This window comes from Rhipicephalus sanguineus, chromosome 3 (assembly GCF_013339695.2).
Source record: "Rhipicephalus sanguineus isolate Rsan-2018 chromosome 3, BIME_Rsan_1.4, whole genome shotgun sequence".
Classification (NCBI taxonomy): domain Eukaryota; kingdom Metazoa; phylum Arthropoda; class Arachnida; order Ixodida; family Ixodidae; genus Rhipicephalus; species Rhipicephalus sanguineus.
Genome location: NC_051178.1, coordinates 40,958,442 through 41,068,673, shown reverse-complemented (window position 1 = coordinate 41,068,673; position 110,232 = coordinate 40,958,442). Strand labels below are relative to the sequence as shown.

The 110,232-nt window shown below is 46.7% G+C and overlaps 1 protein-coding gene across 1 annotated transcript; it reads right to left on the bottom strand.

The window, feature by feature from the left end:
• Positions 1-27,283: 27,283 nt before the first annotated feature.
• Positions 27,284-106,237, bottom strand: LOC119386577 (alkaline phosphatase). Its single transcript, XM_037653865.2, has 8 exons — positions 106,043-106,237; positions 87,456-87,790; positions 80,084-80,317; positions 51,340-51,532; positions 43,153-43,293; positions 42,343-42,534; positions 31,918-32,025; positions 27,284-30,928 (listed from the first exon to the last, which is right to left on the bottom strand). Exons 1-8 carry the CDS (start codon positions 106,146-106,148, stop codon positions 30,648-30,650), a joined length of 1,590 nt encoding a protein of 529 aa, XP_037509793.1. The 5' UTR covers positions 106,149-106,237; the 3' UTR covers positions 27,284-30,647.
• Positions 106,238-110,232: the final 3,995 nt, after the last annotated feature.

Genomic DNA, 110,232 nt, shown 5'->3' with positions numbered 1-110,232 from the left:
CACTAACAGATCAAAGCCATTTCATCTCTAAATAGGCAACACCAGAAAATAGCATGTTTCCGAGCTCTTTGGTGGGCAAAAGCTGGCTTCACTTTCGCTGGCAAGGCGTTGGGAGAGATTCCACTCCAGAATTTTTTAAACCTCCTTGGGTTCGCCCAAGTTCTCTGGCGCATTCCTGCGCTGGGGTTTTTTTCACACATACAGACACACCGTAGTGATATACAGCTTCGCTGCAATTACTTTTTAAATGAAAAGCATTTCATAGCAAAACAAAGGCACTTTGACCATTTCTGTCTATCTGTTTATCTATCTAGCAGCCTGTGCCTTGGCGCTCTCATGGTCGTCTCCCTAGATTGGTACACACCAAAACTGGCATAGGAGGACGTGAGAGCATGATAAACACTATTCACAGATGATGATATGAAAGCTCACAGAGTCCCTTATGCAACCGCCTAACACGTCTCGAAGCCGAAATGCATCATCTTTCTCTCCTCAGTCGCTGTATTAATCCCCCCAAGCCCCTTTCCGAAAGCTTTCTGTAGGCAACGTTGATTTGCAATGCCTCCGCTATTGGAGGCATTACAAGCTTTCAGCATCTCATCTTTTTTTTTCTTCTCAGTCGATGTACTGAGCCCCACTCCGAAAGTAATATTAGTAATAATAATAATAGCTGGGGTTTAACGTCCCAAAACCACGATATGAATATGAGAGACGCCGTAGTGGAAGGCTTCGGAAATTTTGACCACCTGGGGAAAGAAACGTGCACCTAAATCTAAGTACACGGGCCTCAAACATTTTCGCCTCCATCGAAAATGCAGCTGCCGCGGCACTGATTGGATCCCGCGATTTTCGGGTGAGCAGTGGAGCGCCATAACCACTAGACCACTATGGCGGGGCCCACTCCGAACGTTTTCTGCCCCAAACGTGGTTCTGTACTGCGTCCAAGATTGGAGTCATTGCAATATTTCTGCACCTCATTTTGTTTTGCGCAACCTCCGTGATCGGCCCACATTTGACCAAGTTGCGATGTCATCTGATGACGTCACATCATGTGACGTGATATGATGACGTTATCACGCGATGAAGATTTTTAGCATCACTCGTGTTGACGCCGCCGACGATCAATTTTCGTGTGATCAGGCACCTAAGGCTTTGGCCTTAATAACGCGAGTTCCCTGTCGCGTAGGCCATGAAATACTTTCAACCAGTCCCTAGCGGCACATACCCACACACGGTGGCCTGTAGTGCGCAGGTACGCGCCACAGGTAATTGACAGTCTGTATCAACCCATACTTTCGAGACCATAACGCGCAGCGTGATGGATGCCGTGTCACACAATATGCGATGCCGGGCGTCGGCGGCGTTGTCGATGGGTGTAATATCCCGACGGAAGTATAGAATGAAAGTCATGGCTCGAGTCGGCATCGAACGCAGGCGTTCTGAATGACAGTCGAGTATTCTAACCCAGAGCGACGCAAGTGCTTCAAGCTGCTTCGGAAAAAGACCCTATACCAGAGTAAAGTGAGGACAGCGCCAATTTTAGTGGCAGTGTTGGCTATGCCCCTTTATATCAGTGTAATAAACACTACGTATGAAAGGGGAATCATTGACGCGGGGTAGCAGGCAGAAAACCAGCACAGCGATAGCAGCCCTATAGTTTCAGCGCCAAGAGCTTGCGCTTGACACCAAGAGAACGTTGCTCCTTCACCACTATATATATAAACACACACACACACACGCGCGCACACACACACACACACACACACACACACACACACACACACACACAAATAGATAGATAGATAGATAGATAGATAGATAGATAGATAGATAGATAGATAGATAGATAGATAGATAGATAGATAGATAGATAGATAGATAGATAGATAGATAGATAGATAGATAGATAGATAGATAGATAGATAGATAGATAGATTCCGCTTGCTATATGCTATAGCCAAACTTTGGGCCAGTACACCAATGACCACTAGTTATGCACAACATCGCAGCGTAGCGTACAAGTAGCGTACACTTCGTGCACTTATTCGAGCACCGACATAACGACAGGCCATGCGCAACCCTTTACACGCCACAGTACTCGGCGTGTCTGGTAAACCTACGATATGCACAATACTCACTATGCGCTCTCTCGTAAAGCTTAGCCCAAAGCAAAAAATCCGGCGTTGGGTGCTACTCGCCGACTGCTACGCGTCAAATTGACTCCAATGCGTGAGATCTGCCGATTTCCGTGACTGAGCTTGCTGCGTGAAGAATGCGTAAATGGGTTTTGAACAGAATCTGCTCTACTCAGCATTGCTCACTGAGAATGCCAGCGGCAGATATGGCGGTTCTTGCTTGTCGAGCCATTATGTTATTTGTGTCTCACACTCTCATTTATATCTTTTGGCATCCTGCTATGGCCTAATGCCCACAAGGGCCTCAGAGGCCACAATAACCTTCACAAGACGGGTGATTGCGACGTGCCTTAGAACATAGCACATAATTTGCTTTATCACTGCGTACTCGTGGCAGCCGTATAATATGTCTTTCACCTTGTCCCTGATGAGCTGTAGACAACATCCCCTCCCTTATCTAGACCTATTCACAGGCGCAGGTGCGAGTAGTTCGGGCACTAACAGCCAGAGTTGGGAGAGCAAATGGGACGCCTGACACTTGTTCGGGAATACACACACACGCATGAATATTCTGACGTGGTCCTCCCGTTAGAGAAGGCAGCAGTCGGCGGGTTCGAAACGAAACTATTTATTTGGGTAAACCTGTGCCCAGTAAACGATAAGACAAGATACTAGCAATACACGCTGTACACTGATAGCGGCAAGAACAGCGTCGGCGGTGCGGTGCAGTGAACTGATTAACGGTGAGCTGCGTCGGCTTGGAACATTCGTGCCTTATCGCTGGTGGTCGCGTGAGCTCTGGACTAAGATTGAATATTCGCGTCCTACGCGTAACCTTAACAGAAGAATTTTGAGCAATCGCGAAGCTTCTCAAGCATTGTGGCCTGGTCTGCGCCGAGCATTGCTAACAGTCTCTGTGGGTGTAACCCGAGCACATCAAAACAAAGCACTTAACACGCGTGGCAATGCCCGCCTCTGAAAAAGTATTGACCCGGTGCTTAAAACAGAACACGGAAGGGAAAAATGTACGCAATACAAAAGAACAGTAACAACGTAAGCAAAAATTAGAGTCCTCAGGTTTCTTAACCAGCATAGAACGGTTTAAGGCGCACCACAAGCACGACTTCGGGGCATTACCGGCTCCGCTGAGAGTTCGTGATGTCGTCAGGGATAACCTCGTAGTCTAGAGCGCCGACACGTCGAACTACCCTGTAAGGTCCGAAGTATCGTCGAAGAAGCTTCTCGCTAAGTCATCTTCGGCGTATTGGAGTCCAGACCCCCACACGGCCGCCTGGTTGGTATTCCATGTTACGTCGTCGAAGATTTTAGTGACGGATCTCGTTCTTGTGCTGGTTCTTGATGCGTAGACGGGCGAGTTGTGTGGCTTCTTCGGCGCGCTGACGGTAGACAGTGATGTCGAGGTTTTCTTTGTCGGTGACGTTAGGTAGCATGGCGTCAAGCGTCGTGGCCGGCTCCTTCCGTAGACCAACTTGTACGGCGTTATCTGCGTCGTTTCTTGGACAGCCGTATTGTATGCGAAAGTCACGTACGGGAGGATGGCATCCCACGTCTTCTGCTCGATGTCCACGTACATGACCAGCATGTCACCGATGGTCTTGTTTAGACGCTCGGTGAGACCATTGGTCTGTGGATGGCAGGCGGTGGTCCGGCGGTGGCTTGTCTAACTGTATCTCAAGATCGCCTGAGTTAGCTCCGAAGTAAAGGCCGTAGCTCTGTCGGTGATGAGGAACTCTGGCGCGCCATGACGCAGGACGATGTCCTCTGCGAAGAACTTGGCCACCTCTGCGGCACTGCCTCTAGGTAGGGCCCTTGTTTCGGCGTAGCGGGTGAGGGAGTCGGTAGCTACGATGATCCATTTGTTTCAGGAAGTCGACGTTGGGAGCGGCCCCAGTAAGTCCATCCCGATTTGCTGGAATGGTCGGCGAGGTGGTTCGATCGGCTGAAGAAAGCCTGCTGGCCTTGTCGGTGGTGTCTTGCGTCGCTGAAAGTCTCTGCACGTCATTACGCGGTGAGCGAAGTCTGCGGCAAGGTGCAGCCAGTAGTACTTTTCCAGTATTTTTGAGAGCATGCGGGACACACCGAGGTGTCCTGCAGTTGGGTCGTCGTGCAGGGTCTGGAGGATTTCTAATCGCAATGCTCAAGACACCACCAAAAGATACGTGGCTCGAAGTGGCGAGAAGTGGAGAACGCCCTTTCGCAAGCAAATCGACGCCAGTGCTCGCTTGAATACCTTCGGGTTAACGGCGGTCCTGCCCTCGAGGTATTCCACAAGGCCCCTGAGTTCCGCTTCGGCTCGCTGTCGTTCAGCGAAGTCGTCGGCACTTATGGTTCCCAAAAAGCAGTCATCATCCTGGTCGTCGGGCGGCGGTAGATCGACGGAGGCGCGAGACAAGCAGTCGGCGTCGGGGTGTTTTATTGCGGACTTGTAAATGACGGAAATATCGAATTCTTGAAGTCGTAGGCTACACCGTGCGAGGCGACCTGAAGTGTCCTTTAAGTTAGCTAGCCAACACAAGGCGTGGTGGTCGCTCACAACTTTGAAGGGCCTGCCGTAGAGGTAGGGGCGAAATATTGACGTAGCCCAGATGATGGCAAGGCACTCCATTTCTGTTGTGGAATAGTTGGCTTCTTCCTTGGATTGCGACCAGCTAGCATAGCTAATAACTAGAGGCCGGATTCTTAGGCATTCAAAAAGCTCGTTTTAGGCGCCAAAAACAGGCAGGCAAAACAACGTTTTAGGCCTCCAGTATCGTTAATATAGGCACAATAAATGTTCCCATAAGTGCAATTAATTTCAAACGAAAAGGTGCGCGACCTCTATCTACGACAGTAAAACAAAAATGTTATTGTTTAGGATGGCACACAGGCGCGAGCAGTTGAACATAGCCGTGCAATTGTGCTTTGTTCCGCACGGTTCCCAGAACACGGTCTCTCCCGTGTTCTGTATGGTGAGTCACGTGTCCACTGTCGAATCAACACATTCCTGGGTGTATTTTTGGAATGACTGAGAAGGGCAGAGCAGGAGCAGATAGCTAAACTGGCTAAACCGCTAAAAGACCAGAAGGGAGGGATTGGCCGGGTCGAATCCTATTGGCCGGGTCGAATCGCGTAGAGCCAATTTTTTCCCTGGCAGTGAATCACTGGCGTAGACAAGCGGGAGGGGGGGGGGGCAGTAGTTTCGGTAGTTCTTCTTTTAGCTCTTTGTAGCTTTTAGGCACGAACGCCAAAACTAGGCTTCAGAGGCACTATAAAAACGCCATAAAAACCCTTCGTAACCTGCAATTCATGTTTATATATCAAAATGGCGCGATAAGAGTGCAAGGAACTAAATAGGCGTATGCCTAAAATCTGGTCTCTACTAATAACCCTTTTCGCTCAGTCAATTCTCTGCACAAGTGCGGCGCCGAGTCCTAAGCTGCTTGCGTCGGTGTGGATTTCCGTATCTGCGTATTCGTGGAAGTGCGCAAGTGTTGGAGGCACTGCAGGTGTCCTTTCAGTTCTTGAAATGCTTCTATTTGCGCTGTTTCCCATTTCAATTCCACTTAGGTCCTCTAGAGGCGCGTTAGTGGCTCAGCGATCCGGAAATTTCCTTGACGAAGCGTCTGTAATTGGCGCACAAGCCTAGAAATCGGCGTACGGCCTTCTTGTCGGTGGGTGGCGGGAAAGCAGCGATGGCATCCGTTTTCCGCGGGTCTGGGCGCACTCCTGAGTTGCTAATGACGTTACCCAATGAAAACAGCTCCTCGCATACAAAGTGGCACTTTTGTGGCTTCACGGTAAGGCCAGAGGACTTGAGTGTTCAAGCACAGCTCCAAGGCGCCGGAGGTGTTCGTCGAACTTTGAGGCAAACACAACGACGTCGTCCAAGTACACGAGGCAAGTCTGACACTTCAATCCTGCCAATAGTGTATCTATAACGCGTTGGAAAGTCTCAGGTACCGAGCAAAGACCAAAAGGCATGACCATGACCTGGAAGAGGCCGCCTCGTATCATAAAGGCAGTCTTCTCTTGGACCCTCTCGTCGACTTCGATTTGCCAATAGCCAGTCTTGAGGTCCATCGACGAAAAGTACCTCGCCTTGTGGATGGATGGATGGATGCTATGAGCGTCTGTTTATAACGAGACGGTGATAAGTGTGCCACCAGGCTCGACAAATGTAAAAACTTCTTTTTTTAATGCTGGTCTAATGCCTCTACTTCGATGAAATCTATCTTACTACATAAAAAACGTAAATTCACAGCCCAGTTCACAGCGCGGTGGGAGAGGATACACGTCCTTTTTCGTGATTTTGTTGAGGCGGTGATAATCGACGCAAAAGCGTAGAATTCCGTCTTAATTCTTCACTAACACTGCGGGCGCAGCCCATGGGCTTAGGACGGCTGGATGATATCGTCGCGTACCATTTCGTCCACTTGTCCCTTTACTGCCTCGTGTTCTCGCGTCGAAACTCTGTACGGGCTCTGACAGAGTGGTCTGGCAATTTCCTCTGTATTGATGAGATGTTTCGCCACTGGGGTCTGCCGAATTCTTGACGACAACAAAAAGCAGTCCTTGTATTGTAGGAGCAGGCATCTTGAGCTGTTCTTGCTTATGCTTCGGAAGGCTGGGATTGATGTCGAGAGCTGATTGAAGAGATTGGTTCCTCGGAGTAGGTTCGGCAGAATCGGTGAGCGCGAAAGAATGGGTGCCTTCCACAATTTCTTGGATGTAGGCGACCGTAGTGCCTTTGTTCACGTGCTTGTACTCGTTGCTGAAATTTGTGAGCATCATTGTTGCTTTCCCTCCATGCAGCTCGGTGATTCTATTTGCGATGCCAACCTTGCGGTTGACCAACAGGTGCTGGTCGCCTCTAACCACGCCTTCCAGGTTTGCGAGCTTCTGAGTGTCGACGGAAACGACGATGCCTGAGCCAGGCGGAATGGTGACTTGGTCTTCCAGGACATTCAAGGCGTGCTTTACTGTCGGCGCGCCAGGCGGTAGCGCTTTTTTGTGGATAGTCTTATCGACTCGGATCTCAGGTCGATGACTGCACCATGAAGGCCTAAGAAGTCCATACCAAGCATGACGTCTCTCGAGCAACAGTGTAGGACTACGAAAGCCGCTGGATAAATCCGGTGTTAATGGTGACTCTCGCTGTGCAGATTCCCGCCGGCGTTACTAGGTGACCTCCAGCTGTCCGAATTTCGGGGCCTTCCCTGGCGGTCTTGACTTTCGTCAAATTCGCCGCAAACGGTGTTGACCAGAGCGACGACGTCGTGGCCATCGATGAGCACGTTGATGTCGGTAGTACGTCGAATTGAGTTACGGTTAGGTCGCTGCGTCGGATCACGGCTACGTTGGGTTGGTCCGCTGCGTGCACGTGGTGTCGTCAGGTCTTCTGTTTACGAAGTTTCGACTTCAGGGCTCCATTGGGCTTGCGACGTGTTCTTCAGATTTCGTCACGGCGTCGTCGTCGTCGGCGGAGGGCCATCGGTATTTTGTAGTACAGCAACCGCACCTACATCGGTTGTTGCCCTTAGTTTTCCGGGTATGGGCTCGCGGATCGGCCACGAGTAGGGCCGGTGGACTGCCGGCGGTGCGGTGATATGTAGCGTCCTGGTGAGGGTGAACGCTGCTGCCGTCGAGTGTCCGCTCAGATGCGGCGAGAAAACCAGCGATGTCCTGCAGCAGTTCACCTTGTTGTGGACGTGGCACGTCTATGGCAAAGCCACGCAGTCCCATTTGTCGGTATGGGCAGCGGCGGTAGGTGTGGCTGGCTTCTGCCCCGTGGTAGGTCTTCCTCGGGGCATAGCGCTGATCGACAGGTGGGCGGTACGGAGTCGGTAGCGGCGGTGTCTGACGGCGGAACTGCCCCGGTGTGGCGTCTTCACGTGGGCGCGGAGGAGGAGCGTTACGACGCGCTGCAGCAGTGCATCTCAAAGGCTGCGGCTGCGGCTCTGCTAGCTGAGGAAGGCCCAGGGATTGCTGGGTCTCCTGCGGCACGACGTCGGCAATGAAATCCATTTCAGGGTGCGATGGAGGCAGAAGTTTTTGCAGCTGCTTTTGCACGATCACTATGATCGTCTCTCGCAGGTCGGCGGAGCAGAGCCCTTGGATTTCGTTGAAGTGTGGCCTCCAACGACGATTGAATTGTCAGTTACGCATGTCCAGCGTCTCCTCAATAGTCGTCGCTTCAGAGACATAATCTTGGACACTGGTCCGTGGGTTCCATATCAGTCCCGCGAAGAGCTCCTGCTTAACTCCTCGGGCATGTCAGGATTTGCGTGGCGGAACAGTCGGGCGATTTCTTCCGTGTAGAGCACCACGTTTTTGTTCGGGAGCTGGACAGGGGTTGCCAGCAGAGCTTCTGCGCTCTCCTTGCGGACAACTCTCGTGAATGTGGCGAGGAACCTGGCGCGAAAGGGTCCCCCGTTGTCAGTATTCGCTCTTGGTTGAGGAACCAGGTGGGAGTGACGTCGTCCAAGGCCTGTCTTCGCGTAGCCTGTCTTCGCTGCTTCAATTACTGAAAACGGCCACGCGGTCGTACCCTTCGATCCAGCTTTCCCGGTCTTCGAATGATGGTCTGTAGAAGGATCGCGACTCCCTCGTTTGCTGTAGCACGAATGTCGCGGGCGGTGGCACAGTGGCTCTCCTCGTTGTCGCAGTCGTGGTCATGGCCTCGGTCTTCCGGGTCTTATCGGGTAGAGGCCCATGCTCTGGTGGTAACCCTTACTGCCTGCGGCATCTTGCTGGTCGGGGTTGGCGTCGATGTCTTCGCGACTCGGGCTGGGTTCACGACTTGACGGGGGTTTCTGGAACATGAACGGACAGCACCTCCACCAGATGTCACGTGTTCTTGACGTCGGAGAAGGCAGCAGTCGGCGGGTTCGAGACCAAACTTTTTGTTTAAGCGAACTTTTGCCCGGCAAACGATAAGTTAAACTACAAGCGATACACGCTGTACGTTAATTGCGGCGAGAACAGCGTCGGCCATCCAGTGAACGGATTTACAGTGAGCTGCGTCGGTATCCATACGCCCGGCATGGACCATCCGAGCCTTATCGGTGGTGCTTGCGTTAGCTCTCGCGTCTTGCGCGTAACGTTAACAGAACGATCTTGAGCAATCGTGAAGCTTCTTAAGCTTAGGCTTCCAAAGCAACGTAGAGTGGCGCTGCTGCTGTTATCGCAACTGGGGGTATCCACGGCCTCAACACTGCCGCCCCCGCTTCCGCGCACGAGCAGAGCTTTCGGGTCCCACCTTTGGTGCGTCACAACGTAACGGTTACTGACTAGCAGTGCACTGGGCCCAATGACAACTGCATGCGCACACGTCTCCTTGCCACCGCCGCTGGCAAATCCGGCGACAAACCGCCATCGCGGTCAGCGTCTGCCCCCAGTAACGCATAACTCAGCCGCGCGAGCGTCGCGCCCAAACTTGAGCTTGGGTTCCCTATTGCGACCTGGTCTGCGCCGAGCAAAGCTAACAGTCTTTGTGGGTGTAAGCCGAGCACATGAAAGCAAAGCGTGGCAATATACACACACGCACACAACACACACACACACACACACACACACACACACACACACACACATATATATATATATATATATATATATATATATATATATATATATATATATATATATATATATATATATATATATATACCCCCTGAAGACAGGGACAGAACAAACTCAATATGAGTCGCCACAAGCGATGTTGATTAAGGTAATACGGTGAAAAAGTGCCTGAAAAATGCCCACAATACATATATACAAATATATATCCCTTCTCGTCATAGGCCTGCGCAGGGAGGAGGGGGGCGCCCCCTCTAGTCACTTAAGAGGAGGGGGGCGTAGTCGGCCCCATACTTTGACATAGTAAACGGGAGGGACGCTGCGATGAACCTTCGCCCACCGGATGGGGAACCCTGCGCACGCCTATGCTTCTTGTTTTATCTGCCAGTTCTCGAACTGCTTCACGTATATGCTAAATGCATTAGAGGAAACGTAAACCGGCAATGTGAGTGCGCGTGTATAGCCTGGAAGACTAGCAGCCCTAGGTATCCTCTTTAATGCTCCATGAAAAACCATACCGACTATCGTTGAAACAAGGAGATAAGAGTATAAAATTAATACAGAAAAAAAGAAGCCGCTGCCATAGGAGATCGAAAGCCATGTAAGGCGATTTCATGATCACTGAGCGCAGGAAAACCACGTCGGGCACCGTTCCAACAATAACCGATATCGGCCGCAGATGTGGCTTCGAGAAAGCGGCAATAATGAGTCGAGTTTCCACGTAAAGCGCTGCCAACTTTCCCGAAGCGCCGTGACGCAGCCAGGTCACGCACGAGAATGGGCGCGTCTTCGTGGCGAAGTGCCACGAGTTGGTGTCGCAGCGAGCGGTTCCGGAGACGTGGCACCGAATAGACCGGACTTCGGAGCGTCTGTGCTCTCGCATTCGGCACACGATGCGCGCGGGTGACCGGGGAGTACAGCTATCGTAAAATCTATAGAGCAGCGAAACACAGCCCGGTGCACTCTCGCTTCTCTGAGCCCGTCACTAATGAGCGTCGGCTTTTAACTATTTTTCTTTAGCAGCGCGACGTACAACTCCGTCGCTAAGCGTTGAACAATTGATTTTTTCGGAAAGCATGCTGAACAAGCGATCACGATTCATGGACTTCGCGTGTCTGTAATTTACGCACTTGGGATCTTTCTGGCATGGGATATTAATGAGAACTAACAGACAGCCAAGCCATGTAAAGTATAGAGGATGTTATTCGTGGTAATTGTGATGTAAATGCGAGGAAATTAAAGTGGACAAAACGATAACTTGCCACCGGCAGGGACCGAACCTGCAACCTTCGAATAACGCATCCGATGCTCCACTGATTGAGCTAGGGCGGCGGCCATCATCCCACCACATTTCATCGGTTATATCTGTGCATTTAAAGCTCCTCTTCGACCACCCCTTCGACATCCAGGCCGAACATAGGGGGCACCGCAGTTACGGCGCGCTAGACACAGATTTTCGTTCCTCATTTTTATCTTCACTTGTACCTATACTGGCACCAACGTTCATGCAAGTAAATGCCTTGTGCCTGGTAGCAGGCCCGTCGTGTGCAATGTGCTACAGATCAACTGTCTGTCCTTGTCATTATGTTCCGCACTTCAAGTAGACAAAATAAATGCTGTTTCAGCACTTGTTGTGCCGTGGAGTTTTTGTTTCCTTCAAGGGTGACCCACTAATACTACTTCCGGTCATGCGACGAAGACTGGCTGCAGCGTTGTTATGCATAGCGTAAGTGTCCTACTTCTGTGCAACCGACGAGCGCAACTACAGACACAATGAGACGTCAAGCTGTGTCGTGCTGCTTCGCGAGATTGTGGAGGGAACTGGAATTGTTTCCTGCAGCCGCTTCGGAGTGAATGCGGTGTCCCGTATTGAAAGTGACCGATGCCCGCTCTCGATCTCTTATTGGAATTCCGGCCGACTGTTCCGGTTGTCTACTGAAGTATCCTCTACCTAGTCCATCTACACGCGCTTCATTCTTGTTTGTGCGCACGGGAAGCGCAGGTCCTCGCGTTTCGGTCCTCACTGTAACTTCACGGAAACGCCTGAAATCACATCTTCAGCATGCAGGTCGAACGTAGGCAGCAGTGCAGTTACGGCGCGCTAGAAGCCATGCCAGGTGTTTTTTTTTTTTTTTCAATGCGATGCATTTCTTTGCGAACTTCTGCGACTTTGAGCATATCTATCTAGCCGCCTACGACTTTGGGCTCTCGTGGCCGTTTCGTTAATGAGATGTATACCGAAATTCGTATGGCCTGACATCGCTGTATGAAGAACATAAATGGCACGTCATAACATGAAAACCATGACATGCATGTCATGAACGGTATAATTTACATGCCATGGTCTTCGCGCTCTTGCGGTCGTTTCGTTTAACTTGATATATACCAAGATTGGTACAGCGTGACAACAGTGTATGAGAAATACAAGTAACAGGTCCCAATGTACAATTCATGACATGCATGTCATTAGGGCATCATCTACATGACATGGTCGTGGGGCACTGGCGGCCGTTTAATTAAATGGATGTATACCAAAACTGATAAGGCGAGACACTTCTGCATGACGAACATAAATGACAGGTGGTAACATAAAAGTCATGAAATGTATGTCAGTTACGGCTTCACTTACATGCCACGCTCATGGTGCGTTCACGGCCATTTCGCTGGCTTGATATACATCAAAACTGGTATTGTGCGACGTGACTGCATGACAAACGTAAGTAACAGGTAGCAACATGAAACTCATGATATACATGTCATGTACGGCATGACTTACATGCCATGCTCATGATTTGCTCCCGGCCGTTTCGCTAGCTTGACATACACCAAAAGTTGTATGGCGTGATATGACTCTAAGACGAACATAAACGACAGGTGCCAACATGAAAATCATGATATGCGTATCATGAATGGCATTACTTACATGCCACGCTCATGATGTGCTCTCGGCTGTTTTGCTAGCTTGACATATACCAAAACTGGAATTGCGCGACGTGGCTGCTTGAGGAACATAAATGAAAGATGGCAACGTGAAATTCATGGCATGCATGTCATGTACGGCATAATATACATGCCACGCTCATAATGTGCTCGCGGCCGTTTCGCTAGCTTGACATGTACACAAGCTGGTATGGCGTGATATGACTTCATGGCGAACATAAACGGCAGGTGGCAGCATGAAGAATAATGCATGCATGTCATGTACGACACCACTTACATGCCACGCTCGTGATGTGCTCGCGGCTGTTTTGCTACCTTGATATACATCAAAATTTGTATGGCGTGACATATGCATGAGTGTATGAAAAAAATAATGCAGGTGGTAACATGAAAATCATAACATGAATGTCATGTACGGCACCATTTACATGCCGCTTTTTGGTGCGCTCGCGGCCGTTTCGTTAATGTGATACGTATCAAAATTCGTATGGCGTGTCGTGAGCGGACACAGAAAATAAATTACAGCGAGGGACATGAAACTCATTATATTCCTGCCATGTACGGTATGATTTACGTGCCATGGTCTTGGTTCCATGGCGGCCATTCGGTTAGTTTGACATATCGCAAAATTGGTATGGTGGCACAAGATTGTATGACAAAGATGAGTGACAGGTCGTAAGACACAAATCATGACATGTATGCCATTACGGCTTGATTTACAGGACACGGTCTTGGGGCACTCGCGGCCATTTTGTTGAGTAGATACATACCAAACGTGGCATGAGCTGGAATGACTGTATGAGGAACATAATCTGCAGGTGAAACATGAAAACCGCGACATGCATGTCTTGTACCGCATGATTTACGTGCCACGCTTATGGTACGCTTGTGCCATGAATGCGTTGATTTGCCTCGAAAACAAACAATGCCGTCCGTGCAGCTTCTCGCTGACTGCTTGGCATTACATCGATTCCCACAATGCGTAGGTTCTGCCGAATTTTTTTTTTTCCATTTCGCGGGCGTCTGCAGGAAGCAGAAAAACACTAATGCCTAATAGATAGAAAGTTAGGAACTGCACAATTGGGCGTTTTGCAATCCTATTTAACACTTCCGAATTGTAATTTTTGCCCATTGCTGCTTTAGAAGTTTTTGTTAATGAACCTTGCCTAATTATGCTATTAATCAGAACACAAAAATAGTGTGACGTAGTCTATGCAATAGTCAGCAACATGCATTTGGTCGCGCTGTCATTAGGTGCGTCGGCATATCTTAAAACTCTGCTGGGGAACCCTGTATAATATAGGATATTGTGACAAGGAAGAGCATTCATCGGGAAACTGCATTGTTAGCGAAGCTGATGCCACTCAACAGACAACGGTGTAGGTATACTTTTTAATGGAGGCGGAAATGTTTGAGGCCCGTGTACCTAGATTTAGGTGCACGTTAAATAACCCCAGGTGGTAGAAATTTCCGGAGCCCTCCACTAGGGCGTCCCTCATCATATATATCGTGGTTTTGGGAGGTTAAGCCCAGATATTATTATTATGTATACTTTAGAGGTGAAGACACTCGACGGCTTTCTTGCAAGGTGTGATCGACCTGACAAGTAGCATCTGGCTCAAAGGCGAACACGCATTGGTCGGGGCGGCGGATATAGTCAATATCGGTGGTACGACGAGACAGATTGTGCCGCCTTGCCACAGCAACCGACAATTGACGGGAAATTCACAATGCAGAAGGATGCCCATTTGGGTTAGTTGGTGATCAGTCATGTTTAAAGAGCAGCGTGGAATATTAAACGCCGAGAAAACGAAGAAAGCCACAACGAGCGCTGACTATCAAGTGAACGTTTATTGGAAGAAATAACCTTTATACGTGGAAATCGCTTGCAACTGCTCTTGCGCAATTGCGATGACGTACGCGTAATGCTATGGGCAGTTACATGCCCATATTGTTACATACAGTGAGTTATCAAGAAACATAAAGTATTTATGCTCGTCCTCCCTTTTCGCTCTTCGTTTTGTCCACGTTTACAATTCCGCACCGTTATCGACAGCAAATCCACAATGAATGACCCACGCGGTGCAAATAGGTCAGTGGCGGGGAGAGGAATATTTCAAGAGCGTCCGATAACGGTAATTGAATTCTGAGTTTCTAAGAAGCACCGGTTCCTGTGGATAATGCCTCCTTTGTGTCGATGTTGCGCCCTATAAACCTGACTGACGGTCACGCGCCGTTGCTGTGTTATCTGGTCGATCGCGCCTCTCGAGTTTCCACACCTCACGCGTACGTGTATTACACTGAGACACCGGGTGGGCACTGGGTAGTGCTGGGATTTCACTGCACTGCTTTTAGATGACGGCGCAATCCTTTTGAAGAGCAGGGAACACGGCGGGGCACGGGGATATCAATTATATAACGTTCGCACTCAGAAGCCTGCTGGGGTTCATCGCGTAATGATAGCATTGAAGCAGAAACATTCCACGCTTCAACAAATTTACCATTACCTACCTTTTTTCATCACGGTGTCCTATAAAGATCACGTTGTCACTTGATCTACATTTTACCCGAGTTATGTTGAACTTTGCACCGCGTTGCTGTTTGTTGAATCTTTAGTTATCTTCAATTTACATTTCTGCGTCCTCAAAGTAGTTCACAGACTTGTACTTCAATTCTTTCTTTGATTCTTTATAAAAGATACATTTGCTTGTCTTGGACTTTGTACCGAGTTCATGTAAAACTTTGTGAATGTTCCAATTTTTTGCCTGCTTTCATGCGGCTGGAATACTGCCAAGGTGTTTCAAGTGTTCGTGGCGTCGTGGCGCTATCGAGAGATAGCTTTCGCAGCGCAGTCGTCGGCTATCATCAGCTGATGTAAGGGCGAAATAAAATGGACCTTAAAATTGAAATATTGCCAAGAGAAGTGGAGATAGCCTGTATTCTTGGTGGACAGATCATCGTCTGAGTCAGATGCGAGTTCTGACCGCATTCGAACTCGTGTGAATAACACCAGTTCTCTTGTACCCTGGTAGTATGTACAGCTTTCTGTAGAACTGAACTTACGCTGATATGTTCTGAATATGACACAAGGAGATCGTAACACTATCAAAAGTTTTTTTTCTCGCTAAATTACTTGAAACATCGCAACGTGAACGTGCATTGCATCGCGAATTGTCAACAATCTAAGACAACACTGGTTTGAGCAGCGGAACCTAAAACGAGGGACAAAAATAACACGGAGAAGGACGTCCTTAATAATAATTAATTAATTAATTAATTAATTTAGTCATACTGTTAACCCTCACTTGAGGGTCATTACAGGGAGGATGAAGTATTGAGTTGCACAAGATTACATAAATATTTGAAGAGCATTTGTAAGATAAATTCCGTAACATATAGCACACTTGTATGAGACACAGTTACATGGTTTTCACTCATAACATTTGCAACATAATATTTATGACTTATGGAACATTTGTAAGGAAACACATATGAACACTAATAATCTATACATTTTCAACAAAATGCCTGTCAAGAGCAACCTCAAATTCACTCAAAGTACTTTTTTTGCACCGCATCATTTGGTAATTCATTCCACATTTTAATAGCATCAGGAAAGAAGGAAAATTGAAATAAATCTGTTCGAACGGGTATTGATTGTATGAATGTACTGCGTGTTGTTCTTGGAAACCTTTTGTAAGAGCACGTCAAATAATCATCCCTGTTTATTTTCACCCCTGCATGCATGTAAAATCTGGAAAAGCATTTTCAATCTCTGTTTCCGCCTTCTTAATTCTAGCGTTTCTAATTTACATACTTTCAACATTTCAGTTACAGAGTCCCTTCTTCGATATTTCGAACAGATAAATTGAGCTGTCATTCTCTGAATGCGTTCTAGTTTATTTTTTAAAACCTTTTGATGTGGACTCCACACAGTGCTAGCGTATTCCAACTTCGGGCGGACATACGTTTTGTAGGCAAGTAGCTTGATATCTTTCGTGGTTCGGCCTAATTTCCTTCGTAGGAAGCACAACTTTTGATATGCTGACTGACAAATGTTTTCCATATGAGTACGCCAGTTCAATTTATCTGTTATAGTTATACCCAATTATTTAAAACTACATACTTTCACCAGCATATTATCACCTATGTTATACGCAAACGAAAGCACTTCCTTCTTTTTTGTAATGTGTGTGTAAGTGGATTTCTTAATGTTGATTTCCATACCCCATTTAGAACACCACAAGTTTAAGGTTTGTAAGCAGTGATTGATTTTAAGTTGAACTTCTCTGCATGATACCGGACAATATATTAGGCAGTCATCTGCAAATAGCTTAATTTTTACTGGTGGTTGGACAACTGATGAAATATCATCTATGTATAACAGGAAGAGTAGGGGCCCCAATACAGACCCCTGAGGCACTCCCGAATACACCTCCCTATTTTCCGACATAGCACCTCCCACTCTAACTTCTTGTTGGCGATTGCCCAGATAAGCTCCGATCCAATTGAGAACATTCTTACCAATACCGACGTTGCGAAGCTTGAACAGTAGTTTACGGTGTGAAACTCTGTTGAACGCCTTTGAAAAATCTATACATATAACATCGATTTGCATACAGGCATCTACAGCAATACACAAGTCATGAATTGTTTCGATCAGTTGTGTGACAGTTGAAAGGCCACTGCGAAATCCACGCTGAAAGGGGCATAATAATTCATTTTGTTCTACAAATTGTCGAATATTTTTTGCCACTATATGTTCAATTAATCTGCAACACACTGACGTAAGTGAGACAGGCCTGTAATTGTTCAGGGTTGTTCTATCACCACCTTTAAAAATTGGTACAACAATTGCTCTACGCCAATCTTGAGGTAACGAGTGGCTTTTTAATGATTTCTTAAAAATAATCTCTAGGTAGTATGACAGCCACTCCGCAAACCGTCGCAAAAATTGATTCGGTATACCGTCAGGTCCACATGACTTTTTTGTATCTAAAAGTAGTAGTTGATTGAAGATGCCTTCTCGGGTAATATTTATGTCATCTTCCTGAAGTGTCACTGTAGTACCCGATTCATATTCTTCGTTGTCCCCCTGGTCCTTACAGAAAACCGATTGGAAAAACTGATTGAGTCTTCAAGCTATATCTGACTTTTCTGTGGTTACTTCTTTTCCATCTACTATAAGATCAATTCCCTCATTCCCTTCCTTGAAAAACAGCGAAAACTTACGAGGTGAGTTCTTTAGAAAGTTAGTGAGTGTGTTATTTAAAAAATATTCCTTGGATTGCGCAATCTCTACTTTCAAGTTTTTCTTGACACATGACATTTCTGTCGAGGCCTTATCAGTCCTGCGCAACCTTTTTATTTTACGCTTCATGTGAATTATTTTCCTACTTATCCATGGATTTCTTCGTTTTGTTTTTTAACGCGAGTGGGTATGAAGTTATCTGAGCAGTACCTAATAATTTCTTTAAAACGTTTCCAGAGCTGTTCAACGGACTCGTGTTTTGATTCGTTCTCAAACTCGCCAAGCGACATTTCTAAAAAGTCTAGGATGGTCGTATCATCAGCACGACCGTAATTTTTGATATGTGCATACGCATGACGCTTCGCTCGAAAGCCGGTGTCAAAAAACACGTCAACCACAACCATTTTGTGGTCTGATATGCTGTCTTCAACTGATACGGCATAATCAGTCACTTTGCTTGATATGAAAACCAAGTCCAACAATGCCTGTGACGTAGGGGTAATTCGTGTGCAATCTTTTACGATTTGTGTGAGGTTATGAGAAAACATCAGCTCTAATAACCCATCAGCACTACGGGTTTCCACATGACCAGCTGAAAAGCTTGCCCAATTTATATGCAATAAATTAGTGTCACCAGCCATTATCAGTCTTGTGTTTTCATTTACATGACCACACAAAAACATATTTAATTCTTCTAAAAACTCAGGTGTACTTCCGGGTGGTCTGTAAACGGCTCCAATGAGATGCGCATAATTAGCGTAATTCACCTTGCACCACACTGTTTCTGGCAAGTGGCAATGTACCGTTATTGCCGCTACGTTATTTTTAATTATCAGCGCCACACCACCACCTCGGGTGTCCCTGTCCCATCGGAAAATCCTGTATCCTGGTGGTAGGACACAGTTATCCGTTATACCATTATTCAACCATGTCTCCGTTAAGACTACAACATGGGGCTGTATGTAATCAACAGGAATTCTAAATAGGTTGCTTTATTTACAATGCTTCGTGCATTCAGTGAAAGAATTCTTAGCTATGAGCGCGCCGTACCAGATGATTTTATGCCACTTGGATCTGTCAATTCTGGCACACTCGAGCTACGATGAGCGGAAGTTGCACTCTTGGTTACGTTCCTTTTCATCTTTTTGTTGCTTGCATTGACTACGAATGTTTCGTTTCTGATCCCACTGATAAAGCGCACCGTTCACTTTCAGCTTGTCATAAATCAACTTCACTTTTGCTCCCTTTGCCCTTTTGGTTTCGCAACTTTGCCATAACATTTTCCTAGCGTAAACGGTTTCCTTCGCGTAATCATTGCTGACACTAATGGTAGTCCCCTTTAACTTTCCACAGTTTTTTAGCACGTGTTCCTTTTCACGGTGATCGTAAAAATTAATGATGACCGGTCTTGAGCTGTTAGGTTTTCGCTTGCCGAGCCGGTGAATTCGGTCAACAGATTTGACTTTAATACCCAATTTTGCATCAAAAAGTTTATGAACAACAGCTTCCGTCAGCTCTGACTCGGTTTCACCAGAATCTTCAGGTAGGCCGAAAACAAGTAGATTATTACGTCTACTCCTGTTTTCGTAATCAATTAACTTCTGTTCTTGTTCCCGAACTATAATTTCCAGGCTGCTAATTCGCTCACTCATTTCTTCAATCACTTTCAGATAGCCCGTCAACTTTTCAGTTTTAATACTTAAATCGGATATTTCTTCGCTCATAGCATCTATTCTAGTTTCAGATGCTATCTGTTTTTCTAAAATTTGCTCTAACATCTCAGCTGTCTTTGGCCCCGGGTTTTCCTCAACATCACCAGACTTTAAAAGCATCAACACTGCAGACCAGCAATCAATGACACAAGCAATACAAGTGTGAGGGCACGGCAATACTAACAAAAATCGATTGTCGCTACGATAACATGCAGTATTTGAGAAGTAACGAACCTGCATAAACAGCAATGCCGACTTAGACATGTTGCCTGCAGGCCATGTGCCGTGCCCTCTGAAGGGTTCCTTGGTTGGGCTGCTCCTTTTCTAGGCGAGGTGTTGATGACGTCGCTGATGATGGACGAGCCATCCAGGCGTTGCTAACCTTTGCCTTCTTTGCATCTCTCGTTTTCTTGTCTTTGTCTTCTTTGCATCCCTCGTTTTAGGTTCCGCTGCTCAAACCAGTGTTAGTTATGAACCAACGAGTTCCAGCGAAAATATCGAACACTTCTTGTTCAGTGTCACAGCCTGAAATAGAAAGATGTTTTCGGGAGGGCGGGGGCTCATATGTCGACATCCTCATATTATATGTCAAGTAAAAGCTCTGTAATTTGAGCTCAGTTAATTCGAAAAGACACGCTGGTCGCGGCACAACCCTTTGCATTTTTATAGGGGAATACACCCGATAATTCGGACGCCTCGGTATCCACAACAACTTTTCGAAGTGGGAGCTCTTGGTTTTCATTGATCCTCGCAGAAGTCGGCCCAAAGTGATCACAATGTGTCGCAAAATCAAACCAAACCAATCCAAATCTACTAAAGGTGCAAAAACCGAAACAGCAGTATTTCTCAGCAGATGAGAATTCAGACGCTGCGCTGGAGCTCTCGGGCAAGCTGCAGACGATGCTGATGGAATCGCGATAGAATAAACGCACGCAAATGCAAATTACGGGTTACTTTTAATTTTGATTGCGTTCACTCTGCCATGTAATAAACGTGTTTTGGAGCATAAATAACGTCATATATTTCACATTAAAGATCACGTACTGCTCCCACGTATGCATGTCGGTGCTTGTTTCTGGCGCATTACCGACTGATCAAATCATTCTGTTCGCTGTTAGAAACTTGACAAACTTCCTTTGCGAGAGAGAAAGAGAGAGCGAGAATAACTAGTTATCCCATCTCAAAGAAAAAGGGGCTGCAAGATGAAGGCGAGGGATCCTACTCGCGGTAGGCCTCCTCTACCAGCCCACCTCAGGATAGCCTCCTGAAGTGCGCGGTTGTAGCTGCGCATGGCAGCCTCCCACAGCTCCTGACTACCTAATTGTTTACGATGGCTCGAAATCACCTGCCACAGACGTTCGCGATAACACGTGCGCGATATCATACATTGTGCTGCAGGGCTGTCTGCACAAGTAGGATACACATACTGAAAGAAATAATGCACATTGTGTACACTTTATTTTTCTGGCTATACGTGTTGTCTAGACGGCCCTGCAGCACAATGTGCCAACGATACCGTAGGCTGCTCTCGGGCGTCCATACTTCCCAATGGGCCCGCCAAGCAAGCTCCCATTGTAACGCGAATTCATTACTTGTCGCCCTGACATCAACGCGACAACACTTTTGAGCACTTACGAGCCACTGAAATACATATCGCATCTTGCCAGCGCCTGTGGCGAGTGTCAGCTGCAAGGGCGACCACGTGTATTGCGGTGAAGTGGCAACAAAAAAAAAAAGCAGCGCGCTTTGAGGGCCAAATTCACAACTTATTTTCTTCCTTAAAACAAAAAATGATTTCATTAGACTTCCTTCATTACATAATGATGAAGTCTTCTATCAAACGCCGCGTGAAGAGGATTTTTACTTGGAACGCATCAGTATGAAAAATACGGTCAAGCATGCGACAAAACTCATATTTTCTCTGATTTCACATTTTTTTCAGCAACATTTTGAGTCTAATTTACCCCTGAACATTTTTGTACTAAAATACACTTTCCTGCAAATCATACTATTATTAAGATTTATTAGGGAGAGTTAGCGATAGCCCAAGAATAATCACGAACTTTGAAGTTTTTTTGTAGTTTTTGAAAATACGTTGCTGGTAGTGAAGCACACAAATTTCGGAATTAATAAATAGAACAAGTAAACAGAACCTTTGTAATAGCGTGAGCGGGGTTTCACAGGACAACGAAAAAAATTGATTTTATACACGTTTTTCTATTGCGCACTGTTCAACAAATACAAGCGAACTTCGAGGGGACGCTGCGATCGTGAAAATCTTTTTCGAGCAAAAATATTTTGCCACAATACTTCATGTGGCACAGGAAAAAGGCACAAATTGTATCAGCAAAATCTGCGATGTGCGAGCGCCACGTCTGGGACACTTCGCATCAAACGACCCATATATATATATATATATATATATATATATATATATATATATATATATATATATATATATATATATATATATATATATATGGAAAGTGCTAATTTTTTTAGCTGCAGTTTGACACTTCTAAGAGTTGTTGAAAATGGTTATCTAATCAAATGAATGCATGCTTTTTAATTAGATCATACTTCTCGTCATTAGCAGCACCATTCCTGCAAAATGTACCCGCTTATCATACATTGCAGGGTAAAAAATCAGACTGTTGAAAACATTGATATACTCAAATGTACATTGTGTACACATATTTTTCTTACGTGCTGCACTTTCAATCGTGGTAATAACTTCTCCCGCGAAGTGTGCCCGCTTACCATTGCAGAAACGAATAAGGAATAGCAGGGCTACGTCCAGCAGACTTGCATGCCCGGATCAGATGAGTCATAGCCTCATAGGCAAAGTATTCAGGCTCATTGATATTCTTGGAGTTCGCCCTTCGGACCAAGTGACCAAGTGACATTCCAGCAGAAATATCTGATAAATAATTACGCTTCCGTATCATAAAGTGGCACTAATGAGATATATTTGCAAGAAAACTAAGTTAAGCATTCGCACTGTTTGCGAAACCCAGTAGAGCATGGTGCACCAAATCTCCGTGATGAACTGCCGGTGAGGAAAATTCAGGAGGTGCTTCCTGGACAGCTAACGAATAACGAGAATAAGAAAAGAAGTGTAAGGTTTTCGTTGGACTGAATGCTACTTATATGGCACGAATTTTTCTAGTCGGATATTTTTATTTGTTCCCAGAATTGCATAGACAGGGATTCGTGTAGAAGTTCGGTCTCGCTGGCACTGCACAGTATAGTGAATATTTAGCGCAGAAGCAATACCAAGGCGTGACGGAAGGGACACAGCACGTGTCATTCATTTCCTGCCAGTCATTCGCTGGCTGGACGTGACCTTCGCTTTTAACGCAAGCTCTTTGAACACCATCTACCCCAAATAATCATGCTACTTTGTAGCGAGGTGACGTAGCCGACAGCGAGAAGTGCGGTTATGTGGAAGACACATTGAATACAAGCGTTTGTTGACCTCCTTATGCTGGCATATATAATATACAAGACAAAATACATGTATTTGCGAAGCGCCATGTTATAGGCAAGCGTATGGAAACGTAACTATTGTAGCCAGGTTATGTATATAACAAAAGACAGTCAGCATGTTTTCGTCAGCAGAGTGCTGCTTGCGATGCCGCCGCCATTAAACGGATAATCATGGAAAAGCCGCATGGCGGGCACAGTGGTGTCATTGTTAGCAGAGCGTTAGCTTTGTTTCTCGCAAAGGAACGCACATAATGTGTTCCAATGGGTGATTTCTGAGTCGTCAGCTCGCCGGTGGCACCACAGACGCTCTAGAGGTCGTCAGTAGCGGGGCAGGGCGCGAGAAAGCGCTACTTGCTTCCCCCGCTCCTCATTGCTGCTTCCCAGTCGCATAAATAGACCGCCCTTCTTCCTCGTGGTCAGCATGCCTTAGCAGTTCGCCTGTGTTTACATTTCTACAATGAGACTACATTGCTCGACAGCCTATAAATCGGCGTGGTTGCTGTTAAACGATTGCAAGTTGGCGCCCGTCAGTTCCTGTATTCACCTCGCCCTCGTCCTCCTTGCGCCAATTTTTTCTCAAGTAACGAACCAGCTAGTTCGGCAACAAGTACTCTTGTATTTTAGCAGTCCCGATTACCAGCCGCGTTTTGTTCCAGACATACGCGTGCCCAGGGTTCTCCATCAGGGGGGGGGGGGAAGGTTCATCGCAGCGCCCCCCTCACCCTGCTAAGTCAATGTATGGGGCATATTTCGCCCCCCCCCCCATCTCAGGCGACTAGAATGGTCAATTTGTACGGGGCAAATTTTGCGCGCACCTCTTAGGTGATTAAGGGGGGGGGGCGGGGGGGCCGACCCCCCCCCCCCCCCTGTGCGCACGCCTATGGTTGCAGAGAAGCATAGCACACAGCGGAGCGAACCATGCATACAGACGCTTCGAAATTTTCGCAGTCAAATGACGGCAATTATTTTATCGGCCTCCCTTAATGGACAACTGTTACCGCGGCATCTGCAGACTTCAGTGCACCCCTGCCCTTGCGAATAGAGAATGTACGGATGTACTTGGGTGCTACTTTGGACAGCCCTGCGAAGACTGACTGGGTGCCGCCACGCGTAGCCGCGACAAGCGCACTCGCCAGTGAAACATTGTGCAAACCTCATCTGTCTGATGGCGCTCTGTGGATTACGCTGTTCCGGATGCATCTGTGTGGCGACGACAGCGTGCCCGAGTCCGCCGTGCAAAATGCCTTGCTGAGCGTGAAAAGGAATCGCAGAAAAAATACATAAATTGATTTCCGGCACATGTAGTTGATTTTGGTCGACAGTACATGTCAGCAAGAAAAAATTGTGGGGTCTGGGGAATTGGGCCGAGAAGGGCTTAATACATAAAAAGTTAGAAACTATCTAATCGGCCGTTTTGCCGACTGATCTACAACTTTCTCATTGGAATTTTTGCCCAGCTCCTTTCCTTCAAAATTGAGTTATTTAAACATGCCCAATTAGGCAGTTAAGAAGAAAACAAACAACAGTGACATACTCAATAGTAAGCAACATAATTTAATCGCGTCGTCACGAGGGCAACGGAATATTTTTAAACTCTGGCTAGAGATAGCTAGCGCACCCTGTATATGCGACGCTTCGAAGCTAGTTTGCTTACTGAAGGAGTCAAAAGCCTCCCTTTAAGGAACTGTGGTGACAACCTCGAGATCGAGCGTTGATTCGCTCCGCATGAGTTGCTCCCATAGCCACTTCTGCCCTCGTAAGAGCATTGAGCCGGTTGTGGCATGAAGTGCTGTAACGAACTCAATTCTGGTGTTTTACAACACACAAAAAAGGAAAAGCTATATCATTATGAATCACACCTTAGTGGCCGACGTAGGATCACTTTTTATTATTTATTTATTTTTAATTAGTACATACTGCAGACACTTAGGTCCAAGCAGGTGGGCGGTTTCCATAGGACATGGTTGATGCAGAAAGTGACAATTTGTTTAGGGTAGGTGTGAGATACACCAACCCTAAACAAATTTTTATGTCACTTTCTGTACCGCCCTCAAAATCTAGATACAGGGGCGTTTTTGCTGGTTCGTTGCTTTGTGCGGTTTAATGCCCCAATGCTATTCGGACTAGGAAAGACGCCGTAGCAGACGCCTCCCGACAATTTTAACCCACTGGGCACATTTAACGTGCACTGAAGTCACACAGTACACAGCATAGGCGTGTGCACGGTTCTCCGCTAGAGGGGGCCTAGTCGAGTCCGAAAGAAAACGAACTCCGCAATAGATGCAAAAGTGAAAATCAACATGAAGCGATGACCTACTTCTCACAGCGGCCTGCCATTTCTCCCCGGCTCTCTGGGTGTAAAGACCGAAAGTAAACAGTCCTTTGAATGCAACATCAGGCATCTTTGTTTGCCATTATCATCAGAACTAGCGCCCACATTCAGGTGATTAGGGGAGCGGCACTCAGTATTACATTCCAAGAAAGAAAATGAAGTAATGTGTTGTTTAGCGCGAGTTTCACTAATTAATTGTAATTTGCATTTTATAAATGGTTCATTATTCTGCAGTCAGCCATGTTCCATTTTAACATAAAAATAAATAAATCATAGGCTCCGAACGTGTGTGAAATCAGTTTTTGGTTGCGTTCCTTTCAAGAAAAGAAAATAATACTGTTGACATTGGTTCTGGAACGTCGAACATCGAAGTGCCTCCACCAGAGTGATTGGCTACAGTCATACGCAGCACACTGAGGTGTAGTCAAGACGTATTGCCTATGCAGAAGGTTCAATTCGTCTAATAAGCATTATATCTTGCTCTCTTTTGACCGTAGTTGACACAACTAGCATAAACAAGTTGTGTACATAAACGCAGCCACCGGCGCTGAAGTGATTATATTCCTTAATCAGCAAAGCCCGCTGCGTAACAAATGCAGGGCAGGGCAATAGAAGATGCTCAAGCGTCTCACAGGAGCCACAAACTGCACACAACTGGCTGTCCACACTCCCCTGGCGGTATAAGTGTTCGCGCACCAATACAGATCCGACTCTTAGTTTGTAAACAGTGCTCTGGAACGACGAGGCAAGCCTCGACGACAAACACGAGGAGGGAACAATGCGTTCGCGTTAAGCTGGTCTGGGTACTGTTTCAGGAGGTGTGGGCGTATAGGCAGACGAGCGTTGTCCATCATAGACGAAATTTCCGGGCAGTCACAATCATCATGTTTACAAGATGAAGCGAGGGGATCAACGTCTTCATTTCCAGCAATGCCTAGGGGCGAAGGTATCCACTGGGCAGCTAGGGGCACCCCACGTCAGAGAATTTTGTCGGCGCATTCTATAATACTGCAAAGATAGGGCTGTCGGCCTCTATTCGAGCGAGTCTACTAAGGACACCACGAGAGTTTGTAAAAATGACGACCTTTGATGTAGGAACCCTTCTTGCACATACTTAAGGCCGACACCAATCGCTGCTAGTCACCGATCATGAAGGGTAAGGTATTTTAATCAACCGCCTGATGTCTGTCAAAAGGAGAAAAGAAAGCTGCAGAATCACCTAGGCCATCGCTGCGTACAGGTGCGTCTGCAATCTCCAAATTCTTCAAATAAGTGCGACCGGAATAATTGGAATAGTGCCGAAAGAGGTTGGTCACACTTTTTGCGTATTTCTGGAATTGACAGATGAATGAGGAACGTGCACTTGCTGTGCCCCTTTTGATGTTGTCACAAAAGTGGTTTTGTCAGAATTGCCAGTAATGCCAATAAACAAAGCTGCCATTTTCCCCATGCGAGACAGCAGGCACCGGTTCGGCCTATTACCAAGTTCTTCGCCATTAAGGGCTCGGTGCATATGCTCGATATGGTGTAACGATCTCTGGTCAACTTGTAGCCGTAGAGGCAACTGGTGTGCTTCAGGGAGTAATGGAATGGTGTTAATAAGCACTGTATACATTCATTAATTAATACATTCATTCATACACTGCACTATTCACCAAGTGGACAGTTAAAAGCCTTCTGCAAACGAATGTTTACCATTACCCAAATAGTTAATCACCAATCTTGTATTGGCATAACCGTATACAAACGTCCAACGGCTCTGCTTGCCGAGGTTTATTTCTCTGAGGCCTTGCAGTTCTCTTGAAGTTCCCATCCAGACAAACTTAAGTATTCAACAAGGCAGACCTCGTATAAAAACTCTTTTATTCCAGACGCAACAATGTTGTTTGCACACAAAATTTATCACAATGTTTCTTTTGCATCGCTTTCTTTGTATCTGTCATTTGCAAAGCTGTAGTCGGCAATCATAGCGCATGGAAAGAAGCGTGGTGGGAAATCGGCAAAGTAATATTTATTGCTTATAACTTACCAGTAACGGCTGAACTTAAAAAAGACAAAACTCTCTAAGCTAGAATAGATAAACATGAAACTAAAGAAAAATATTTTGTTCAATCATTAGCGCACTTTGATGCGTGTTCGGAGGCATGCTGCTGTGAATCCGCCCTTACTCAACGCAGCCTGCACGTATGCACCGCATTGCTGAGTAAGCACAACGGGTCTGGCAGTTGCAGAAGCGTTGCTGGGCAGATGCAGGAAAGAGCACACATCTGACAATGCCCGTCATGCCTATTTACATGTAGTTACAATATTTGAGCTGTGATGTGGTCTAGACGCGCCAGACGACCTGACGCCACAACTTAGTTGAACAAAACGTCAAAAGCGCGAAATTTGTTCTACATATTTTGAACCCAGCCTTAGTGGCTCTTCCAGGGGCTATAGAGTTTCGGTATACTAAACACCACAGCGTTTTACAATCCGTGACCGTCTGAAAAAACAATTCGTCCAGAAACACCCTCCTAGCCGTTCTTCTACAATCTTGTGATGACTAGCAAATCGGTATTCTGCATTACTAATAATAAAACAGTTGATGTTTAATCAGCGTTGAGAAATCAGATGTGCAGTTTCACATTAACTAGTGCTCATTTCAATATTCACGCGTCTGTAAGAAAGCCCCATACACGAGACTAGTGTTCATATCAACACACTCTATGGGCTTACGTGTTGGGCTGATGGAAAATTTTATGGCAGAGTTTCCCAGCTTAGGCGTGCATTGCGTGTTGGCAATGACGCGAAGTACACGAACGACCGCTTAAGCATGATGGTGTGCTTCATTCTTACTCGTATACGATATTTAGCTGCAAATACATGCAAGTTGGTGCACTCCAGCAATGTAATACTTTTGAATATGCGGATCTTAAAGAGACTTCCTTAAACTATATAGTGCCTCAGTGTGAAGCAGGGTGTCTGACCAGGCTAGTTGGTATTCCATGATTTCATAAACGTCGCGAAAGGGACACAAACAAGAGACTGAGAAGGACGGACGCCGACAGCGCCAGTCCCTTGTCCTTGTGTCCCTTCCGCGCTGTTCATGCAATCAATGTGAGGGCCGCCATACAAAGTACTTCTCACTGGCCATAGCTGCGAGAACGTAGAGCTTAGTAACCAAGAAATATGCAAATTTAAACAGTCACACAACATAATATTTGCTAGTGTGTCATCTATATAAATCTTTATACTCACACCAAAGGAAGTACAAAGAGCATATTCGATAGAAAATGCTTCTTAAGTATAATTAATTTCTCTTGATAGCTAATGAATAAATATTTTTCTAAGTGTATGACACATTTCGCTAGTGAACGAATGTACTCTCAGTTACTGTACCAATATACAACAAAACGTCCAATTCTTGGCGAAATTGAAACTATTACGATGAACAAAATACTGACCAAAACGCCCGTATATCGGGCTCCACCTTTAAACTACATTTTCCTTAATAATAGTCTTGGTTAGCTGGCAAAAGTAATAATTTTTAGAGCATGGATATGATTGAATTAAGAATAATGAAATAAAAATGGTGGACTCCATGACATCCCTAAACATTTCATGTTGTATAAGTACAGGGAATTTATGTTGCATGCCGTCTGCATGAAGGACCACGGTGAAGAAAAGAACATATGCCTGCAATAAAATGTTAATCGTAGATCTAGTTATAACACCGCCGCACTATGAGAAAAGAGGCGCATTAGAAAGGTGCACGCAGTTTCAGCGTGAGCTTCTATGCATTCAACGGCACCCGAACACGCGTGGGCAAGCAAAGTATCAAGCTTCATCACCCTCTGAATACGACAAACAACTTACACTGCCCAAAACCACACAGTCCAGCTTTATCAGTCACGCAGCTCTCCACAGCTTCACTCGCACAAGGTACACTGAACAGCACTGACAAATATTGGAAGAAAATATACACGTTGAGATTAATTTCTCACAGCCGGCACAATCTTCGTCTGCGGCAAAGAGAAACTAGAGGCCAACAACAACGCGTCGCACATCGTTCACGTTGATAACAAGCCCCATACCGCAAACAAAACTCGGGCACGCGTTCTAAGTATTTTCGCGAACAGCACCACACACTACGCTGTCAAAGAAGCCGTGACAATCTGCGTCACTTCTGTTGGTGGGATTGTAGGAATACGAACGTCTTCGTGAGCACTGCGAAAGCACGACTAGATCACGTGAGTCAATACTGCACACCTTTTTTACATCCAGATAACGCACCATTCTCTAGAAGTTGTCCAGATGCACAATTCGCACAATTGTTCTTTTTCACATAAAATTCATGCTGCATTGCTCGTGGAAGCAACAGTGGGAAAATGCACATTCTGAAGCCTACTTCACCAAAAGTCACTGAGGTCGATAGCTCAGACCGTACACATGTACGGTCTGAGCTATCGGCCATTGTGCGTACTTGCTACGCGTGCCGAACGGAACTGCTTCGCGTTACGGGTGTCGTTTTTAACCATTTTTGCGTTGCATCCTACCCGAGACAACTAGAGTCTCCGTGTAACAAGTAGCATGTGTGCATACGTTTTCCAAATGCAAGAAACTTGAACACGCTACTCATACGAAACGCTCCTGAAAGCTAGCGCTAGCCAGTCGTGTTGCTGATCAATATGGTTGGAAGACGTCCGGAATAACGAAAGCGCTCTAACGAGAGAAAATCCTCCGGAAGTTCCTAGGCGTTAACTTTAATTTTTTTTTAAAGCTAGGCACCAAAAACATTGACGGAACAACTCGCGCCCTGTCCTTATCAGTCATATTTAAAACGATCAATGCATGATGAAGTCTTCAAAGCTGTAATATGTGGCACATTACAGGCCACCAGAATTTTTTCTTGCCTTTGACACTCGCCGTAATAGTTGGCAAACGACCTTTCGGAACGCCATACACGTCTCACGGCCTTCGCGGTTCTCACTTTCACCGTGACTCTACTAGTTCAGTAATGTGCTATAAAAATTCTGTAGTAATCAATCGTGATTCCAATTACTCGGTCCCGTAATACCGCTTAAAAGGTGCGCAGCGTAACTGTCCCTTTTTCGTTCCCTTCTGGCGGCCCATATTTAGACGGAGTGGCCGCCGAAGGCGGAAAGACATGCCGGTGAACAGGGCAAAAAGAAACGTCGCCAGGATCTCGGCGACAGTCCTTAGTCGGGTCACCGCAGCAAGAGAGCTGTGAGAGCCGAGGCTATTACGGCGGCCAGCTGAGCTGCTGGGATCGAGGCGGCGCCCGCCGTGTCGTCGGGTGTAGCACACTTGTCTCCCGTAAAGTCCCCGACGCAGGCAGCGTAGGCCATCACGTGCGGAATGTACGACTGGTCGTGGACGCCAGTGTAGAGGTGCGCCCAGGGCCCCGTGGCGTACACGGCCACGTCTTCTCCGCCGTGGGTCTCCTCCGTGAGCGGGAAGGCCGACCGCTGCACGTAGTCGGGTTTCGCTGCACCGCGCAAGAACATCAGACTTACTTGTCAGTTTCCTTTGAAAACTGTTCTTCTAGTTTCTCCTATTAATCCAGTCCCTTCACTCACGAATATTCATTTAGCCCTCTGAAGGCCACGAAATGTCTATAAATTATCGCGAAACAATAGCGCAATATAGCGGAAAAATTGGCACAAGCGACATAAGCATTTCGCGACAACAGGCTGGCCTTCATAACTGCAAGAACTATTATACTGCAGATAGATTCCTTCGATGGGTGGTGCACTACATATTAACAATGATGACTAAATAATTTTCGCACGAAGTTGATGTAGCAATGAAGTGGTAAAATATCATGCTTGTCATCACATGTGGTAATCATCTTCTATTTACTCTTATTTTTTATTACCTTCTGTACAATATTTGCTAACGCGGTTGTATTTGGTTGTCATCACTGTTACTGCTATGACTACACATATTACGATAGCACGCGACAATGACGCTGTGTGCTCGATGTACCTGCCGTACCGCTCACATTTCCGCTTCTTCTTATCCCATGTAGTGTGTAGCGATTCTACTTGAAGGATCTCAAAGATGTTCCTTTTTTTTATTTCTTTAGAGGGTTAGCCCACAACAAGAGCAGCTCGTCTGCACTTCGACCTTAAACGTGCACAAGTTTTCACTGCACGTTTTAAAGGTGCAAGTTGCAGACACAACATCCTAAAACACGCGCGCACGTCAGGAAAACCACAATACCTTTTCATGCACATGCTTATCGCGGGGACGACAGCTATTAAAAAAAATAGACTGAAGTGTGCAGATCAACTCCAACTTTTTAGCTTATTGAAAGTTCAGTACGTGATTTGTAAGATCTTGTCCATCGCAGGAATGTTTAGATAAGTGCGCAGGGGCTCATAAATTCGTCTTAGCAATATGATTATACTTATTGGTAAGCAGAAAGAGGTGCCGTCGCATAAAGAGAAACAAACTTCAAGAAAACCTCCGTACCAACTTGCTCGTTTGTGAAGTTCTCACTGGGAGCTTTAAAGCCAGGGCCGTTTCCGTAGGTGAGAACAGTGAATGGCAATTGGTCGACGTCTGAATATCCGGCAATACCTGCAGGCATAGAATGATTATTTATATTAACAGTGCGATAAATTGCTATATGCGGGAATGAAAATACCACAAAATTAGTGCAGAGGGCGGTGCGGTGGTAAAGAAACGACGGAATTGTAAGCCTTGCAGTGGAACACACGAAAAATTGTTTTGAATATTAAATTCGAAGTTAGCAGATGCACTTTGACTGTCTCTTTATTTCTACCTATCTATGTCTATCTGTCTGTCGAAGATATCTACCTATCTGTGTCTATCTGCATGTATAAGATATATATCTCTGTCTGTCTCAGATATCTATCTATCTATCTATCTATCTATCTATCTATCTATCTATCTATCTATCTATCTATCTATCTATCTATCTATCTATCTATCTATCTATCTATCTATCTATCTATCTATCTATCTATCTATCTATCTATCTATCTATCTTATTGGGAAATGGAAACGCTGAAATTGATTATTCTCGGTCATTCCATTCGCTTTTATACTGGTGTTCTCTTGAGCTATATCAAACGTTATTCTCTGTACTTCCTTAATGTAGAGAGGTTAACAGAATTTTCTTACCAAATCCGCGATATGATTGTCATCATCCTTACTTATTGACCCTCTAATTCATGTGTCTTTACATAAGGGGGGGGGGGTAACAAATGGTAACAACGCGTAACAAGGCTGAACACATAAGTGCTGCTTAGAACAAAAAAAAACAGCAAACATATGAAAATGAGAAAGAAAGAGAAGAACAAAAAACAGTAAACACATGAAAATGAGAACTCCGATAAAGGCGCAGAGGGCTACTACTGGGGCTGCTGACAACTGTTTAAATTTTACACAATTTATCTCATTGACGATGCTGTCAGGAAGTATATTCCAATACGGTATGGCAGGTAGGTAGGTAGGTAGGTAGGTTGGCAGGTAGGTAGGTAGGTAAACAATTTTATTGATTCGTGAAGGAATCATGTGAGGGGGGGGGGGGCGGAAGCAGGACGACGATGGGCCCTCGGGCCGCTCTAGGTGGCCGGACACTTCTGCGCTTCGGCGACCCCTCTGGCCCAGCCCACTGTCCGGAGCTGTAACTCCGGTTGCGAGCTGTGCAGAGCAGCCTCCCATTGCTCCTGGTGTTCCAACCCTTGCCACGGGGGCTTGGGTTTGTTTGGACAATTCACAAAAACGTGATTGAAGTCGACTCTAGTGCTCGGGCACAAGTTGCAATGAGGAGAAGTTTCGCCATGCGTAATAAGGGAGAGAAGGAAAGGAGTCGTGACTGTGGCAGTTTGAAGTCTACGCCACAAAACCTGGTCACTTCTGGAGAGAGATTTATGTGGTGGGGGATACGTTAGGCGGGAATTTCGGTAAGAGTGCGATGTCGTGGTAGCTGAGGAGTCGATCCCTGGCACCGCGAAGCGAAGGCAGGTCGCTTTGAGCCCGGTTGACGAGTGGTAGGGCTTGGGTGTGAGCGGCCGTGTTGCCTGGGTGTCCACTGTGCGCAGGGACCCAAAGGAGGGTGATGAGGCGATCAGGCGGAGGAGATAACTCAAGGATTCTAGCTGCCGGAGAGTGGATTTTGAAAGTGGCGAAATTACGAAGGCGTTAGCTGAACCCTGAAGGCGTTGAACACTGCGACAATAAAATAGACGTCATGGTGATCTCATGGGCGGTAGGATTAGCAAGACGTTAATTTGATCGACTTGGTACACGCTTAGCTGGGCAGACACAGCGCAAAAAAGGACGAGGACGAAGGAACAAAGTACACTGGACGAGCGCTGAACTGACACATCTATTGCATCAACCGTCCATTTTTGAAGCGCACATCACCGCACACACCTTTAATATTTAGGGCAGACTGGAAAGTGTTTCAATGAGAGAGCAAAGAATCACAATTTGAATGGGCGCAACAAAACGGGATCTAGCACAACACTGCAAACGGTGCGGCTGTGTGCCCGTTCTTGAGAACACGGAGTTTTTAAAGGCACACTTACGAAAAACACAACGCTTGCGGCGAGAAGGCGCTTTGTAAGCGAGAAAACGCCCAAAAAGAAAATGTGGGTGGCGACGCCATCTTGAAGTTTCCGCACCATTCGCCGTGGCGTCAGGTGTTTTGACGGCGCCTACTAGGCACTACGTAGTTCCTAATCGGTAAACATGAAGTACGTTGTCTTCTGAGAGGGCTATGAACTAACATACCAAGTTTGGGGAAATTTTGTTGAGACAATGGTGCCAAAATACGATAAATCCATTATGAAATCCGCGACGACACGCGAGAAGGTTTCGGCGCGAAATTTAAAAATGAAATCTCGAACTTGATTTCTACTTGATTAATGACGGCGAGATCAATGACGTTAGAGTTATGAGAATACAAATTATCGATCTAAACCGATCCATTTTTTATCTTTAGTGTCCCTTTAAAAAAGGCAAATGGCAAAACAGAACGTGAAATCGTGAAAGCGTTTTTTATCAGGGAAGCAGGTGACAGTTGCTTCAGCAAGCCATCTATTTTGCTACCCGAAGCTGAAATTGAATATCTCAGATGTTTCAGGTAATTCATTACTTTTACCGTGTTTTTTGTTGGTCATCGTCTAATTTCCATCTATTCACTCCCATGAAATGTTATCGCTGTAAGAGCGCCTGCGCCACGACATTGGATTGTTGGTTGGTCGTTGTTTTTTCGTCTGCTGCTTGTTAATCCTTGTTAAGGTCTGGCTGCATTGGTTTTCACTTGTTGCCCTTTTACCTGAGCATGCAAGTTAGAGACTTTTCCGCTAGGGGAGAGTGCATGCGCAGGGGCGCGGTGCCAAAGGCGGATTGACATGTTTTGACACCTACTCTAAATTGTCCGCGCTTTCTTGGTGCGTTTCAGGGGACCGATGCCTCAGCCCTTGGAATTTACTTGCGATTGCCTCCCAATTAACGGGACGAGTGACACTCCCTTTGTTGATGCTTTTGCAGCAGACGATGATTAAATATGTCCGAGTGCTTTGTAATGGGTGGGACTTTAAAACATCCACTCGTTGCGCAATCCGCCGCTTTCATTTTCCTGCGCTGCCCTCTGCCGTTTGGTCGGGGCCAGGACAACCGCTATTGCCAGAAGCAAAGCTTCCGAGATGATGAGAAGTTACGCGACTTTTCCGCGAGGGGAGAGCGCATGCGCAGGGGCGCCGTGCAAAAGGCGGATTGACATGTTTTGGCGCCTGGCACGATTCTACGCTTCTGCCACGCAATACTACATGCGTTAAGGAGACTCCTTCCACTACATGACATTCGTACAGTGTTTTCTTTTTCTGAAGCAGTTGTCGTCAATAGCATGGCTCTGTGGTAGAACACCTGCTTGCCGCGCAGATGGTCTGGGTTCGATTCTCACTCGAACTCGAAGATTTTTATTATTTATGCTATTTGCGTCTCTCTCGAATTTTTGGTCACGGACAAGTCGCCGAGGAACCAACACACCACTCATGCATGACGCAGTTCAGTGGTCCTTGAATTCGATACAGTATCTTGACGCGAGATAGGCTGGCAAATGGATTTACCGCGAGGTAGGTTCTGCGGAGCATTTCTTATTTAGTATTGCTTTGCTTTGTTTCGGGGTTAAGAAAGAGTCTGCGTCATCTAGTGGGTAAGTAAGTAGATGTGTGATAAGTTTACGCGATTTATGAGGCCTGCTGTTAAAAAGGGCCCCAGCATAAGCCAAATTGACGATGCCTGACAATTGCATGCAGGGCTGATCTTGGAAATAAATAGACAAAAAAGATGACGAAGAAAGGTCGTCGGTGTAGCTTAAATTGAGAACGTGCCGTAATGCGTGACATGTGTGTCTTAAGCCCAAGTGCGGTACCTTATGAATATGAGGTACCTTACAAAGCTGGTACGTCTTGCGGCTGGACAGCCTTCTTGATATTCAAAGGTTCACCTTTTTTAGAGGTTGTCTAGTTGGTGTTCATTTTCTATGCTTAGTCATTTCCACATACACATAGTAATGAACGCCATCTTGTGCTCTGACATCGTGCTTCTCGACCTCTACTAGCACTGACTGTCAGGGTTTGTCTTTTTCAAACGCACAGACTACTGCGCGGCTCTTCAAAGTCCCTGCATTGACTACAGAGAAGCCGCATTCATGCACAGTGCGGGCGGGACGGTTTGGCAGTCGTCCGTCAAAACGTAATTACGATGTGTCGGAAGTCAGAGCCGTGCTTCACCGAAGAACGTGATTGTGGCCGTGCCATGTGGTACGTGGCGTTAATCATTGTAATAGTAACAAAATGCAACGAGAATAGTGCGCCGAGGATCACATCCGGCTCTCCTATTTACGTTCCCCGGATGTGCGCGCGACGGTATCTCCGGCATGAGCTGTGCACTCGCAGTGAGAAGGCGACGCGTGACGCCGCTTCTAGGGCACGGCCGTCTCCGAATAAACTAAATAATATGCTACTCAATCTGTTCATAAGCTTTGTTCACAAGTACGTTTCACCTGTACGCGTACGCAGAATACGCAAAGCAGTTGTATTAGTAGAATTTTTCCGCTGCATTAGTGGCCTCCGATATACCATCGCAGATTATTATAGCACACGAGCCATCGTGCCCGCCATGAGTTGATACTGTCGAAATTGACCGTAGTCAACTTTGTACGCTGCCATCACCGCTAAAGAAAACGTAGTTGCTGAACGATAGCGTTTTTCTTAGGCTGATCTTAGGCTGATCATGTGGCCAAGACCATGTATATGCGCGTCGCCAAAATTAATCCATATAGGACAATGCTCCGAGGCGGTTGTTCAACTTGATATTCCCTGGTTTGGTGATGCAGCCGCAGGAGCCTTAAAGGGGCCATCACATTTACGTGCGTCAACAAGCAAACAGCTCTACTAGTTAATCTGCCTATGCGCCAGTAGCAACGCAGACTGTAATTGATAACACGAGCTGCGCTTTTTACATGCGCATCTTACCCATGATGCAGGGGGTTTTACTAAAAGAAGATTTTATAGCGGAGCCGTTAAGCTTTTCGTTATGCCGTTTCGTGTTGACCGATAATTACCACCATCTTGAACCGATACGCGCTGCTATCTTCGCCTCTTCCTCTTACGCACAGGATATTTATTTTTGCTCCTGCATTCTGCAGGCAACTCTTTTAGTGATATTTGGGCAACGTATGATACCGCTCAAAGCATTCCCCTGTGTGCAGGCCAGGGTTATTACTGCAGGTTTCCACCGCCGCCGTCGTCGTCTTCGTCACTCACTTCTGTCGAATCACTGTCATCACTGTCTGGTGGAGGCACGTAATTCTCTTCCTCACTAAAGTCATCCTCGCTTTCGCTAAAAGCACCGCCGTAAAACGCACGCGGTGAAAACGTGGCCATACTTCTCAGCGAACCGCGCGCGCGAGTGGGTACGCTCTAGGCCCCGTGCTGATCATAGTGCTGCACCCTAGTGTCAAAAAAGTAAAACCTCAACAAACAAAGCTCACTTATTCCTCAAGAGATGGCCCTTCATGTATACAAAAAATGCGCGCGACTCGCGGTGAGAAAACAGCAAAATTTAAACCACGAACACCCTTGTCGGGCGGGGCCCGACAGCGGACCGCTACGGCCGTGTTGTATCATCTTCTTCTTCGCTCCTAGAACATGTGTGCCGAATTGTCCGGCGTGGGATGCAATAAATTTGATGGTTGGGAGCACGAGTACAGAGAGAGAGAGAGAGAGAGAGAACGTGGTAGAAAGAAAGAGAAAGAGAAATTCTAGGCGAAAAAGTTTTTTCTTGCGGCGGGATTCGAACCCCCGTACCCGCGATCCGAAGGCGAGCATCTTAACGACTCGGCTATCCAGGCACGCTAGCAGAGCATACCATAGCCCTGCATAGTATAGCATAATAAGGGGTGCAAAGGGAAGTGAGGATGAGGAGGAGGCAAGGAGGGCGGGACGATTGTAAAGCATAGCAGAGAAAGAAAAAGAAAGCGAGACATGGTGGAAAAGAAAGGCGAAAAAAAAATTCGGCAGATCCCACACCTTGTGGGAATCCGTTTCATGCGAAGCAGTCAGCGAGGAGTTCTATGATGCATTTGTTCGCTTTCAGTCAATCGTTACGAGGTGGACCGACGTGTTTTTTTTTTTTTGTGTGTAGTAGTTGTGTGCACATCGTGGGCTTACCAGGCACGTCGACAACACTGGCATTTATAGGGCAACTTAGGATCTGACGTAACGTCAGCACTCACTTTAGAGCACATACGTCAGTATTATCGAAACGAAGTGAACTGTATGGCGCGATGATGTCATTATCATACGTAATTTTCGTTAGCGTATACATGCGTGGTCGAGCGACACTTGAATATAGCTTGCTGAATCATTGGAATACACATGTGATATTTATTAGACTGCTATAAAAGCGGAGCGAACACTGGAACCACAGACGTTAACCTGACATGACGCCTGCATCGTAGGAATACATATGTAGCACCGATTGCTTTCTTATAAAATTAGCAAGCACCACAACCACAACTGACGTTGCACCGACAATACGCTTGCATAGGGTGTTTTTTCAAAGCAGTTTCCACACCTGGCTTGGCTCTGTGGTAGAATACCTGACTATCAAGCAGAATGCTTGAGTTCGATTCCTGCTGGGATCCTGATTTTTATTTGCATTCGCCGGGTCACCGCTGCAGGTGTCGGTTTTCACCAATGTATGTTGTCGCCGTTCTTTGGTAGATATAAACTATCAATCACCTCTGGTGCATACCCGTATACCGCGGCCCGTGGTAACCTGTCTGTCATACCTGTCTGGAAGAAAGGGTTTGACGACATACGGGGCAGGATTTTTATGTTAATCATATCATGACGTCAAGTCCTCCTACCCTCCGATGCTAATTTTGGTGCACACGAAGTTAAGCATGCGGTCACGACAGCACCCAGACGTAGGTGGATAGATAGATAGATAGATAGATAGATAGATAGATAGATAGATAGATAGATAGATAGATAGATAGATAGATAGATAGATAGATAGATAGATAGATAGATAGATAGATAGATAGATAGATAGATAGATAGATAGATAGATAGATAGATAGATAGATAGATAGATAGATAGATAGATAGATAGATAGATAGATAGATAGATAGATAGATAGATAGATAGATAGATAGATAGAAACGCTCAAAGTGCCAAAGGTTCGCTAAGAAATGGTTCGCATTTAAAACAAAGATAGAAAAAAACAGGCAGCGGAACTAGAGAGAGAGAAGGAGACAAACAGGGACAAAAAATACATCAAAAGTAGAGAGACGAGAGAGAAAGAGTTTCGAGAAAGAAATAGAAAAATAAAGAGAAACAAAGAAGGCCGCCCAGCTCTCGTTTACCGGGCACAAGTTCGGCGAAAGAAGTTTCGTCTTGAACCCGCCCACTGCTGACTTCTCCAACGTCACGACCACGTGACAATATTACTTTTGTGCCTTTAAGAATTTTGGCAGATATCTTGTCAGGCCCAGATGCAATGGATATTTTTCCATTATCAGTTAGCTTACATGTTCCTTCTGGCGAGGTACTAACTGGTGGCATTTGAGGAAAGTGTGAACCGTGCGGCACAGGAATATTTGCAACAGTTTCCTTAGTGATAACGGACATGAAGTCGGTATTAAGGTCAGAACGAAACTTTTTTGGAACGACAGAACCACCTTGATTTAATGAAGTGCTGTCACGCGCGCTACTGTGCTTGGGAATTATTAAAATCCAAAACCTTTTTGGGTTGTTTCGGGTGTCAAGTATGCCCTTGTTGTAGAAGTGCCGTTTAGTTCTCCTCAGCACCTTAGCAGAATTACGCCTACACTCGAAGTACTTCCTCCATTTTGATGCTTAAGTGGAGCTGATCTTTTATTTTTATTCTACGGTTTTCAGGAGATGTTCGCACTTTTGTATAGCTCCGGCTACTGCTTTTTTTTTTTCTTTTCAAAGACACAGCATTGAAAAGAAAAAAAATGCGTAAAAGAGCAGGAAGCAGTATTATTGTAAGTCCATTCACAGAACAACGCAAGAAAAAAAGACACAAAATACAGTCTCGTCACATAACACTACTGTTCACATAAAATGCAGTTACACGAGCACCTTATATGCTTTCAATAAAGCACCACACTACGCCCAGTCACATGCCAGCACTGAAATTGGCAAAGTCCAGTCATAGGGACGCAGAATGAGCTCTCATATCAAGCGACAGATAACGCGACATGGTCAGGTCAAACTATAAGCATGAAGTCAGTCTAAAAAGACTTTTTCCAATATTTTCCAAGAATAACCACTCCCTTCTAGGAGCTTGTTGACTGCTAATAGTGACCGTTTTTTGGGGGCACGTGTTCGGCATGGACGTACGACTTTTCGGAGGCTGAAACTCGTATTACTTGTCTTTCGTCCTGATATCGTGAGCATTCTACTAAGATATTGAAGCAAAGTCCTTTCCTTGCCTTTTTGCAAGTTGCCAAGTTTCCTACGTAGCGGCGACTGCGCAGTTCGTTTGAATTAATTATTTTCATGTTTCTTTTTATGTTTCATCTAATAAACCTTTCCGTAAGCGCTCGTTCTTCGTCCGTGTTTTTTGCGCTGCTTTAACCATAATGATACTAAGATATGTTTTACATCTACACCCACGTGTCCATGTGCGTATTCTGGACTATGTTCTCGTGAAATTTTGTGTAAAAGGTGTTTTGTGTACGCGGTACCCAGCTGAAGGCGGTGCACCAGCGTTTCAAAGGCCCTGCTTGCATTTAACTTTGAAGGGATCCGGAATTCAAGATAGGATCAATGCAATTTAGGTCCCAATATCTTGAATTTCCATCAAACCATGCCGCTCTGCAACCACGAGTTGACAGCTGTCAGAGCATGTGCTGCAATTCGCTCTGAACTCTCCTGAATAAAAGCTTTTTCTTATTACACAATTATCTTAATGAATTTGTAAACCACAGTTTCCAGGCACCACCACGAATGCAAACGACGGCTGCATAGGATTCCGTTAAGACAGACCATTTTATTTCTTTATAGGAAGCCCACTTTTCATCTATAGACTTATTAGTAGCTCATTGTTCAAAGCGTTCAAGAAATCCGACCATTTCTTAATTGATCGTGGAAAAATCTGCCTTTTTTTTTTGTAGACGTGAATCTACTTTACTGAACGTTGTCGCGAAGGAATGGAAATTGCAAGGCTGCAAATTACTCACATATGATCGTTGAGGCCATCGATGGATGACAATGACTGAATTAGCTCAGGATTTGATACAAGGGTGAGATCAAGAGTGTTAGTGCCGCGAGTCAGCATTCCGACAGTTTGAGCTAGGTTTAAAGAGAGAACAAGGTCCAAAAAATATCTGTAATGACGCGAAGATGCGGTGAGGTTGACGTAATGCATGTCTGGAAAGTTCAAATCTCCGCAAACAGTGAGGTTAGCGCAGTCAAACCAGTTTGGTATATGAACTAGAATGCTACTTATGTCGTAAATGAAGGAGTGATCAGAATCAGGCGGTCGATAGCAGCCTATAATAATAGTGGTGCGATGAGCAAATGAAATGTTCACAAAAAGGATTTCGCTTTTAGTCATTATTGCAACAGGAGAAGAAACCAGGGTACCCTTACGAAGAACCATCACGCCGAAGACGCTGCTGTGTGAGCCACCTAATGTACGATTTATGAGGCATGCTGTAGTGGAATACGCCGGATTGCTTTAACACCTGGGGTTCCTTCACATATTACCACGTAGTCGTGACGTTGACGAAGGCAACAGTCGGCGTGTCCAAGATGAAACTTGATTTGGCCGAACTTATGGCCGGGAAATGTACAGTCAAACTGCAAGCAAGCAATGCACGCTGTACACTGATAGCAGCGAACTGAGCGTCGACCGTCGATAATCTGAACCGCGGCAAGGCGCGTCCGCATTTATACACGCGGCATCGAACATTCGAACCTTATCGCTGGTGGCCGCGTTAGTTCGAGAACAAATTCAGCTGTTCGCGTTTCAGCTGTTCGCTCAAGCCTAACAGGCGATCCTAAAATAATCTCGAATGGTCCCAGACATTCTGGCGCGGATCGCGCAAGGCAGAAGCTACACGTGCAATGGGCCAATAACATAAAACATACAAAGAAAGGAGCGTGTGTGGCAATATGTATACGCGGGTGTTCTTACACTTCACTGCCATCGAAATGCAGTCGCCGAGAGTGGGAATCGAACCCGCCTCGTCGAGCTTAGCAACGCCTTGCCTGCTAAGCTGTCGTGGCGGGTAAATGTAGAGCGGACGAAAAAAAAAAAAACATTTGTGCAAGTGGCCCTTTAGTGCGCTGGTGCACCCACGAGGCACCACTTACCAAGAATGTTGGTGCCCCTTTTCGGGTAGCCGCCCATTGTGAACGTGTGCGAGTGGTCGGCTGTCACAACCAGCAGAGATTCGTCCGCGTTGAGCTTGTCGCGCGTCTCCTGAACGGCCTGGTCGAACTCCAGGGCTTCTTCAAGGGCTGAACCACCCTGGCTTTTGTGGTGCGCCATGTCGATGCGTGCTCCTGTTTCGTGAATACAGGAAGTAAGAAAGTTGTTCAATACCAGCCCGTTACTTTGCATATCGCAATTGACCCCATCTTGCTGCGTTTTAAGCGCGAAAGCGGCCACCTGTGTTGGTTTGCTTTAAATACATTGAAATATTGAACTTAACACACAGTTCGTGTAGGTGTTTTGTTCATATTACTCATCCTATACGACGGCAAAACAAGCACCGATTACCAAACTGTGCCGGTGCAATTGATGAACAGGAGATTATATCGCATTATTCGCTTTATCAATGAATACATAACGGAGTTGTGGAGAGACCGGTGTACAAGTAGCTTGGGTTAGGAGTAAAATGGATATGTACATTGCCATTCTTCGGGCAAGGTTCTCTTTCAAGCAAGAAGTATTAATGCCTTAGACAACATAGCGCACCGCGTAGGTAGCGAAATAGTTTAACTCAGTTTTATCTGTGCCATCCCTCTTAACGCTGTATGCTAAGTGTCCCAATATGATACATTGTCACTCTACTTATTGCACCAACGAATATCTTCTCGTAATCTCAGTATTAAGAGGGAGACATTCCCGCAGCATCTAAACTGACGCGCAGCGGAGAGGCGTCTTCTGCAATCGCTTACCTTCTACGAGCAGCACGAATCCCTTGGGTGCCTTGCTGAGGATCTTCACAGCGACGCTCGTCATCTCTGGCAGGGTGGGCTTCGTGCTGTTTGGGCTGTTGCGTTCGATCACGTAAGGCACGTGGTCGCTATCGAAGATCCCTGCCAGGGGGAACACAGTACATGTGCTTAAGCTTTTTGTCGCACAATCCCCACTGAGATACGACCACTTGAAGAACCATCGCATAAAAAATACACGCTGATACAGCGCACATGTTCTACTGTATGAAGCCAAGCTTTGCACTCTTTGCCTGCATAACTTTGTCAATGTTCACATTCTTGTCAAAACATGCTTGCACTGCCATCGATGGGGTGACGAAAATAGACAAAAAACATGGCTAATCCCTCTGTCATAGAAGTCGGTATAACACGAAAGTGAAACGTGTCTTCACAGATGTATCTGGGCATTTGTGGTGCATTGTTTCGCCACAAGGGCGAAGGAATGAATGCTGCAGCAACAAATTGTAATGTCACGCGAAGAAGGGCAAGCAGCTCGAAATTTTCAAGGCGCTGCTCAAGCAGAAAGGACGCACGGAAGGAACATACACAGGATGAGCGCGAACTGTCACAGCTCGACAGTTAAAGCGCGCTGCTCAAACACAAAGGAGGGCGCACGAAATCAACGCACTAGTATACACAGGATGAGCGCGAACTGTCACAGTTGTAACTTATTTGTGAGAATAAAACGACTCTCCAGCGACGTTTCGTCTTTAGTTTTTTTTTTTTTTTTTAATGCGAAGCATTTCTTAGCGAACTTCTGCGAGTTTGAGCGTATCTATCTATCTATCTATCTAGCCGCCTACGACTTTGTGCTTTCCTGGCCGTTTCGTTAATCGGATGTATACCAAAATTGGTATGGAATAACATTACCGTATTACGAACATAAATAACAGGTCATAACATGAAAATCGTGACATGGATGTCATGAACAGCATGATTTACATTCCACGGCCTTGGGGCTCTTGCGGCCATTCCGTTAATTTCATACATACCAAAACTAGTATTACGTGGCAAGAGTTCATGGCGAACATAATGACAGGTCCTAACGTGCAAATCATGACACGCATGTCATGTGCGGCATAATTTACATGACATGGTCTCGGGGCGCTCGCGGCCGTTTAAATGAATGGATATATACGAAAACTGGTATGATGAGACATTTCGACATGACGAACATAACTGACACGTGGTAACATGAAAATCATGACACGCATGTCATGCACGTCATGATTTACATGGCACGCTCATGACGCACTTGCGGCCGTTTCGCTAGGTTGATATACGCCAAAATTGGTATTGCGCGATGTGACTGTATGAAGAACATGAATAACAGGTGGTAACATGAAAAGCATGACATGCATGTCATGTATGTCATGATTTACATGCCATGCTCATGGTGCATCCGCGGCCGTTTCGCGGGCTTGATATACACAAAAATTGGTATTGCATGTCGGGACTGTATGACGAACGTAAATTAGAGGTGGTAACATGAAAATCATGACATGCCTGTCATGTACGACATGATTTACATGGCACGCTCATGGTGCGGTCGCGGCCGTTTCGCTCGATTGATATGCACCAAAATTGGTATTGCGCGATGTGACTGTATCAAGAACATGAATAACAGATGGTGCATGAAAACCACGACAAGCATGTCATGATTTACATGCCACGCTTATGGTTCATTCGCGGACGTTTCACTAGCTTGATATACGTCAAAATTGGTATGGTGCGACGCGCCTGTATGACGAACGTAAATGAAAGGTGGTAACATGAAAATCGTGACAGGCAAGTCATGTGCGACATGATTTACATGCCACGCTCATGATGCGCTCGCGGCCGTTTCGCTCACTTGATATACACCAAAATTGGTATTGCGCAACGTGACTGTATGACAAACATATATGCCAGGTGATAACTTGAAAATTATAATACGCATATCATTTACGGCATGATTTACATGCCACGTTCATTGTCCGATCGCGGCCGTTTCGCTAGCTTGATATACACAAAAATTGGCATTGCGTGACGCGAATGTATGACGCACATAAATTACAGGTGGTGGCATGAAAACCATGACATGCATGTCATGTATGCCCTGATTAACATGCCACGCTCATGGTGGACTCGCGGCCATTTGGCATGACATGCCATGGCATGACAGGAGTGCGTGATGAACATAAATAACCGGTCATGCAGTGTATATACCAGAATATACGTTTCATTGGCATTATATATACCACATGGTAAACACGCGATATATTGTGAACTAGATGCCATGGCATGAATGATTTCATTTGGCTCAAAAATAAACAATGCGATGTATGCAGCTCTTTGCTGGCTGCTTCGCATTACATCGATTCCCACAGCGCGTGGGATCTGCCGGATTTTTTTTTTTTTTTATAGAAACTGACCCTGCGTTTCAAGACCCGTTCGGTCTCTTCTTTAGGGGGTGACTGGCCGGCTCCGGAGCTAGCGCTTTCTTTTAGTGGTTGCCTCCCTCTCCGCCGTCTTTCTCCCTGCCGCTCTCGTTAATCCTTCTCCATTGGTTCCGGAGACCGTGTACATACACGCTCGGCAGTGTCCCTGTTGACCGGTTAGTGTCGTTTGAACATACCAAGATTCCAGGGATTGTCTTTTGGTGCGGCCACCTTCCGTTTCGATGACCCGGGCCGCGTCGAAGTTGATGCGATGGTGCAGCTTCTCGTGTGTTCTGCGAGAGCGTTTCGCGCTGCATTGAAGCTACGTAGTGCGTCGTATCGGTGTTGCCGTATCCTTTCCGGAAGTATTTTGTCTCGCCGATGTAAGTGACGCGGCAAGCAGTGCAGGTAACTTCGTAAACTAGCTCACGGAATCTTTTTTTTTGGCCGCCGGTCTTTTCGCCGCGGAAAGAGCCGCCCAAGTGTTGCCGCGGGTTTGTGTGCCACCCGTATACCCTTCTTCCCCAACACTCGCTGATTCCCTTTAAGGTAAGGGACCGCGATGCGGTAGGTTTGTTTTGGGGGAGGCTTCATTGTTGGCGCCACTCTTTGCAGAAACGGGCACGAGGGGGGAATTCCTCCGGTCGTCACGTCGTTGGCATACTCGGCGGTTGGAGCTCCTCGTGTACCCATTGTTCAAGAGGTCGGTAGTGACCGCTTTTTCTTCTTTTGTTCGTTTTTCTTTGGAGCTGCAGATAGTCCTTGCGCGGGTCAAGAGCGCCGCGACAACCGATTCTTTGTGGGAGGTGGGGTCGTTGGAGTTGAACTGCAGATATCGGCCTGTGTGCGTTGATTTTCCGTAAACCGAAAAGCTCAAACGTCCTTCCACGAGTATCACGGTCGAGTATCACGGTCTAGTATCGCGAATCGAGTATCACAGATGAGTTACCTTTGTCAGCTGGCAGGATGGTTATTGTTGAGTCTTTTCGAAGTTCTTGAATTTCACCGAGCCAGACAGATGCTGTCGATTATGTTTACCTTTAGTGTGTGATCAGCGCGCTCTTTTCGCAAAAGCTGCCGCTGCAGTGAGCGAAGGGACCTTCGTGCTCTCTGTAACTTCAACGCAAGCATTCTGTGAGAGCATAAGATGTACACACCACCCCCATCATGAGATAAGCGCGCGCGCATGAACGACCACGCCCTGTAGAAGCGCGCGCTCATCGCAACGCACGGGGCGACGACTTTTAAAGCGTGCCCTGCGAGCCCTTCGCGCCATCTCGCTAGTGATAACGAAAACATGCTGAAGTGCCACCGATCTCGGAGTACGGCCAAAGGTAAATGGTATATATAAATAGCTCGCCGTTAGTATGCTGAAGAACGTGCAGTCTGTGGCCGTGTCGCTTCGCGCTGCGGAGTAAGGGGTCGTAAGTTCGACTCCCGCTGGCGGAACTTTCTCTTCTAGTTCTTTTTTGGCATCTGTTAGTGTACACTTTACAACGTCATATCCGTGACGGAAATACGTCAGTGGAGCCGTGGTGGACCCCGGCATAAAACACTTTCGTGTTAAAAAAAAAATAAGATGTCTTACGGAACATAAAATGATGGCTACGTAGCGCAAATTGAAAACTAAGAGTAGGCAGCTTCATATTATATATGGCCCCCAAAACAGTATGAAAAAGGTAGCCCAGCAACAACTGAATAGAACAAACATCGGGGGACGATGTCATGTTTACGACTATATGAAGGCTTTTGCAGGCTATGCAATATCGGTTTATGCGAATTCCTGCAACAAAATTATTATAGAATTACGAGAACACAATTGTGATGACAAGCCCGCATTCTCACACTTCCAATTGGCACACATGTTATTCTTGTATGTATACTCCCACGTAACTTTAGACAAGAATTTGAAAATGAAAGGCGTGTCAGAAGCGAATTGAAATAAAGGTATACCATTCGCACTATCGTATAGATATTCAGGCTACTTTTGCTTTCTCCTTAACTTATTCGGTAAAGAACCACAGCATGCTCTACTAGCGCAGGGTAGTAGAGCACCTTAAGAAACCATCGATAGCACTGTTCCGTGTATGATACGTCTCATGTAATCCTTATTCCCACTTTGCAAAGAAAGCCTGCAAAATATGAAAGAAACAGTCAGTCCTGCGCGGAACACGTAAAACAGAGTCACAGCGAAAGCTGGAAGAGCGGCCTTTCTAGAGCCCGTTGTACTCTCAAGTACACTTGCGAGGTATCCACTATGTCATTATTCTTTATTTCTTTATTTATCTATTTATTTATTTATTTTAGGCATGTGCGAATATTCGAGTTTTGAATTCTAATCGAATAGTTGTTAATCGAATAATTCGATTCGACTTTCGAATAGCTACTATTCGAAGTTTCGATTAATTCGACCAGACGAATATCTAAAACGCGACAAATGGCAATGGTGCAACTTGGTTAGGGTACGGTGGCTAAACCTCACGCTAACGTCGCCGTTTGTTAAACTTTCACCGACATCCTGCTTCAAAAGCGAGCGCATGTTGACCTTTACATTTCGTGTAAATATACTATTCGATATTCTATTCGGTATTCGATATTTTTGGCCCCTATCCGGCACTATTCGATTCGAATTCGATTCGAGATGAAATTTTACTATTCGCACACCCCTACTTTATTTACTTATTTATTTATTTATTTTATTTATTTATTTATTTATCTATTTATTTACATTACCCTGGGGCGCATAAATGCGTTACAGAGCGGGTGGGTAACATAACAAAGAAATTCAGTAAAAATAGAACACAAAAATACAACAAATTGATGAGAATGCCTGTTCAAAGAATACTCGGTTATTACGAGCTCAAGATATGATCGGTCAGTGCAGTCTTGAAAGATGACGCGTCCTCAATCGAGGCGATGGAGGCGGGAAGGCATCTTAACTGTTTGTTAAGCGAAGAAGCGAGGTGCCCGCTAACCATCTGTACGACATTATGTGCACTTTGTTGATGCTGTGGCTGATGAGGATGAATTATGGCTGAGCACTTTCAAGTCGGTGGGCAGCTTTGAACCACACACTGGTTGCGCAATTCGCATTGCGTGACGCCTGCTTGTTGCTCTACTCTTCTACCACGCTATATTAGTACATATGTTGACGGGATTGCTTGCCCGACATAACGCCTGTATAGGGTCTTCTTGCGAAAGATTTTCAAGCAACTGCGTGGCTCTGGGGTAGAATACTCGACTGCCACGCAGAAGGCCTGGGTTAAAATCCTAATCGATACTTGATACGTTTTTCTTTTTTGCTCATGTTGCGCTAGAGCAGTTATGGACAACGGCGGCGGACAACTACGACGCCAAAAACGGCTGCTGTTGCGCTGTCATAACAGCTTTCGCTTTGAAAATTGACGCGCCGGAGGGCTTGCGCACTGCTACCGCACTGCTCTGAAGCGTGCAATCGATGAAACAGGTCGCCTGCTGCATTCTATCGGCGCTTTATAGCCTCGACAGCGCTGGGCCACCAGCATGTTTTTGCGCCGTCCTCCGACACAAGCAGGAGGCCCTAGTGCTAGCCAATGTCAAAACACTCTGCCGCGCTTACCCGAGGGCACAGTCACCCTGCAGGCGAGCTTGTTCGCCGACTGCGCGCGCGGAAGCAGCAGGTAGTTCTTTGCAAGCGCTCCTTCACGTGGTTAGTTTTTTTTTTTGTTATATTTTGCGATCTTTCTTTGCCACGCGAAAAGGTCTACGTGAAATGTGTCGTACAGAAAACAATTCAATGGATGGTCTCTCAAGGTAATCTACGACCCTCCGGTCATGCCATGGGTTTCTATTGAATAGTTAAAAAGTTAGGCAGTTGAACATAGTAAGTTAAGGGGAAACAAAAATAACCTGTGTAGGACAGTAAAAAATAGTTCAATTCGCTTCCGACACGCCTTTCATTTTCGAATCATTTGTTCAAGTTACGCGGGACAACACAAGTAAAATATTTATGAGGGTCTCTAACCGCATGACAGCGACATCTACTGCGTCTCCACTATTTGAACCCCCGTCTGCACTATTTCGACGTAATTTTCAATTTTTCTCAGTTACTTTCGGTCAATCTCAATTAGCTGTTAGTTACTCTCCATCACTTCGTACTCTATTTAGCAGTGCTTAAGTGAGTGTTAGCCGTATAGCATGATGTATCGTCTTTTTGTACTATTCGTGTTGACGCCAAAGACGCCGACGCTCACTTATTGCGTTTCATGAGGAATCTAATGATTTCGTCTCTACAGTTATATTCATCGAAGAAGCTGGGAATGCCAAAGCCTGCAGAAGCAAAAAAGGAAACTTCACGTATATAAAGGGTAACAACTAGTGATGCAGAACTATCGGTAAATTGACTATCGATAGTATCGATAGTTTTTTTGAAACTATCGATAGTGTAAACAAACTATCGATAGTACTACTATCGACAAACTATCGATAGTCCAGTCGGTAGTACCATCAGTAATATTGCTAGCGATATTACTGGCGCGCGTGTTTATTGCTTTGTTTTGATGTATTCGGGTTGCACCAACAAAGACTGTTCGGAGCGTTTGACGCAGACCACGGCGCAATGTTTGAAAAGCTTCGCGATTGTTTGAGATCATTTTGTTAAGATTACGCGCTGGACGCGAATAGTCAAGTTTATTCGAGAGCTTACGCGAGCACAAGCGATAACGATGGAAGGTTCGATGACTGATGTATAGAAGACGAAGTGTTCCACCGATCATCAGATTACCCGACGGCCGGCGACTGTTCTCGCTGCTATCAGTGTGCAGCGTGTATCGCTTGTATGTTGAGTTTTGATTTTCTGGGCAAAAGTTCGCCCAAATAAGGAGCTTCGTATTTCCCTGTCTTTCTGCCGCATTCTTCACCCTCACAACCACGTGACAAACTATCCATAGTGGTGCGAATAATGGTGCTGTTGCTGGCTGGCCATATTGGCAAAATATTTGCGATAGCCTACTACCAGCTTCGCTTAATTTGTGAGCAATTTTCCGCGAGAGAAATAAATTATATCCGCAATGAAAATGGCGGAATATGTCCATTAATAAATTCATATTCAAAAGCAACCAGTCACACCTTACGATTAACAAACTTAGTTCTTGATAATTTTTTTTATTTTGGAATCATAAAATGCAATATAAATTTGAAGCTGCGCAGTTCCACCACATGTAACGGCTTGCTTTCCTCTACAGCTGAACAGCTTGACTTTATGATCATGTGTCAGCGAAGCACTCTGGTAAAGAACACAAGCATGTCAACTTTCCTGCCCTTCAGCCTGCTCCTCCGGCTCCACTGTGTACCACGCGCGCGGGGAACCAAGTTTATGCTGCAATGAGTTCGCGCTGTTGATTTTATACTATCGATAGCACTTACTATCAATAGCGCTATCGATAGTATTTTTTACCATCGATAGTTCGATAGTGACTACGCTATCGATAGTATCGATAGTACCATCGATAGTTCTGCATCACTAGTAACAACTGCTCCAGAAGCATGCGAAGTGCACAAGGGCTTATCTGACAAATATTGACTAACTGGATACGCATGACAAGATGGCGTCACTCAGGTGCGCGGAGCACCTGAGTGCACTACGGTGTCGCGTTTGAGCACGCTTACGTGCAGCTTTACGTAGCTGTAACTATTACATCGATATTATAGATATGTAGGAGGCAACGTTGTGCATGTTCTCAGCTCTCACCAAGAAGGAAGTCGGTCTTTTCAGGCATGACCGAGAGCAGCTGCTGGCGATTCCACACGTAGCTGGCATTGCCTTTCTTTGATCTGTCGTCCTGCCAATCCTTGATCAGGTCCTTGCCGTCCTTACGCGCGCCATCCTTGCCTTCCTCGTCCTTTGCAGCGCGGAACATCTTCCTTCCTCCGCCGAGGATCACCTGGTATTGAAAATGCCTAACTTAACATGTTGCAGGAACTCCTAACGAAACGATGTTTGCGCATTTCTGGAGTTTCACAGAAAAAAAGAAGGGCTAGAGCAGCGCGACACAAAAAAGAGATGGCTATAAAGACACACAAAAGCGAAGCGCAGGAAGTCCAGTGCTTGCGTTTTCTGTTGGTAATTATAGCCGGATCGTATAGTTCGCGCTATTTTAGCCTTTTAATAAGCTCGAACTACCACCGACTTGTACACTTCGGGAACAGTTTCCGAAAAGGACTAACGTGGTCGCACTATTTCACTGCAGCGCGAGCAGATATTTCATTGTACGGCGCGGAGTAAAACGAAGACGATCCTATTGCTCTGCTGCCCCAAGCATATCACACATGATCCGAGCAGTAGCTCTATTTATAGGACTCAAAACGAAAGCTTTCAGTTTTCACAACATTAGGCCCATGACCAAGAAAGGTCCATTAGAAAGCAATGAAAGTCCTACAAGGCTTCCGAAGGCACTACCATTTATGTTGAGTACTGACCGCGCTACATCGCGTGTGTGCGTATGTTTGTACATGTGAAACATATGCAGGCCCTCTAAAGAAGATATTAGACCTCATCGAACGAAAGGCGTGATCTTTTATTGCAAAAGCGATTGCATGGGTTCTACAGGCGCATTCTTCCCGTCAGCACAGACGTCAGCGTTCGGCGTGGCCGCGCGGTTGCCTATAAAGTCCAAGCTGCGACAGCATCACTCCTCGCGTCGTATGTTTTATGTACGAGTGAAAGCGTGCGAGACCAGCCGACAAACGCGGCTCAAGCGAAGAGGAAACACGCCGGCCATCTTGTTCGCGCGACAGGCTCGACGCGGGAAGACTGGAGCTGCGTGGCCCCGCAGGAACTGCGTTCTTTGACCGGCCGCGCGCGGTCGCAAGCGTGCTATTCGCCAAGAGATCGGGCCATAGGTGGCAGCACCGTCTCCGCGTTTGTGTGGATAGGCGGCCGGCGGCGCATATACAAATGCACGCAGCGGCGCTTTGCCGTAGGCGGCTTGAGTCGAATGTCGGCGAATAAAGCGCGTTGACTGCAGCCTAATGCAGAGCCGTCGATGGGGAGAGTCTGGCGAATGGGCGGGGCAGTGACGTCGCGGCGCGGCGATGACGCTGTTCACGTCACCGCCACGCCTCCGCTCCGGCGGCGTCCGCCATATATAGTCTTCCCGCGCGAAGTGCGCACGGGTGAGGCTATGTACGCGCTGTTCATTCGTGAAATCTAGCGCTCCTAAACAAATTACGAAAGCGAAATTGTGCAAGAACATTGTTATATAAATTTAGTGAAGAATATGGAGTGACTTAGACGTATCCAAATCATCGTGAAACTGAGTTGTGGACGCCGATTCGAGTCCACGACGGTCTACGATACGCGCTGTGCTTTTAGAGCGCAGCTCTTAGGCGACTGTTTCTGCGTTGTTCGGCATCGCCATTGGCGTAGTCGGCGTAACCGATAGAGCGAACGAGGACTAAAGACAGCGAGCGTGGATTCTATCGATATCACGAGCCACTGGCCTCTAACATCGCTTTCTTCCTCCGTCATGCGTGCTCGCACTTCGGTCGGAGCTCGTGCGCATGCAGGGCTGGTGGGTGCGCTGCTACTGTGTCGCTTGTCGTGACGGGGATGTCGATGACGCCCGCAATGCAGAGTGGCGTGCGTAGCACGCGAGCACTGGCAGTTTCTGTGGCAATATGTAACGAATGTTCCAATGCGGGTAGCCAGAAATTCAAACGCAGTTCGCGTTGCCTCAACACAAAGCTGCGCTCAGAATTCGCATGAGGAAGTATCGTGATCATCGGTGACTTTAAGAGCTATGAAGACCTGTGGGTTTGCGTCTATCTTGGTTTTCTTAAATGCGAGGCATTTCTTAGCGAACTTCTGCGACTTTGAGCGTATCTATCTGTCTATCTACCTATCTAGCCGCCTACGAATTAGTGCTCTCCTGGCCGTTTCGTTCATGGGGTGTATACCAAAATTGGTATGGCATAACGTGACTGTATGACAAACATAAATGACTGGTCATAACATGAAAATCATGATATGCATGTCATGTACAGCATGATTTGCATGCCACAGTCTTGGTGCTCTTGCGGCCGTTTCGTTACTTTGATATATACCAAAATTGGTATGACTTGACAAGAATGTATGGCGAACATAAATAACAGGAGTTATTATGAAAATCATGACACGCATGTCATGTACAGCTCGACTTACGTGCCACGCTCATGGTGCGCTGGCGGACGTTTCGCTAGCTTGATATACACCAAAATTGGTTTTGCGCGACATCAGTGTGTAACGAACATAAATAACGGAAGTTAATGTCACGGAAATCATGACACGCGTGTCATGTACAGCAAGACTTACGTGCCACGCTCATGGAGCGCTCGCGGCCGTTTCTCTTGCTTGATATACACCAAAATTGGTAGTGCGCGACATGACTATGTGACGAACAGAAATAACGGCAGTTAATGTGAATATCATGATGCGCGTGTCATGTACAGTATGACTAAGGTGCCACGCTCATGGTGCGATGGCGACAGTTCCGCCAGATTGATATACACCAAAACTGGTATTGCGTGATGTGACTCTGTGACGAGCATATATAACAGGTGTGGTTTTTGGAACATGTCACGTGACAAGTGTTACGTGAGAATCATTGCATACCACGCCGGAAAAGTCTGTGCACGTGCTCTTGCGCCAAAGCAGAAGATAAAGAAGAGGACGGATTGCGTGCCGGTTCATGATGATGACAATTTTTATTCGCCACTAACGGGGATTCTCCAAGCTTAAACAGCTCTGCTTTTAAAAGAAACAGAGATACCAGCGCATGTAATTGTATTAAGGAGACAAAAGCGCGAAAGCGGGCGTACATAAGCGGCTTGGGGATCTCGAGCCCTAAAATTCCCTCTTAGAGAATTTTAGTGCCGGGACCCCAAAGTGCCTTGCGTACGTAAGCCCCTTACGTTCCTTTGTATAGTCCATGGGTGCGGCTGAGAGTACAAGGGAACGTAAGAGGGTGAATAAGGAAGCGGCTTGGAGTCCCCGGCACTAAACTCTCTAATAAGAGAGAAAAATATCTGCGTGCTTCGCGGCAAATGTCGTGTAAAGACGATAGAAGAGGCGCTGTGTGAGATATGGACGCCATCTGGCAATACGTCGGGAAACATGAGTGCTGTGTTGCGTGCTGGTAGTCCCGGCGTAGCAGCAGGCGAAGACCGGCGGTGACCAACGGGATCGGCGGGGACGCCAGCCAGCCCGAAAACGCGGTTTGGCGCGAAGCGCTGAAGCAGAGAAACGTCCGCACTCAACGAGTACTCTCCACACGCTCTTTTATTTACACGTCGCCTGGGTAAAACAGGAACGCCAGAGCGGCGCCCACAACCGGCAGCCTGAAGGCCGCCCACAACACTGCTTTGTCATTTTTTAAATATTTTTGTTTCACCTTCTTGGCCTTCTCAAAACTAAAGTTTTTCAACACCAACCCATGGCATTCGTACAGTGCAACAGAACCGAAACCGAAACACAACAATGAGCTCGTGCGAAGGGCACGGAGGAAGGCAAATTTCAGCGCAGTCGCATTTTCAGCTTTGTTGAAACAGCGCTCACTAGACGACGACGAAGTAAAAGAAGGCACAGGACAGGCAGCGCCTGTGCTGTGCCTTCTTTTACTTCGTCGTCGTCTAGTGAGCGCTGTTTCAACAAAGGTGAACGCATACCAACTCGCGCAAGCTTCCATTCTTATGCACTTTCAGCGCAGCTTAAGAAACTAGGGTCCTTAAAATTACGTATGTATGCATTTTCTATTAAAGGAACACGCCGCCTAATACTTACCTAGTGATGTTGCACCTCAGATATGCATGATATTTACTTTTTGATCGACAACGTTCACAAGTATGAACAGCCGTACCAGTTCAAGACGGCTGGCCCTTGGGCAAGTGGTTCAACTTTGGCCGAGTGGCTGAATCGAGGGACGTGCCGACAAACAGAAAGACAGACAGAAAGACAGACAGACCAAAATTTCTGCGTTTAAGTTCCCCAAGAAAGACTATCGTCTTTAAAAACTCGCAGGGTCCCTTATGCATTCGCCTAAGACCACTCGAAGGCGAAAGCCGTCTTCCTTTTCTTCAGTCGATGTATTGTTCCTCACGCCACCCCCCCTCGAAAGCTTTGTGACCTAACATTGTTTTGCACTGCATCGCAGGCACTGCGATCTTTCTACACCACATCTGGTCATGTGCTGTCGCGTGAAGTCACGTTATTCGACGTCATGATGACGTCACAATCTTTGGTCGTATGGGCACGTCATTACGTGATGATTTTTGACATCCCTCGTGTTGACGCCGCCGACGCGGGACGCCGACGCCGCGGACGCTGGCGGTCAATTTTCGCGTTTGCTGAGGCGTCTAAGGTTTTCGTCAGTGCAGGACCTCCAGTAGGCGCGTGTTTAATGAAAACAATACCTCGTTCGGCTAGTCTGACAGCGGACATCTTTTTGGTTTACTTTACAAAATCATTTTTCTGCACATAAGGGCCTCTTGCTATAGTGGAAGAGCTTCCTGCACGAGCACAGATATCGTGCACTATACGTGAATGACTAAAAAGCGCAAGGCACATTCGCTTAGCAAAGAGGCGCGGATTAATTTACATGCGCGAATTAAACGTGAAACTGGTAGCCCATACACAAGCGGCAACACAGCGGTAAATGACAACATAGGCTGACAGCCGCAGAAACGCAGACCACATAACGTACAACACATGCCGGTAACCGCCGTAGCTGACGCGCGGCGGCAGTAACCTGCGATATCGAAATATATCTTCCCCGCACAACATCACGGTAACATCCCAAGGTCGTTCTCAGAACGCGCAATAAATTACGTAAACGCAACAGATCACGCTTGACACTTATAGCGTGATCGCTGTAAAATTTCAATCTGCCCAAGCGTTGGAAACGCGAACCACAAAACTCCTTCTTTCAGCGTGATAAAATTATTTTTAAAGTTCGTGTGCCTTAAAGGGCCTTTTTGCACAACGAGTAATAAGTTTGTGTTAATGGTACACTGCTTACAACGCCAGCAATATTCAAGCGAAATACTCAAGTACGTGCCTCGCATAACACGGAGCAGTCCAAGGGCATAGCCGGGGGGGGGGGGGGAGGTGGTTGAACCCCCCCCTGCAAATTTTTTTTAATTTTACATGTGGATATATACACGCACACATACAAACGCACGCACGAACATACAAAAAGGATGGTTGAACACCCCTCCCCCCCAAAAAAAAAAAAATTTCTGGCTACTCCTCTGGAGCAGTCGGTCGGGGTCCATTTGCTACCTCTGATGTTTCTAATCCAAAAGCGTCATCGCTTCTTTTCCCTCAGAAGCCTAAAAAGGCGGAAACCCTGCGCGCTGCTGTTTGAACAGCCAACCGCGCAACAGTAGCCCATCGCACGCAACAAATTCACGCTTGAATGCGAGGAGCAGTCGCCATGAGTACGCGCGGCTTCGCACAAGAGCTTCGTAACCTACGCGCGCTCCTCAGCGATCGTGTAAGTGCGGCGCGGCGGCGTCTCTCTGTCGCGGCAGCGCCGGACTCCGCGCCGCGCTGTCGCCATGTCGCCACTGCCGCCCGCCGCCGCCGGTGAGGAGAGAGGGTTTACGTCACGAGAAGAGGGCGGCGCTGGGGCGGAGCTCGGAGAGCGGCGAGATGAAACAATCGCCAAACTCTCCCGAAGGGTATATATGGCTCTGGCCTAATGGTGATGTATACGCCCTCCATTGCCATATTAATGCACGAAACCGGACTAACGTTCCTATTACGTGTGAGAGAAGCGCGATGTGCCAATCAATGGGGCACTGGCCTTCGGTCACATTCGTGTTTTGCACTGTGCTCGATGTTCCCTCTTGCTTTATTTGCACATGTTTAAATTGTGTTTTGCCTATATCACATTATAAATAGGGTTGCGCGACTGAGTCAATGAGGTATTTACTTGCTTTAGCGGCTAAACAGATGGCCTGTATTCCTGAGTAACTAGTTGAAGTACAACTGTGCATTCAGCTTTTCTGTTTGCATGAATACGCGCACTCATAGGCGTGCGCAGGGTTCCCCTTCAGGAGGGGCGGGGGGGGGGGGTGGATGTTCATCGCGGCGCCCCCCTCCCCGCCCTATTAAGTCAATCTATGGGGAAGACATTGCGTCCCCCTCTACTTAGGTGACTGGGGGTGGGGGGGGGGGGCTCCCCCTGCCCTCCCTCTGCGCACGACTGTGCGCATACTTCTATAGAAATGCGTGGCTTCAGACTCTTATACCGCTGACCGGCCTCTGCAGACGCTAGTTGATGCTTTGCGGTATTACACGAATTTTGAAACCGCGAACACCTCACGACATGGTGTCACTGAAATTATGCATTCACACCTCGATATTTAGTATTTCTTTTTTAAATGCGAATGCATTTCTTAGTCGGGCTATGTCAGGCGTCGGTCGGTGTCCGCGCGCCTCTTCGCTCTCACCCCCTCTCCCATAGCAACAGCTGCGGGCGGGCGCGCTTATCCTCGCCCCTAGCAACCGGAGCAGGTGGTGCGGGCGGAGTAGCGGAGAGTGAGTGGAGGGGAGGAGTGCAATCTGGCATGTGAGTGCGCTCGCATTGCGGGAGCTCGGCGGAGCTCCTGCGTGTGTGGAGAGAGTGTAGGAGAGGGTAGGTGCAGTGCTTTGCCGCTCCTTCTCTCGCCGTTCGCTCTCTCTCCTCCCTGCGCCACCGCCTCAATGCAGTGAGTTTGAAACGCGTTTGTAGCGTTTGTGCTGCCTTGGCACAGCCTGAAAACAGTGCGTTCTAAGCGCGTTCGTGCTGCATTGAAGGCGGTCGCAACATCCCTGAGGTCATTACGAACGCACGTAGGAAGCGTTCGTTGAAAGAGGCGCCCAAAAGGGAGACACTTGAGCACGTCGAAGTGTCCAGCTTTACGCCATTAAAATTACTACGCCGTGTACTCTCGGCGCAAGAAATGCATTCGCATTTCCTCACGATTTCCTTCGGGGAGGTGGGAGCATTTTTTTGTTTAGGACGACGCCAAATGCACTGAATGATGTGCTTGAACGACAAAGTGGTACCCACATTGAAATGATTTTGGCAAATGCGCAGTACGATGGTTAGACCATTGTCCCTCAATACTTTTTACTTGTCACGAAACTTCCCCGTCACTCTATGGGAGAGCTTTGTGTGTCGCCAACTTTGACCGCTGGGCGGCGCTACCAGTGTAAGGGGGGGGGGGGCACCCGCGGCACTTTTCGAAGCAGTCAGCGAGGCGACGGTGTGGTTTGTTTGTTTTTGTGCGTCATGCTGTATCGCATGTGTGAGGTGCTTTCTGTGCGTCTTATCGTATTGAAACGTGATGAATAGTTAGCGGCAGCGTGACGAACGATGCTGAAGACGTCCTGCGTGCCGCACGGTCGCTCCGGCGAACAAGGCGCTCATCGAGGCCAGCGCGGCGACGGCGTGCTCTGTTCGCTTTGTTTGCGTCGTTTTAACGCGTGTGTGCGGTGCTGTGTGTGCCTGTGACCATGTGACGTGCACCGATTTGTCCGGTGTGGGATGCAATACCTCTGATGAGCGAGCGAACGAGCACACGGAGAAAGAGAAAGAAAGACACAGAGAAACAGAAATTCTTGGTGAAAAAAAAAAAAAAAAACTTCCGTCCCCACGATTCGAAACCACGTCCCCGCAATCCGAAGGTGAGCGCCGTAACCACTCGGCTGTCCAGGTACATAGCAGGGCATAGCATAGCCTTGTACAGTATATTACAGCAAGGGGTAGCAAAGAGACAGGTGAGAGGGCAAAAGCCTAAACGTTTTTCATAAATGTGGTTCCGGTTTAAAGTTCACTCGTGAAGTATCACAAAATAAAGAATTACAGTTCTAGAGGTCAATCTTAAACTAACCGAAAATCGTGTTTGTTTGATTTAGAGTCCAAGGTCCGAAATATCAGTTCTAAACTTTGGATCCGCTCATTCAAAAGTCGTGAAAAATGGCATAGCATTTTCATTACTGTTTTCGTCCCTGTTCAAATCTTGTTTTCACAAAACCGCCTAAAGCTGTGTGAAACAAATCGAGCGTCTAAGAGTGGCAGGCTTTCCAGAAAGTGCTATCAAGGTGAACATGCAGAAGTTTCTAAAACGTATAAAAGTAGGAACGACCATCACACATAATTCGAAGTCTGTAGAAAATGAAAAGTTCGTCGTAATTCCATATGTACATAAGTCGTCGCATGCGCTGAAAAATGTAGCTGGTCGGTATAAGATAAATGCTTTTTCTGCTCCTAAAAAAATAAATATCATTGGTGGCATAGTCCAAAGGAAGCTCGCACAAAAAAGGTCAAGAAAAGGCTGCACCAAGTGACCGTTTGTAGCATGCTAAGTGGAAGTCGTACACCAGCTTCTTTTTTCCTGCCTACATTGGGCAAACGGGTCTTTACCTGAACGTAAGGTTGTCGGCGCTCATTGGAAGGCAACGCGTACTGATCGACACTGTTCAAAACACGGATGCAGCCCGAAGTGTCGTGACACCACATGTATTTTCAAGCATAGCAATCAGGCTACTAGCGAAATTGTTGAGGCTTACCACATCAATAAAAATGCGATCTATGTGCAAGCATGCCCTCAGTAGCACTGCATGAAAATGAAATTTCTTTCCTGGATCTTTTCGTTACATAGTAAAAAAATGTACGGGGTCATTGTTTTATTCTTTTGTAACCTTTTGCAGTATTTACAGACGCAGGTGTTTTTTGGCTATCAGTGATGGTCATGGTTTAAACAGTTCTTTCTAATAGTGGTAGTTGTGAGAAGGCGCTGTGTTGCATTTATTCTCGTGCCCTCGTTTTCGAGGACACATGCCGCTGCGAAGTTCGTCTTCTGGTCCACTGAGGGCGGTTGATTTAACCCATCGCTTGAAGAAGGTTATGAGCGAAAAAGACGCTGCTATTGTCAGGGGTGGGTTATATATTGGTTGCTAAGAACAGTAGAAAACCTTGCCAGAAAGACAGCTCGGTTACCTTTCGGGGGTCAGACATCTCTCGGGATTATATGGTAGGCCTGACCTCATGATGTTATAAATCGACTGCAATCGCAATGTGAAATTGTACATGATGACTGAGGGGCGCGATAAAAACGGCACACAACGAAATAGGAAGGCCGTTCACGCATCTGGCGATGCATTGCAGAGGATGCGATCAGGGTAGCTGCAAGCCTGCATTTGAGCAGACAACTGTAATCTACAGGCACAGGGGATCCGCGGAGAGGGAGATTATAGAAGCCCTCTTCATCCAGAGAGAAGGGCCGGATTGCTTCAGTCACCCCTCTATCAGTCTGCAGGAAGGGGAGATAGCCTATCTACAACGTTACTTCACGCAGGCATGCTGAGCATATGGTTTTTTTGGTCGACTCGTTGGGTTAAATTTGTTTTCACTGCGTTATAAATATGTCTTTCCTGAATAAAAATATTCCAGTTGCTAGTAGCGCGTCGTCCCGTGTACTTCTTTTCGTTGTGTGCCGTTTTTATCGCGCCCCTCAGTCATCATGAACAAATACCAACTCGCCCAACTTTTTACTTTACTGAGTGAAATTGTACATCTTACTACCGCAAGTGGATGCAACAGTGCTATATGCAGTCGCGTACGTGATGGTCGTAAAAGCGGGCTCACAAAGTTAGGTCACAGCGATCTTTTGCAGCATGCCGCAGCTTCTTTCAGTAGTTATTACACGATCTCGTTATTATTGCAACGTGACATTGAACATCTCACAGCGAGAAGCGCTCGCTCCCTTGTCTCGCCTCTGCCTTGCATAACAGCAGTTGCGCGGACGTACGTCACTAGTGTAGTTAAAAATCGGCAACTGCCAAGTGGCATCATATATGACAAGAGAACCAAAAAGCAGCATTAACTAGAGTGTGACAGCCACTAACAGAATGCCGCTCAGCACGACATCCACTTTCTGTGTTTAGGGTTTAACGCAGCGCAATGGATCAGTTCACGTCAGGCGAGCATCCTATTTCACGTCAGGCGAGCAGAAGCGCACGTCGGAACGAAACTACGCGCCGCACCCAGCATTTCGTACGCGTTGGACGTTCTATAGAACCAACTGCAATATTCCCAGTGCGTGTACACTTGCCTGCAATTGAAATAACGACCAATTTGATGCACGGCGAATGAGGGCTCTATAGGGAACGAGCTGCACCGCTGTAAAGGCGGCGCTGCACTAGGCATTCCGTTAAGAGCGTAGCTCTGTCAGCTTGGAGTGTGTAGCCGCTTGTATAATAATAATATCTGGGGTTTAACGTCCCAAAACCACGATATGATTATGAGAGACGCCGTAGCGCAGGGCTCCGGAAATTTCGACCACCTGGGGTTCTTTAACGTGCACCTAAATCTAAGTACACGGGCCTCACATTTTCGCCTCCATCGAAAATGCAGCCGTGTAGCCGCTTTTCGACCACGCAAAACTGGCGAAGCGTGGGTGAGCGAGATTAAAACATGGAGAATGAAGGGTATAGTACGGTGGGTGGAGGGGAGTAAATGTATAGCAAGGGGGTAGGAAGGCGAAGTGAGGGTGAAGAGGAGGAGAGGAGAGTGCAAAGAATAGCATAGCCTTGTATAGTATAGATTATGCGCCACCGGCAAAAGGTACCGGTGCACATTTTCTCAAACTGTTTCGTACACCGATTCCCTCCGTCAAAGGAATCGATATGACACCAAAGTGAAACGTGTCGTATAGAAGTAGTTGACTGTTTACAGTGCATTGGTATATGAGAGCTTGTACAATGTCTATTGTTTGGCAGATGCAGCACCGCTTGCTGTGGACGCACCCACGTTGACGCCTGGCGGCACATCTCCGTACCGACGACAAAATTCCCATGATCATGGTTTAACACTTTTGGTAGCTGAAGTTGTCAAGATATACCTGGACACCGCCTATGGGGAATCCCGTGTAAAGATGCCATCAACAAGCACATAGTAAACACTAATACTCGATATGCACTCCATCGAAGTATCGTGAAACGCGAAGAGAAACGCTACGCGCGTTGTGTGTTCCCTCTATAGCCTGGCCGTTAACCCATATATGCCCAGTGTCCTACATATAGGACGCTTCTTTGATGCACTCTAACATCGCTATTTCTTTAGCTGATGATAGCGCCACGTACAGCACATCAAGCAGGCCTCATTGAGGCCTACTTGATGTGCTGTACGTGGCGCTAGTCATCAGCTAAAGAGATAGCGAGGCCTGCTTGATGTGCTGTACGTGGCGCTAGTCATCGGCTAAAGAAATAGCGATGTTAGAGTGCATCAAAGAAGCGTCCTATATGTAGGACTGTGGTCATATATATATATGGGTTAATTCTCACAGGACGAGCGGGGAACGCGGTGCGACAGCCAGGCGAGCGTCGGAGAGCTATTTTTCGGTATGGGTGGATGCTATGAGCGAGGCTTGGGATAAAGCCACCACCTCGCGGTATGTTAAGGCGTTGACAAAATTACAGTTCTATTGGAAGCGCGCAGAATGGGACGGTCGTAGCAACGGCGAGTTTTTTTTTTTTTGTTGTTGTTTTTTCGAGCCTAGTGGCACACATGTCACCGCCCCATTATAAAGGGGACGTTCATAGCACCCATCTATCCATCCAAGAGCACTGTGAGCGGAAAGTGTGAAAGATAAAACGCGCGTTCATGTAGCCTCTATTATGTGTTTTACGGTAGCTCAGTGGGCTAAACACCCGCCAGCCATCGTCGCCGACCGAGAGGTCATAGGTTCGACTCCTGTCAACGGAGCTTTTCTTATAGTTTTTTTTCTTTGCCATCTGATGGCGTTCATTTTGCTGACGTATTTCCGTGACGGAAATACGTCATGAGAGTCTTGGTGGACCCCGGCATAAAACACTTTCGCGTAAAAAAAAGAGGGATGTTTTGTGCATTCAGTCCAGTATAGAAACTGCTGGCTTACAGATGCGCATATTTACAAAAAATAAAAAAAATAACAAGAGGGCATTCGTCGCTTTAATATAAATACCAAAAACCATAGCAACAACTAAAGCTTGTCTTTCAACCTGGATAAAGTGTGTGAAATCTCAAGCGACAATACAGGATGCGTGTGCAAATGCCGCGAAGTGTACAAGAGACATTCACGTTAAAAGGTAGACGCTGCCTTCAGGATACTGAAGAATGTCGAACGGGAGATTTTAGAATACAGTTCGAGCATTGCCGCGGATTTTTACTAATGAACTCACCATATAAAAATAATAATAATATCTGGGGTTTAACGTCCCCAAACCACGATATGATTATGAGATACGCCTCCATCGAAAATGCAGCCGCCGCGGTCGGGATTCGATCCCGCGACCTTCGGGTTAATGAACTCACCAGATGCCCCACTACAACGTACTCGCGAATTGCGGAGGTGGTCGCGCTGCCGTCGGCATATGCATTCGAAGCGTCACGAGAATCGGGAATGCGTTCGAAAGGGGCACAAGAATATGTCGGCGCAAAAAAACTGGAAAGTTGTTAATAGAGAGTTTTAGTTTAGCGCGCGCAAACCTGTACGTACGCAACGGCCTGCGCGCTGCGTACGTTAGAGTTGAGGCTGTCTCCTACATTTTTAGTTTACCGTACGCAACAACCGAAACGTGGACTGCGTCTAGGCGACAGCACCTTCGTCTCAGTGTGTTTTTCTGCGCCATCTAGTGGCTAAGAAATAAACTACAATAGCCGATCATAGTTGACAAGTCAAGGCACGAGACAAGGCAAGATTTTACGATGGTGCAAATTTTGTTGAGGTGATCTGTGGTCAACGGTGACGGTTGGTACGACTTCTACGAGGCGAGCAGCAGTGAGGGAGGAAAAATGCCTTCCGAGAGCGGTGGCTTTTGAAGGGCGACTGCAGTCTCGACGACATCGAATATCTCCTACACCTTTGCAGCGATCACTGTCCACTGCACTGGGTCCGCGAACGGGTTCAAGCTACTCACGTAGGCAAGGAGCTCCAAATCGAGGGCAATTTTGAAATGGACGCGGGATTTATTCGCTGCCATGACCGCCGTGCCGCTTGTGCTGCTGTCGGACGCAGCCATTTTGCTTGTCTCGACCGGTCGAGATCTCGCGAGAGAAGCTCCCGTAAGGTACGCAACGGCCGTAGCGGGCGCAACGTAAGCGCCGAGATCTAGCGTGCGCATCTCTCGCGCGCGCAAACGCACGCATCTCTCTTAGGTTCAGCGCATGCGCAGTCTTGCTCTCTCTCACCCGTTGCGTGCGCAAGGCCGTTGCGCGCGCTAAACTAAAACTCTCTAATATGTGCGTCTGGAGAATTCCGAAGAATCGAAGGTGGCTAAAGGTTTAAATGGACACTAAAGGCAAATAACAATTTATGTCAGGGTGAAAGCTGAATGTATGGCAACGTCTAAAACGGCAATATTATCAACAACAGTTCCCTACTTACCGAGAAATTAAGCTAAATGTATCACACGATAGTCGCCACGAGCGGGGCATTTTGAAAATGATCCCGATGACGTGAGAGAGTCCGACTACAATTGATGACTCGTAATCAAACTAGCTGCAATAAAAAGATAACCTTCCGTGCATCAAGAGACGTAATAAAATGATGCTTGTTCGTTTCTGTTTGATTCATGGAAAAAAATAACCTCTTTGGCGTTGCCATGGGGTACGGCCCGCGTGGTTCAAAGGTTCCGTTTTCGCCGAACTGCTCTTCGCCCGGCGCCCTGCTTCGCTCACGCGGTCGCGTCTCAGTGGTAGTTTCGGTATCGCGTACTGCCACGTGTGTTTTGCACGCTCGTGAAAGTCGCTCTGACAGAAAGTTCGACAAAATCCCGCATGCATGTGATGTTGCCGGATGCCCGAATAGTGCACGCCGCCAGTGCAAGCCACCGCGCAGTAAAGGCGGGCAACGTTGGGCACGGCAACAGCGACGTGAAAAAGACCGCTTTCAGGCGGGTGATTTAAGTGCGCTAACGCGATGCGGACCACTCAAACGTGATTTTATTTCAAAATAAGCACTTCCTTGGCACGAAAGTAGAACTACGAGGTTTCTGGGCCGCTATTTTAACAATCAACGTCAACTTAATATTTGCCTTTAGCGTCCCTTTAGGTGCTCGCGGTGATAACCGTTGTGGTGACACGTGGTGATAACCGTTGAAGCGTTGATCTTGAGTGGTGCTTGTTTATGCATCCACGTCAAAAGCCCGGCAGCCTTTATCGCAAAGAAAAGCTGGAAAGGTTTCACTGTCCAAGCGAACACATGCGACCGTAACTAACCCGCCAGCTGTGCACGTGGTGGCACGAACTAACCACGCGGTTGAAACGGATGTGTTATGGAGCAGTCGCGATGAAGAAACGTCGTCATAACAGCTAAGGAATGTCTACGTTTTATGGCTAATAAGTGCGTCACGCTGTTAGCACGCGATTCGTATCCACGTCCGTGGGTTACCGAAACGCGGATGACATGTTCTGGGCGTTCCAATGCAAGTAGATGACCGTCGTCCAGCTACGACGCGCATCCCTTCGCGCCATAACGCAAACTACACCGTTTGCGCCTATCCCTAGTGCTTTGCTGCTTCGAAATTATGGCCACAATTCAAGCGCCAAGCAGTACAGTAATCTGCGTTATTGAAGTAATTAACATTGCAGTAGAATATTTGGTCGTTGACGAATTTAAGCCAGTTTTTGCGTATTTGGAATCTTCGATTATAGGACCGCATACAGGTACCAAGAACATTTTTAAAGGCAGATAATAAAGAAAAGAGGAGCCCTAGGTTGCCTTTCACTTTGCAATTCCGCATGAAAAGGATGCCGGAAGTACCCACAGTAAAACGGGCGCCTACCCCTCTTCGTGATAAGCAAACATTGAGCACTGCTGTTCCCGCTCACAGAAGAGCTGCTGGCAAAACCACGCCACCTACGCTTTGACCTCTCATGTTTACGACTGAGTGTTCAACGGCCATGTGGAAGAGCGCACATTCATTCGCCAGCTCCCCCGACGCTGGCTCAACAAAACGCTGGAGCTGACGCGCCTCCTTTAAAAGCGCCGTGTCGACCCTGATGGAAGCGCCGTTTCGCTGATGTGCTACGGTGGCTCTTCTCATTATTTTTTTTTTTTTGCTCTCTACAAAGACTTGTTTGAGTTATGCTCTATTCTGTTTCTTCGATTTTGTGTGTGTGTTTTTTGCCACACCGTAGACCGAAGGAGAAGAGCGGCAATGGTGTTGACCTCGAAACGAGGAAAACAGGGAGAGCGAGAGAGAGAGAGAGAAACACTTTCCTTTAACAGATTCCGGTTGTGCCTTGCGTCAACGCCGACGGCGATGCGCCCGCTGAAGTCGCTGCAAACGCCGCGCGTGCCGGTGACTTGGTCGGCGATATGCAACGTGCGCGCATGCATTACACAGAAAGTTGCGCCAGCGCGCGCAAGACAAGCCACCTCGTTTGATACTCACTATTCATGAATTCACTAGAATAGCGCGCCGGCAATCGTTAAATTTAACACGCGTAAAACAGTTCCACGGAGGATTACACTCGCCTAATTTGTACTGTCGCGCGATTCCCAATTGGTTCCGTAGAAATATACCTTCAAGCTTAGTTTGACATCAAAATAATTACTTTTTAAAGATTACAGTTCGAAATGTAAGATGTAATATTCGCCAGAACATATTGTTTTATCAATTATGCGTGCTCTTTAAATTATTGGTAAGCGTTATCAATAACATCGTGCAGCCACAGGTCGTCATCATCAACAGTCGCAGCAACTATCTCAGCGCAATTTAAGGGGTCACTGAATAGACGTCAGACTCTGGAGTTTCGCAAGACGCGCAGCGCCCCCTGTCAGAGCAGTATTGGGCAGTACAAAGACCGACTCCCTCGCACAGTTCGCTGTGGGACCATGTCCAACTAGCGACTGCGAAACTATGATTGAGCTTAATATTGCGCGTGTCCGCGTATTTAACGCTCACAAAGAGAGCTGTGAATTTCTCTGCGCTAGTTGGACGCGCCGACGAACCGTCATGAAGTGCCTGCTGGATCACTCGCCAGAACGACGGCGAAAACAACAGCAGGCGAGACCGCTCCGCACGCTACGAAGAAACGCCGCGATCGCCGCTACTATTCCGCTGTGAATTGCCACGGACGTAACGGACTGAATAACAACGTTCATTTTTACTGATTTCGATAGTTGTCGGAGAAAGCCGAAAGGCGAGAGCGCTGGATACGGGCTGTTGGGAGCGTGTTGGGTAAGCGAAGTGCCCGCGTTCTCCGCAGCTGGTCGCGTGAGAAAGTGCGATAATGTGGCTGTGCTGTTGCTTAGCGTAGCCCTGACGGAGAACCGTGGTAACCATGAATATGAAGCTCAGCAGAGGCTCTGACCGCGGTTCCTGCCGTGTAACAGGGAGTGAGCAGCTAGAGGCAGACTGAAGACGCTTGATACGCACGCCGCGACATCTTATAATCTGAGTTGGTGGTCACCACACAGCATCGCGCACGTACGTTTTGAAGGCTCAGAGTTCTAACTAGCTAACACGTGCATCGTACAAGTATAAATCTCAAAATGTTGGTCGTGACGACATTCAGATTTGTTTTGCCCGCGGCCTCCGCGATTGCCGTAGATATCTCGGAGGCCATGGTTTTGCCTTTGGTTGTACCCCGCGAAAGTGGACATGCACGTGTCCCCATTTGTAGTATATACAAACGGAAAACAACCATCAAGAGACAATTTGAGGATGCGTAATAAAACAATCCAATGCACAGGAAGCGACAGACGAAGGGAGAATGCAACTGAAAAGGCAAAATCGCCGGGGCCATTCCTGCCTGATTACGGGGGCTTTGTGCCACTGATCTTAAGACACACAGATAAGTAAATTGATCGTGTATGTACTTCATCGCTTTGTAATTACGTATATACCCGATTTTACCAAATTTAGCGCTAGAGAACGGAAGTCGAAGGGCTCAAACCCGAGGTCGTACGATGCCCGCTTGTATTCGCAATGCCCATAGACTGTCGCGTCGCGAAGCGGAATTCGGGAGCGTCCTCTCGAGGAGGGTTAGTAGACGACAAAATGGCAGCACTACGCACTCGCTCCCTTGTTCGGCTGTGCTAGCCTCAGTGTTAACGCGTTGGCAAGAAAGGAACACTACGACTTTGGACGTACCCTGCATCAGTGAACAAACCGGGCCCTCCGTGACACGAGAAATTTGATTCGTTCTTGCGAGACGCGAAGTTTTCGTGAAAATACGTGGCAATTGCGCTTTCAATGCTAGCACACAGCGTAGCAGGGGCGTAGCCAGAAATTTGTTTCGGGGGGGGGGGGGGGCTCAACCATACCTTATGTATGTTCATGCGTGCGTTTGTACGTGTGCGTGCCTATATACGCAAGCAAAACTGAAAATTTTCGGGGGGGGTTAGAACCCCCCCAACCCCCCCCCCCCCTTGGCTACGCCCCTGCAGCGTACACATACTATCAGCTTCGCGAGGCTATCTGTAGCCACGTAGGTTAGTTAAATGTTATCGTCTGACACATTCAGTTGAAGCTCACCCTGTTTTACTTCCATATAGCATTGGTCAGTTTCTTGTAGTGCATGAATCCCATAACACTACGTGGGAGGTCGCGCGGGCTCGCTATGTGCTCTTATATAACTGAGCGATCTCAAGCTAGCGATACATTAAAATAGAGCCTCTGTCCTTTGTCAGCAAAGCGCTGTTACGAATCGTGCGAGCGGCGTTTCAATCACTCGAGGACGCGTCTGCTCGATGCCTTTCGTGGAGCCACGCTCACTACAAATACTCAGAACGTGGTCTTGGGAGGCACGGCTTTCCGAGCTGGCACTGGGGAGCCAACTGGTGACCCTAGACCAGGCCCGGCGAGCCGCCGTGGCCAGTGGGGCTCTACAAGAGGGCTCCACCCGGGATTAGCCACGTACTCTAATTCTTCAATAAAGTTTATTCTCTCTCTCTCCACGTCGTCCTTCGCCAGTGTGTTGGTTTCAGAGCCAGCGCTGCGCCGCTTGTTTGTGTACGTTTGTTGATAGGTGGCAGCACACTGCAAGCGATGTGCTTGTTGACCGGTCTGAGGACAAGATGCTCTCCGTGCTCTCCGCACTCAGACGTCTCTCTAAGTGTAAACGTGGTGACGCGGAGTGGTCGAAGTCGTTTGGCGGAGGAAATTCTTCAGATTGCTTTCAGCAGTGATGTTAAAAGAAACCACCTTGACGACGAGGATTTTTCACTGGACGTAGAAGACTGTGAAAGCACCTAGAGTGACAGCGACGACGAACGATCAGCTGCTAACTCACGAGGAGCGAGTTGCACTTCACGTCCCTTCGTGCGTTAATGTTCTTTCACGCTCGTAAGTCACTTTGATTGTATTTAATGTATAATATATTTGAGCGAGATCAAAATAAAAGCATAGTTCCTCTTGTGCACTGCATGTATCACAATTATTGTGGATATTATGGAGTGCCGCATGCCGCCAACACGGTCGAGCTCGGCCAGCTAAGCGAAATGGTTAGAGCGATGGAACGTGCAGTCACGGCCACAATCCACGCCTCTCGGCTAACTTCTTCGACGTTGCGAAAAGCATACGTGTGCATTCTTTTCGACATTCATGTTTTGATCGTGCTGATCGAACCTGCAACATGCGAGTGAAAAGAATTGCACACGGCTATAGTCTCAGCATAGCTGTGACACAAGCGCTACTGAATGGGAAGTTAAATGCTTGTGTTCCGTTGAAGACGTAACTCCGCGTTCCCGACTGCGCAAGTATTGGTGACGGCGTATTGTTTGCAAACCATCATCACGTTAAACGTGCGGCCCTGTGCAGCAGCGGTGGCGCTACCCGCTGGCGGCCTGCTACTGCGGCAAATCCGTCAGGCAGGCTCGGTACAACGCATCTATAAACGTTGGCTCGGTACGTACTACCTCGGAGTGCCGTTCAGCTCATACATCAACTCTAGTTCATGCAGTTTTATGTAGCACGCACAGGATTTCGCAAAGCATCGTTATGCACGGTAACGGAGCTGAAATATAACCTTTCGCATCACAGCAAATAATTAGGTGGCGAGTACTTAGCACTTTCCATCGTTTGGGAAAGTATTTTAGTCATATCCATTTCAGCACAGCTCATGACTTCATCCGGTGAAAGTGGCACGGCCGTACGTCCGCACGTCCTATCTGTTCCTATGCTAACAAACGGGGTGACCCTCCTCCTGGCGCCATCTTGAAAAGCACGGCGCGCCACCTATAGTTCGTGGGCATTGCGAATACTTGCGAATTGCAGCGCGCCAGAATAACCGAAACTTGTTTTGTTTGGTACCCGCAGTTCGTTTTGATGATCTTCCTACTTTTTTTTTAGGCATGGCTTGGCGGAAGAAGCTTTCCGGGTCCTTGATTTTCAGGAGACCGCGCCTCGACACCAATGAAAGAAAGGGGGGTGAGGGTGCTCTGTTGTGGCCTATGCACATTCGCTTGCGGACGGCTCTCTGTCTACTACCCCCTTAGCGCCGGGGCTGCGATGAGGGCGCTGGCGGCGGTGTTTTTCGCAGCGTCGCCTGGGCAGCGTCTGACCTCTATGCTCATATATCAAGCTAACGCTTCATCTAGCTAAGTCATCATGCGCAGTTAATCGTTCTTGAGGTTGTTGGGTTCTCTACGCAGCAACATGTGCACATGGCGTTCGCATAGTAGCTTTGCACCTTGGTAACCTACCCTTTTGTTTTCACGATTACAGTTTTCATTTATATATATGCATTTGGCGTTACCTTTATTTTGTTAGTGCTACCCAGTAATTTAGACAGTTCCCACCCCATGTTCAGTGTTTTTACTGCTGTTGTTTGTAACATGCTTTGCTTACCTTTCATTTGAGCGTATTTTATGAAACTTTGTTACCTCTTGTTCATATAACCTCCACTAAGCGCCCCCAGGCCCAATCCGCTCAATACCTCATCGGGGCCTATAAGGCATAATAGCAAATATTATTTGACATCTCCAGGATCCGGCATACAGGAGGACTAATAAGAGCAAATAGAGGGGGTGATATCCTAAAGCAATAGTTTTGCAGGAGTGTTGCCACGACATACGAGAACACCAAAGTTAGAGCGCATCAAGGATACCGATAAAGCGTGCATCAATAATAATAAGGTAAAACGACGGACGAACACAGCACCCGCCACAGTTAAAACTGGGTAGGTAACAATTGCCTACGCTTCAGAGGATCACGCTAACGAAAAAAAATTCTTGTAAAAGGCCATGCCAAGCGCTGACGGGCTAAGTATAAGGGAGTGTATCCTGCGTCGCTTTCCCACAAGTATATCAAGCTATCAACCTGTTCGAACTCCGTGGATACGTGAAAACATATGAACAAGGCAGTAAGAAACACGAGTGAAGAAAATTGTTGATAAATTTTGTGAAATGTACAAAAATTAAGGCAGCTTCGTATTAGTCGTGCCAAGCCTGCATAAAGTGCGGAGCTGGACGATCTTCTTTGTTTCGCTTTGTTTTCCTATTTCATTCTTGAAACTCTTTCTTTCTTTCTCTTCTCTTTATATTTTTCATGTATTTTTTGTCTCTGTTTATTTCTCTCTCTCTCTATTTCTCGCTACCTGTTCCTTTCTATCTATCTCAGTTTTTTCGCCTTTCTTTTTCACTATGTCTCGCTTTCTTTTTCTTTCTCTGCTATGCTTCACTATCTCCCCACCTCCTTTCCCTCCTCCTCATCCTCACTTCCCTTTCCCACCCCTTATTATACTATACTACTCAAGGCAATGGTGTGCTCTGCTAGCGTGCCTGGACTGCCGAGTCGTTACGATGCTCGCCTTCGGATCGTGGGTACGGGGGTTCGAATCCCGCCTCGTCAAGAAATTTTTTTAGCCTAGAATTTCCCTCTTTCTCTTTCTTTCTATCTCGGTTCTCTCTCTCTCTGTACTCGTGCTCCCAACCATCAGAGTTATTGCATCCCACGCCGGACAATTCGGCACACATGTTCTAGGAGCTAAGAAGAAGATGATTAAGAGGAAGAGGCGAAGACAGCAGCGCGTGCAGGTTCAAGATGGTGGTAATTATCGGTCGACACGCAACGGCATAACGAAACGCTTAACAGCTCGGTTATAAAAGCTTGCTTTATTACACTCCCTTGCAGCCTCGGGCTGGTTTCTTTCAGTCCTTATAAAAACGCAGCTCGTGTTATCAATTACAGTCTATGTTGCTTAACTGGTTAAGAGCTACTGGCGCATAGGAAATTGAACAAGTGGAGCTGTTTGCATGCTGACGCACGTAAATGTGAATGCCTCTTTAAGGATCCTACGACTGCATCACTAAACCGGGGAATATGGACGCGCATATACATGGTCTTGGCCACATGATCAGCCTAACATCAGCCTAACAAAAACGCTATCGTACAGCAACTACGTTTTCTTTAGCAGTGATGGCAGCGTAGAAAGTTTACTACGATCAATTTCGACAGTATCAACTCATGGCGGGCACGATGCTTCGCTGTACTGTAATAATCTGCGATGGTATACCAGAGGCCACTAACGCAGCGGACAAACTACTAATACACCTGCTTCGCGTAATCTGCGTACACGTATAGGCGAAACGCACTTGGGAACAAAACTTATGAACACATTGAGTAGCACACTCGTTAGTTTATTCGGAGACGGCCGTGCCCTAGAAGCGGCGTCACGCGTCGCCTTCTCACTGCGAGTGCATGGCTCATGCCGGAGATACCGTCGCGCGCACATCCGGGGAACGTAAATAGGAGAGCCGGATGCGATCCTCGGCGCACTATTCTCGTTGCACTTTTGTATGATTACAATGATTAATGCCGCGTACCACATGGGACGGCGACAATCACGTTCTTCAGTGAAGCACGGCTCTGACTTCCGACACATCGTAATTACGTTTTGACGGACGGATGCCAAATCGTCCCGCCAGCACTGTGCATGAATGCGGCTTGTCTGTAGTCAATGAGGGGACTTCGAAGTAGCCGCGCCGTAGTGCGTGCGTTTGAAAAAGACAAACCCTGCCAGTCAGTGCTAGTAGAGGTCGAGAAGAATGGTGTCAGAGAAGAAGATGGCCTTCTATACTAAATGTATGTGGAAATGACTAAGCATAGAGAATGAACACGAACTAGATAACTTACACAAAAGCTGAACCTTTAAAGACCAAGAAGGCTGTCGCTGACAAGACGTACCAGCCTTGTAAGGTAACTGTTATTCATAAGGTGCCGCACTTGGGTGTAAAACGTACATGTAACGCATTACGGCACGTTATCAATTTAAGCTACACCGACGCCCTTTCTTCGTCCTCTTTCTTGCCTATTTGTTCCCAAGATCAGCTCTGCATGCAAATGTCAGCCAGTGGCAATTCGGCATATGCTGGGGCTTCTCTTTACTGCAGGCCTCCTGAATCGCGTAAACTTATGAAACATCTACTTACCCACTAGATGACATCGACTCGTTCTTAATACCGAAACAAAACAAAACAAAAATGCTCCACAGAACCCACCTCGCGGTAAATCCATTTGCCAGCCTATCTCGCGTGAAGATATCGTTGACGCAATTGTATCGAATTCAAGGACCACCGAACTGCGTAATGCGTGAGTGGCTTGTTGGTTCCTCAGCATCTTGTCCGCGACCAAAATTTCGAAAAAGATGCAAATAAAATAAATAATAAAAATCTCCCGGTTTGAGTGAGAATCGAACCCAGGCCGTCTGCGCGGCAAGCTGGTGTTCTACCACAGAGGCATGCTATTGCTTGCAACTACTTCGGAATAGAAAAAAATGGCGAACCTTGCACTAAGCCGCGCAAGGCCTGAAACAGCGTAGCTGGACGATTCTGAAGACTAATCAGGTTGCTTCTAGGTTCTTTCAAGGGCTTAGCTATGTGCTGAAGGTCGTTTCTAGGCCATTGCTAGGCTTTAGCTATGTGATGCTAGGTTGTTTATACTTTGATTCTCAGCGCAGAGAGGTTCGAGTTAGGCCACAGACAGTCACATACATGATACGGGTGTCCAAACTCCAGAGACAGAAACTCGCGCTGAAACCAAGCGTTCGCACCTCTCATCCACGGGCATGTCGCCGTTGGCGTAGGCCTTCTATCGCTTCGGGGTCTTCTCGCAGCCGCCGTTGACTTTCCCGTTACGTAGTATTCTCTCGTTGAACGTACTCGAGGTCTTCGGCTCGCCGCCGTCGCTTCGCAGCCATTCGTTGTTGGGCTAACTGCTGCCTTCTTCACTTTCAGTGGACCAGTCGTGAGTAATGGGATTTCCCGAATTCCTGTGGCACATACCCGTGTATGATGATGATAGTGTTTTGGTTCGCCGGACAAGGAAAGATTTGCTGAACAGCTTCGCTGTTAAAACACTGTACGAATGTCATGTAGTGGAAGGAGTCTGCTTAACGTAAGTAATATTGCGTGGCAGAAGCGTAGAATCGCGCCAGGTGTCAAAATATGTCAATCCGCCTTTTGCGCGGCGCCCCTAGAGTTACTGTATATGCTACCTTTAGATGCTACCTAAAGGTAGCATATACAGTAACTCTAGGCGCCCCCTAGCATGCGCTCCCCCTAGCGGAAAAGCCGCGAAACGTCTCATCACTTCGGAGGCTTTGCTTCTGACAATACCGGTTGCCCCGGCCCCTACCAAACCCCTACCAAAGGACAGAGGGCAGCACTAGAAAATGAAAGAGGCGGATTGCGCAACGAGTGGGCATTTTAAAGACCCACCCATTACAATGTGCTCGGACATATTTAATCATCGTCTGCTGCGAAAGCATCGACAAAGTGAGTGTCACCCGTGGCGTCACAATCGCCGGGAAGATTCCAAGGGCTGATGTATATCGGCCCCCCGAAACGCACTACGAAAGCACGGACAATTTAGAGTAGGTCCTTTTCGTGTGCCAGCAAACACCGGTTGTGCTCCAAAGACCGAGTCAGAGCCAAGAGTGGGTAACACAAGATATATTCTCTTTTAAGGCACTACAAGTATCACACAAGCATGCACACTCGGCTGGTATCAAACTCGCAAAACTTAGGTCGTGTTTAAAACAACGGGAGCAAAACAAACAGATCGCGCGCTACAAATGCAATCTCATGCATTACAAGGTGTAACACTTCAAATCTTGAATATTCACCAAACGTATTCAATCCATAATTCTTGGAACGTAGCTCGAATGCTTCTTTTCCAGGAAACACTCACACGAACTGCAGCGCTGATCGTCGTGGTTGCCTCCGTCGCCGTCGCCGAATGTTTCTCTTCTAGGAGACACTCACGTAACTTGTCACTGCTTACACGGCGTCACGAGCGGATTCTTCCAGATCGACTCACCGCACTGCATCATAAAACACGTCTTCTTTGGCCGACCGAGCCACTCTCAGTTCAACAACACCTCCATCATCTCCGGACCTACTACGGACTCCCCGTCGCTGCACGTTTATATCTCCTCGCTCCCATGTTCCAAAAGCTTCGAGTGTCTTCTTCGGTGTGCAGCACAGCCAAAGCTAGGGAAAGAGCGAGATTCTTCTCGCCGGTTCCACTCGCGGTGGCGTCACTCAGTGCTACATCATGTTTTCTTTTTCTTGATATTTCCAGACTTTGCCAGGGGTTTGATTCGAGGCTGCTGATTGTCGGCGGCCGTTTCAAGCGGGTGGGCGGGGGGGGGGGGGGGGGGAGGCGCGCTCGCGGTGTCTTGATATTTGTTTTTTTCCGGGGTGCGCACTCGTTGAGGGTATGGTCGGCACCGGGATTTCATGTCGTCGTGTCAAATCGGCGACGCGCGCCCAATTAAGCGCTCGTTTGTCACAGTGAGCAGCTGCGTATGTTCGCTTGTTGCCTCACGGACGCCTAGTGGGCTTTTCGCTGATTGGCAAAAGGAAGAAATATGGCGTAGTGAGCATTTGACAACTGTACTTGCAGTAGGCATTCTAGGATACTTTGAAACGCCCAATGTTACGCGCACAGTCGTTCGTTTCGTTACAGCACGGTTGAGGCATGCACCGAGAACCGAAGCAAGGCTAGCGATTGAGAATGCGATGCGCACGAGGCCCAATTACGTTATCGCGTTCTACTCTACTCAAGCGTCCTGTAAGTTTTTCCATATTTGCGAACTTCTGGAGTGTCGCCGCAAGGTCCGCTCCTACCGTATGTGAATAGATATGCGGAAATGAATGCTAGAATGCGCACAGTCCCAGATGAGGATTACTATTCTATTCGCCTTTGAAGAGCGTCACATACAGAATGGCGCATATCCAGTGACCACAGTTGGCGAGAAAGCGGTTCGGTGGGGCAGAGAGACAAAGCTCTGTATTGAAATACAAAGAATACTGTCGCCTGTGAATGCAGGCGCCTACATGCTACTGCAGATATAAGAAAGAAAGCGAACGAAATGCCTGATGAGTAGTACAGTGCCGGAAACCAAAGAAATCAGGCAAGAAAACGACTGCCAGCTGGATGCAGCCTCCATTCGTCACCAAGCTTGTCGCACTAAGCGTATATGCGACAATACACCAGCTTGCTTTCACGAACGCTCGCCAGCGGCGCAACAACGTCCGCCAGCCACGCGCTCTGAGTGTCACGTTTCACTTGCTGCTCACTGTGCGCTCAAAGCCACCGACTACATAGGTGCACGCCATTGAAAATCCTTATTGGACCATCAGCCTGACGCAACTAAGCCTAAATTCGAACGAAGCAAGAAGACGCTTAATTGCAAAGCGGAGCCTAGTATGTAGCACAAATTTATAGCATTTTCTTTATCTGTTCATCCCGAATCATGCGCATAAACGTTTAATATATAATGCATGAATCCATATTCTATTAAGGCATAAGAGTATGCTGTTAGGGCGTAAGAGTAATCAGGCGCATAATTCGTGTCACGTGAAGTTTGTGCAATGACGAGGACACCATGCTCTTTCATCTGTGCCCCCCTCAGTGTTAGCCACCGGGCCTGTCAATTATTTAGATGCGAAGCAGCTTTCGCGCTGGGCTTTTTCCGTAGTTCCATTGGCGACCGTCCGCTTTCTAAAATCCACCATAGCCATCTGTAACATATTGAGCGCGTGCTCGCGCCAGGGAGAAGTCTTCTTCTTCTTGTTCTTCGACCGCCTTGATGATGATACGTGCAGAGCACTCTAGGGGCCCGGGCTGCCGTATACTGTCCCAGCTTGGCGTAAGGCAGACAACACCACGTGTGCTGGCACGCGCTAGCGTGTTCGGGCCTGTGTAAGGGGCTGGGTAAGACGCTGTGGCCTCTCCGCCTTACACTCTCCCAGCAATCACGTGATGGCGTCGGAGAACGAGATTCTGCTGACGCGCGATGAACCCGCGTGGCGTGCTCTAACAAGAGTTCGGGAGGAGTAACAGCAACAGCAAGTACAGTGAATTCATGGTGTGCTCCACATGCAAAGACGCGTTAACATCGGGCAAGGTGCCCGTGATGAACGGAACTTTAAGTCGACGCATGCGCTCCTTCGCATCCCCACATGGTTCCCTCTAGTGGGAGATGGTGAATTTGTTTCTTTGGCTTTTGTGTTGAAGATTTTTTAGAAATAAATAATAAAGCTCCCTAAGTAAAGCTCTAATTTTTTTTTTCTAGCGAATGGATTTTATGCTGTCTGTCTGCTTTGCCTGCTACTGTGAACATCGACGGCGCCGTTGTGCTGCCACGAGCATGCATAAAAGCATGCAGGCAAGCATTAGCGAGTGTTCATAAACTGATCTGAATACATCCGACGGGGATAGACGAACACAGTGATCTCTTGCGAGATATTTCTTTAGCTATATACGACGTTCCCTAAGGAAAGAGTTGTTTGGCGAGTGCCCGTAATCGCGGTGATCACCTTGACGCCGGTGACCTGCCTTTCTTCAGTGAATCTACAATGCAAGCACAGTCGCGAAGTACCCGCTGCGACATGATTCTTCCTTCTGCGAATAGGCGAAATACGCACTACATGTCCGTAGTCAACACGCACTTTGCTGATGCCGTGGCTGATCATCAGCCATCAGTGAGCTTTGCGATTGGTGGGCCTTTAAACCAACCACTTCTAGCGCAATGGTGCGATTCCTGTTGCGATTCGTGGTGAGACCTGGTGCGATTGCACGTTTCTGTCACGGAATATTATATTCGTTAAGGAGACTCCCCCCACTACACGACATTATTATAGGTTTTTTTTTTTTTTAGAACAGTTTTAAGCACTGGCGTGGATTCCGTGGTAAAACATCTGCCTGCCACGCAGAAGTCCACGGTTCGATTCCAACTCAAACAAGTATTTTTTCATTATTTATTTATTTGCATCACCTCGAATTTTCGCTCAAGAAGAACGCTGACCTTTCGCTCACAACCAACGACGCCGAAGCCGGAATTTCTGCAAAACGAGCTTTTGAACGTTATCGCGTTAACACACGATCAACGTATCACGACTAAATTATGAAAGGATGAGCAGATTCATAGAGCTCCACAAACAATGCCTGAGAGAGCCTCCATCTTCAGAAGAGCAGCAACTGACGATGGGAGATGCATGGCCCCGCACACCTGCCCTCTTACCCGCCACGCCTGGGCTGTAAGCACGGTGTAAGAATATACTCAGGTGATGACACTCTTCCCTCAACGCATGGGAAACCGCAATCCACGCGCGTCCAGATAATGTTCGGGTTCTTATCAGATGACTTGCAGTTTCATCGGCGCCGTCTTAGAGGGCGCTACGAAAAGCGGGGCAGTGGTCTCCATAGCAACGCGCATGCTGCTGATAACGTGCATTTTTTCTTTGCCTTTTGCTGGATAATGTGCATCCGCCAAGCGGTGTCGAGAGGCGAAATCGAGAGAGTAACAGGGGAGGGCACGGCGAGCGCAGCGGCGATGACGCAGCCCCACCGTGGTTCGGCTACTCGCGGGCGCTCTCCGCCTCGAGCCATTAGATGGCGCACCGTTCAACGGACCCATGACCGAACATTATCTGGCCGCTTAGGCGCGCGCAGTGTCAACACCTGAATATTCTTACACCGTGGCTGTAAGCGACGTGCAGCCGGAGCTAAGTGCAGAGACAACGGTTTTGCGGGGCGGACTGCCGCCTAGTTCGCAAGATGTACCGAACGAAGCGTAGCGTAGAGCGTAATATTGCGGCTGTCGTCACCAACCAATCTGCTTTCTCGGTTGCGACTTCATGCTTCTGTCTACTCTCGTTTGCGGGAAAGCCATCTAAAGCTTCATTTGGCGGTATTCTAATTTACCAGAACAATATGACGCTTCTTTGTTCAAGTTGAGTATCGACTGCCCCGCAGAAAAATAATTCGACATGCAAAAAAATTAAGACAGTAACATATGAACAGTGGACAGTGTCAACGTCGTAGCGTGCTTTGCGTTTTGTTTTGTTATTAATGTATACGTACGAAGTGGCGCGTAGAAGTGCAGTTCGTAGTCATCTGCTAGTCGTGTCTTTCGCCACGGTGCGCACGATACCGTGAGCGGTCTTGTAGCGAATAACATGGATGCCCTTACCTTGAACCCAGTGCCGGGATTACGATGGACGAGCTGGTAGGCGATGTCCTCGGCCTGGCACCCTTCGGGTACCGATGCCTCCCAGTCGCGGTGGCCCGAGTGCGCGTAGCTTCCAGCTGGTGTAGCGTGCGTGACCTTAGACGTGGTCACAATGCCCGTCCACATGCCGGCCTCTTGCGCCCACTGCATAATGCTCGGCAGGTGTGTGCTTTTGTCGCTGTGGCAGACGCCGCTCTGTGAAGAGACAAAATAGCGCATTTGCCTCATCCGCGACACTGCACTAAATACAAACAGCACACGAAAATAATAATAATAAAGAAGTAACAAAAAACTAGACAGGCCTGCGCTAAAACCGCAGCACAGTCACAGCGAAAGCTGGAAGAGCGGCGTTTCTAGAGCCCGTTAAGCTCTCTTGGGGCTACAATACAAGTACACTAGAAAGGTACCCACTACGCCATAAATCACAATTTTTGTGAAGTTTGGAAGCACCTACTAAGCCATTATTCGTCATTCTGCGGAGAAGTGAGGCACCAGCTACACGTCTGTAAGGCATTATGTGCACTTTGTTCACGCGACGACTGATGACGATGAAGAATTATGGCTCAGCCCTTTGTAATGGGTTGGAATCTTTAAACGGCCCACCAGTTATGTTAATTTGCATTGGGTGACGCCCGGTCGCTATTTCCCTCTCCCGTCATGCTGTATAACATACGTTGACGTGGGAAAGAGACGGGGGGGGGGGGGGGGGGAGCGAAGAACTTTACTGAGACCCCGAGGAAATGGATCATACGCTTATGGGCTTCCTTGGCAACCATACAAGTGCCCTTGCGAGGAACCCACTACGCTATAAATCATTGTAATTTTACTGAGACCCAGAGGAAGTGCATCATGCGCTTATGGGCTTCCTTGGCAACCAATCCAAGTGCACTTGCGAGGAACCCACTACGCTATAAATAATTGTAATTTTTGAGAAGTAGGCCAGCAGGCACTCTGCCATTTTTTGTCATTCTACGGAGAGCGTTGGTACCTGCTAAACCCATGTAAGGCATTATGCGCACTTTGTTGATGCCGTGCCTGATGATGAAGAATTATGGCAGGGTCCTTTGTAATGGGTTGGAAGCATTCAACAACCTGCCTCGTTGCGCAATTCGCATTGTGTGACGCCTGGTTACAGAATTCGCGTTGTGCTACGCTTGGTGCTTATTTTACTCTTCTACCACGCTATATTGCATATGCTAATGTGGTTCCTTTCCGACATGAAGCCTGTATAGGACCTTTTAGCAAAGCAGTTTCAAGCACCGGCATGGCTCAGAGGTTGAATACTGGGCTCCCACGCAGAGGACCCAGGTTCGAACCTCGTTCCATCCTGGAATTTTTTTCTTATTTAGTTTTTTTTTCTTATTTCGAGCGATACTGGTTACGGACACCGGCGGCGGCGGCGGACAACTACGGCGCCAAAAACGGCCGGTGAAATGATCTCATAACAGCTTTCGCTGTAAAAGGAACATAGCAACGCACCTATTCGATGAAGCTTTGCAAGTGATATGTATCACTTAGGTATAGCGTTCTCAATCTTATCTTAGTAGACATTGCCACTATATCTTGGAATACCCCTAAAATCAAACTTTAACAAAATTGCACACTGTATGAAAAGCTTTTCAGTTAGCGTAGATATAGTGCAGCCCCCGAGCATAAATATTTGTATTTACTCGAATGTAACGCAAGTTTTGCCAGATTATTGCTACCTAAGGTTGACCGGCGCGTTACAATCGAATACCGAAATAACTATTTTTTCTTCCAGGACGCAGTGAAAAGTCACCCATCGCGTTACAATCGAATAAATACGCTAAATGCGAGTGCTGGCTTCAATAAAAAAAAAGAAAATAAAATTAAACTTGGAGGACGCCTAAACTTCGCCTTCAGGAGTAGAACGCGATGGCGTGATCGGGCCCCATGCGCATCGTCTTCTCAACTGCTATCCTAGCTTCGGTTCTCGGTGCATGCCTCAACCGTGCCGTAAGGAAACTAACGACAGTGCGCGTAACATTGGCCGTTTCAAACTATCCCTAGAATGCCTACTGCAAGTGCAGTTGTTAAGTGCCCACTACGCCATAATTCTTCCTTTTGCGAATCAGCGAAGGGCCCACTACGCGTCCGTAAGGCAACACGGCTTTGTAATAGGGTGGGCCTTTAAAAAACACCCACTCGTTGCGTAATTCACATGTTTTGACGCCTGGCGTGATTCTACGCTTCTGCCACGCAATATGACATGCGTTAAGGAGACTCCTTCCACGAAATGACATTGACATAGTGTTCTTTTCCGAAGCAGTTTCAAGCAATATCGTTGCTCTATAGCAGAACACCTCCTTTTCACGCGTACGGCCTGGGTTTGATTCTCACTCGAACCGAAGTTTCTTTATTATGTATTTTATGTGCACCTTTCTTGATTTTTCGGTCACGGACAACATGATTTTTTGCTCACAAAGAACTGCGCCGACACCGTCATTTCTGCGAAACGAGCTCTTTAACGCTATAGCGTTAAGAAGCTCGCAAGCCTAGATGGATGAATCAATACAAAACATTATTGAAAAATCCTCACGTGCGCTAATAAGCGCGGCGGACGCTCCCACGTTGTACAGCGATGTTTAAAACAACACAAAAAAACACCACCGTTACAGCTCTCCCGCAGTCGCGCAGGAGAAATGCCCGACTTCGGAAGCATCGTGTGCGACCTGCACGTGAGAAGACGCTGAAGCATCTCCGAGGCGACGTCAAAGCGCCAAACACCACGTGTACGCGTCGTATCTTTACCTGCTGTTTGCGGCTCGTATTTAGAAAATAACACGATGCCTGCCTTGCCATCTTTCCCACAGTACCTAAATTGTGTATCCTATTCAGTGACAACGAACTCAGCCAAATTTAAGTTTTGTTTGTGCTGTCTGTATTCCACAACGGGAAGCTTTGAACTCTGTCGTGACCGTGAGAAAATTGGCCACATTCTTTATGTTTAGCAATATTTTTGTCTTATGAATAATATGATAGATACAGGGTAATATTATATATCAGTATAAAGCTAAGTCACTGTATTTTGTAGTGGTATTACATCGAAATATTTATAATATGGTATAATATGGAAGAACATTTATGTATACAAGATTTACTGACATTGCATAGAACATTTTTCATGATACGCTCTCAGCATCAATGCAAAAAAGCAAAAATAATCTGAGATATACAAAATGTTAGCTCAGCAATTTTCTATATTACAGGAAAGTTTGAATGATGTACCTCAAAAAGCGTATGAGTTACAATTGTTTTTTTGTCTGCCCCGTCAAATCTGCATTATTCGATCAGGTTACAAGGTTATATTTTTTCTCTGCATAAATTTATCAAACGCAGCAATACAATAAACATTCTTCAGAAGAGGAATACATTTGTTATTGAGCCATAGGTATTTTAGTAAATTATGCTAAATAACGGTACAGAAAAAAATTTGATACCAAAATATAGTACTCAACACGGCACTAAAACATCCTAAAGCATGGCTTCACGGCAAGCAATAAAATTATTCTAAACTTGTAAGCTACAATAAGGTCTTCACATTTCAATGATCGACATTATCGAAATAGCTCTAATATGAAAAAAAGATTCTCCTCGTAAGATTGGTGTGCCACGGGGCAAAACAGGCGTTACGAGTGACTGGCATTCCGGTCGTAACGTTGCTTGTCCTCTTAGCACTTTTTTGTACTAAGGCAAAAGCCTTTAATGTCATACTCGTGGCGTCCGTTCGTCCGTCCGTGCTCTGGAACGGTGCCAGCTGTGCCCTCTCCCCCTCACACTCCATCAGAAATCACGTGATGGCACAGCGGCGCATAGCAACTGTTGCGCGTTGCTCCTTCCAACGCGCGTTACGCAACCGTTGCGCAGCACGGCGGCGGCGTCCGTCGGCGGAGCCGCTGAACGGCGCCGCCGCGTCCAGTCGAGTTGGTCGGATGGTTCCCAAGCGGCCCGGTGATGATTAAACGGCAAGCGGTTCGGAGAAGCGCCCCAAGAATGCGAATTCCCCCGACACCATGGCATAGTCAGTCGAATGGCCACACGCTTTCGCCCAACACACATCGGAATTTACAAAGTGTCCTTTAATTTTTTTTTCTCCGTTTCAACACTACAGACTGGAGCGACGGGTGTACCTTCCACCACATCCAAAACTGACTAAAGAAGAAAGCGTGATCATCAGACGCCTGCAAAGCAACACACACATACATGGAATATTAATGCACCGCCTCTATCCAACGAAACATAGCTTCATGTGCCCGCTCTGCAGCGTACCGGACACCCTGGCACATTTGCTCCTGGAATGCCTGTGTCATGTAGACCTCAATATGCAACCGGAGACGGACGTCAATCCAGCACTAAACACGAACGACAACCACCCAACCGAAACGTGGGAGGCCAAGCTCGCCCTCGAGGACCTGGAAGACCAGCGACAACTTGTCATCAGGGCCAAGAGGACAGTTGAAGCCAGAGGGTTCCTGGACTAGGGAGCCCTCCCACCATAGGGTGATACCGAGCATCGCTCGGAACACTGTTTCGAAAATAAACGTTTATTTCTCTCTCTCTATCCGTTTCGTCAATCGGTAGGACATATTCTGAACGTACTTGCTTTAGGGAGGTGTAGTGGAAGCTCGACCATGCCCATATAGATCAGCAGGCAAATGAAATTCTCCGTCTCTGCGGCCGTGACCATTTTCTAAGAATCATCTTCGGCACAAGACTAATTCTACAGGATTTGCAACCACGCACACTAATTTTTATTAACACAAATCCTGTTTATTACTTCCGCTGTGAAAAGATGCCCAAAACGCCGATTTTCCTTGTGACACATTATCGCTCCACTGCGCAGCCCTGCTCTGAGGTCACGCCCGGGTAGCCTCGTTGGGTTGGACATTACTCTCTGGTGCTTGAAGGTCATGTTACCAAATCTTTACCATATGCTGTTGAGACACTACAAATAGAGGATATTATAGTGCCAACTTCCGCACGACATTTCAATCGAAGTAAGAAATCGGCGTGCCAGAAAGCGTAACGTAATGATCAACACTCGACTACGATCCGGGCTCGTTCTACGTATTAGGGGCGAAGCACCTTAGGGTCCCGGCGTGTCGACGTGCATCATCGTGTCCTGTTCATTTGCTTAAGCGCAAGAGAGGGCACCACCGCCTCAGCTCTCGCCGTGTGGCGAGAGAGGGCGACAGGCGCGCGTTGACTCTGGAAACGCTCTTTCTGCGATGAACGCTGAACTACCAGCTCACAAGGAAGGAGAACGCGCCTTCGCCCGCGAGAGACAACGCCGACTGAGGCAGCGTCTGCTAGCGAGTTTCTTGATGTAAAAAAGTGACTGCTCGCGCTGCACAACTGTTCACTGGCTGCCGTGTATATATAGAAAGTGGATCTTGACCAGCAATGTCATTCCGGTGGGAGATTTCTCTTGTGCGTAGTTGAAGAATAAAGATTCGCAACGTGCACGTTAATTAAAAGCGGACTGCAGGTCTCTGTGTCTAACCTTTCTGTTGTCTCTCATTGCCCATTAGGAATGATTTTGCTGTGGGAAACACCGGCGCACACTCATGCTTCGCCCCTCCCCAATTTTTTTATCATTCCAACTCATCATCATCAACATCATCAGCCTATCTACGCCCAATGCAGGACAAAGGCCTCTCCCATGTTCTGCTAATCAACCCGGTCCTGTGCTTTCTGCTGCCACGTTATGCCTACAAACTTCTTAATCTCATCTACCCACCTAATTTTCTGTCTCCCCCTCACGCGTTTGCCATCTCTTGGAATCCAGTCAGTTACCTTTAATGACCACCGGTTATCCTGCCGACGTGCTACGTGCCCGGCCCATATCCATTTCTTCTTCTTGATTTCAACTATGATACCCTTAACCCCCGTTTGTTCCCTGACCCACTCTGCTCTCTTCCTGTCTCTTAAGGTTACACCTATCATTTTCCTTGCCATCGCTCGCTGCGTCGTCCTCAATTTAAGTTGAACCCTCTTTGTAAGTCTCCAGGTTTCTGCTCCGTAGGTAAGCACCGGTAAGATGCAGCTGTTATATACCTTCCTCTTGAGTGATAGTGGTAGATTACCATTCATGATTTGATAATGCTTGCCGAATGAGCCCCATCCTATCCTTATTCTTCTAGTTATTTCACTCTCATGGTTCGGCTCCGCGGTTACTACCTGCCCTAAGTAAACGTACTCCTTTACAACTTCCAATGTCTCGCCACCTATCGCAAAGCGCTGTTGCCTGCCAAGATTGTTCCATATTACTTTAATTTTATGCATATTAATTTTCAGACTTACTCTTCTACTTTCCGTATCCAATTCAGTAATCATTCGAACTGTATTTCCATGATTTGACATCATCCTCAGAGTCACTTCCGCTAGAAACAGCAGAAAACAGCTTGCGGACGCAACAGAATCGTCCAAAGAACAACATTTCTGAAAGGGTCTCGTTACCGTTTCGTCTGCCATTTTCCCAAACAAACCAAGCGAAGCGCTTACTTTCAGCTGCTGTTAAATATCGCTGCCGCTCGGGAAAAAACTAACCATACAGGAAACGGAACATTAGTGCTTACAGCAGGCCCGTAGCCAAAGAGGGGGGGCACCCCCCTTCGGTATTTTTATGATACATGGTGTTTCACCGAAAATAAATAATAAAAATAGGCGTTTTTCTCAAATAGTCAAGGCTTTCAGCAAGTGCCCCCCCCCCCCCCCCGAAAAAAATTCTTGTCTACGGGCCTGGCTTACAGATTGTGCTAGATAGTGCAACTAGTTGATAGAATCGCTGGATTTTTTCATTCTCGCTCGGCGCATTCTGGTGACCGGTTACCCACGTTCTATAGGCGCGGTAACGAAAGAGTTAAATTCCGGCCCTCCAACGAGAAAAAAAAGGCGATATTAAGCTACGGTGTTCGATTTTCGTCTTCATTAGAAGTCAGAAATTTTTCTAATCATAGTTGTTCGTATTCTGTTTACAGACCTGCGATATTTCTCTCAGCGCGTTTCTATAAAAAGGACCCCATGCTTCTGGCCGAACATATACTGGAGTACCGAAGTCACAACGCACACAGACTTCTCTGCATATGCACGGACTGACAGAGCACCATTAACGTAATGTTTATATGCCTGCGAGCGTAAACATGCCCCAGCAGGAATGCCAGAATCCACAAGAATTCTCAGGTGTGTTGGTGTCTCTATGAGGGCTCTGCGTGCCCTCGTTCTGCTACAAGAATATATATGTGAAGCCACCACGAAGCTCTTTATATAGTGATAACTTTTCCAGACCCATCTGCGGGCATTGCGCACGAACCTTGATGCGAGAGTCCACTCCGAGTGTTTCGACGTTCGCCTTGACGCCGCAGAGGTAGGCGGTGGCTGTGTTCGCCGAGTCCGATGTCTGCACGTCCAGCCCATACGTCTTGGAAAGGGACACGTGCGGGAACTTGTCCCACGAAAGCTGCTGCTCCTCGCCGCTCTGCTTGTGTAGCCGCTGGCCCTTGTAGATGCGCGCCGCGGTCACCGTGGAAATACCCATGCCGTCGCCCAGAAATAGCACCACGTTGCGAGCACGGCGCTTGTTGGCCTGGCGTTCTAGCCGCTCGCCGATGCCCTTGGCACCCTCGTTGTACCAGTGGTTCTTGTCAGCTGCACATTTGCAACAAAGCAAAAGGAGTCATTCATTGTGTTGCGTTGGTACCATTTTCTTGTTTTCCCGTAGGCGCACCTGATCCTTTACCACGATGTAATCACTACTTTCTGTTCAAATGGACCACGTTTTGCTTGCATCCATGTGCTGTTTCTCACGATACTGAGAACTCGCACGTATAAGGCTATAGTGGCCTACTCGCCTAGTCGTCTTTGATCTAAAGTGCGTTTCTTTTAGATGGGAAGCATTTTATAGCGGAGTTCAATCCGGTGGTGGTGTGCGGCGTGACCACCCTTACTGCGCATGCGCAAACCTTCTCCCCACTCCCTCTCCACATCCCCTTCCCCTCTCCATTCCCCCTCTCCCCTTTCCCCCTCACCACTCCACCTCTGAAACGCGGGCTCTACATGCCGAAACACTGCTTCATTCGCCTCATGGTCCCCTTTAGCGGGAGATGGCGTGATTTTTTACAATTTCACTGCTGCGTGCCAAATCGAGTGACTGGACGGCAGGAAAAGCACTTCTCCGCAAAAATAAGGTGTTTCTTGCATTATAATATTATGGCGGATATCTCGTGCGAAAGAAAAAAGATGTTACTATTGGCATAAGAACACCTGCACAAGGGAAACAACTTGACTTAATTAAAATGTGACCATTAACCTGATTCTAACAAAATGCTGAGAAGAAAAACCACGTGGGATTCACAGTTCAAGTATTTCTTCTTTTCATAAAGAAGTTGTTCAGATGAGGTAATAACGTGGCGAAAAGCCGGTGCACTCTCAAAAGCCGAATCATTTCAGTGAGAGGCCAGGTGAACGTTAGTTGCACTTTCAGTACATAGTACATTTTGTTTTCATATTTACAGGAAAGAGTAAAGGCGCCTCTCTGCTCATCCAATGCGCTCTAACGTGTGCGCTTGTCCCATGAGAAAAACAACACAGCAGCTGGCAACATGGCATAAGTTTTTCTTGAGGCTTGCTTTCATGTAGGTTTTTTTGTTATCACGTGGTCCCTTATGCCGTCTTTTAAATGCGAAGTGTTTCTTAGCGAACCTCAGGCACCCCCACGCGTGCCGGATTGATAGGTTCGCCTATTGCATGGGCATGCGCAGATACGTTTTCGCGTCTTCTTTCTTTTCAGCCGTTGCGCGTCTCTTCAGTTGTTAGTCGGCATTTGTGGTGTCGTGACTTCTTTCCTGCGTCCGTGTTTGCACGCCCTGTCTTTTTAGAATGAATACATACCAACTCGCTCAGCTCTCTGTTATTCTAAGTCCCGTTTACTTTCAGTCCACGCTAAGGGGGCATATGGATCGACCAATAGAGCGATTTCTTTATTTCATTACTAAAAAATAACGCACAATCTGAGCAGCAAAATTGGGCATTGGCGAGCGTGTAGGAGTGCTCCAAGCCATTTAAAAAATGGCGCCACGGACCGCGCCTCCTGACGGATGCGCGGGCTCTTTTCCATCATTGTTTCTGCGTGTATGTGTTTTGTAGCGCTAGCTACACTGGCCTAGTCTAGCCAGTTTCGCGTGGCTCCCCAAGAGCCGTGATGCGCATGCGCGAGGATCAGTGATGTCACACAGCTGGCGCATCAGAGCCGGCACCTCCCGCGCACTCCGCCGCTGCCGCCGGTGTGTGCTTTCCAGAGGAGTGACATCGTAGCCGAGGTAGACGTACTGGCGCCGGCGCGCGCGCAGCTATTCACCTTCGCGTGCAGTCGCCGTCTAACACTGCACTGGAGCCGCTTGATAGCGCCTCTGACTGGCATTTGCCATTGTGGTTTAGCCATGGAGAAGGAGAACGCAAATGCTGCTCAGCGGCGCAGAAGAGCGGAGAAGCTTAACTCATCGGATCCCGAAATAGTTGCCTGGCAAGATAAATATACATGTGCCACATAATATGTATACCCTGTGTGTGTCATTGGAGCAGCAGTAAGCATGATAATCAAGCTAATTCTAGACAATCAGGAAAGCTAAGAACAATCAGCTGAACCATTGCTAACGTTACGTTATCCTGGCACAGCCGAGCTAAGCCATTGAAAAATTTTTTTGATAATAACTATGGCTAGATCGGTTGACTATACTCACTTCCTACCATTTCATACGCTTTGATTGCAAGTTTTGCCACCAAAATGCTTTTGTAGCGTAGTCACTGCTGTACGTTGCGAACACGTTCCGCGCCTGTTTTGAAACATAAAAGCGTGTTTTTCTTACGATCAATTTTTTTTGAAATTTTCAAAACTTGATGTACCTTTTTTAGAAAACTATCCGACCGATCGCGCTGAAATTTTCTCCGATAATACCTAAACGCCTTTCAAATAGTCTGAATATAAAAGTTTGAACAGGGTTTAAGCTTTCATTAAGAAATCAACAAGATTAATTGGAAAGTCTCTCTCACGGCACGTGACAAGTAAGGAGAAAATGTTTTTCTTTCGAGATAAATGTAGGAGGCCGTTCTTATAGGCAGGGATTAAGGCCAATATGATGTGGAATAAGCGTGCCAAATTTCACGGTCATACTGCTTTTCACTTTTGAGGAAACGTACATTTATATTAACCATTGCTGGAGTTTAACGTCCAAAAATTGCGATATGATTATGAGAGACGCCGTAGTGGAGGGGTCCGGAAATTTTGACCCTCCGGTGTTTTTCAACGTGCACCTAAATCTAAGTGCACAGGCCGCAAGCATTTTCGCCTCCATTAAAAATGCGAATACATTTAATTTTGTACACCAGTCTAAAAATTGGTACTCAACAGAAAAAGAAAGCAAGGAAAGCTATAGGGTCAAAATTACACCGAGTGAAGGCCACAAGACTGCTTATTTAGCACGCAAATTTTCAAAATAAAATATAAAACAGTTTCTGAATTATAAAACTTAAACCGAGACAACCCGTTTACGGTATCATACCCCTTTAAAGAACACCGGATGGTCGAAATTTCCCGAGCCCTCCACCACGGCGTCCTTCATTATTATATCGTGGTTTTGGCACGTAAAACCCCAGATATTATTAAGGCGAAAGCGTTATATACCTCACTAAACACGAAATTTGACCATCGGCGGCGTCTAGCGTGCTGCGGCGCCGGGTATCAGTGCTGGGCACTATCGAAGATACTACCTGAGATACTCTGGGTATCTTGTGTCTGTATCGCCATACGTCTCGCCTCGCAAAACGAGTATCTGTATCTGTATTTCCGATACATTCAGCAATGCATTGTTTATCTTAAGATACAAGATACTGGTATAGAACACCGCCGTGCGAAACAATGAACGTCGGCTGAACACCGGTTCTCAAGACGATACTGCTGTCACTAAGCCACCTGAATAAAACTAGCAACAGTGAAATTCTTATGTCAGCGTCGCCCTAGTGGTGCCAAGACTGAAGAAAGAGCGGAGCTGGGAGGGCCTTCATTATTTATCCTTATCTTTATGGGTGAAGCACCTTAAGGCCGAGGCATGTCCGACCATGTGGCGTCTGTTTCCGTGCTTACACACGTACTCGCCCACTCGTCATGATTCACTTCGTGGAGATGCGTGGTTTTAACAATAGGTTTAACAATAGACGAACATCAATCATAATTGTGACAACACCATAGAACACCTGCAATCACAAACCCTTTATACTAGTCGGCGACTTCAACGTAGACGTTATGGACCCTAGGACCTGGCTTTGTCGTCGACTCTTTATGTCACTTTATGTCACTCAATTTACATTACTTTGGACAACGCTCGGGTAACGTACGGTTACTCACCCATACGATACCCAGAGCTTCGCCCACTCGTAATCATTCACTTCGTGGAGATGCGTGGATTTTTTTTTTCTTTTCTTGCTCTTTCTCTCTGTTTTTTGTATCTGATTTTTTGTGCCTTTTGCTATTTCTTTCTTTGTTTCTTTCTCTTTCTCGCTCTTTCTATCATGACTTCTCTTTGTTTTCTTTCTTTACTTGCCTTCCCTTTATTTGGTTCACTCTCTCTTTCTTTCTCTTTCGTCTTGCTCTCTGTTTTTTCTCTTTCTTTTTCGTGTCTGTTTCTATCTCTTTCTCTCTATTTTTACGTTTTTCTATCTGTCCTTCTACCCATTTCTTTCTCTTCTTTCTCCTTCGGTCTTGCTCTCCGTTCTTGCTATCTCTCTTTCGTGTCTGTTTCGTTCTTTATCTTTCCCTCTCTTTCTATGTATTCCCATGTCATTCTATCTTTTTACGTCTTTATGCTCTTTATTTCTGTCCATTTTTCTCGTTGTCTTTATTTCTATCGCTTTTATTTTTTCCTTCTTTTTATTTTTTTATTTCTTCTATATTTTTCTCTCTTTCTACCTGTCTATTTTCTATGTCTCTTTAATTCTTTCTCATTCTTTCTCTCTCCTTCACGGGTTTCACGTGCTCCATTTCTCCGAACAGTTTTTTCGTATAACGCTCGCACCTGCTGTACTCGGTAGTGGGGCTTGGCCAATGTCTGTGGCGCATATCCACCTAAGGTTATCTACGGACACAAAATTTTTTACAGCCGGATTAAACAAGTCCGGTGTTAAAGTACCGCTACCAGCCTTGTTGCTGCTCTACACCTGTCGTGTGATGCGCTATTACGAAAACGGTAATACGCTTACGGGCAAGGGTAATACTGCACAGCGCTATTTGCATCGTCGCACGGAGGCTTCTTGGTCACATTCTTGCAAGAAGATGGTAACCCGCTAGCTGGTCGCCAAGTAAAGCAGCGACTGTCATCAATTACGAAAGTGTCAAGCAAAAACCACTGAAAGCGCAGCGTATAAAAAGCTGTCATGTTAAGCAGCCAAACAAATCCCAATAAGTTGCTTCGGAATGAAACTAGTATGCATTGAGCAATAAAGACAGAACTTTCGGGATACAAACAGTTACTTCATTAAAGTTAATAATATCTGGGGTTTAACGTCCCAAAACCACGATATGATTATGACAGACGTTGTAGTGGAGGGCTCCGGAAATTTCGACCAACTGGGGTTCTTTAACGTGCACCTAAATCTAAGTACATGGGCCTCAAACATTTTCGCCTCCATCGAAAATGCAGCCGCCGCGCACTTCATTAAAGTTAAACAAGGTTGGTCGCAGTTACAAAATTTTCAATTAAACAGTTTTTTTACATATTCCTTTGCTGCTACATTATTTCGATCTATAATAACACATTTGCATTTGTATCGAAGTATCTTAAGATACAATTGGGAAGTATCCTATCGGATACAATAATTCCGGAAGTATCTTGTATGTGTATCACAAGTACTTCTTGCCCAAGTATCTTGTATCGCGACACAATTTCAAAGTATCTTTGCCCAATCCTGCCGGGGACAAGTGGTGCCAAAAATCATCAACACGTGATGATGACCAACTATAGCGGTTAATGGCTTCAAGCGCCAGTGTAGTACATAACGGCTTAGCAGATTCAAATGCGCTTAGCAACAGCACGTCACGTTTACTTATACCCTTCTGTAGACTTCTGCTAAGGTACAAAAAAATGTGCCCATGCCTAAGCATCGATAAGAAATCTTTTGAGCTGCCCGTGAACAAGATCAGTTCCCCAGTGACAAGGTTCGAATGACCACAACCGAAGATAACTTCTTACAATATGTGAGTGCTGCGACGGAAGATCGGATGTACAGTCGTGGTCATAATTCTAGAGAACACGGGAGCGCGCGGCAAACTTATGGCAAACCGCCCAGCGGCGTCTTCAGGCGGCTGCATGCGTGCTTGAGAAACTCGAAAGCGCGCACTGCGCACGCGTGTGCTTTTTTATCTGCCAGCCTCCACGTTCGCTTGCTTGAAGTGGGCGCGCACCGGAACACCAGAGCAAGCGCAAGATGCCACTTTCGCAGTGGTCGCGAAAGCACCAAGCGATGATATTGAGACGAAAATAAGTAATTTACACTGACAGTGCTCGGTGAAGTGTTTAGCGTGGAATTATCAAGACGGGAGAACACGTACATAGGCGCTCACTTTCAACAAATGATGGTTTTTGGATCATTTGTTGAAAGTTAGCGCCTGTGTACGTGTTCTCCCTTTTTTTCCCGTCTTGACAATTCTGCGCTAAACAATTCAGATATGTCGTACCAACAAGGCCAGACGTCAGTTCTTGTTACTAGATGTACCGCGGCGGAGAAAAAGCGCTTTGAGTAAGTTTTTTTCTTTTTTTTTCATATCGACATATGTAACAAAATTACCCTGCAGCAATGCCTTTAGCGCTCTAGTTCGGGGAACCAACGCACTTACTGGCACGCAGTATAAATTTTATGGGCACATACACATCCAGATATCGAGCTGCTGTGTAATATAACCAGGAAAAATAACGGAAATAAACGCCCTTTATGTTTTCGCGGAAACAGAAAGACGTCATGAGAGAGATGCAAGTTCGGTCCCCGATTTCATCGCTTGATCACCTTTCCATCGATGACCCCAATATCCGTGTTCGAGTGACTACCAACATTCCGTGATCAGCCACACGAGTGGCCGAAGACGTAGTGGCGTTGTACTGTAAATGTCTCCGTTTAAGCAATTCCACGAAAACCAAGTAAAGTCAAAATGTTCGACTGGTTTGTTTATTTCTTACAATGAAGTATTAATTTTCAAATCAACCCTGCAAATCGGACACTCCATAGATGTCCGCGTACCTGCAACGCAGCCCCAGTAGCACTCCCCTTGTGTCATTTATGCGCAGTGATGATAGGCGATTACCTCTTGAGAGATGTGACGCTGGCAGAGCCTATTGCATAGCGTGATGGGGCAAGTAGTAGAGTGAGGTAAGTGCACCGAGCACTGCGCATTTTTGCCACGCAGAAGTGGCGCCTTGCGCTTTCTCTGGCGTTCCGGTGCGCGCGCACTTTGAGCGAGCGAACAAGTATACGCTCTGAGGTAAAACAGGACGCACGTGCGCAGTGCGCGCTTTCGAGCTCCGCAAGTAGTGGTCAGAAGGCGTCGAGGCGCTGTTTGCCATGCGCTACCTTGGTCTCGAGAATTTTGACCGCGGTTGCGAATTTTGACTGCGAAACGTGTTACCGACGGCCCGCGCGGTGCTTACTGGCGGCTAGATTCGTAAATGCGGCGTATGCGCATAAAATCATAAGGGCGACGTGCGCCCGGCTTCGTCTGCTACTTGCTAGCCCTGAGCTAGGCAATAGCTGAAAAGCGCTAGACTCAGAGCAGATCGGGCAGCCCCCTTTGGACGAATCGATTATTCTGCGCACTGCAGGCATATGAACTACAGCGATTACCTGGCTCATCATATCTGCGGTGAACAAGGGCCGTCAGGTCGGCAACGCGCAGACGCATCAATACATGGGTTCTTGTACGTGCCGACTGCTCATACCACGTGATGTCGGCTACAGCACCACGGAGTGCATGGGGACGCCTTCGTCAGCTATGTAAGCAAGCGAGCACCGATTGCCACCACTCAGAGCAGATCGCGCAGCCGCCTTTAAACGAAACGCTTATTCTGCACACTGCAGGCGGGTTTTCTTTTTTAGGAGCGAAGTTCCTTAGGCCTGCACTCTTCCGCGCCGTTGAAGCTCCCTTAGCTTAAGCATCGCTTTAGGTTGCAGTGGCCGGTGATTTAAGAGGAAATGTTTAGACCTTGAGCGATTTGGTTCTCGTGCACCAGAAATTCGAGGTTAAAAGAAATAAGCTCTGTGCACAACTGGTTATAATGGTCGTCTTCACTTTCACCACCTTTATTGTGGATTGGGAAATGACAACCACCATTCGAGCGCACTACGGGCGCTTTGTCGAAAGTAGTAGCAGACGATCTCCCCACCCGGCGCCAGCGCACAAAGAGAATGAAACGCTGCGCTCGCCGAACGCCGCGCGCGGCTTTCGGTGGTCGAAGGTCCCTGCCGCATCACCGCTCGCACCCCTTTCCCACCTGTCTCCCTCTCCCTGCGCCGCGCGCGCCGCACACTCACTCACGTATTTTCATGTACTAAGAAAACTTGAAATAAAAAATTATGCATTCAATGAAAAGCGGGTGCGTTGTTTGTTTGTGGTGCGAATTATGCAGCCGCTACAGACCACCTGGGGTCTTTAACGTGCACCTAAATCTAAGTACACGGGCCTCAAACATTTTCGCCTCCATCGAAAATGCAGCCGCCGCGGCCGGGATTCGATCCCGCGACCTTACAGCGCTGCTCGTCGCGTATTCATTTAGCACACATACACAAACACACACCTATATATATATATATATATATATTAAATAGATAGATAGATAGATAGATAGATAGATAGATAGATAGATAGATAGATAGATAGATAGATAGATAGATAGATAGATAGATAGATAGATAGATAGATAGATAGATAGATAGATAGATAGATAGATAGATAGATAGATGTAAACAACAATCAATCAATCAATCAAATCAAATTTTATTCATTCAACAAAACATATTTATTCGGCGTTTCGGCCGCGGACAGGTCATTTTCAAGAGTGACTTGAACAACATCAAATAAATTATTTGTGTGTGTGTGTGTGCGCCTGCACTTCATGTTATTAATCACCGGATCGAAGGTATATTGGCATATTACGACAGACAGACAGACGCACGGCTTTCCTTATTGCTGCAGTGTTTCGCCAGTTTTAACTCGACAGGTCTCTCGCTCGTCGAAACAACGTCCGCAGGTCATTAGATCAGATTTTTTTGATATAAAGTGGACGTGCTGTTTTATGATACTGATTCTGTGACAACAACACATGCGCACAGTGAAATAAGGTCTGTACAGAATGACACATGATTCTATACTTGGACGATCGTGTACAATCAGTGCTGATTATAGAGGATATGACGTAAGACAAATGAGCTGGTAAAATAACGTTTTCTCATTTTTGTGCCGCGTGACATAGATTGATACGGCCAAGAAACACTGAAAGCACCAGCCCAACCGATTTCGTGTGTATACTGTCACCGTAGCAAGTGATTAAAGACACAAAACGGCAAGCTTAACACCCCAATGTGGCGGCACCAAAACCCATCCGTAAAATAGTGTATTTACCTGCGCAAAGTTGTACAAAACCTGTGCAAGGTTTCAACCTCGTCAACCTTTACGCAGTTGCATATAGAACTGTTTTGCTGTGCAAGCTAGCATGCGCATTGCTTACACTGCTGGAACCTGTTTATGTGGTACGGCCACGGCCGCTTCGCTAGAGCAAGGCCAGTCACTTTCAGGCGATCAAACATGGCCGCACTCGTGCGCTGTCGCGGAAAATTGTCTGTACGCATGCGCTGCATTTACAAATCTCGCCAGTAGTTAGCGCTCCGTGGACCGCCGGTCACGCGATCGCGTATTACCTCCATGAGTGAACCATATATACTGCACATAGTGTAGGTGTTCACCGTTTCTGTACAGGCGTGTGTAATGCATGCATCTCACGCCAATCTATATAACTTACCAGAAGGCCAGACGCACCCCAATTAATCCAACCAATATTTAGGCCAAGAAAAGCTTAGGGGATTGTTATCTTTAAATGTGATGCATAGCAATTATGACGTTAATTGAAATGAATAAAACTGGATGAAAATAACACCCTTTCCGTCAGTGGAATTCGAGCCAACAACCTTCGAATCACGCCTTTGGCCTAAGTGTCCGTTAGATATATCTGATTATGTAACAAAGCCTCTCGAAAGAGATTCCCTTCCTTTCGTTTGTCAGAGAGCTGCAACTCTGCAAGTCGAGCGCGTAATCGTGATATGCACTTGCACAAGCATATCGCCCTGTTTCCAGTGGGGTTACCGAGGTACTCGCATTCACTGATCTCTGCTTGCTTAACGCATTTCATACTTTCACTTTTACGCCGAAGAAAGCACTTCCGCAGATGTGTTTATCTGAAACGCAGGCAACGATAACTCCTTATCTGCTTTTTCGTACTTTACGACGCCATAAAAAGAGCCCTTATGTCAGCGTGAAGTACGCACAGCGTCCATTTTTACCTACGGTGGCAAAGGCTTTTGACGTCATGAATCACGTGACCGCACATGATCATCGCACGTCTGGGGGAAGTGATGGGCGTATCTGTGAGGCCTGTACCTCGCGAGGTCACCCCGGCGATTGCGCCACGGCCCACGCATTCATTCGCGCGGACGAGCCCCTTGGTATGACACGCAGAGTGCCGCAGTCTTATCGGCAAAGTGAAGAGAGCTGCAATGATAGTGATGCCCTCCCCCCCTCTGTCGCAAGGACGGCGTGAAACATTGACCTGTAACTGGAAGCCTTAACACTCAAGGACATGCAAGTTGAGGGCATATCAGCATAACCTTTCCACTGCGAATGCTTCAATCTCTTCTCATCGCTGGGTACGTGTGGTACATCTAGTCGATGAAGTCGGGTTGTAGTCACGCGCAGCAACGTGCGTCGTTTTCGTCACAACTGCAATAACGATCGCGCGCTGCCTCGGGGTCTGGTTACGTGCATGCCGCGAATGACAGAAGCCAAGACCAGGAGCAGGGGGAGCAGCTATCGGCCAATGTGAATGGCATCGTCCATCCAGATACTACTACAATTTAGGATTGAATACACCGTAACTGATTTTTGGCACACTCATGCTGTAGCCAATTTAATTCACTCTCACCGAAAGGTTGTTACTTCCGCTGCTTTTCAGAAAACTCACGCAAGACACGTGAAAGGAATGCCACTTTTGCAACAACATCATAAACTTCATTATTATTAATTATTATGCCGAAGGAAATCATCGTTAAAGTAAGCAAATAATGCTTAAATCTTAACAATGCCAATTTTTGGAGTGTTGGAACCATTTTTTTCTAACATTTTCGCCAGAATGCTCTTACGTTTAGTGGTTTAAATAAATATAACGCGACTGCTCACGTATGCGCGGCTACGTTTGGCTACGTTTACTGCCCGTGGCTTAAGTTGGCTACTTATGTTCAAGTTTTTTATCAATTTTTCGTCTACTTCTTGTTCTTTTGACCTGGCACACTTGCCACCGCGGCGGACTAAACGGAATAATCGTAATTTTTTCGCATTTCTCTGCGTCACAGTTCATTGACCCAACAAACGCGCTTGAACTCGAAGCACTCACGCACAGCGGCAGGTGCGTATGAAGAGTTAGCAAGTCACTGACACTGCCCGATATAAGAGCGACTGTGATAACGTCAGCGTCACTTCTCCTGAGGAAGCAATAAAACGTAAGGTACTGTTATTCTGCACGAAAAGCGCGAGCGCTGAAATGTTAACGCGTGCAGGGCGATAAGGCAAAGTGAACTCGCCCAACGTTTTACTTTACTAAGCAGAAGGAGCTGCTCAGAAACGGATACGGAGAGCAAGCAAACGCATAAAGGTTTACCTGACGCATGTTCGATTTCCTACTCGGCATTCAGGAAAAAGACATGGCTGAAAACAGAGCTAGAAGGGGGAAATAAAACGATATTGAATAAGAGCTAAGACAACAGCGTTGGCGACGCCGTTAGCATTTCGTCCCTATTGACAATGCGTGTCAAGGTAACTATGAGTTGACCAGGTGTCGAACAGACAAATCTTTCATAAGTGCGCTTTCCTAGTAACAACTTTTGTTCGCTGAAAAAAAAAAACGGGGATGAAGAAAGGGCACAGTACGTGCTTCAGTTCGCAACAAACGGTTCGATAAGTCGAAAGCCTCAGATGCCTCATCAAACGCCAAAAATGACGGTTGGCGGCGCCAACAAGAGCAATGCAAAATCCATGACGTCACAGATCGCGAAACACATTGACCTCATTATGGTGTCACTATGACGTTACGTAACTTCATCACATGTCGTCGTCGCTTGGTCAAATGTGACAACATTCCCGGAGGCACTGTAAAACCACATGAGGGGCAGAATGCTTTTTGGGGGCGCGAGTGCGAGTGGCGCGACGAATACAATCGGCTAAAATGAAAAAAATTATGGCCTTCGAGAAGACTTGGGCGAATGCATAACACCTTTCGCAACTGAGCCACAAATTTAAACAATTTTAACAGTGTTGATGCCTACACGCTCAAACAAGGCGTCACGCTCATTAGCGTGTTTTTTTTATCGTGCCCTTGCAGGATTCTGGCCCCTTGTGAACACGAAACGTGCGATGCGCTCCTCGAAAAGGGACTACCTTAACCCTTTCGGCCCTGGCGGTTTGAATTGACACAACCACATAACACTTCTCCTAGTCCTCGGAAATGTAACCAAAACTGCTCATTCTTGGGGGGATAATTCTTCAATCATCCCCATTGCGCTCGACACCAGATAGAGGCATGTTTGCGTAGCTGGGAGCCACAGAAAAGAAGAAGCTTGACTGAAATCATGGGTGACGCCGAGGCGGGTAAGCGCCATTTTGGGGACGACGTACCGAACCTGTTTCAATGAGTATCAGTGAAAAATAAGACGTTGGCTCACATTTCGTGTGAGTGAGTAGCAGGAATAAAGTAGCCATTTTTCTCATTTCCCAACCACTGAGCCCTGATGACGTAATTTGACGCGATGTTTGTTTATCCATGATTACTTGCACCACTGGCTCAATTTTTCATTTCTGGTCTTCTGAGGTCCTAACTATTAGGAAAACACGAAGAAAATAGTCTCCGACCAAAATGGAAAATCCAGGACTGAAACGCTTATGAGATAAAACAGGATAGGTCTAATTCTAAAAGTTGATCAGCAAGGATAAACGCAGTCATTTAAGAAATTGCAACTGCCAAGAATAGATGCAGCAGTAAAAAATTAAGAAAATCGGGTATATCCCACGTATTGTGTAAATCGATTTCATGCGAACCAGTGGGTGAGTAAAAGCCTTTGCCGTATTCCTAGCTGTGAGCCAAGCGTTACGAGGTGGATCGAAGTCTTTGTGTAAATTTAGTAGTTGCACGTTGACAACACTGGCGTTTAAAGAGGAGCTCATGGTCCGACGTAATGTCAGCACTCACGTTAGAGCAGCGATGTTAGTTTTATCGCAAAGAAGTGCACGCTACAGTGCGATGACGCCCACATGGTAAGTAGCGGTCATCTGCGTCTACGAGTAACGCTTCATCATCCTTTGTGTAGTCAATGTTTGTTACCTTGCTCTCAGAGTGGATAGCCAACACTGCCACCACTCTTGGCGCTGCACGACATCACGCTTGTATAGGGTCATTTAAGTGCGTGGCACTTTATTTAGGGGTCCGGCTTGCCGTCCATCCACTGTCGCATGGCCACGCAGTGGTCAATACAGGCTTAAAACAAGGCTGACAATGCTCAAAACCAGTGCAAAATAAACGAACAAGGCCTAAAATAATATAAACTACAGAAATAAACAAGACTTACTCGCAATAATTTATCTAAGATTGCAAAAAACGCTTCTGAAACATCCGGCTGAGACCCGCGCCGCGCAAGAAAGGGCCCCACCACCTCGGCAAGGGCGCGATTGCCAAAGAATTCGCTGGGTTGCCCGTGCTACGTATTTCCTCAAGTTTACGGTAGTGGAGCTGCATTAAGCGCAGGATTTAGAACTGCACCAAGACCTACAAAAGAACTACATTAGCGCTATACTAAGCGCATAATTGGCACTAGATTAGAGCAAAATTAGTGCTACAGTTGAAACCCGCAGTAACGAAATCGGTGGGGAAAGCATAAAATTTCGCTCTTGCGGGAATTTCGTTGGCGTGAGAATGCGGCAGAAAAGACATGGAATTTACAAAAAAAAATTTATTTCCAAAAGTCAGTAAGTTTGCTTTGGCGGCCCTTACCATGCAGCAATTCTATGCCTCTCGATCGGAAATCTCGTTTGCCACGGCACAAAGTTCGCCCCATGCACTGCTCAGTGACGGGAGCTCTGCGCTGTCACCAATACCGTCATCAAGTACGCCTACAGGCGAACCTTCTTCCGGCTCCGCTGGATCAGCGCGGATCAGCGCAGAATCGTGGACAGCGAGCTGCACGCAATGTCGAATTCTTCGAGGATGTCCATTTTTTCCCTGCCCTTTCCACCTCACTGATGATTGCAGCCTTATCTTCCAGCGTGATAAACTTCCGCTTTTTCGTTGGAGGCGGCATCTTCGCAGGCAGCGAAATTGGACGAAGCAATCGCAATACACAGTTCACGTTGCACCAAAATTAAGCGACCAAGCAAACGCTCCACAATCGGCTCCACACATGCGACCATGTGCGCGCAAAGCCGACAAGCCAAGCACAGAGCCAAGCCAACGAACGAAACTCCATGAGGAATGTGGATTTGGCTACGTATTCCGTGATATCGAGGAGGTGTTTCGGCAAGCCATCATCATCATCATTGTTGCCAGCTTTATGTTTTTTTTTTTAAACAGTGATGGCGGCTGTCTCTCAGGTGCGCTGTAGCGATAGTTTTGCACAATTTAAGTGTAGCATGAATGCATTTCAGCAGTTTTCGAATGTAGTTAATGTTGCGAGAGTAGATTATTTGCACACTCGTGTTTCAAAAATTTCGTTAATGAGGGACTGCGGTATGAATATCTTTCGTAGTCGCGAGTTACGAAATGCATTGACTCCTATGGGTGTTCGCCGGCGCTCCGAAAATATTTCGTTGCGGTGAGAATTTCGTTCCCTCGGGATTTCGTTATCGCGGGTTTCGACTGTAGATTAATCGCTGGATTTAGAGCCTTTTTTTTTTTCATTTCTATGGATCCTTTTCTTAATATTTGTGTTCTTCCCACTTCTTTATCTTTATAGGTATCGGGGGTTTACACGCGTCGTTGTCACTTCCGGAGGCTACGTAGGTACGCTATGCGGGCCGTCGTTGGACAGCTGAATGTTGTTCAATGCGCTCTAGTAGGGTTCGCATTTGTTGTTAAATCAGGCTAATATTCGCTAGTAAAGCACTTAAATAGGCACGGAGCGAGCTGATTATGGTGTCTAGATGTTTCGCAGCAAACCTCGCGTCCGTGCAGCTACTACTAACTGCTAGGACGCGTTCCTACGAAGACTACACACGTGCAAGCACAGAGACCGGCAGAACACAAATTAAAGAGAAAAACATAACCGGTTTGAAGAATCAGCGAGCCCCTGTGGCAGAATACTTCACTGCCATGTAGAATGCAGGGGTTCGATTATGGCTCGAGCCACATTTTTATTCTACGCTTAAATGTTTCACTCATCCACAACGCCATTGTCACTGGCAGCGGATTTTCTGCGACACGAGCTCTTAATGCTTTCGCGTGTAAATTTGCTATGTCTTTTGTCCGTGGGCTGATATAGACTGCGAATCACCTGTGGCGCATACCCGTATACCAGGGACCGTGAAAATGGCAATGTGCCACACAGGGCGGGTGGAAAGGGCTTCATGACATACGCGACAGGCAAGCCACGCTGCTCGTGCCATGACCTGCATATCGCGTTCTTCGTACACTCATGCCCTTCTGTGCAATTTCTGGTATAGATCAAGTTAAGGACACGACCTAGACAACTAGGTAGATAGAAACGGTCGAAGTGTTTTCGGTTCGATAACAAATGTTACTAACAGCGCAAAAAAGGACGAAGGACCAGGAAGACACACAGACAAGCGCTGACTTACAACAGAAGTTTATTTCCGAAACGAGACAGAATATAAGGAAACGGCACGTGGACAAAAAAGATTGCAAAGCACTTATTTGCACACAAAAAAAACACAAAACAGTGTTATCAGCCCACATCACTTGCCGTGGTCATGCTTGACGCTGCAGAAATCGCGAAACTTGGCGATAAGTGCGTGAGTGTCCCAACCATTGCCTTGATGGAAAAAGAAGTTCCATACATGTCCCATGCGCATGACCACCGCAAGTGATGTGGGCTGATAACACTGTTTTGTGTTTTTTTTTTGCAAATAAGTGCTTTGCAATCTTTTTTGTCCACGTGCCGTTTCCTTATATTCTGTCTCGTTTCGGAAATAAACTTCAGTTGTAGTCAGCGCTTGTCTGTGTGTCTTCCTGGTCCTTCGTCCTTTTTTGCGCTGTTAGTAACATTACGGATCACCAACTTGCCCAACGAATCGCTCTCTTATGATAACAAATGCTTCGCATAAAATCAGGTAAAAGAATCTCTGTATAGAAAGGCGAGATAAGCGCGCAGTAAAAGATAAGCAGGACAGTGTTATTAGCAAGTCTGACGACACAGTGAAGTTTGCAGAAAACTTGAATTCTGAGAGGAGACCGAAGTTCCAGATGCACGATGTTGGCAAGTCACTACTGGGCACGCCCTCGTTAGAGCGAACGGAGAAAACGGAGAAAACAAAGACGGAGGAGATGTGCGGAGGTCAGCTTGCCACCAGACACGCAGTGTCTTAAGACTTCAACTATATCAGGGATGTGAAAAAACGCCAACGTTATAATCCCGAAGATGGGAAACGTAGGAGACTCGAGCACCCATCGGTTTACTTCAGCTATCATATAAAATACTCATGAAGGCATTTTCCAAAAGGGTGAACAAAATTTAGTAAACGCGTATGGCATTGAGGCTTTATGAAGAAGTGGTCTACCGCGGATCACAGCCATGTGGTCAATTAAGAAGTCTGCTGAGTCAGACTAACTCCTTTCTATTATTTTTATATATTACGAAAATACATTCGACTGAGTTTAAATACCAGCGGTGCTGTAGGCATCGCGTCACCGATCTGTAGTTGAGACATATTTAGATATTTTACCAACATCTACAAGGACCTCACAGCCACCTTGCTTCTCTATGAGAAAGACTAAAAACGAACATGAAAACACCAATGAGAAAGAGTTAATCCAAGATGGTACGACCTTTCCAATGTCGTTTGCAGCAACACTAGAAGTATTCAAGCGATTAGTGGTTTTTGATTTTTACTTCAGCTTGCTGCACACTCGCCAAAGTATTTTGGGACGGCCGGAGCTAGTCTCAGCTTTTGCTCCCTCACCTTCACGAGAAAGAATTACCATAGATTGTGCAAGAATGGAAATAAAGATTAACGGTGAATGCCTCAGCAACTTACGGTTCGCAGACGACAATCTACTATATTCAGCAATAATGTCGATAAATTGCAGCAGCTAATGATTCAAGATAGCAACTGATAAAGTCTGAAAGGAAGGCCGAAGATATATGCAAAAGACAAATATAATGTTTAATAACCTCGATTAACGGTCGGGAAGCAGACATTTCATTCAGTCTATATCAATTAGACAGAGAGGCCTACTCTCGCAAAGAGAAAACCTGCGAAAAGTCAGGATGGACTGGAGCGCGTACGTCAGGCATTCCCAAATCGTGACGGCCAATTTAGTGCTATCTTTAAAGCGGAAAGTATATAATCGTTGTATTTTGTAAGTAGTACATATTGGTTGGAAACGAGAATAACAAAGTTACACAGCATGCGATGGAAGGAAAAATGATAGCCGGTTCGGCGTTGCAGTACAATACAGCAGAGCAGTCGTCGTTAAAAAGGGACTCTGTTAGAACGTCATAATGGATAGCAAGGCGTGCCGCCGAGGACGGCAGAGCGTTGGGTAGCGTGATGGAACAATGAAATTTTCAGGCATCAGCAAGCGCACACGAAGGTGAAATGGAGAAGAGCTTATCGTCCCGCAGTGGACGTACTCTGCTGCTGCTGCTGCTGCTGATAACGATGAACGCTTAATTGTATGTCATACTTTAAATAGAAGGCAACTGAATGCTGCGTTGCAGTCGTGGTATCAATTCATCGCACTCCATGAAAGCAAGGACTGCAAAATTAACCTACGTAATACAACTACAAAAATTCAATCGCCTCTCGCCCGGGCCGTCACGCAAGAAGAAAGGGACCTATATGGCAGAACTGAACGCAGGAACAAATGAAAATCTAAAGTTACGTCAGAAGAGTACTAAACGATGCCACGTCAAATCGAAAAAAAGGATTGCATAGAAAAACATGCAAAATTTTTCCTCCGTGAATTTTATTAGAAAAGCTTTCAACGATGTTTTCACATTGCGCTAAATTTAAATGCCAGCAAATGCATTTCCGATCACTACTGTCAGGCTCCTGGGCGTGCGGAAGACGTTTCCAGAGACTCAACGCCGAGCCATAAACACTGGAATTACGAAAGCTGCGGTAGAGATAATGGAAACAACGAATATGCGGCCGGATCAATCAGTATGTATTGACAAACAGTCCACAGTTACATAGCTTGTTCACATGGTACTTGAATGCATTTAGATGGTGGAAGAAGGCGACGCTAGAATTGCTTCATTCTGTACCTCGAGAAGCTTTCACGGCGGCATCAACAAGATTCGAGTGGGGCCAATCATGTGTGGCAGCGTGCTAACCGGCTTGGACGCGGCGGCGCGGTAGGTAACGGCACTCACCTTCGACAGCCGCATTTGGGTTGCGGAAGGAGTGGTCGGTGGTGGTGACCTCGTGAGCCCAGCACACGACGGCGCACATCAGCAGAAGGAGCCCTGCGCGGGACATGTTCGACTCGCCCTGGCCGCTGCTCCGTGTTTGAGCTGACGCGCGCGGCGGCGGCTGCTGCTAGGCGCACGGTGTCGGCTCAGCTAGCTAGTGCCGAGAAGGGCGGCGTACGAACGTACGCTTGTAGGCGAGGAGAAGGGCGTAACGGAGAGAGGGTGCTGGCAGCGCCAGGAGCAGCGCCGCGACACGTGTAGCCAAGCGCGTGGGTCTTTCCGCGACGTCCTTGCTGCGGATGGGGCGCCCCCTGAAACACCCAGGTTTGCTCTCGCTTTTCTCTTTGCTCCTTACGCTGGCGTCACAGCTGAGAAACGATACAAATCAGCTATGCTCGTCCGGAAAATGAGCCGACACCGAAACGTCTACTCCGAAACAGTACGCGCCAAGTGAGCTTAGATAGATAGATAGATAGATAGATAGATAGATAGATAGATAGATAGATAGATAGATAGATAGATAGATAGATAGATAGATAGATAGATAGATAGATAGATAGATAGATAGATAGATAGATAGATAGATAGATAGATAGATAGATAGATAGATAGGTGCGAGCGGAGGCATGTGGCCAATTAAACCGAAAAGTGAGTTTGGTTGGTTGTGCAGAGCGGAAATATGAAAGAAAAATGCTAGGTTTCCTGAGTTATTATTCACTGAATCAATGGGCTCATTGCCAATGAAGACTGAATTCAAGTATATTGGGACTGCTAGACTGTATGACGTCCATTCTTGTACAGGCGTTTACGTGAACAGGTTTTGCAGCAGATTTGTACTGAATGTGCATAAAAAGTGACAGCCTAGCCCCTGTACATGTCGCTGTCGGTAGAATTCATCAGCCTGATACATATATACGAAGTCGTGACGACAGAAATGTTCAGGCAGGCAGTGTCATGTAACACAAAGCGCCATAAACACTGGAAACCGCAAGCCTTGCAAGCAGAAAAATATACGTAACATGCGAGAAACGAGGCAGTTAATGACATTGTAGTCATAACACTAGAAATACAAGTTGAGTTGCTGCATGACTGATGTCAGTTATGCACTTCGTAAAAGTCTTGAAAGTTGACTGCACGTTAATTTCAAAGGCAATGGAGCTCCAGGTCTTCGTACAAATTAATTGGATTGATACTTCGCCGTGTACGTTCCCGCAAGCAAGAATATTGAAGTTGTCGTTAGCCGCGTCGTTTATACGTTACGTTCTAGTAAGCATAATAAGTGCAAGGGCTTCAAAGAGGGTGGATTATAGCATTCGCCGTAACAGTAGTTTTATAATGTGACATGAACAGTGGTATCCGATTACTTAAAAATAGTTTTTGTGAGCGTGACATAGAGGGAGAGACAGATGTTATCTTCACAGCTCGTTCTGTAAAGATACAAACAGCACAACGTACGTTGTTAAGGCGGGAGCCTCTCGTGGCTTATAAGTAAAAAAGAAAAGAAGAATCCAGCGAGGTGAACACGAATCGTACGAAAAGGTGGGCCGATCCCGAAAGTAACGCAACATATGATCAGGTGCTTCAAAGTGGGCTCAGGCGTCAGTATCAGAGTGGGTCAAGTGTTTAGAACGTTCTTGAAAGCTATAAGTACTGCCTGTTAACAGCGTAGTGATAAGAGTTTTTGCTGGGCGCGCTAGAAGAGTGCGGATAAAATAGTTGCTTCGGCAGCAGTAGCGTGTGTCCCTTGGCTAGATGCTGGTGCGGCTGCTTCCATCTTTTGCGGCATTGGTCGTACTCTCACGAAGAGAGCGGTATTACTTTGGAATAGGGCAAGGTAGCATGTTGGCTTGATGTCTCTGCGCTTTTCGAAAGTACTTTATGCAGCACAAAACACACGCATCCTCTTGTCAAGTGTACTGTGGGTGTTGTTTACGAGGTTCTGTTGCCCTGCAGAAAAACGTACATCAGCGAGACCGGTCGTCGCCTCAACACATCTCAGAGAACACGAGAACTATATTTGCCAGAAGCAGGGCAGCAATCTGGCTCTTCATTGTGAGGCCTGCATGTGCACACCAGACTTTCACACAAGGAGGATTTCGGGCAGACATCGTGAAGGAAGATGGCAGCTGATAGAGGAAGCATATGCAATACAAAAAAAAAAAAGGTTTCTTCATGCATGAATACGGCCTCGTTATCTCTAAGGAAAAGGGAAATCACATACCTAGAAGGCGGTGCTTAGGTGTGTCTCGATATTAGAAAGGTTTCAATCTCCACTAAGAGATGCTTTCATCATCTTTGTTTACACTTTATTGTGTGGTCTTCTGCTTGTGGAGCAGACTGTTTTTGTTTTCATATGTTGCGTCGGTGCAATAAAGAAAAACATTGTTAGTCAGCACTCGTGTTGTTCTTCTCTCTTGGTCCATATCGTCCGCGTTATCATTCACTTCACACCAGACAACTATACTACACCTCGCAGGTTGGTTGCAGCAGGGTGGGAGCTGCGAGGTGTAAGCAAGCCACATGCTTACGAAGCAAAACATAGTTCTATATTTAGTCGCCCTATAAACGGCAAGGTTGAGACATCTGCATTTGTTTGGCGCATGCTACGTCAGAGCAATATGCGACACATTATTCCCGCTTTGCACGTACGTTCTAGGACTAATTATTGTGGTTAAGAAGCAACATGGCAATGTCCATGCAGACGTGACCACCTGCTTCGATCTGAACTCATGCTTGCTACTTGCCCACTATCTTGACATTAATAATAAATTATGAAATTGGCTATTGCTTTGTGTCATCCAATGCCGAAGGCCAAAGCATCAGGTATGTTTTGTCTTTATTACTGACATCAGGTGTTTGTTCAGTAACGCCTGCTAAGAAATTGAGAGTGCATCTTTGAAACAGTGCAAAATATTCCCAATACATTGCTGTTGAAGCGCCAGGGCACAAATATAAAGCAAAACACAAGCTTAATGGGCAACACAGTGCACGACGATGGGTTGATAAATATGAGGCAGAAGGCACCCGCCTCAAGCTGCGCCGCCAAGTTTTCTTTTATTCCTGAGCTGCTATCTGCTTCCGTCACTCGCCAAACATGTGCGCGCAAACAAAATAGAGATGCCAAGCAGCTGTCACAGCACGAGTGAGTACATCTTGAGGGATTTTCGCTGTTTTCATTGGCTAAGCAGCCACGCAGCCTCCACAGCACTGCTATCAACTTGTCATATGGAGTATAGTGTATCCAGTACTAGTGAGTTACAGATATACATACTAGTAAAAGAGAAGCAGTCTAGATGCAGCTTCATATTTTTCAAGAAAAAAACTTAAACCATGGTAATGTTGTACTTCATGTGATGTGTTATTGCCAGTATAGTAAGGAATATAAATGTGTTTCAAGAATGATCAAGCAAGCACCAACTGAGCATGAAACGCGCTTTTGACAGGTGTTCAATGAAACAGCAAGTTTGCTTTGTGAAGAGCGTGTTTTATATGCACCATCTATTTTTATTTGTACTGTTGCGTTAAATGGTCGACAAAGGCATAAGCCTGTTGCTATAAATATAAAAGCATAGGCGTTTTAGTCTAAATATGATGCGCACAGACGGGAAACTCGTAACAACGCTGGCCCTGTCATTACTACGTGTCCTCCTCTCCTTGTCTAGTTTGTGCGGAAACAATAAGATGCCTGATGAGCTCAGCAGCCTATTCAGATATTCTTTGGCCTCGTAACTATACGTCCTTGTATCATCAACTACACAGTACGATGCTAATTGCACTAATGGCAGCGTAATGCATACAATGACATGCTGGCATTACATTCACATATAAAGAACAACACTCTGACAGAATATGAAATCTGCATGTCACTTTTCATAACAGTAAGATGTGTCGAACGTGAATGCTGATTGATGCAATATTACAGACAAGTGAAGACACACACATACACACAAAGTGCATGAACATCTCTCCTCACACTAAAGGCACGGCTCCCAGTTACTGTTCCATTAAAAACATCTGCGTTTAACTAGCTCAAGCGAGAGTCTAACTACAGAATAAATGCGTCACGAACTCCAGCTTATTACCAATTCGATGCTAGGCAAGCTTTAATGAGCCAAGTTACCAGTTTTATCGCACACGAACGTGAGCACGAA

Bases quoted from the DNA above. Each gene is read 5' to 3' on its own strand.
- LOC119386577 (XM_037653865.2), bottom strand. From the start codon at position 106,148: ATGTCCCGCGCAGGGCTCCTTCTGCTGATGTGCGCCGTCGTGTGCTGG. The intron at 43,294-51,339 runs GTGAGAGCTGAG...TCCCCCTGGCAG, and splicing joins AAAGACCGACTTCCTTCTTG to GGATCTTCGATAGCGACCAC. The intron at 42,535-43,152 runs GTAAGCGATTGC...TTCACGAAACAG, and splicing joins ATTCGTGCTGCTCGTAGAAG to GAGCACGCATCGACATGGCG.